This window comes from Typopeltis vanoorti, chromosome 10 (genome assembly GCF_054136105.1).
Source record: "Typopeltis vanoorti isolate ZY-2024b chromosome 10, IOZ_Tvanoo_1.0, whole genome shotgun sequence".
NCBI classification, from domain to species: domain Eukaryota; kingdom Metazoa; phylum Arthropoda; class Arachnida; order Uropygi; family Thelyphonidae; genus Typopeltis; species Typopeltis vanoorti.
This window is the reverse complement of record NC_143558.1, coordinates 63,297,462-63,441,640: the sequence shown is the minus strand read 5'-3', so window position 1 is coordinate 63,441,640 and position 144,179 is coordinate 63,297,462. Positions and strand designations below refer to the sequence as shown.

At 36.3% G+C, this 144,179-nt stretch overlaps 1 protein-coding gene across 1 annotated transcript; it reads left to right on the top strand.

Annotated features, from left to right (window-relative positions):
- Positions 1-57,700: 57,700 nt before the first annotated feature.
- LOC150102465 (uncharacterized) lies at positions 57,701-129,009 on the top strand. The gene is made up of 10 exons (XM_090399595.1): positions 57,701-57,803; positions 60,378-60,471; positions 71,453-71,650; positions 74,914-75,063; positions 80,468-80,554; positions 81,843-81,999; positions 97,717-97,879; positions 100,803-104,436; positions 115,145-115,591; positions 127,595-129,009. The coding sequence occupies exons 1-9, from the start codon at positions 57,762-57,764 to the stop codon at positions 115,348-115,350; spliced, it is 4,731 nt and encodes a 1,576-aa protein (XP_090255721.1). The 5' UTR covers positions 57,701-57,761; the 3' UTR covers positions 115,351-115,591; positions 127,595-129,009.
- Positions 129,010-144,179: the final 15,170 nt, after the last annotated feature.

Sequence of the window (144,179 nt, the reverse complement as noted above, 5' to 3'; positions counted from 1 at the left end):
TGAAAAATCAACAAACGGAAATACTTTTGTTGGAAATGAACGTAAATTAGCCATCAAAACTAAACCTTTCTAAGTGAATTAAACTTGACTTAAATCTATAATTTTCTCCAACTAAAGAATAGTTTGTTATTAAATTTTTGCTTTAATATAATCTGTTTTTATAGTAACTGAGGCATAATTTTTGTCGGTGTTTGTAGCCCAAAGTACTGCATATGTACCAATTGTTTTAATATTAATACAGCGATGATATACATCGCTATATTGTTATTGCTCAAATATTATTCAGTACAGTAACAAGCAAAATTTAACAATGCGAACCAAACTAAACGTACTAAAATTGAAAAAAACAAATATATTTGAAAAAAATATATATATAAAAAAGATATATTGGAACAATTATTCTTTGATTTTGTTGCAAAATTTCAATGATAGGCTCACCTGTGATTTTTGTATATATATCATCTCAAAAACTAAAAGCAAGATTTTCTTGGTGGATAACCCGCATGTTATTTTAAAATACTTTTTCGTTTCAGAACTCCGTCTAGAATACTAAAGTTTCTCCAATCTCTGTTTCTATCTCTTTGATGTGCTGCAGGTAAAACCAGTGTGGGCCGTGTTGTCTGTAGTAAGCGATACGCCCCTGGCTTTTCTTGCGGCAGAGATGTTCGCTGTACTTCATTTTCTACTAAGCTGGCAAATGACACTTTTCTTATCGCAAACCGAATGTTCGTCCTCTAAGCAGACATAAGACTATCCTTTTAACGTCTTAAAAAGAAATTGATCCGGTTTTCACTATGTTTTTCTCTGCCCCCAGAGTGTTTCTCAAATAACGTTGGTAAATAGTGCCTGCTAAGAAAACTGTATTATACTGCAAAGGCTTTTAGACATCAAATACTTACCCAATGTCTTGATTTTCATGCTGTGCTACGGACCAAAAGGCAGGACATTGGCAAATTTTGATTTTTGATTTTTTTTTAAATGGTAAATTTTTTCGATTTGTTTGTCATCTGCAAATATTTTTATTGTGCATCAGGCATTGGAATCCAGGAAAAAAAAATGCTGCGTATGTGTAGTGTGTTCAACCCCGTCTAGAACGCAAAGAATCCTTATCAGGGCTTTTCATCGGTAAACTTATATTAACTTACCTTATAGTCACCTTATAAGGTAAGTTATAAGGACGGTATAAGCGTAAAACAGCTTGAAGGATACTGACGGACAACAAATACATGCACAAAAACTCTTTCGTAAGGTCTGTCAACTTCCATATGATACATTCAACAGCAACGAGGGCTTATGGATGTCCACAAATAGTCAGTCTTTTTTTTTTGTTCTTGTTTAAATTGATGAAAACTTGTTGCATCTTCATACCATCCAATACTTTCTTGACTTCCTTTAAAGACCTTAAAAAGAGTACCACGGACTAGACTGACTGATAATATCGCATCGAATCTGCTAGCCTTTTTAAAGTAAGTACAGTCATAAATAATAAACAATTTTTGCTTAGTATTATTCGATAAGATTAAGTTAGCGGGGTAATTATTAATTGGGTATGGCAGATAATGCGTGTAGACTTGGTGCAATCGTTAGTTAGGAACTTTTAGGACGTTTAGCAAGTTTAGGAGCATTCAGCCTTAAACATTCATTAACAAGCCCCAAGTGATAATGGAAGCATTCAAAACCCTATCCGGTAGTCCAAACTTTTGCCTCAAGCTCTAATTAGAACTCTCTGGAATTCCTATTCAACTACATATCAATGTACAAATAACCATTGTGATTACAGCAAAATAAAAATATTAATGGAAGCTGTTTTGGCGGCTTGTATATGCCCTTATTTATTGCAAGACGTCTTTTAACGAGATTGATGCATTGAATGTTTTATCCAATGAGTGAAGTCAACTGGAATATTTGCCGACTGCATAATTAGCATTAGTTGCACTTTCTAGCCGATGGGCTAACACAAAGGTGATGAAGAGAATTTACTACAGAAGCTCCATCTAGTGGACCAAAGTTGATGCTCATTAGCTTCATTGTTGGCAGTAAGTGAAACCACAGCATTAATATATCCACCACCAATTCTGATTTGCCTTCTGTCTCCAATCTAAAGTGACCCGCAGGGTGAATTCTGTATCTGACATTGGCTGACGTTAGATGTCGCCCGCGTCTCTTTTCCTTTTAAGTATTGACAAACAAAACAGATTTGCAATTAGGAAACGAAGAGTGTAGTCTAAAATGAAAGAAAACGACAGAGATGACGAAGTTTCATTTATGTTCGAACATCTTTAGCTTCCTCCTTGTCCAAAGGAATTTTAATTCTGATTAACAGCTTTTCTGGGTGAAGTTTTAGATTTTTGTGGACATTTAAATAGCCTGTGGGTGAAACCACATTTGGTTTTAACAAATTCCAATTAAACTGCATATGGATAAAACAAACCCGCTTGTGGGATTTAGAATAACAATAGCGAGTGAATGATTTTAGATCCACGGAGCAAACGCTTAGATACGATGAGTTAGCGTTGAGTCAGTTGACATAAAATAAAAAAAGACAAATCAGGTCAAACCGTAACGTACGCATTGCCGAAAATTTATTATACATTTTCCTATTTAGGAAGGGTGGGGGAATATCTTGAACGATCATATTATGTTCAAAGATTGAGAGGTTGCGAAATAGACAAGAAGTTCCTAATAAATAGATTAATTTGATTCAACAAAAAGTGTCGGTTGGCTCATTTTTAAACAATTAATTTAAGCAACAATCCTTCTAAGAAAGACTATAAATTATTCGGCAACCCTGCTTTCAGCCTCCGTAGCTCAGAAATTATCCTCCGTCAAAAGTTCCTCCATCAGTGACGCGAGGAACCTTTCGACTAAAGGTGATTTATCCGGTCTCATACGAGGGAGGGAGGTTTTCTCACCCGGAAACTTGGATTTTTTGTCCCCCAGAACAGGCAAACCGGCCCCGTGCACACACACACACACAGATTACAGTCATGAATACGTCCCAGCTATATGCCGGTCCTGAGCCCTGATAAAATTGGGGGATTGGGGAAAGCAATGGTGAACTACCCCGTAAAAATCTAACCAGGAATACTTTGTGGGCAAAGTTCACCTAGGGTCGAAAACGACTGAAAGGGAAAATCAGATCAAAACCCTGCTTTTGAAACCAAATATGGTATTTGTTTCCAAGCCACTTCAAATGTCCCGTAAGTGAAGAAGGAATCTCACATCAGACGTTGAAAATCATCTACTACCTTAATACATTCGCATACACCCAATGTCATAACAGGATTTGAATCCACTGCCAAAAAATTAGGAAAACGAAGCTGTTCACTTGGCCAGCATAAAAATCGTGCTATCACAAAACGAAAGATAATGTTAAATTATGTAAAAAATATAACAGAATAGATAACTGCTTATTACAAACTAGGAAGTTAGCAAAAATCTGGATAGTGAGTAGTTGTTAATAGACACCTCTATAAGAAAAAAAAAATATCAATAAATGTTTCGTATAAAATAAACAGATTCTTATTATGCCTTTTGATTCAAATGTAAAAAAAAAAAAAACTCTTTAGAAACCCAGAACAATATGTTCTATCTTTTCAAAGAACGTAGAATGAGCGATAGAAGAGCTCTCCACCAACTTCTCTTTCACGAGACTTCTCTTAGCACACAGAGCAAGTTGTGGGAATGCACTTTACACCGATTCCTCTTTCTTTGCTGTTTGCCCATCTTCTTTGGCTCTTTTCATAGCTGCCAGTTGCCGGAAATGGACACTCCACAACACGTGCTTATATTGTGGAAGCTAACTTATGACCAGCATCGGTGTGCCGTAATAAAAGCAGCTATCAGAGCTACGTATCGTAGTTGCAGCGTGTATGATATTATTATGCTCGGATGTTGTCAAGACTACGGGTGGAAGCCGCTAGCACAAGTCTGATTTTCCCTATAATCGATATCGTCTCTGGCTGAGAATGAACACACCTTGCCTTACATATCCGGATTCTACTTGCCTATAAATGAATAACTAGCATCCTTTGATAGTCCTCCTCACTGAGACTTCTTTTCATGTATACCACAAACAAATCGATTTTATTTCAACATAATTTACTTTGTATTATTTGGAGGATTATAATTAAAATCGAACGGCAACTTGACAAACTGAATTGGTACCAGATGGTGAAATCCATTAGATGTTAGTTGAAATGGAGCTGAAATCAGATGCCTCTTTTGCATAACGTTGAAACTTCTGTGAAATTTAATTCGCTACTGATTAATTTCTTGAATTTTATTTTTAGAGCATCAAATATATTTAAGCAGCACTTTTCATTATGAAACGTTGAATATATAAGCTATATTATATTTACACTTTTTTAAAATGCCTTATTAATTATAACTAAGCATAGTACATTCTTAATAGTCCTTATAAGGACTGACTTAAATGGGCGAAGCAAGATTGCTTTTCACCTTCCCTAAGCTATATAAGCTCTGATTATGACAGGAGGGTAACAACAATAGCCCAGCCTCAGTTAGAACGTTATTGGCTACAGCATTGCCATCCATTACCCTCCAAGGGTATTAATTAATCACCGTATCTCACAGTCGACTCTCTTCTCTCACCTCATTCTTAATAGAACTCTCTCCATTGGCGATGTGTAAGTAAAGCCAACTCTAAAAATTCGGATGATCCCTAGGCCACTCAATCGTGGGCGAAAGACCGTCCATCTCAGCGGTGGCCTTCCACCCACACATCACCACCGAGCAGAACCGCTCATACTCCGAAGGAAATCATTCACCGACAAAGCCCCTCAGCGGGCCGTGCCGGAGAACACTTTCTCCGGAGACTCAAATTGCTTCCTTAAGGCAAAATCCTTAAGAGAGCGAACTCAAAACTCTCGAATCTCTGCGCCCCAGGGGGTAACAGCAACAGCCGAGCCTCAGTTTAACTTTATTGGTACAGCATTGTCATCCATCACCCTCCAACACATTCTTAATACTACGATGTAGTTTTATTTTAATATTACGATGTGAAAATTTTAAAGGTGTAGTTGAGACATATTTAAAATATTAAAAATTTTTCAAACTTTTAAAATAAAGACAATTAAATTGTAAGTAAAATATAAGTTGCCTTATTATTTCAAACGAACTAAATAAATTTACTTAATTGTATAATTAGTTTAAAATAGAAAAACTATGATGTAACATTTCAAACTTCGTACACATATGGAGAAAAGGCTTATTTTAGTGAGTACAAATTATTAATAATCAAACTAGCTTAAAATAAAGTTTTAATATGAAAATGTAAGTGTTTTGGAAGCAATAGAGAACTAACAGATGGCAAATCCACCATAAATCAACGAATAATAACCGAAGAAATATTTCTTCCGCTGCCTTTTGGGTAAAGCAGATTTGTAGCGACGATGGTAGAGCAGTCCCAGCTATAGCACGGAGGAAGTGAGGAATAATTTATAGGCGAACTCTGAGTTTGACAGTTCTAAGAGATTATTCTGCAGCGGTCAGAAACAAGAAATATATAGACAGAGGCGGGGGGAGCAGTGCAGACGGAAAGGCGAATGTATTTGATGCCCATTTTTAAAACCCAATTTTTTTTTCGCCTGTTTATTCACAGAATAAACAAAACAATTTAAAACGAACAAACCGAAAAATAGTTCATTGTTTCTTACGTCAGTGGTCCTTTTCAACAAAACGACTTTTCTAATTTTACATCCTAAACATCCGGGCAATCTATCATACTTAATACTCATAATTACTTAATTACTCTTGACCTTTGGTTAACTGTCTCACATGCGTCAAGCACGTTTACACGGTGTATCAAATTATACGCGCTGTGCTCGTAGATGCAACCGCTGACAAGTTGATAATTTATCGTTTAGCGCTACTGCCTGTCCCAGACTTGGAAAGAGATGACAAAGAAGGTAACACTGGTATTGGCTGAAGCGTATACTTCACTAGATTTCTATAGCAACAGTCTGTTGCTCTCTGTTTAACACTATGTTGGTTGAACTACGTCATTGTGACGTGGATTATGCTAATATGCCACCACGTATCTTGATGATCCTGGATAAACCAACGTGTTCATGTTATATTCAGAATTTTAGTAGCGGTTTAAGTAGCTGTTTAGTTAACTTGTTTGGAATAAACCAGTATGGTAACGGAGACGATTGAAATATGTGGTCCACTATAGCGTTCTTCTTATAGCGATTGTGTTGATTATCACAAGTGAATCTAGAGCCGCTTTTTTTTTTTGCTTGGTTGGCTAATGTATTAATTTATTTAACCAATAAAATGGCAATTTTTCCACTAAGAGACCAAGCTCGAACTTTTTTAAACCACTTTAAGCATCTAATAAGCAGTGTGATGTTCTTTCAACGGGCAAAAAATGTATTCTAAGAGTTTAAGAACTGTGCTTTGCAGTTCTTATATAAGTAATAAAGAAGTGAAGCATCTCTATTGAAAAAAACATTATAATTATTTGAATTATATTAAACTCGGAGTAACTGACGTCAATAAACAGATTAATGTAATAACAAATAGAAGTAAGATAGCTATACAGTTGAAAAATGTTAAAATTAAAAGCGGTTTACATTAGCAAACTACATAAAGGAGTTAGTAGTTCTACTGGTAACGTTGATGCCCTTTGAGTGTAAAGATCGAGTTTGGATCCTGTCAAGGAAGAGAAGAATCTTTCTAAATAGCGTTACAACTAAAGATGAGTTATACAGTTTCTTTTAGTTTTTATTTTTATTCCTACAAGACAAATAGGTAGGAGAATAAAAATTCACGCAGTTGATAGATTATGCAGATATCTTATCCTGGCAGTCATTAAGTTCCTATAAAGCCAATTTACTTAATGTGATGCCCCCCCCCCCCTAACATATTAAGGGAAAGATAAAATAATTTATAAATTCCTATTCAAAAGGTTTATCAGGAGAATGACTTATAACAGCTTTCTCTACAATACGCGAACTCGAACACAACAAAATTGCAATAGTGTATTTGAGTTCTTTAAAATTTCTGAAAAACATTTAACAAATCGTAAGTGCGAGATTGTGATTGATATGACAGACTACGACAGTGTTGATTACGAAACGTGTTCGGGAATAGATTTCCTCCTTGACGAGCATTTCTTTTCTATTGGATACTCAGCATGAAATAAATCTTTGCGACCAACCTAGTTAATTGTGACCACTGTAGCTAATGAAGGTTGTCAATAAAACAGGTGACTTTCCCAGTATCAAACAAGATGTGGTGGTTACTTTAGCATTAACCGCCACACACAGCACTTGAAGTATTACAGCAAACTGCACTCCAGCAACCCACATGGATCGATTGAGAAACATGGGAAGGTGGAGGAGGGGGGGGGGGGAGAGACAGGAAACAGAAGTCAGCGGCACGTGCGGAGAATACCTTCACTCGCTGTCAACCTTTAAGTCCATCGCATCATTCATTCATTACAATGGAAGATAACGTTTTAGATTATTGTAAGAATGATTATTGATGATTTATTATCATGTAATACAGACCGATAGGGATGATCGTGCTTTGTTTTTAATGGAATAGGGTTGAGCGAACGCTCGTTTGTAGTTAGTGACCTGGCGTGGTTTGTAATACGAACGAATAATTCTTCGGATAGACTTGTTTTTGCCATTTATATTGTTGACAAATGCAAACGAAAGGCTGTTTTTTTTTTTTCTTCTTGTATTGTTAAATTCAGAAAACGAATTTTTGATTTCACTTTGTATTGTTGTAAATTTCCGATTTTGAATTGTTGTTCAAAGCGGAATAACGAATTTTGATTTTGTACTGTTACACAACGCAGACAATTAGGCTTTAATTGCATTTTAATTTAGATTACTTCATTTTGGACGAATGAGACAGAGAAAAATTATGTCAAGAATAATGGATCTTAGCATCATTAGAAATATTTATATGGAATCCATCTAAGTAGATTACTCATTACTGAGCCGTGCATTAATAATATTAACTCAGTTTACTATAATTGTGCTAATGCTAGCATTTCCTTTGACAACAAAATATATCTTGTACATTTCTACTGATAGGAATAAAGTTTAACCTGCGCATGCTCAGAACAATAGCATAGAAACAGCACACGTTGTAGCCTGAAACTTTGAGAGCTTTATCAGATTAAACATTAGCCCTGAAATTGTCGGATGTAAGTCTCCGTGGCTTCTAGAAAGGATGTGAGTCAGCTGAGTTATCTCAAACGTCAGAACCATTTCTTAACTCCCTCCCTGTAGGTTTCTTCTTTTTTTTATTCTGTTTTCCCAGAGTTTACGGAAAAGCAAAGAACACTTCATCTGACAAGGTTTGCACGGACAAATGTAGACAGGAAATTAAAAAACAATGAACGTCGAAGACGGAAAAATGGCCGTCAGCTATTGTCCGAGCTTTCAAGAAGAGTGTCTTCTGACGGACTTCAGCTGTTCCCAACCCAGGGGATGTTATGTCGTCTTTTGTGAGCAAAAAAAAAAAAAAACAAACGTCAGCTGTTACTGGAAATGAAACAGAGGGCGTCCCTGGTGATCCACTTCCGGTCTTTGGAGAGAAGCAAAATCCTCGGGAATCACAAATGGGATTTATTGTGATTGGTTGAAGTTTAGTACGCATGTTGTCTGTGAGGAATATCTTTAAAAATAGAACGAAAGAAAAGACATTAAGGATTTTAAGTTGTTAAATTTGCAAACAGTTGACTGGTATTTTATATTACTTCAAAATCCGCTAGGTATTGCTCAATATGTAGTTATTCAAAAACGTATGCTTTCTGTATTGTTATAAAAATGCAGATGGAGTGCTTTTTATTGTTGCATCTTCAAGTGCTGCAAAAATGCAAATGAACTGCTTTTTATTGTTGTATTATTGCAAAAAATTGCAGACGAACTGCTTTTGTATTGTTGCAAAAATTGCAGACGAACTGCTTTTGTATTGTTGCAAAAATTGCAGACGAACTGCTTTTTTATTGTTGAATTGTTGCAAAAATGCAGACGAACTGCTTTTTTTATTGTTGAATTGTTACAAAAATTGCAGACGAACTGCTTTTTTATTGTTGAATTGTTGCAAAAATGCAGACGAACTGCTTTTTTTATTGTTGAATTGTTACAAAAATGCAGACGAACTGCTTTTTTTATTGTTGAATTGTTGCAAAAATGCAGACGAACTGCTTTTTTTATTGTTGAATTGTTGCAAAAATGCAGACGAACTGCTTTTTTTATTGTTGAATTGTTGCAAAAATGCAGACGAACTGCTTTTTTTATTGTTGAATTGTTGCAAAAATGCAGATGAACTGCTTTTAGTGTTGTATTATTGTCAAATGGCGTAGATGATCGACTTTTGATCTTGACTACTGCAAAACGCTTTAAAAATACGATTTTATTGGTCTTATATTTTGTGCAATACAGTTAAAATCTTTTGGTCTGATAATTCTTTAGAAATGTCGACATAGCGATAATGTAATTTTAGGCAATTTGTCGGCAACTATTTCCGGTATCGCCCATTCTTCTCTACTATGATAATACGGCATCATCTTTCCCATCACTTCCCAAGAAAAGGATGTTTATCACATGGGTGGGGTGGGGTGACCGTGACTGAAAGACGCGAAAGGAACGCACTATCTGAGCTCATCATTCGTCGCCCTGTTCTGTCTACTCCATAGATCATGTTTATGTGTTCGTGTCACAGTTACAGGTAAGCTTTGACTATAGGTCTTGCCATAAAGGGTGATTACAAGGTGCATCGGTGTGTGTCTTCTTACAGATATGTCACCAGAAGCCATGAGGTCACCGTTAATGTTAGAAAGTTAATGTTTTCTGTTAGTTGACGCGCAGGTTTTATCGCGTCTGAGGGCTCAGGGCCATAAATAAACGAGATGTGCCCAGATAATGTCCGCAGGAGAGGGAGCACTGTCTCTTTCTTACTTGCAGTCGCAAAAAAAAAAAAAAAAAAAAAAAAATGCAATTATTCCTTCCAGCTTGAATTACGCACAGTCACGTGACGTAATTATTACTGTTCCTACGACGTCTTTTTCCTTCCAATTAAGAAAACAATGGCAAGTTTAATAAGAAAGAATAAAGAGGGATCCAGACGTATCGCTTTTCTTTAGTTTTTCCGTAGATAATGACTCAGAAAATCGGAGAAAAGGACACGCGGTACTACAGGAAATAATGGGATAGACATTTAATCACCAAGCTTCCTCATCCCCGGATAGTTCTCTACCTAAAACTCTGTACTCGATTACATTTGCATTCAAACATTTCAGTGGTGAATAACGAATGTCTTAAACCCACTTCTGTTGTGTTTTAAGTGCGACTCTAAACAGAACAATCTTTCCCTTTACCGTTTGGCAGTTGCTTCAACTTTTTTTTTTTTTTTTTACCAACTCCTCAGTCATTCTTGCACTGAATGTTTTGTATTTTTTGACCTGTTTTAACGTTTCTTATTTGGAAACCTCCCAAGTATTTTTTTTTCTCTCTTTCGTTCCATTCAGTTATTTCCATCAGTCTTTATCCGTCTTGTTGTCAGTTCTAAGATATCCATCTACCGGGATGTTTGTTAGACACTTTCCAGTCGGTAAGAGTGTTTTTAGAATTCTAGTTTTCTTTGTTTAAGTGCAGGGTTAAGTTACAGAAGTTATCCAATGATTTCGATGTTTCACTTTGAGTCACGTGTTTACTTACAAAGACCGAAAATCTGAGTTGGTTACTAAGATCGAATTGAATGTTAAGAATCACCTGAAAATCATATATATATATATATATATATATATATATATATATATATATATATATATATATATATATATATATGTTAGACTGCAGAGGGTGAAAGCGTGTATATCGCATTTAGAAAGAGTCGATTTTAATGGCCTCTTCTGTAAGAAAGTTGGTTCTATTAATTCCGAGTGAAACCCTCACCGGAGAAGGCAGGAAGGCTACGCTAGTTTGTGATATTCTCACAGATTACCGGGTGAAGAATGACCTGTCAAAAGCATAGTCTTGGCTCCACACCAAGTGGTCCCTGCTTCGTCAGCACAACTCGGGATACATTCGTCAGACCACTCGTACCGATCTTTATCTCTGACCCCCAAGATATAATCATCGCAAATGGTCCACACACTTCCTTCATTTCTCCCTGCTCTACGGAGAACTTAAGGCAACTATTCAAAGAAAGTGCTTAAGGAAAATATTTGTTTCCTTCTACTTTGCATCCGTAGTCGTTATTTATTTATTTTTATTTGTACATTCATGTAGCCGAAGAACTATTTTTCTTAATTTACTGTAAAGCTGGCGTTTTATTGCTCCAGAATATTTAGAAGGGGAAAAAGAGAGAAGACTTTCTGTATCTTAAAACATTGATGCAAATTCGTGGTCTATTTTAGCCTGCGTGTATAATAGCAATCGATATTTGAATTATGCTTCGGATGCTCCATATATTAAATATATATTTTTATCTCGCGGAAATATATTTTAATAATTCAGATATTACTGAAATTAATTTTAATAAAAATGAGCAAAAACATAGTTTGACACACAAAGCTATTATTTAATTAAATATCAATAATTTATTATTTATTGAAATATGCATAAATATCGCACTATTACCGACATTAACTGTTTACAAATAATGTTATTTAATCCACAATTTTACTCATTTAAAATGTTTAATATTTTATATAAGAAATATCAAACATTTAACTCAGATATTTAATAAATATTATTTATTTTATAATAAAGCAGTTAAGCCTAATAAAATATAATGATATTTTTCATGTATTTATTTTTAAACTATGTACAAATAACTTACACCATAAAAAACTAACATATTCCTAATTCATATTCACACATGTAATTCTTTAATTTGTAGGGACCAGGGGAGGGGATTAGATGGCAATGCTATAGCCAATGAAGTTCTAACTGAGGCTCGGCTATTGCTGTTACCCTCCTGCCATGATCAGAGCTTTACTAGCTCAATAGCACCTTATCCCTACAATGTCCTCTACAGATAACGGGGAAGATGAAAAGCATTATTGCTTCGTCCCTTTAAGCCAGTCCTTATAAGGACTATTTAATCTGTACGTACGTATATAAATGTGTCTTCAAATAAACATGCTGTTCTTTTTTCATTGTTCTTGAATGTGAAGTACACAGAAGAATAAAATATCGAAACAAAGTCTGATGTTTCATCTGTAGCATAAAACCCATTTGGTGGTTGGTTTGACATGAATTATAACCTTTGAAAATCGTGGCATGCATTCTCCCCTTGCTTATAATGTTTCACAACCCATTTAACACCCACTGATAGCTTCTAGAGAGAAATGAATGATGAGTACCAAGATAGCATCGATGCAAACAGTTGGAGATTCTCTCGTTCAGGAACTGCCAGACTTAGTTTATGGTGGAAATTTGAAGAAACATCGAAATAATACCCCCCCCACCCCAAACAAATTTAAATAAGAAATAATTCAATAAATATGCAGAAACTCTTAACAAGTATGGATGTGATCAAACACAAAAAACATTCTTGTGTAGTGATGTTATCCAATTATCAAATGTGCATTGTAACGGATTGAGCCTAGAGCCGTTTTTGACTTAAGTACTGTAGCCAGTACTTAAGTCAAAAATATCGTCAAGAATCGTTTATGCCAAATTTTTTTCAACAAATTATTTTTTTAAAAATATTTTTTGCGGAAATTTTTTTTTTCCAAAAAAAAAAAAAAAATAAATAAAATTAATAAATAAATAATAATAATAATAATATATATATATATATATATATATAAATGGTATTTCATAAAATAATTTCATTTTCCTGTGATACTATGCAAACTTCCGGAAATATAACTTACCATTATCTTTGAAGTATTTGTTTTGATAATTAAACGATGGGTTTAGATGCTATTTTTCGAGAATAATTTAATTTATCGAGAGTTCAGAAACCGAATGTGGACAAAGAAATAAAAAAAAAAACATGTCAAATTAAAATCCATTTCTCATACAATAAATTTTAATTATTACGTTGTAGATAAATATCAGTATGTTGTGATCAGTGAACAACACAGTTATCGAACCGTGACGTCATTCACGTGAGAGGAACATCGGAAAATATCTGTTACTTTATCGCTACGTTATAACATCTGTTCGCACGGTTGTATTTTTATCGATTTTTAATTAACGATGCTGTTCGGCAGCAGTGATTTGCCAAGCCTGTCGACTTTGGCGTGTAACGCAGCTAACGAAATAACCATCGAACTGTAATCAATAATCTTACAATAACCAAGTCTGAATTGGTTTTTCTAGATTTAAAAATGCCAAATATGCAAATATGTACTGTCAAATTGTTTTTGCTCGATAATGTTGACATAATAAACGTCGTGACTTTCTTATTTATTAAATTAAGAAAATGTAAATTAATTTACAATTAATTAAGTATAATTTATTTTTTCTTAGACATAAATCAAATTTATATAATACTAAATAAGCAATTTAATATTTTAAAAATATCTCTAAAATTCTGAAAAAAACACAGCACACCTTTAAATATTTCTTATAAGAGCCCTCTTAATAAGAATAAATTCTTAGGAGGTAGTTATGGAGTGATCGACTGTGAGATGTAGTGATTAATACTCTTGGAGAATGGATGGCAATGCTGTAGCCAATGAAGTTCTAACTGAGGCTCGGCTATGGCTTTTACACTCCTGCCATGATCAGAGCTTAAATAGCTCAATAACACATTATCCCTACATTGCTTTTACCCTCCTGCCATGATCAGAGCTTTAATAGCTCAATAACACCTTATCCCTACACAGTCCTCTACAGATAACGGGGAATATGAAAAGCAATCTTGCTTCGCCCCTTTAAGCCAGTCCTTATAAGGATTAAGGACGACTGGAGTTTTCATTTTTATCAAAAATTGTTTATATTTATTTGATATTTTTGAATGTCTTTTTTCTTAATTTTTAAAAGTAACTCTTAAGTATAATTTATTTATTTTAATTAGAAATGAACTCAACCTAATAATATGATCTTTATTCAGTTTATTAAATATGTAACAATGTTTTTTTTCACTGAGAACACTCGATACACCTTTTAAAATCCCATATAATATTAATACAATTAGTGTACATTCGATTCATAAATTCTTTTCTGTGAATTCTTAAAAGCTTTCTCAGAAGTTCTTATGTCATTTCTCAATGCTGTATAAACTAAAGATCAGGAATGCCGAGAGATTCTTTGTATCAAGGAAGACTTTTTACGAGTTTTTTTAGATCAACATAAGCATCCTCTTTGGTATACGGTCGTATATGAGAAAGAGAGCTCCATATACGGATTAAACGTTATTGTAAGTAAAAACAGTCGAGATCTGTAATCGTAAGCGACCTCCAAGAAATATTTGAATATTTTGTACATGACGTAAGTCTAATATACATCGCAGCGGTTTCTGACACGGATGAAGCACTATCCAAGTGCACGAGGGTCGCGAGACGGCTAAGCGCTGCAACTTTAGACGCTCGTAACTGAAGCCCCCAAGAAGTTAATTTAGGAAATCTCACCCGACACTGTCACGTGGATTCTACCCTGGAGGGGGTGGGGGGGAAGAGGACACACACGTCACGCCGTACAAAACCCACATCTTTACCTTCCCCTTCTTTGGAAGAAGAAAAGGGACTCTTCATCTCTGTACGTGTCCGAGTTCGCACCCTGTCATCTAGAGGAATCCAAGGGAAAGGCTACAAAGACCCCCATCAAGACGTCCTTACACTTGTAGGGTAGAAGGGAGCCATTGTCTTTGGAGGGTGTCGGCGACAGCTGCACACGAAAACCGGCGCGGAACGAATGCTGCACCTGCCGCTAGCTTCGCATGCCAAGAAACCCGACGAAAGTTTATTGATTAGGGTGGAAGGTGGCAGGCGAAGGGCGGTCGCAGCTGCCACGGTAAAACCTTGCTTCCTGTGAATAATCTTGCGTCTGACATGTTGTTGCTAGAGTCACAGTTGTGGGTGACAGGCCCCTGTTGACAGCGAAGTTTCATAAAGCCCACTTCTCCAACTCCATTGCTGCCCTTGCTGGCTGTCGGGTTTTGTTTCCACCCCATTCAATGGACGACACTCTGCATAAACAGGTTAACGTGGAAATTAGCTCACCCTACCCCCTTTTACAAATACCCCTAGCACCGTGGGGATTGTTATTGTAATTTCCCCTCAAGGAATTCGTTGCCGTTAACGGTATGCCGAAATAATTGAGATGTGGTCGGCACCGTGAGGAGGTGGGACGTCGAAGCCATGAATGACCTTGGACGGTGTTTAATGCTTTTGGTCATCATTTAGATCTCATCTGCCCAGAGGTAACTATACCAAGCTGATCCCGGAAAGATAAACGTTTTGGAGGCCATCTTCTTTCTTACCACATTGTTATTTTGTCATCATATCCTAATGAATTGTATGAAAAAAAAAATGTAATTCAATCTGTTGCCGAGTGTGTCTAATTCCAAAAAAAAAAAAAAAAAAGAAATTTATCTCACACGTTTCTGTCTATAGGAAAAAAAAAAAAAGATGATGATTATCATCATAAAATTCACGCCATCTTTAAAAATGTCCGGTTCTTCATAATTTAAGACATCAACACATTAAATGCAAATGTGAGATTGTCAGAGAGTGTTATAAAAATAAAGATTTATATTCAATGTATATATAACAAATAAAAAAACTATATATATATATATAAAATAAACTTTTTAAAGCGTAAAAAACAAATAAAAATTTAAATCTAATTTAATTTAATAAACCTTTTCTTTATTACCATAGCTTTCTTTATATTTCTTAGGCAAAAAATGTTTTCGTTTCACTTAATCCATTCATATCTTCAGAATAGATCAATGCAAGTAAAAATCAACGGTTCTACATCCTCCCAGCGCCACATCTTTGCTGGAGTGCCTCAGGGATCTCTACTGGCTCCATTGTTGTTCTCTATATACATGTCAAACATCCCACACAATCCGATGACTTCCATTTTGGTCCTGTATGCGGACGATACGGCAATTCTAACCAGATCTCTCAGACCCCTTTTCATTACCAGAAAGCTTCAAGAAAACCTTCTAAAGCTGGAGGGTTGGTTCTCCAAGTGGAGATTGGAAGTCAACCCCCAGAAAAGCTCAGCCGTTCTTTTCTCAAAAAGGCCAATGTCTCCTGTAGGAGATGTGTTACTATTCAATACTAAAATTCCCTGGCAGACAGAATCAAATTACATGGGTGTGATTCTCGACAAAAAGCTATCTTTCAATCAGCACATCAAGTCTGCGTGCACAAAGGTATCTAAAGCCATAGCTCAGATCTATCCGCTAATTAATAGAAATAGCAAGCTCAGCAACAGAATCAAATTGCAACTATACCAGATGACGATTCGTTCTATAATCACCTATGCCTCTCCGGCCTGGAGCCACACCTCTAATACTAACATTATCAAGATACAGCGAGTCAGAACAAGTGCTTGAGAATGATTCTGAACGCCCCGTGGTATGTTAGAAACAACCAACTCCACAGAGACACAAATGTTCCCTATATTCTCTCTTTTCTACAATCCTTAGCATCCAAGTTTTTCCTAAAGACGTCCACACATCCCAACGATTTGGTTCAACAAGCTGCAGCATACGATCCAACGGACATATTCAAATATAGAAGACCAAAAGCTATATTAGCCTCCTTTAGTGATGCATAATCTCCATGCCCATTCAGGGCGAGCAATCTGCTCATAAATTTTACCTTCACTGTAACCAGAACAGATAGCGGGGAATATGAAAAGCATCTTGTTTCACCCCTAAAGTCATAAATGTCAATTGTCAATTGTTTTCGTTTTATTAAACTGATTGGAATATTTGATCTTCATGGTGAAATAAAATAAAATATATATTATGAACATGTTGTTGGAATGGAGTTCCTTTTGGAGGCTTTCACAACATCGCAATCAACTTCAATTTCGGAATAAAATTTTAGTGAATTCGAAAATCAACTCCCCCCTCCCTCCAGAAGTCAGAAATTTAGTGCTTTTACAGCTAGGTTTGGAATTTATAAAAATCGCATTCTTTCTTGATTTGGATAGCTGTATGAAGTTATTTTTCAGCCAAAGTATAAAACCTAATTGGCCTACAGACTTCATTTGGATGAGTAGAACTTCTGTTTCGTTTGACTTTCCTTTGGAGCATTCTCAAGTAAACGCGCAGGTAAATACAACAAGGCGAAGTAGGTCAACACACACTGAATAAGTAATCTACCTTCTTCATGCAAAACTTGGGAAATTAAAGAATGCTCTTTGTGGAATTGAAGAACTTAAAACAAATATCGTTAAATATGCATTACGATTATAAACGCACGACGATATGAATATCACAAGAACCGCCTTTGAAGGAAGGCAGAGCCAAATGCATTAAGATACAGAGAAAGAGAGATGGATGTTTGCACATCTTACAAGCAATTTATTTGGCGCCGAAGAGTTGTAAATATTTTAACAGCGAGTGTGTGCCCCACTTCGATACAACCAAACCAAGTTTCAAAGGAGCTGCCATATGAACAATATCGAGAAAGGCTTCTAAACGAAGATGTCGATCCACCTGAAAACACAGAGATCACTCTCCGAAATGCAAAGAATTGTGTGTGTGTGCGTGCGCAAGTTAGATCAAGCTAGCTGTAATTGCGAAACAATCACTGCCTCCTACTTTCTCTCTGTCTTCTTTCCTTTTTCGTTCTCTTTTATTGATTTTCGTATTCTATTCTGTCTGTCTGTCTCTTCATCCTCCAAGGGATATGACCGTTTTCATGTTCTGCTATATGAATCAGGAAGCTCCCCCCCCCACACACACACCACGCGAGCAGCCCTTAATTCATCTGCGACACTCCATAATGGGTGTCGGTGTTATTCAATTGCTGTTTTCTCCAGTAACGTTTGCCATTTCACATCCGAGAGCCCCTCTTCCAACAGTGCGTTCCTTTTGCTTTGTGTCGTCCGTAATTTACAAGGAAACCCTCTGGAAATTGCTAAACTTGTCCGTTTAATTCCGCTAAATGAATTCGTGTTAGCCTCTTGGACCGCAGTTTAGCCCGATGGTGACCAACGCTTCTGACGGGTAATTACGGGCGGAAATGAGAACGCTGATCACGAGACGTTCCAAGAATTCTGTGTGCCGAAAGTCATTATGACATCCCATTATGACTCACAACTCTTAGCAGGCGGTGCAGATAAAGGTTTGTCTCCGTCGGAGAACTCCGAAGATGTTTAGCCTGCGCTCGTTTTCACGGAAATGTCTATTTAAGACGGTGTGCGGGATCGAGCAGCAAACAACACCGACAGACGGCATAGTTCAGGACAATTCTAACGCATTTAAGAAGTTGTCATTTAGACGTTGCACTCATTACCGTGTAGGTATTGGTTCCAGAGAGACGTCTTCGTATAAGAATTTGCCATTTGTTTTGTTTGGCTCATTTACTCAATCGATTAATCAAGCAAGAACTTACAAAAAAAAAAACGTCATAACTTATTAATATAGTCGTTAATGTTGAGCGCCATCTTTGAGAAATATTCAACAGTAGTTTCTATAGTAACAGAACCGTTGAACAATGGTTTCTAATAGCGACCAAATTCCCGGATGAAATCGACAGTTCAAGAATGGTTTCTATAATTGAATAATAAATTCTATCTCTAAAAACAAGCAATATTTTTATTTAATAAACGTGCTAACTGGATATATCTGTAAATATAAATATAATACAATTAACTACTTAAAAACATTAAGGATTTTCGATTAACTTCAGATTAGCAACTATCGCGAGTCTTTCTATAGGAACGAATTAACTGGCAGCAAGTTATTCAATTTGGTTTGGAATAAAACTAAGCATACTCGTGCCAGAGAAAGTTATTGGTGGTAGCTTACTGATGTCATCGACGAATTCATTAATGAAAGCTATTTGGTGAAAGAATTGTCTCTGGTCCACATCGTACAATACCGAGAATTCATTAATTATTTAATATGATCTAATTACTAATTCGAGTAATCTGTTTACCTTTCGCAAAGATGTTTTTAAATAGAGAATACTTCCCTTCTTCATCTCCTTAATTCCCGATAACGGATGTCAAAAGGTTTCATTAAGCCTTTTACTGTTTACTACTGTCATATTTTATTTAAACGTTCAGTGGATGGGCTGTTTCATTATCAGCCTTTAGTAAACTTTCATTAATTAGTATATTTGGAATAATAATTATTTATATGATAATACACTATTTCCACTTCCTCATGCATTTCAGGTATTTCCCGATAATAAAATTATATTGTTAGTATAGGAGTTTGAATGAATAGTTTTAGAAGCTTCGGCACAAATATTGGCTACTATTGATGACGTCATCACGATAGTGGATAGCAATGATTGCATAATAGTTCATATCCGATTGGTTCAAAAGAACGAATTTTCATGTCGAAGTTATTTAAATTGGTTCGTGTATGAAATGGTTTACAAATGAATTGATCTAGCGTAATTACTAGCAGGTGAGTTGCCATAGTGAAATTAGAGAGAGCGTTTGTATTGTTTCCTCAGATGACCACCAGGTGGCATCAGGAAGACTGGAAACATCAGGGTTATACGTAGAATGCAATCCGAATTCTGCGTCTTAAGGGCACCATATTGGCAGACATTTTCGTAAATTTGGTGGATGTGAACGAACAAACATGACGTCTTGCATTCAGCAAATACTACCCCCCTTTGTACCACTGAAAGAACACCTGGCTGGCAAGCTATTTACACTCAACTTATTTCATGCCATGATAAAAAGTGCTCTGCACCAGGGCTAGTGCATAGGCACTGCGGAACTGCAGCATCCCCAATTTTTCTCGATATATAAATATATTTATTAATTTATTTATATTTGCTTGTAATATTTAATTTTTTCATCAACAATCGTATACAATTCCCTTATTTTGTAAAAAAATAAAAATAAAAATCTATCTTGTAGCACTTAGGACGCTAGCGACACTGTGTTTATCACAGTGCCATATTGTTACGCGCGCAAGCATATGCACGTCATAGTGAGATGCGAGCTATTAACGTAATGCGGCACTGTCCGTCGCGCAGTTCCACTGTTGTTTATATGCAGTTTGAGCCAGTAGTAGAGTGTTCGTAGTGCTTATCGTGTTTACTCCGTCTCTTTAAATATTTGGACATTACAATTAAAGACATAACATTTGTTATAGTTTTTATTTTAGAACATTATTGGAGTTATGATAATGGATTTTATTTTTAAGTAATTTTGAATTATACTAAACTGTATAATTTTATCGATAATAAACAATATTTTTTCATGTTAAATTTTTTTTTAAATTTTTACCATAATTTTGATATTTTATCCAAACAGGTATACACTGTACTTACAGTGTGTATGTATATTTCGAAAGGTGCAGCACCCCCACGATTTCAAGCCACGAGCCGCCACTGCTCTGCACCGAAGTCGACTTATGTACTATACACAGTAGTGAGCTATAAGGGGCTCGCCCGAGCCCTTTGTTAAATTTTTCTCAAATTTGCGAGCCCCTTGTTCTTCTTGTTTACTTTTTTATTTTTTCAAAAAAAAAAAACAAAAACATGATTTTTTGAAATATATTAAGCGACAAATTCATACGGTAACCTAACAAAGTGATTTTATTAAATAAAATATTATAGTTACTGTTACTACCATTTTACAAATAAGAATTCACTTTTGGCAATCGTATATAAATAATAGGCTATAAAATAATGCTCCTTGATTGGTACCGTTGATTATCACTTGAAGTATAAAAACAAAGAGAAATATAACGTACTTCAATATTATTGTGTTTAGATAATATTTATTTATTATTTATTTTTGTTTGTCATAAAAACTTCGATCTCAAACAAAAGAAATTTATTTTGTTTATAAAAAATGCGGACTATTTCATATGTGCGATTATAAAAGATTTTATTCTTATTATATTTTGATAGTAAAAAATGTATTTTTTTATGTAAGATAAATTAACACAGATGATTGTGTGCAACTATTTCATGTTTAGATCATGAAATATTTGTTTAAAAATGATAGCCTTTACAGGTTGATTGTCCCTCATACTTTTTGATTGGCATTTGCACACAAGCTGTATTAATAAAAGTTTTTGTGTGAAATACGGCGTTTTTTTGCTCGACGATGCGCGCCCTTTATTAAACTTTCCATAGTTCACCACTGATCATACATGCAGAATCTTAGCAACATTCGAGGCTGAAAACTAATTAAAAAAGCAGTATTAGCTTAACTTTATTATTTTTGACTATTTGATTCTTCTACGAATCAAATTTATTTATATTTGCTTCGTAGCACAATATCGACTCCGAAAGCAATTTAATATGTCCTGAACCGATGCATATTCGCAAGTAGTGGAAAAGAAAATTTACTGGTGGTGGTGGTAATGTTAAGAAGTTTGGGACAATACCGAATCGCCTATGATTTCAGGCTATGAACATCGCGGAAAATATGTTTTTTCTTTAGTAAAAAAAAAAAAAAAAAAAAAAAAAAACATCGAAAATTGATTTTTTTTTTTTTTTTTTTTTTTTTGCTTGTGCGAAAGAATAAATTGATCACCAAAGGATATCTGGATACGAAGTATATATGAACAGCCCCACCTGGTGTCATTATAATTACTGCAGCATGACACCGGCTGGCATCTCATTTATATAATTGGAAAACATTAATCTCACAGTCCCTCGGTTTCTTATTTCTTGTAGAAATTTCTCTCTTACCCGTTTCGCACACTACGCGAATGGTACGACTGCAGTGCTACCAACAGAATTGCTTCCGTGTCTGTCGGTCGCACGTACTTGTGACCTTTCCGTCCATAAATTAACTCGGGCTGTTGGCTTCTCGACTGGTAATCGGCTGTTTAAAGACGTGTGTATGGTACGCACTTGGAGTGGCAGCGTTTTTCTGCTAGGGCAGCAAATGAACCACCTTTGTTCTGGCCTGTTACTCATAGCTAGTCGTATATATCTGGTATCATGTACAGCTCGGCTCGCGAGGAGGGGAGGGGGAGAGAGCGGACATATCTACAACATGTCTGGAAAGAAATACGCGGAAAATGGCCTCCTCTGATTGCACGGAATGGACAATAAAGATGACAAAGTGACTTCACCTGACATTGCACCAGCTGGGAGTCTTGAACGTGGAGGGGAAGAAGTAAAATAACTGCTGACAGAACCACTTGACCACACTGGGTAGATGGCCATTGGTGACAAAACACTTTCAGGAAGGAATATTATGGTCCACTTGGCACTAAAATGGTTCCTTGTTGCGCGTTCGGAGCTCCAAAATCGAATTTCCTATAGTAAACAGAAACGTACTAAATTAAAAACCGTATGAAACAACTTTCGCTGACTTAGTAACATTAGCATATATATAATAAGGAAACGACGTTCATTACAGTATCAGGTCTTTCATTTCTTTTTACTACAGTCACCACTATAAATGAGAACTTACCTAAAATTACCGATTAAATAAGATTATTAATAAATTTTTAGATTCTCATTAAGTATTTGATCCGATATTAATGTAAAATTATAACGTAAAATCATAAATCATTCAATAATCTTAAATATAAGATGATAACTGTGTTATCATATATTTACATTACTGTAAATGTAAATATATGATAACATGATAAGATGTAAAATAGTAAATATACAATTTTACACTGACTCAAACAATTAATAACATTGTTGATACTGAAACTAAATGACAATTGACATTTATGTCTTTAGGGGTGAAGCAAGATGCTTTTCATATTCCCCGCTATCTGTCGTGGTTACAGTGAGGGTAAAATTTACGAGCAGTTTGCTCGCCCTGAATGGGCATGGAGATTATGTATCGCTATAGGAGGCTAATATAGTTTTTGGTACTAAATAACAAATTAATTAAAGCTCTGATCATGGCAGGAGAGTAACAGCAATAGCCGAGCCTCAGTTAGAACTTCATTGGCTACAGCATTGCTATCCATTACCCTCCAAGGTACTAAATAACAAGTTCTTAAGTTCTTAAAAGAACTGGGCGATGGACTGAGTCCTTGACTCTTTATCCCGTCATCTGAATGAAGTAAATCTGTATGGATAGAGTGTTATTGAGCTAAAAAGCTCTAGTCATGGCTGGGTAACGGCAATAGCCGAGCCTCAGTTAAAACTTCATTGGCTATAGCATTGCCATTTGTCACCCTGTAAGTCCTAAAAAGGACTTTTCCGGGAATCAGGTGTTCATTCCATCTCCACTAAATAACAAAAAATATGCAAGTTTTTTATGTAATAATATTATGTTTATTAATAAAAGGTGTATTGAAAGAAGGAACATAAAATTTAAAAATAAAAAATAAACTAACAATTAATAATAAATTATTATACATTTCCATTAAAATTCTATAAATTACTTTAAATATTCTTAAATTACTTGTATTACATTCATTTGACTTCTTTTTCACAATTTTATTAGTCATTGAGTTTTGTTCTTGTTTCGAATATAAGAAAATTCACTTCTATTCGACTACAATTATATGAAAAAAAACGGGTTTTTTTTCGCATTCAACACGAAAAATACAGTATTTTTTAGGTGTTAATTATTTTTCGAAAAAATGTACAAGAAGCAAATTTCTTTCTACGGTGCATTGTGAAAATATAATCTGATATTCCAGCGAAAAAAAATTCTTCGTCTTGTCTTATATTATTATAAAATTTTCAAATATATTACTTCACTGTTGGTTTCAAGGTATGTTTAGAAACAATTATTTTCAAGTTCTGCATAAACTGTCCTGTAATTTCCTTTCTTTTTTAGCCGAGAGAAAATATGTGTAAAATAATAGCTGAGATGATATCTGCTATGAATAACTTACCCATGGTAGTTTCAACTAAGATTTTTTTTTCAGTTTTTTATCCGATTTTAGTTTAACCACTGATCAGTCAACCCATTAACCATTATAAAATTGATATAGCAGTTGGAGAGGGGGAAAAATAACGCTCTCACGAGTTATAGAAATTTCAGCAGCAATCTGAAATTTCAGGTTTATGTGGCGCCTTTCTTTAATGGATGTGCACCCCCCCCCCCCCCAATTCTCACCCCTCCTAAAGTAACATTATTCCCGTAACGTTTTCCCATCCAAGCCACACAAACGTTTGGGTCATTAATCATTTGATTTTCATTCCAGGGCTGCCCAGAGGCTCAACCTGTCATCGAAAAAGCGACGCCGTCAACATGCCACCACAGAGACGGATCCGCCTCCGTTCTTGACCAATTTTTGTGAGATCATCCGACTGTCCCCACCTCCTGCTCCTCCCTGTCTTCTTCGAGCAGGCCGTAAGGATAGCTCAGGAATTGGGAAGGTAAGCCCAGGATTTTGTATTCTTTTCCTTTCTCATCGACTTTTTTTTTTGTAACAAGACTATGTTTTCTTATAGAAGGTGGATTGAAAGAATAAATAAATAAAAAAAAGAGAAAAAATCTTTAATAAAGAAAGATAGAATATATAAAAAAGAATTATTATTTCACTAAAGTTTTATAAATATTTATATTTTCTAGAGGATTTTTATGTGGAAAGCATAAAAAATACGAATGCTACTTTCGATTTGAGTCTTTATAATTTCCTTTTTTTTATCCCAGTTATTAATAGCGAAACAAAGAATTTTTTTTCTTCCCTGTTAGGTGACATGACATCTCGTCCGTCAGTTGGATGTTATGCCTTAGGCATTATTAATCTATTTGAACTCCCCTTAAGTGACAGAATCGTTTAATTTCTCATTACGCCGCTGTGTCTCACTTGTTTTCATTACAATGAACAAATTGTCTTTTTCACTTCCATTTTTTTTCCTTCTCTCATTTTAAGATGCAGCTTTCAACTCGTCAGCCGTTTCTTCCCCCTTTTCGTATTCCCCTACCCTTAACGTGATGAACAGCTCCACGCAAACTTACCATCCGACGCTATTATAGAGAGGTGAAGAACGATATTCAAGAAATGGCGATGGTGTCAAGGCAAATGATTAATAGCGTCAATGAAGCCCAAGATTTTATTACCATCAGGTTGTACTTACAACCATCAATCTATGGGTTGTCAACACACTTCGGCACCCTCTGCTAGTTGCTCGACGTTTTCCAGCAACAGATTCGACCTGTTTTCTGGCGAAACCAGTCGGTCAAACAATTTTTCAAACTGAGAAAGGCCCTCGATTTTCCGTCCTACTCATATAGGTTCTCTCTCTCTCTCTCTCTCTCTCTCTGAGAGAGAGAGAGAGAGAGTGTTCACATTGCCTTAATGTTATATCCTATCGAGTAGTGTGTTCACAGCAGCATTTGCCGTTGTTATTATTATCCAAAAGTATGAAGTATTGCAAGGATTCAGTTTCTGATCTCTTCAAGAACATTGAGAAATCAATCTGATACTGCAATGAATGACGTCATGAAAGGGGACGGTTTATGCGATCATTTGGCACTGACTCAAACTCCAGAGAGCTCCAAATTCTATCTTCTTCCTAATAATGCTTTGATTTTTGTTTCGTTACGAGAGGACTCAAAATTTGATTTGTGTATGTTTTTTTCCCTCGTATTCTGATTTCAACCAAAATTGAAGAGGCTTAACGAATTTGCGTAAATCTCTCAAATATTAAAATTAAGAGCCGTAAAGTTATGCGTATAGAAGGATAAAGTGACTCGAATACAGTAAGGCGTTAAATCATCTCTTTAACTTCTTTTTTTTGTCTTTATAACGTATTCGTTGGGGGAGACATAAGAACTGATTACAATAAATACGTATTTTTTTTTTTTTTACATATCCTTCTGTATTTTGACTACAGATTTAATAGAATTAAAATATATTTCATATCAGACCTAATTAATGTCTTTTTTTATATTACAGTATATAAAAATCGCAAATTAATGAGGTCTTGATATGAAATGGGCTTTAATTTAATTTTAATTAATTAGGAATAATGGTATTAAAATGAATACTGATAAAACGAAATATATGTACACGTTAACAGATAAGCTGGATCACAAATATAATCATAAAATGACATGAAACGAAATGTAGCCATATCACAATTGTAACTGTAGCTTAGTCAAAAAAAAAAAAGGTCAAGTATTTGGGCCTCCACATCGTTAGCAATGTGAAATAGAACGCTCAAATTTAATAAATAAGCTAAGGTTCCTAATTAACAGAATATATTATGTTAAAAAAAATTGTAAATGCAGCATTCTTAAGATGCTTATATTGTTTTGGGGCAAATTCCTCACTGCAGTATGGTATCAACTGTTGGAGTGGAGATTATTACAACAATCTCCTTCCTTTGATACGAATACAAAGTAGAATAATTAGAGCCATTATTGACATTCCCATATTCAGCATATTGAGCCAATAACATGTTCATTACAGAAACTCTCTTGTTGTATATTACACTGTGTAAGAAATAACATTGTCAATTTTTCTGTATATAATGTAGCTATGGTTTACGCTGTGGCCTGAACTTGCTGATAGTTCCCAAGGCAAACAGAAAATTTTCACAAATCCTTTGAATACCTAGCAGCAAACAGCTACAATAAACTCCCGAATGAAATCAATCAATAACCTCAGAATATGCTTTGGGAAAAAGACTGAGACACTACCTCATGGGACTAAATAATGTAGACCTTTATTTTAAACGTAATACTATAAGTGATCACTATAACTTACATAGCATGTCCAGTTATGATTCTAATATATTAACAAGTACATACCATGTTCTGTGAGTCCTCATAGATACAGTCACTGGATTTTGCAGTGACTGTATCGAGCTAATTTACTTTTATAGTAGCCAGTATAAATTTTTATAAACATTTTTATAAACTACAAAAACTATAAGGAAAATAGTTTTATTTGTCTATAACAAAATAATCAGCCAAAAATAAATGTAAAAACAACAGAAAATATGATGGTAATATTTGAATTGTATACGTATAAATATTATGTATACGTGATGAGAATAACAAACTTTTTATTGTGTATTATAATTTTAATGAATAGTTTCTATTCTAATAGTCCGATCCGCTTGTTTGGTGGATTTTGTACTGAAAGGGTGAAAAGATCCTGGAGGTATTATAACTGAAAGTTAAAAGATAATTCCAAGTTATAAATTGTTTATTATTGTAATAATAAATAATCGTATGATAGTACAATGGTTATGAGTCCCCTTTAAGGGGAGGTACGGCACCATCTCAGTTCCCCCAAATTTTATCCGGACTCCGGAACCGGCATAGCTGACGAATCAGCTATGCCGGTTCCGGAGTCCGGATAAACTGGCGGAAAAAACCCTGCTGTCCACGCCCAAGACCGGCTAACTTGGCTATGGCTGAGGAAGATCCTCAAACTCCTCACGTCGTCGACGGGAATCGAACCTAGGACACTCCTTCCCCAGGCATATGGTTGCGAAGCGCAAAGCCACTAGGCTAACCGCACGGAATTTATTATTGTAAATAATGTTCAATGGATTGTCGCATTTCGATAGGAGATTAAAAAAAACTTATCTTTTACTACTTTTTCTATATTTTTAAATTTTGTCAATCAATGTAATAAATTCGCACGAATTTCGGAAATTGAAATGAAATTAATTTTGTCCATCTTCGAATGCTTCCAACTTGGCTCTCTTGCCAGGCGAATTTTATTTAGAAAAACACTTAACAAATTTTAGTAAGGATTCGAAATGTCGTCCTTGGAATAATTACTAAAATTTGCTTAGGATTTCTCAATTTTCATTTGGCGGATTACTTTAATGTCAGAATTACGTGAAACGATGCGAGTTGTGTTACAAATAGCATCAACTGTCACAACACATAAGCTACAAATTGCTCCATGTTCGACTGCTGTTAGAATAAATGATGGCACTCTAAAATTAACACATTTTTATGATTGTTTCGAATCATTTTCATGGGTATATTTCCACGTACCCATTTTCTATCTTTATATACGTCTTTCAGCAATTCTGGATCTCGTCTTCATTGTCTCTCTTTCTTGACATCTCTATTTTCTCATATCCCTCACTTTCTTAAGTTATATCTATTAAATCACACAGTCGGGGCGTCTAAAGACACCTATTCATTCTTCCTCCGTCATACCCAAGGGTGCCACAGGATTCAAGAACATATTTCTTTGCCAGGATGTCACTTCATTAAGTAGCATTCATGCCTTTTCTATGACGACATCGTCTTCGGCATTATTTCTCTTGTTGTAGTCCTTGAACATAATCCTACCTTCATTCATCAGAAAATGGTAGACTTCTAGGCGAGTTCTAAGTATAGTAAGACCTGTCTTAAGTTGTATCCCTCACTAGAAGATGCCTCTTTGGAAAAGTAATTATCGTAAATATCAGAAGTTAAGTAGGATTATCGCTACGATAATCCTACTTAACTTTCTGATCACTAATAATAGACTAAATTTTTATTTAGTCTATTATTAGAAATATATATTGAAGAATATTCTGTTTTATATTTAATTTTTTATATATCTCTTTAACATATGTAGTAACTAACAGTCTGTATTCATTAACTATATTTAATATTCGATTTCAAATACAGTATGCGAACCAATTCAACATTTAATAATAAATTGAACAAATGCATAATAAAAGCTAATTCAATATATTTCGAGAATGCGTGAGGCATGTGGTGAGGTTGTCTGCAAGGATAAAAAAATCAGAACTCCCTGGTGGACACAGGAAGTTAAAGAGGCAGTGAAGGAAAAGAAGAAAGCATATCAAAAGTTCCTGGCAAATAAGTCAGCTTTTACTCTTACAGAATACAGAGACAAATGTAAGAAAGCTACAGTGTGTAAAACTAGCTAAACAAAAGTCATGGGAGGACTTAGGCAAGAATATAGAAAATAAATATCAAGAAGGTGGCAAAATATTCTGGAGGTAGTTGAAGAAGCTTAGAAATGGAGGAAAGAGTGCTGTAAAAGGAGTTAGAGATGATAAAGGTGACGTGAAAACGGGAGAAAAAAAGATATCCTTGAAGTATGGAGCAATTACTTTGAAAAACTGCTAAATGAAACAAGCAGTGATGAGAGCATAGTGGTAAAAAACACTGACTAGGCATGCAGTCAGGAATACATATCCATACTTGAAGTAGAAAAAGCCATCAAAGGCTTGAAATATGGAAAGGCAGCAGGAGTAGATGATATTCGACCAGAAATGCTGAAGTATGGTGGTATAAGAGTCTTACAGTGGCTGCACTACATAGTTCAGAAAGCATAGACAGAGGGACGAATTCCCGATGATTGGAGTAGAGCTCTCATAGTACCCATATATAAAAAGGGAAATAAAACTGAATGTGAGAATTACAGAGGTATTTCCCTACTGAGTGTTCCTGGCAAGATCTATGCAAGTATACTTGAGAAACGGTTGAGAAGAATTGTGGAAGAAAAGCTTGGTGAAGAACAAGCTGGATTCAGGCCAAATAGAGGCTGTCAGGATCAGATCTTCACTTTACGACAAATAGTCGAGAAAGCATGGGAATATAACAAAGATCTGTATTTAAGTTTTGTCGATTTGAAAAAGGCATATGACAAGGTGCCAAGAGAGAAGCTATTCAATATGCTACAGTTATATAGTGTAGCGTATTGAATATGGGACATTATATCAAGCAATACTGAGTCTTTATTTGAGTTGTAAGTCAGCACTTAGAATTGAAGGAGGTGCAGGGAGATGGTTTAATGTTAAATCTGGTGTGAGACAAGGATGTACATTATCCCCTCTGTTATTCATTATCTATATGGATCACATTATGAAGGAAAGTGGTATTAAACATGATATCAAAATTGGAGATGTTAATGTCAGCTCTTTGCTTTATGCAGGATGATGTTATACTTCTAAATAAATCCGCTACAAGTCTGCAAGATTCTCTGACTAAATTGAATAACTGTTGTAATAGATATGGTATGAAAGTCAGAAATAAAAAGACAAAGACAAATAAAATAGGCAGAATCATTGAAAATGTTAACTGTGTTGTGAATGGATAACCTGTGGAACAAGTGAAACATTTCAGCTACTTAGGCATGATTTTTACTGAAGATGGTAAATTAAATATAGAAATAGACAACAGAATCGAATCAGCAAAGCTGGTATGGTGGGAAGTCAATTGAATAAATTCATATGGAATAAGAGAGAAATTAGTCGGAACACTAAATTAGCGGTATACAAGACAGTGTTCAAACCAGTTTTAACTTATGGATCTGAGAGCTGGGTCAGAAGTAAAACACTTGACCAAAGACTAGAGACCACAGATATGAGAGTCCTGAGAAAGATTATAGGCGTGAACAGATGGCATCAATGGCAATATCATATTAAAAACGAGGATATTAGGAAAGAACTTGACATTGTCAGCATCCAGGAATGCGTTAGCAGAGCTAATCTCCGGTGGTATGGTCACTTAAACAGAATGGGCGAGGAAAGATTAGCAAAACAAGTGTTCTCTGCCAGGTTGGCAGCAAAACGACCCAGAGGAAGACCAAGATATAGGTGGATTGATATGGTACAAAGTGCCTTAGACGATAGAAATATAAGATCTGATAATGTTGGAGTCTTGACAAGTAACAGACTGATTTGGAGGAAAATTGTAGATAGGAAGTTAGTAATGATGTAATTTTTTTCATGTAGTATTATCATATCCTGTACACCCCTTGAGGGTACATGGCAGGAATTTGATGATGAGAACAATGCACTGTAATCTTTATAATGGGAAACAGTTTACTCATTCTCTTTCATCAAAATATAATACGTGATATTATGTATTGATGACATTTGAATTAGAATCAAAATTCCATTTTTTTTCTAAATTATTTCCCTTTATTTTTTTAATGATTTTTTAAAGGATCGCTTCCCTTGCATTTTCATCTCTGCAATACACTAATTCAAATGAGAGTGAGTTAGTCTTGCACGGAGGGTATGGGAATTTCATTCTCTAAAACAGGCAAACCGGTCGATGAACACACGCAGGCATAATATACCGATCTCAAAGCATTCGTTGCTTCAACCACAGTTTCAGTCAATCTCCGCTTCACTTGCATTCAAAAGGTTTCGATTGATTTTTGAATATACAATTTCTTTCCCAACTTGTTTTGACTTTGTTTTCTGTCGATTGCTTCCTTTTTTCTATTAACTGACACTGCCTTTTTAAAACTTTCATTTATCCATTTAGCAACCAGAGTTCAGAGAATAAGCGCAAGAAAAAAAGATAATTTGGGGTAAAACTTCCATAACCCATTCTTTTATTTTCTAATATTTTCAGATATATGAACGTTATTTTTGTGCTAAAAGAACTTTCCATATGAAAACTCGTTTCAATGTATAGCGTGGTCACTTCTAATTGAAATAACCATAACAACTATACTTTATTTTTAAGGAAATACACCTGGTATTATAGTCTATAGCAGGGTTTCCCAAATTTTTCCGACGACGGAACACTTCACAAATCCTGAAATTTTCACGGAACACCTTGGTTATTTTGTAATGTATTAATTAATTGTTAATTTAACTAACTTTTTATTATTAATTAATAATTGATTATTAATTAATAATCAATTAAACATCGTTAAATTAATTTGTGCTGATTTTCATTGACATATCCCATTCTGATTACCAAAAATGTATAATATTATTATAAGTACTTACGAGTGAATGCAGACTCTTTCTCGTGTGTGCTGGGAGTTTTCCCCTCCTTTTGTACATCCTGGAGATCGCTTTGTAGGCTGGTGGTGGATGACTCGCTATCTGTTGCGTCACAAACACCTTCAATATGAGATTTCTTAATACCAAAATTAAAGTCGCTTTTCTCTTATTCATAATAAAATTTAAATCTGCAGGCCTATTACTTTTAAAAAATCACAGCACTACGGTTTAGAAACGTTCACCCTACAATACGAACTTGCGAAGAAATTATTCAGTATTACTAGATTTGAGAACCAGATACAGAGTACCTTGATCTTCAATTTTAGTGGAAAAATTTTCTTTATACTTCCTTGTTGATTGGTCACTAGCATTTGCAACATAGATGTTATTTCTTTCAGTTTTGAGAACAGAGGATACGCCGCCCATTGTTGTAATCCGCTTGCAGGCAATTTTTATGATCGGTCATAAACAGCGGTATTCTCTTTCCCGATCGTTGAAAGATTTCGACGTGTGAAAATTAACGATAATTCATGAATATTTCCACGTTTAAAAATATGCTGCTTGGTCACTGACATTTGCTACACAGATGTCATTTCCTTCAGTTTTGAGAACAGAGGATACGCCACCCATTGTTATAATCTGCTTGCAGGCAATTTTTATGACCCGTCATAAACAGCGGTATTCCCTTTCCCAAATGCTGAAAGGTTTCGATGTGTGAAAATTAACGATACACGGATGTTATTACGCGTCCTGGGTCCGAGCTTTTCGACATATTCACGAATATTATTCCCCTCAGAATATTTCCACTATAAAATATTTATTCATGAAAAATGCTTAGAAAACTAAAATGACAAATTCCAGGAGAATTTGACTTCTCTCGGAACACAGTTTAGGAAACCCTGGTCTATAGTACTGTGGAATATGCAATTCGGACATCGTGAGAACTGTTTGCGTTAAGTTACAGTAATCAAAACGTACAGACGCATTTGCTAAAAGACACTCTCTGATTTCAGTTGACTATAAATATGAAAGGTTTTGTTTTTTCTAGGTAGGGGTAACGATTGATGATAATGATCCCTACCTCTTGCTGTATCCGGTTTCACAATTTACTGTAGTTAGGTCAGAGGTGATCGGTATAACATTACCGTATCTGTTACACCTCCAGCAAAATAAAGACCTGCAACAATTTATGACCAGAATTGGGGACATGTTTGCTATCCGATAATTAATTTACTAATAATGAAGAGTTGTTATTGAGTGTATTTTAATATTTAGAATGAATAGGTATGATAATTGAATTATGAAATCAATCGGGAATTCTTGTTTATAGTCTTCGTCCTTTTTCCATGTTCCGATGCCACCTGTTATACAAGTTTGTTTTTATCTGATATTGATCTTAGTTCAGTGAAGCGAGCTTTGGAAAACATCAAAAAACTTCGTGTAAATTCCAATTAGTTATGCAATTAAAAACCTACCATTGTACACATGCTTGAACATAGTTTGTTGCATTAAAACTTAATTTGCTTTTAGCAGCAAAAAAAAAATAGTTCAGTTTTTAAAATCATGGTGTTGATGAAAAACCAATACATATAATCAAGACAAAACTGTGTACTTCGCACGTAGATTGAAGGGAAATAAAATGTCTTTATGTGATGAAAAGAAATGCTCGTAGGGAACATTTCTTCGTTTTTTGAAATTTATAATGAAATAAAATTGCATTGAGGAATTAACAATACGTATTTCTAAACTCAAAAATGACCTAAAAAAAAACCCTCTGTCTGTTTCTGTTTTTTAAACCAAACATTTATTTTATAAAATAAAATGTGAAACAATATTTCACGCGGAGTGGAATTTTAATGGAGTTTCAGTTCTCGCATGCATTTCCTTTATTTTTAATGCGAATACCACCTACGAGAAGTTGCAAACCTAACATATTATTACTATGGGTGGACTAAGAGTCAGATAAGACCAAAGACGAAGTTTTTTTCACTGCTCTCCACTTAGCCAACCGAGTCTTGAACTACGGGAACAGAAAGAAGTCGCACGGAAAAAGAGAATGTAATGGATGTAGACTGTTTGCAATACCGCGCTTAGCGAAATTCTTCTGCACAGAGTAGGTCGAATGAGCCGTGGTCTAGAAGCCAGTTTCGCAATTTATCCGGACGTTTCTTTCTTACGGCATTTCGAAGCTTATTCAATACCGGAAGTAAAGTTGCTTATTAAATTTTCAGTTGGAACGACCTCTTCTTAATGTGCAAGGACTTCTTCTTTTCCCAGTCGTCGCAGAGTTACCCCCATTAAGAAGAGGTCATACGACACGAAGATGTTCCAACTGGAACATGGAATTTTTCATGTTCTAGTTGGCTTTTACGCTGCTAATCTAAAATTTAAAAGTAATGGGAGAGAATTCAACATAAAACGGCTAACGCAATGCTAAAAGATGGCTGAATAGCTTCTTGTAGTCGGGAATACTAAGAGACGATATACGAGAACGACTAGCACATAACACTATTTATTTATTAAAAAAATAAATGCACTGTTCATTTTTTTATCATCTCTGCAAATCGACAAGTTCTGTTCATACGCGAGCTTTATTTGCTCACGTGACGCACTTCATGTAATTGTTGTCTTCTACTAGGCTTAACTTTCACACCAATTTTGAAACGCTTGTCGATCCATATCAAATATCTCCCAACGAACAAAGATGCTGCTCATTGCACAACATCTTTAAAATGATGGAGTGGAGACTGAGCAACGTATTTATTCCAGAGTCGTGCCACCCAAGTTTCCCTTACGAGCAATGCGTTGTAGGCGGTCCTGTGAGCAACTTAATATCTTAACACCAAAGAGCCGATTATCAGGTTCTTAAACACTAAGCCTTTGAAGAAAACGCAGTTTCCCGATAGACGACGTACTTTGTAGCGTCAATTTTCTGGAAGAAGTTTTAGTTTTGCATTTTACGGTGTTTTATGAAATACCATTTGGAAGGTGAGAATATAACTGAAGCAAAAGATACTCGACATACTTCTTTTAATAACGGGGGTCCTGTAGATGAATAGTGAGGTCGAATTTCTTGAGTCAAATTCTTAAGATGTTTATAAGACTCGTTTTAGAAAAGAGTCGCCAGTTTAGCCGATATCTAAGATGCTTTCATCCTCTTTTATTTTGTATAAAGGATAATAGAGAAGGGGGAAATTCTACACCAACGTGCGCTTTATTCTTATGTTCGTGTTGCTTCAAATGTACCATTTTATTCAGAGTTAAATGTAAAGGCAATCCAGTCAACAAAAGGATTAATTAATGACTGATATTTAAAACCAATTAGTAAGTTCTAAATGAACTCATATATTTAATGAGTGTTATGCTTTCGTAACTATGGTTACAGGTTGTCGTTAGTAGCATGCGATAGTTGGATAACCAATGAAATGGTATTTGTTCGTAGAAGGAAATGGCAAGCAGGGATAAAATGTAAAGTTGAGAACCTTTTTAGATAATAAAACCATTTCCTCTTCTGTTTATCATTTTGTTTAACCAAAGAAAAAATGAGTGAAGATAAATACTAAAACTAGACAATTCTTTCAACGCAACTCAGTCCATTTGGTGACTTAATTTGTTTTTTGAATTGACTTTTGAGTCAATTTGACATAATGTTGCTTAACAGTTTGATGTGGTTGGAAATAAATTGGGCATAACTTTAACTTGATTTGCATCGATACACAGCAACAACTTGTGATATGTTAACATATTACTTTTTGATCAGCCTTTATGGGATGTTTAAAACTGATAATAACCTCAATTGATTAAACGATCTATTGAAGTTAAGGTAGCAGTTGATATGCATGGCGAAGATGGATTAGAGTAAAGACAAAAACAAAGTATAAAATAATATTCGATGCGATTTTTTTTGTGTTTTTATGCAGAACTTTTTATTAATACGTGATAAGAATGATGAAGATAATTAGCCACTTTGGTAGCTTCATAGCAAATACTTTTCTTCTCTTTTACTTTGCAAGATAATTTTTTTTTTGTATTTTCTGTTTCTGATGTGAAGAGATTGAGAAAGTTATTGATGTGTAAACTTTTGAGATATCTTTTGACAATTTCATCTTCTATATTGTTAGCATGTAACAGTTCGCCATTTTTAACGACTGCCTTTTCACGTGTTTCAAGAATAAAAGCGAAAGAGCCGTAAATAGGGGTATGAAAACAGAAAGAAAGAATTTAGTCAATTTTTCTGATAGGATAAATCTTTTACTATTTTTTTTATTCCTCAAGTTTCGTTAGAGGGGAGAAGAATAACAAACGTGAATTAAGAATCAAGATCGAAAAAGTTTATTTGAATAAAAATAACTAAAGAAAAAAAGATTAGAATGTATGAAGTGATAGAGAGAAAAGAGGAGGATAATATCTCCTTAGACAATCGGGAAAAAATTCGTGTTCTTTTTACCATTGTTGGCGAGTGCAGAAATTGCTAACAATAGCCAAAAAGTTCCTCTCAGCATTCCATTGGCGTTGTCATAGAAACGACAGCATTTAATAGCTAAACTTGTTCCGACTCCCCACGAATGACTAAATTGTGATTTAACTGAGATCACTCATGCACGAAACCGAATTTACGAGAGAAGACTGCATTGACAGTTTTCAAAACCCAAGATTGCATTTATTAAGAAGAAATGACAACTTTTCTAGTAAACACCTGCTGTATAAACTGGCGTATGCGAAAAGCTGGTAACTACAGTTTCATCTTAGCGTGCATGCCTTTGTTTCCATGACAACGGACCTAGCAAAGCTGGGCACAAATTTCTGAATATTGTTCGATAGCCTTTGGACTTCGTAACAGTTGAGGAGTGGGGGGGGGGGAATAAATACTTTTCCGAAATTTTGGCAGCTGTCTAGTAGAAATATTGCAAACACAACTTTGGTCGAAGTTTTTGTCGGTTTTAATTTCGGATGCAGTTGAAAGTGTCCTCCACCGCATCACTTATTAAGCAATCTGCAACTCCATCTGTCCTTACTGCCAAGTTAAAGTAAACAGCGTTGTGGTGCGAGTCATATCGTTGCAACCACCACCCACTACGAGAAGACGGAAGCCATTATTTATCATCTCCTTGAGAACGAGGCTTACCGCATTTCGCTGTAGGCATATTATACGACAGTCCCCCACAGGGAAAGGAGAATTCATCTAATTTTCCCCTGACTTAGGATCTCTTTCATTTCCATGCCCCTACAGCTCCTAATTAAGATCTCCTCTCTTGGGGTAGATTAGGACGAGGAATACTCAAGACGGCAAACACTCAGAGAGCGCACGTTCTCATCTAATATGAAGTCGCGAGGTGATGAAAGGGTAAAAAATCTCTCCATTTAAAGAAAGCAACTCCATGTAAAGAATACACGACTGCGAGCATGGATGCCTAATACTTCGTATTTTTTTATGAGAACACAACTTTAATAATGAACTTGATACTTTGCTGGAAAGCAATTTTTATGTTTAACAAAAATTATAAAGGTTTTTAGTGTTTTGGTGGGGAAGGTTTATCCAAATTTTGTTACTTGTAAACAGTGACGAATTTTTGAAAATTTTTGTATTAATGTACATTTAAATGATCTTTTTCAAACCTTATTTTGTTTCCAACTTTGTTTGTTTTATTTCAACGTTTTGTTAATATTAATTTTTATTATATTTAATTTTACAGGTATTAATGTTTATTTTTCCAATTTTTTGTGTATTCATTTTTATTGGCCCTCATTTTTGTTGCATTAATTTTTGATTTCAATTTTTGTTTGCATTGTTTACAATTTTTTCATTAAAATTTTTGTTTACAATTTTTTCATTTAAATTTTTATTTGCAATTTTTTTCATTTGAATTTTGTTTGCATTGTTTGCAATTTTGTTTGATTTTAATTTTTGTTTGCGTTCTTTGCAATTTTTTAATTTCAATTTTTGTTTGCAATTTTGTTTGATTTCAGTTTTTGTTTGCATTGTTTGTAATTTTATCATTTCAATTTTTGTTTTCATTGTTTCAATTTTATCATATCAATTTTTGTTTTCATTGTTTCAATTTTGTTTGATTTCAGTTTTTGTTTGCAATTTTGTTTGATTTCAATTGTTTGCATTAGTTTTCGATGTGTAATTTTGAATTCATTTTTATTCTTTGGATTTTTCTTGTATTAAATTCTATTGGCTTTGTTTTTATTAATTTTTATTTTCCTTAATTTTATATGCATATTTACACTTCGTATATATATATATATATATATATATATATATATATAGAAAAAATATACATTTTGCACACATAAATACCTTATGTATTTTTATTAGTTTCCTGTTTTAATTACTTCAAGTTTTGTTGGCGAATCTGATTAATTTTTAGTTTACTTTTTGTTTCTGTACTTTTATTGTAGCTTGTTTTACAGAATTAGAGAAGTAATATAACCATACGAAAATAGTAATCCAGCGTATATAGTCACACACACACAACAGAAAATTTACAGAAATAACAAACAGAAGACTTTTTCCCATTAGCGATTACCTTGTTAATTTCCTTTATCTTGAAAGGAAAACGTCACAATCCTGCTTTTCAATTCTCCCCGATAGAGTATCACTGAGTTCTAAATAATCTAGCCAATTATTTCGCTAAATGGATCTATATACGAACTCATTACTATTCTAATGAGGTTATTTGAATCGTATAGACGTCAAAATATTCAATTCAACGCTCTCCCATTCCTAGTGGATGATTTGTTCTCTTCCTAATTGCTGACGAATATTGCATTAGTGTCGGAATTCAGTCGGATTAGTGAAAAATTAAATACGACGACTTCCATCTTGTGTAGCACACAAAGAAGTAAAGCCACCTAAAGCCTCCCTCTGGATGCCTCTGGATGTCACTTAATGATTTCTTGAGCAAACGCGCACCTGTCCCGATAAGTTCCTGCTTAAGTATTAAGCTATGTTTAGCTAGTCGTTGCCAATGTTTTTGTTTTCGTTCGAAACACATCGCAAACCACAAGAGCATCTCTCTAATCCAAATTGCAAAAACAATTACCGATGCTAATAGCATTAGTCTGTCTAATTACGTACATTACAAGACTTTCGCCGCAGAAACAAGCATGCATTAACTTGATGATAAATCTTATTTTCCACCGATACAGAAAGAAATGTGATCGTTATTGTTTAGTGGGATTTTAATTTTCAGTCTTCGGCACCAGCCGAGAATGATATTCGATGTTTAGTTCAAAAATTCTGCGACAGAAGGCGCACACACTGAATGCGGTGACTTTGATCAAAAAAGAAGGAAATGGTATAGGGATGGAAAAACATAAATTGCGTAAAGAAGGAAAAGAAATAATTATCCAAACAGATATTTAAGTCGTACAAACTGTGGGTTAGGAGTTTAAGTGGATTTTTTTAAAAAAAGAAACTCCCCAAAAAGGAACATTTATATTTTAGTTTTAACTCCGAAATGTTCCAGACTGGTGTGATGATTGATAGTGTAGATGAGCTCCGCCTCGCTCTCTCTTGTGGTAGTGTTAGGTTATAAATATATCGCATTCAACAATAAGATTCATTGTTCACGTTTCTATGGCAACTGAAACAAGGGATGACAAATATTTGGAGGCGTCTGTGCAAAACATGCCTCATTTGGAGATATCGTGGAATCGAAGCATACGGTGGTGTTGGATGGTACTTTATCTTCTCGTCCCGTCGCTGTCCAATTCGAATATTTCAACTGAAAATATAAAAACGGACTCATTCTGATTCTGTTGCGAAGTGGGTGAATGTTTTGTTTGGTTAGCTGTATAAATAATTAAAATAGCGAGTTAAAATATTGCTCATGCGCGATACAATCTTGAAAGAATGTTTCGTTAAAGGCAACTTCCTGGGATAATTAAACGAAATTTATTAGTTGGAATTTTACTTTAGCACTTTTTCTTATCTTTATTGTCTGTTTTTCACGTGTTCCTCTTCAAATATTTAAGATAAACATATAAAAATCGATTTTTTATGGCAATCCTACTCAAAGTTTGGAAAACTGTAGCGCACAGAATATCGTGAGTACTACAAGTTGAATTAATCTGCATCTTTGCTCAAGCTAAATTAAGATTTTTTGTGTCACTTGTATCTAAATTTTTAATCCTGATTAGCTTTAATGTGGTTAACCGAGTCAAGTCTCCCTAACAACGTAATTTTTATTTATTTCTTCATGAAATTAATATAAGCATCTTAAAGATTTTTCCACGATTCACTGAATGCTACCACAATATGTACGCTAAGAAAAATCCAACAGTAATGAAAACAAGAATTGCATTCTAAATAAAAAAAAACACATTCAGTTGAAATCCGGCTCCAGCTGGATTTCAACAGAAAAGAATGAAAAATCAGAAAAATATATTTGAAGCTATAATAGCAGGAAAGGATAAAAAAAAGTAAGAAGATAACGGTGAGTTAAAAATTCTAGTAGACAAGAACTGATAGATAAGAGAATTGAAGTAAATAAATACAGTATTTTTGTTTCGAAGAAACGGATAATATAAAACTAGTAAGCTGCTTTATGATTTCTTCAATGGGAGATCCTTTATACCATTTGAAGGCACACGCCATTTTCTTCATGAAAATGATGACAAAACTAATTAATTGATAAACATTCATTTTTATCATCAACCAGAGAGGATGACAAAATGATCGTGCGATTCTCATTCCACAGTGTTGCTGCAGACAGGACTGCTTAAACCGTTGACAATGAAAGATTTAGTAGATGCACGGGAGAAATTACCATGAAGGGAAGACAATCCCTGATTCCACGGGTTTCGAAACAAACGATCGTGACAAGTAAGAATTGCAGAATGCGACCAAAGAAAGCTGTGAACCGAGCTCCCCCCCTCCCCCCACCACAGACATTATTTGTCATTTTAAGATATTCCGCTCTACCAATTCGGAGACATTCCAACAGTCCCACTGTACCGACCGTCTCCCTCCTCCCCCTCTTCTTTCAAGGCTGCTTTCCGTCGGGGAAGCTGCGAAGAGCACGCTCCGATGTTTATGTTGTACGGAAATGCCAAGGGAGAGCTTGACTTAATGTGCAACCGTTACTGTCTCTGATGGTTCAATTAACGTACGGCCCATACTGCTTTCACTTGCAGCTGTGAGTCTGGACCGACGGTTGGTGGATACGTCTATTCACGCGCCACATTTATTAGGCATCCTTCAAACTATGACGGCAAGTGAGAGGACAGATTCTCCTCCAACCTTTCGTGTCACCGTACGTTGCCTTTTCATTATGTGTTTCTCCCTCTTGTTGTTTACTAAGCCATAGATTCATCGACTTGCTTGTTCCCTCCAATTAATGTCATCAGTCACCGGAACACCCTCACACACACACGTGTGTTAGTTTACATTACATTCACCGAGATACATTAATACTATACCTCACTTTGTTTTTAATGTTTATTTAAAATTATAAACAAAGTCTACGTTACTGAATCCTACAGTTTAACCTCTTATTATGATCAGAAAGGCAGAAAGCACTTAATTAGGCCTAACTAATAGCTCCAATGTGCGGTATTTAATTTGTAGTTTTTTTTATTCGGCTTACGAAGTGATTAAAATCCGATGTTAATATGGCAAAATAATTAAGACAATGACCAGGAATTACAAACGCTAAATGACTCTCCTTTCTAACACTGGGATATAAATATAAGCCCGATGACTCCGGGAATTATTTGCGGATTTAGCCATCATTACTCAACTGAAGGATAGAACGAGAAGGCGTTATCTGAGTGGCAAAGCCGTATTAATTGCTGCCCCTGCTTTCAGGCATAAATAGTCTCTGCTTTGTGTATGGCAAAGCTGGCTTGATATGGTTAAGTGGAGACCCATGTTCGCATCAGTACAGGCTACTTACCATAGTTATGTAAAGCTCTCACGTTTTCAGCACCGTACTCGAACAACAGCATCGATCACCCAGAACCGGGTTGTTTGTTTTCTTGTCATATCTTTCCCTTTAGATCTCGTATCTTCATTTCGGCTAATAAATCTTTTGTCGGAAGAGTTCTCCTCAAAGACTCTTGGGAAAGGATGCTAAACAGATGGCAGGTATCTGGTGATAGGATTCCTTAACAACGGTGTGTAATTCTGCGACACAAACTACCTCTTTGTTATACGTCATTGATGTGTTTCCTGTTTCACAAAGCCTCCCCTACAGTGTCTCCGTCTTGAGTCATAGAGGAATATCTTGACAATACAATAGTCTTATGTTTCTGCGTCGCATGTACCAAGAGGGCGTTTCTGTTTGCGCTCACTTTTTTTATTTTATTTTTTTACAGACATCATTATTCATTGTCTATTAAATGAGGTGGAAAATGCCGACTTGGGTTACTTTAAAAGGATTCACCGCCCTAGCGTTCGCTCTGCGATCATAGATAATAGCACTCTCTACTGAAAAGGAAAACAAAATCCCGTGAAAAGTCCACAGTATTTTGTTTAACCTGAATGTATATAATCGGTAATTTATTATATTTTAAAATTTAGATGCTCACCTGAATGTATATAATCAAATTGAGTTAATTTATTTTAAAATTTAGACGCGTTCTTAAAAATAGTCTCTAGACACAGCTAGTTTCTTGTGATATGCATTTAGTCTGCTTATTGTGGTTTAATTTTTTAAAAGTATTTTCACAGCGTTATAAATAAGTATGCAAAATATATAAGCAGATAATTTAGCGCTTATTATTGTAGATAAGCAGTAGCTACTGAACATCCATTCGTCGTTCCACTGCAAACCCAGCTCCCTCCTCCTCTTTTATTCCATTTACTCTATCCCCTGTAATAGCATTCCTCAAGGACTAAACGTCTAGCTATTAAAAAGAACATCAGTCAGTTAGCTTTTCTGTCTTAATACCTGTTCGTACATAGCTATAATGTGATATAGCCTCTCGTATGCGAGATTTATATTAAAAGTACGTGAAATAATAATAAGAATAATGTAGATTTCGTCTGTTTATCAGAAACAGCCAAGTCAAACAACAAATCAGATTTATTGTTGAATTATTAGAATTATTGTATTTTAAAAATATTTCATAAACATTTAGTTTAAGATAATAATCAATTTAAAATAAAATCCAGCAAAAATTTCAATAAATTTTAAATTCAAAATATAAAGAATGTGGGATCGTTATTAAAAATAAACCTAAAATAATAATAGATTTTTTTTTGTCTTTTTAGCTTCCTTTTAGAGAGAAAAATCAGGGAGTACTCCCAAAATTTTAAACAAAACTTTGCTTAATTATAATGAAATGGTTATTTAAAATATTTAATTTTAAATAAAATTTAATAAGATATTTATTTAAAAAATTGTATGAGGCAATAATAACTAAAGAGCACAGTCAATTGAGGAATGTATGATTGGGTTGTGTTTCTTTCAATGGCAAGAACACGAGAATTTATGTTGCAGTTTTCGAGTTTGATAGAAAACAAACCATCACGTGATGGTTTGTTTTCTATGTTTGCAAGCCGTTCTGTTGAAAGGTCTTCTCGTAAACATAGCTGTCGGTTAAAGAATTAATTAAAATATTATCTAAACTCCGGAACTGCAGCATCCCATGGAAGCTTGTAAACAACAGCGAACAAATACGGTACGCTACATTCATCTGACAGGGTAAACTCGTAATCGACGTTGGGATATTAATTAACTACCGGAGGTAACCTTAAATATCTAATAAGCTTTGCGAAATGGTTTTCAGAATCGTTTATACTCCGTGGATAATACGACTTCCTGTTTTCCTTGCATGATAGCTCTGCCACGTGGGAGAGCCACCTTTACAGGGGTTAATCGAAAATCTCTTTCAGCGTGTTTATTTGATGGATATTTGCTGACCTCTCGTTAATTGAAGAAGAAACGATGCCGTGCTTTATCAGTAGGTGCCAAGAAAAAAAAAACTTTTGAATTTTCAATTTTTATAAAGTTAGATTACTTTGTAACTTTAAAGGTTGGCTTTAGAATTCAGTAAATACAAAAATCTTATTTATTCGGAGAAACAGTACACAATGAAGGAATCAGACAGATAAAATACATTACTTGACTGATTAGGAATGCATTCCTAAAACATAGAGCCGAAAGGCTTTAATATGACATAAATAAGACGTTAAATTGAAGAATATTATTGATCCATCCATATTTTATAGCTAAATATAAAAAGCTTAGTTTCAAAATTTTACCAGAGTGCTTATGAGAATATAGCATTGCCTTGGTTTGCACTACATAAAAGAAACGAACTCTTCCCAGGAGCTCGTATGCTAAGTGTTTTTCTATATTTGGCTATAAAATATGGATGAATCCATAATATCCTCCAAAATAACTGAATATACTTTATTGATTTTGTAATTAATTTAATTGCTGTTGAGAATTGTGATTATAAGCTATCATTCTTAATGAACAAAAACAGCTAGGGTTAATAATCACCAATTTTTTTTGTTTTACAGAGGAATATATTAATGGTAATCATGGAAACATCATATATGTATACTGATGCTAATTCTAACGATTAATTGACCACTTCTAGTTTTCTTTCACGTTAAATAACACAATAATCACTGATAATATATCAGTGATTTTCATGTTTCCTTGTGTGTATATTCTACGTCTTCGATTACATCAATAAGTTACCATCTCTCCTTTTAAAAAATTATTAAGAAAAATAATTGATAGAATTATAATTGGAACATTTATTGGGAACATAAAAGAAGTCACAGTTCTGCTTTCTTTAAGTATATTTTTTGCAGAAAGATAATATTAATCTCGGCAATTTTTGGTTAGTAAATGGCTACTAAAATGAATTAAACAGTGAAAAGTTGAACTTCAAACTTAATTTGTACCACAAATTTGACATGTGAGCCACGTATTCCCAAACAGATGATATCAGCGCCATCCATAAGACTGGTCAATGGGACATTTATCTCTTCTACCAGTTTATAAACACTTCCAATATATATATATATATATATATATTTTTTTTTTTTAAATAAAAAGCATCGAATTATATATTTTTGTTAGGCATTAGGAAGCTTTGTGACACCTGGCGTCAATCTTAGATGACTTGATAACCTTTACAGAGTTAGAGAGCACAGTCAGAAAAGGAGAAAACTAACGAAATCAGGAAGTTAGCTCATCTACGATTTCAACACAACAGAGGGTTCGCTATTAATGCAGAAAAGATAAATAATCTAACACGGAAATAATGGAGATAGATCAGTGAAGGGTGGAATCGTGTCACAGCACAAAATTGAAGTTCCATGGTGTCGAGAAAAGCTATCGGCCTCTCTACTGGCTATTAGTTAATAACCAAAACGATCCATTACCCGAGTCTCAGAGGCGAATCAACTTTTCTCGATTCCTTCTAATCTGATAATGCTTGGAAACGTTAATTAATGTTACTGCTGATGGCCGGAGCGAGGGTGATTCGGAAACAGCATTTTGCAACGGACCATTTCACGCTATGAAAAGCCCCAAATACTTGACATTGTAATTTTAATTCCCTTTTGATTTCTTGGTTTTAACGAGTCGCCGATGTGTCTTCAGATACCTTATTAATGTCAAGTCACTTTTAATTCGCCTTGTAAGCTGAAGCAAAGTCAGAAACGTGTCGGGAAAATTCACGAGCTGTTAAATTTGGCTTTTTCCGCTGTTTATAGTTGGTAGTCTGACAGCGATTGTGTGTGGTGTTCAGTGGTGCATTAAGTTGAGCTGCATTCTGGTCTGTGACAGGCTCCATTATTTCTGCTGTAATGGCGCTGATTAAGACTGCAGCGGCAGATCGAGTCCACTGTTCCCACGAAGGGATGCTTTGCAGCCGTTCTCTGATTCGGTTTACAATGTGATTTATTCCTTCCATTTGCTTTCCCAAACTGTTTATGATGCCGACCTTCCGTACCGTATACTTGCTTTGCAGGGCGTCTCCTAATAGAGTAATTCGTTTATAGTGTCTCGATCCTGCTTCGTCGTTTCTCGTTCCGTACTCTGTTAGCTTGGTTTCCCATCACGGCAACGGCCTCCCTCCCTCCTATCAGGAGTGGTAAGTGGGTTGCATTTGCTCCGCTATAGCTTATGTCCTGGATCTCTAAACGCATATCTCTTCTTTCGGAATCTCTCTTAATCTGCACGTCAAATAGTAAAGGAAATCGAATACGCATCGAAACAGAGAAGATAACATGAAGATCAAAATAATATGTAGACAAATAATGGCGTGAATAGAAAAAGAGTGATAGATACCCACCACGTGTGTGTATATATATACACACACATATTTATTTGTATCAGATCTCACAGGATTTAGTTTAAATCCTAAAATCAGATTGTATTATCCGTTTCTTTAAATCATATATTGTAGAATAAATATTTAATGATCTCACACACACACAAATAATAATTAATAATCGTAAAGTTACATATACGATAAATATTTAATGATCTCACACAAATAATAATTAATAATCGTAAAGTTACATATACGATAAAAAGCCCACAACATTTTCTTCATAGCTGCTAATTAAAACATTGAGAGCGAGTTCTAGTACCGTAAGAAGCGCCAGCAGTTTTTAATCGTTATCCGAAATACGAGAGACTGTTCAAGCTATAGTGCACTGGTCCCTGTGTAGTTAGAAATTTCTTCAAATCCTTCATACAATTCTCCGTTGTTGGCATGCTGCCAAAAGTAAAGTACGCTTCAAAAATAAACTGAATCCTATAATCTGGTGTTGAAATAGATCTTCCCAAAGTGGACCATAATTAAATATGTATTATATGGCTGGTTTATATATATATATATATATATATATACTAGGGGGGCTCCCCCTGGTGCCTATGGCGCCCAATCCCCCGAGTTCCGGGTTGATAAGGCAGGTTCTCCTTCAATTCTGATGACTCGAGACATGAGACAACAATGTGACAACAACGTGTTTGTCTCATGAAGGCAAACACATTGTTGGACGTTTCAAAACAATGAAGAGGCAAAAAACGTGACATAAAAACGTTTCAAATTTCGGCTTATCTTATATATATATAGAAAGTTTTTTAACCTTGGGTGTAAAATACGTTAAAGATACCAAGAAATTTTATGCTTGGTTTTAATCCTTTTCCCAAGTAAGCAAAACAAAGTTTGCGTGAAATATATTGCTTTGCTTCTTTTGTGCATCTTGTTTTGCTTACTTGGGAAAAAGATTAAAACCAAGCATAAAATTTCTTGGTATCTTTAACGTATTTTACACTAGGTAAAAAAATCTATATCTTTCTTTCATTCAGAAATTTGTCTAGTTGTATATGAGATATATATGATTTCTGCATTACTTCCATCTCATGTGTATGTATATATATATATATATATATATATATATATATATATATATATATATATATATTAATATTAAGTCACTTTTAATTCGCCTTGTAAGGAAGCAAAGTCAGAAAGGTGTCCGGAAAATTCACGAGCTGTTAAATTTTAATTTTATATGTCACCACTACCAGACTTGCTCAAGTCAGTTATGTGACAAGCCAGAAAACTCAGAAGAAAGGATAAAAGATAGATTGTGAGAGAAAGAGGGGAGAGAGAGAGAGAGAGGAAAGCTGTTAGATTTTTGTTCAGTTTACTGGAGTATCTATGGTAGATGGTAAATAATAAAATAAAGGAAATAATAAAAGAAAACTAAGAATAGATTCATCGCATTTTTGAAGATGACCAAAAACAAAGAATACGGGAGAAGGTTTCCATTTCACTCAAGTCGACTGTTGTACGGAATTGGCGTTTAATGTCGCTCACATAAGAACAAGTTCAGTTGACAGAAACCGTTTTTTCGGACCAATAAAATCTCCACTACAAGCAGAATCCCAACGGTCATTTTCTACGACCACTGACCGACAACTCATTACAAGGGACGGAGAGACTGACTGGTACACGGCTGAACGGACTGTCTGATAGACGCCGTATGTGTGTGTGTGTGTAGTGATGGAGAGCTCGCTGTTGAGACGCGGAGTGGGAAATGGACGCTTGACAATCATGGCTGAATCAGGAACACAGACTGCCCATTTGGACCCGTGATTTGCCCTAATGGACAGCCACCTGGCCCGTAGAACGCTCTTTATAGGGGCGTAAAGGCGGGGGATAGCTGGCGCCATAAAATAAATTGTTTCTTCAAATACCATGCAATCGCTGGTGGATTAAGAAAGGTCACTTGTACGGTGATGGATTGGATGTGCTCGGTCAAGTTCCTGTTGGAGCTGCGCATCTATGGGAATCCTAATTCTTCACACTCCTTGAAAAATGCGTCGGTTTGTAGCTTTTCTCACCTCCCTCCAGTGTAATGTAATTCCCCGAATACGTGACACAAGTGGGAGGATTAAGACCGAAAGCCTGCAGAGACGTGCATTGTTTTTCTTTCGGCATTCGGGATGGATGGACAGAAAGAGACATTTACGCTGATTGCCTGGGATTTATCACTGAATCAGCATCCACCAGAAAAGCTGGGCGTCCATCCTACCGCTGTTGCTGATGGAGTTTAAATTGCTTCATTTCGCCTAATGGTTTCTCAAATCTCGCTGAGAATTATTTCCTTTGCATAGGCGATGTCGGTTGTGTGTGTGTGTGTTTACTCTGACTCATCGATGCAAGAGAAAGGGCTTTCTCTCATTCTGTCAAACATTCTTCTTTTTATTTGTGATTATATTGACTTTATATTGACCTTCTCTCATTCATTCTTTCTTTTACTTTCCGATACCTATAAGTATTGCGTTCAAATCCCATTGCAGTCGTGGACGAATGTTTCAGGCAATCAATGAGACCTGAAATGACTTGAAAATGTATCATATTTGTTCTCTATAGCAACTAGGAATCGAAGTACCTTTTTATAATGACTTTTCAAATGAAAGTGGGTTACCTAACCTGTCTCATACGGAGGTGGCCGTTTTCTCTCCATAAAACGGGCGTTTTTAAAAACAAATCAAGCAGAGATCACACACAGTTAATAGACATGATGTATTGGCCTAATTTCTTTTATTCTGATTTAAAACTAATCCCTAGCTTTTTTCCCTTTTTACTCTCTCATTCTCTCTCTCTCTCTTTCTTTCTGCTAACAATCTTTCACTTTCAATCTGTATAATTTTCTGATTTCTATTTGTTAGTGTCATTTTATTTAGCGAATCATTTTCTTTCCTTTTTACTCTGTCTTCAATTCTTACATTTTCATACCCCTCTCTCTCTCTCTCTTCACTTCTTACTGTTTCTTCACTCTCTCCGGAAGTCCTAGAATGTTGCTTAGTGTAAGCCAATGTCAGTGCGACGCTAACCCCAAAAAGAACGTAATTAGTAGCCGAGAGTCTTAACGAGAAGCAAACAAGTTCCAACACCCATATCCTGTGTCAACAGAGTAAGCAAACACAAAAGAGAGGTAAACATGTGTGTCGAAAAGAGTGGGTGGGTTTGGGGGGGGGGTAGGAAAGAAACATTCCAGTTTTTCTCCCGGTTAAATTGAGCGTGTTCTCACTGATTTTTGTAACCAAGTGAACTAAACGCATTTTGTGAGGTGTGCAAGAACCCGGATGTACACTTGAAGCGAATGAGAGCCCTAACAGCAATAAGCAGAAGTGCGCCTTAACTGTTGTTTAAAATGAGCAAGAATTTCCTCAAAAAAAAAAAAATCCAAAAAAAAGTACGGAAAAAAGAAACATAATGAAATATGGATGCATGTTTTATTTAGTGCTAAGTCACTCGAGGGTCCATTTTTGATATTACACTTAAGTCTTCGAGGCTATTAATACACTCGTAAGTTTTCAATATTTGGCAGATAGAACAGAAAAGGCAAGAAAATTTTTAAATCAGAAAGTCCCTTTTGCAATGTGAGCAGGTACTTCCGCATTCTCATAGCGATGATCACTAAGATCTATTTCAAATCTTTTTTGTTTCATCTTGGCATTCAATATTCCAGCTCCATTTCTTTTTCTTTATCTCTGTCGTGTAGGTAATTAAATATTTTTCCTTTACCATATCTCGGTAATTATAATCAAGACTTGGATAAGATGCTAATTATCTATTTTAATTAACCTTTCTGAATTTGACTTTATCCTACGACCTTTAGACGAAGACTGGAACACAAATAGCCAGTTAGGAATTGCAGATATCTTTTTCACAAAACGGTTCTGTAAATACGCCAAGAGTTTCTTCTTCATTTACTATTTTCATCTCAAAGGATTAATTAAAATTCACAATCAGTGCGTGTTTGATTTTGAAAAGTTCCTCACGTAGAAAAGAAATAGAAAATTTAACTATTTTTTTTTCCCTTCACAAAATTTACAATGGCGAATAGAGACATCTTCCGTGAAGTATGTTAGATTCGATTACATGTAGAAGATATTCAAAAAAGAAAACTCACCTTATAACAACGAACACAGATGTTAAAGAAACTTAGGATAGCAGTGATACAGTCAAAGGGAAATCGTGCACAAGAGAATCAGTTAAATAATGTATGCTTAACATGTACGAGACTCAGCATTCCCAATTAAGCTAACAATTAAAAATAGGAAGATTTATTCTGTTAGAGGATGCTCAACAATTGCAAGCTTCAATTTTAGAGTACGTAGCGGCAATTCTCGGAAAATATTGCACAATTATTGCACAAAATATTGCGCAAAACACACACACACACACACGTCCATAACATTTCTAGTGCTGTTTTACAACTTCACATATCGAAAGGTTTTAATTACTCTGTTATTATTGATTTCGTTATGCGATTCCATCCTTTGATTAAGCACTTAATTTTTTTAATGCGAAAAGTAAACATGCAGTTGTTTACTACCTGCCATGACTGGGCTAAGGGTTAGATCATCTAGTTAACTGTGCTATAGATAAACATGGAACTTAAGCCACTTCAAGCCTCCAGTAAACAATGTTGTTGCTTCTTCTTTCTTGAAACTAATCAATCACTTATCCATGGTTCCAAGTGGATTCATTTTAATTTTTTGCTCTTTCGGCATCTCTTTACTTACCCTTCATTAATTTTGTTGAGTTACAATTTATGGCTGGACTGCATTCCTTTTTATATTCTATTCTTATGAATGGGTTTTGTTTTTAGCTCTGTTTCGGATTTGCCCATTTTTTCTTATCTTTTTGCATTAGGTGTGCATATTAATAACCCAAAATCCACATTGATTTATTTTTTATTGGCTCTAGCATCCTCTGTTGTATCTCATTTATTATTATGCTAGAGGGATTTTCCAGTTATATCTAAGAACTAGCATATTTACTTTTATCAGAAACACTTTGACGTCTATGAAGCAGAAATAAAGTTTGTCTAATTTTATTATTCTGTCAGGTATTACGAGTAAAATTCATTTATGGAATTTCAGGTTCCTTTCCGTTTGACTCTTGATTTATTCTTATGTATTTTAATTAATATTTTTTAATCCAAAATATTTTTTGCACACGCAAAAAAGATTTTCGCAATTTTGGTAATTTTAGTAAAATTTTTTCTGTTTCTATCGTAGGCTCTTTTGGCTTGTCGGTTGTCATAATCAGGTTCTTTAAGTTCATCCATTTCGTCTCTTGTTTATCATTCTGGTGTATTAATTTTCCTCTTTTGTCTATTTGTACGCTTACTGTCATTTTTGTTTTTTCACTTGTTTTATGTTCTTTATCTTTCTTCCCTGTTACTTCATACTGTTAGCGATTTTATTTCTTCTCTGCATTTTCTTAAATATCCACACCCGACAGTGATATGATGAGTGTGGGTTCTTTGTCCCATGGGGACTTATATTTAATGTGGTTTGTTCCACTGCCAACCCAATGAATTACTATAGCCTTTGTTTAACCCTATTAGCATATCTTTTGTTTATGGATATATTCAGTTTTGTTTTTATATCATCAATAGGGGAAGATATTCTTGTGTATCCTACTTTCTGTAGCTGTCAAAAGAGGACGTTTGCCTAAAATTAACGTCACGTTCAAAATTCAGTTAATCCATCACCACTTCTCGTATCTTTTTCGAATCCATGTGGTTCTACAAATTTAGTTCTGATAGTAATCCAGTATATGAGAAAAGTAATTCAACCTGTAGCGCAATAGTACCATTTTCTTCTTTCTACTCGACTTGCAAGAAAATGCAGTGGATTTTAAGATCTACAGATTATAATAAAAAGTACGAAAAGGTAGCAGGAATGCACGAAGATGATGTTTGTTCCATTTTGTTGAACTTTGGAGTATTCAATAAATTCAACTTCTGTTTGATTTAGTGGAGAGTAGGATTATGAAAGTCAGTACTGATGAATTCTGATGGATATTTATTTATAGAAGATATAAGCGGAAGAAGAAGAAATCGAATTAATAAAAAAGGAATGGAGTGAATTGGTGAAGGATCAGTTATTAATCAGCTTAATTGCTTTTTCTTCTATGCTTACAGAGGTCCAGCGTGAATTATAAAGTTGAAATATCCAGTTAACATCGTACGTCAACTGAGACCTGGACAAAAGCCGGAAACTCAGTTCTAGAAGTCAGAAGCCAGACCAAAGATACAAGGTTATTATTTATGAGACCTTTGTTCCAAAACTCGATCAAATACTTAGTTATCAAGTGAAACTGCTTGAGATTCCCCCAACGTTTCCTCGGCGCATGTCCAAAAGTTAGTGACATAAATGGACAATAACAAAATCCACACTGACAACTGGTTATTAGTTGAGAGCAGCGTAGAAGTAATTTATAAATAAATTAAGTGAGAGAAATTGGAGTTCATTTGTTCTTTCACATCCTGTTTTGCATTTTAATATCCCATAGTGAAGATTACTATATCTTTAATACATCTTTGTGTTTTATTAGATGCTGGAGTATGGATTTGTATTTGAGATTTTTTATTAAATAATTATGTCCTTTTTCATATTAACATCTGCTATGAGGGGATGGTGTATAATTCTATATCATTATTTCTGTCTCATATTTTCCTGAGATGGTCATAATTTCTGCTTGTCCATTCCAAGTTAAGTCTTTCCATTTCGTGACATATATTGGCTGGTTAATTTTGTCTGCATGTTTAGCTCTTATATGAAACTCAGTTAAGAAGGATGGTGTGTTTAACAAGACCAACGAAACAATGCAAATGTTTTCTTATTAATTCGACATTCGAACTGCTAGATCCAAATTGTTCCAAATGGCTAAAATGACCTCATATGCAGTTTTCAAAGAACAAATATAAGTCGGTTTAAAGTTGTGGGTTAAGTGAAATCATTTCTCTCTCTCTCTCTAGATATCCAATTTATATTTCCAGACACTTTTGAATATCACCAAAGCATTGATAAAGAAGATTACTTTTTTAAATTATATTTTCTCAAAAAAACATTTTATAAAAATTGGGTAAACGATCCATTTTGGTACTCAAGGAACTTAGTAAATGATTTCCTATAAAAAAATTAAGATAATTTTCCGATTATGGAAAGGATAGAAGATGAGTCTGAGGAAATTGTTAACCGTGAAGTAGGATTTTCAGCAGTTCTGATCATTTAACATTATAGAAAATCAAAATCAAACTTGATCTCTTATGTTCAAAATGAATCCAAATTGTATTAGATGCAACAAAATTCACGTTTTGTTGCATCTAATACAATTTGGATTAGATTGAAATGGTTGACATTCATTTTCTTGTTTAAAATGAGTCACGTAAGAATTTAGGAGTTGTAATTTGTAGCTATCGCCTTCAAAATGCTAGTGAAGACTGCTTCTTCACGTGTAACATCTTAGCAATACGTCCAACAATATTCCATGAATACAATGAAAGAAAATCAACTTCTCATTATGAAAACACAATGACTGATAATAACACTTGTTGGGTGGACGGATGTAGTAAATTTGTCAGCTAATTTGAGATTGGACTTCGTAACTAAAAGCAGCCGAAATTATATTACGGAGGGTATTTCCAAAATGTGTGTGGGTTGTTTCCCCTACGAAACCTCCATAGATTTCGTAATGAGTTACGGTGATTCTGTCTACCATACTTCCTTCCTTCTTTCTTTTGACATAGAGAGAAAGAGAGAGAGCAGACGGTATCTGTAGGCGGAAGACAGACGACAAGGGGGGGGGGCTACACGGAAGCCGCCACAAATCAATACAAAACCATTTAGGAGCCCCTCGCCAAGAAAGGCCGCGTGCCGCTGCGGTAATCGATAGACACAGGTTGCATACTGATGTCTCGCAGGGTAGACCCGAACCACGCTGACTCCGCAAACAACCCCAGCCCTTGGGGACACTGCCGCATACTCGCTTTGCGTCCCATGCTGCTCACCACCAGCTGCCGGTCCTGCTTAGTAATTGAGTGTCTTAAATAGCTCCACAGACGGCAGTGAACTCCTTGTTCATCCGAGGGGCCCGCTACCTCTCCATATTAATGGCGGTAGTTGCGAGAGGTCACGCCGAAAGCGGCACTGTCATATAATCCTCGATAGGTGGTTTTTTTTGACGTGACACTCGCATCTCCGGCGTGACATTTGTAATATCTTCCACCCATTTCGGTGACATCTACGGACCTTTATTGCTATTTCGTTCCCCGTGTCTTTCCCCCCAGCGTGGTCTAACGGGATTAACGATAAACGATAATGACCTTTGCCACGGGCAATCGAATAGGATGTCATAAGTGTTGTTCATTATCTTGCGTTAACGGCCTTTGCTCACAGATGATTTTCGGTGCCTGATGAAAGCCTGGTGAGCTTCCAAGACACACGCAAAGGAGAGCTTACTACTTTTCCCTGTAAAAAAAAAAAAAAAAAAAAGGGTTCGATCCTCTTAGGGGGGTGAGAACTCCCTCTGGTGGTGATTAAAGTAAAGAGGAGTTAAATTTAACTGTAACGTCTCGACTTCATCCACTTAAGTCCTTCGGATTTACTGAGTGGCCACCATTACACCTAGCTACCTCTATTGGCATATAATCTGAACTATTCTGCTTTCTGTAATTGTTTTCCCAGCTCACTACGATGGAAAGAATTGTGTTTCGTCAATTACTTTTCTCCATCACATCTTACACTAAAACTGCATTCCAGAAATCCCTTTCATAAACTCAGACGGTGCAATCAGTATAGATTGCACCGTCTTATGTCTGAAGTGATCTGTGCTTGAGCACTAACCCTATAGATGCCACTGCCCCTGTGTTTCAAATCATTTCTGGTATTATTGCTTTGCTCTCTTGTTCATCTCTTACCCAAACACTAGCTGATATATTTGGCAATCGTTTGATGGCACGTTCTGCAATATGATGCAGCCTAGTTTTGATTGCATGAGCACATCTTTATGGCCCCTCTAACTCTCAGTTTATTGACTGTGGTTTAGTTGTTTGACTTCAACGTAGCTGGTTGATCGGGAAATACAATATTATGACTGTTTAAAGCATATTATGTTAGATGATTATAGAATCGATGCCCTGGTTAGACGTTATCAAATACACTTTACGTGATACAACTACGAAGCATTTTTTTTTAATATTGCCATTTCAACGATTGTTGCAATGCAAGGGTCAGGAATCGGCGGCTTTTAAAACACCCTCTCATTTTATAGACTGAATAAATGAAAAATAAAATATTCTCCCTAACGCTGAATTGAATACATAAAGAAAAATCTTTATTTTTTTAATATCACGTGATTCACCACGTTAAAAACATGATTAAATACAAAAAAGCGAAACACCGAACGCACAAGTTCGCTACGGTAAACCCCCCCCACTATACGAAATCCATGTTTCTTATAAAATGGTCTGCTGAATCTACTCGTATGATTGAGTTGGGAGTACGAGGATTATATTTGCAGCCTCGTCGCTATTAGGAACCACAAATGGAATAAATGAGGTTGTTTTGTTTTTCCTTTTATGCTGTTATGTCCTTTCAGTAACATATTTTCGATTGTGTTCTACTTTGACAGCTTTAGACTACTTTCCAATAGCATGGTGGACTTTGGAAAATTTACCAGCCTTCTTCAATTAAACCTTAAGCTAGACGGTGGAAAACCTTCTAGTTAGATAGTTAGATATGTGCACAAGATATCCTATTCTAAACACACTTGTTTTTAATAAAAAAAAAGGCAAAAAGAATAATAAAAATCCATCCATTTATAGAATTGAAAATTGGATTAAAATTTATCCATCAGTTTTCCGTTCTAAGTGGGGAAATATCAATAAAAAGGGCATTAAAAACCCCAAATGTTTCTTTCTGAAATTAAAAAAAAAACAATAAGGAGAATCGCATCTTCTTTTAACAAAACAATCTCATAATCCCCAATTTATCGTCGATATAACGGGTTTAAAAAACAGCAATTATTCTACTAATGCTCTCTCTTAGCAAACACATAACTCTGGATATATAACTGTTCACAAAACACTCCATAGTTGTTTGAGTTAGTCGAGTTGTGTACTTGCCTTTTATCGCTTCCCTGAGGTGCTTTAATGCTATGTAAGGAAGCGACCTTTACACAAGGCAATCATCTACCGACATATTTCACTGCCTCTTTTTTTTTTCCTGCCTAAAGATGGCGTACTTTCGTGGGAGTGCCACGATGAACGGTCTCCCTGGTGAAGAACGGCTTGTGAATTACGAGGGAGGAGACGGTTTACTCCCCAAATTCACCCCATCAGTAGCTACGAGACACACCTCGTGCACACTAGCGAACACTTTCTCGCTAAAGCAGCAGACACTAGCGCTCGTTATCGTGTCCAAAAAAGAAGGGTGTGTGATTTACTCGAGCAGCACGTGTGCAAACAGTTCGTCGAACGCAACGCTTGTTTTGTGGCTGAAGGCGCGAGCTGTTGTTAAATATTTCACCTGCTTTCGTACATTCGACGTCAAACTCTGCATTAATGTCTGGCAACCAGTTAAACCAAAAGAGGCTGCTCTTTTACTGCACTGCCGGTATTTGAGTGTCAGGAATTACTAACGGGATGCTTTACTATATCACAAACGTAGATCACTGTCGGGTGCAACGCACTCCGTTCCTAAATTGAAATGCCTTCCATTAAACAAATTATTTCAACATTTCAAACAATGATTTAATAGTCGTGAAAAAGGGATCAAAATTTTCAAATTTAAAGTCAAAAATTTAATTTCTCCGTGTTTTCTGGGATATTGGGGTCAGTGCAGAGATAGTCATCCGTTTGAATTGCTTGAACAACAGAGATCAGTAATCAATTCAGCTAAATTCAAATCATGTATAAAGACATCGAAATTCCAGTATAATAGAACACACAATTTAAGCAAACAAAATCAAATGTATTGGAAACTTTTTGCGTCACTGGTTTTATTAGCGTTCTCTCTTTAATAAATACGATTCATTCTTTAATATTATCTTTTATAGTCATCCAGTAATTCGCATTGCAATTCACAGCAATTGAGGGGAAAAGGATCAAAAGTGTGGTTGTAAAAAAGACAATTGGAATAGCGTCCTCGGTAATAATAACTTGGATTTAATATTGCATTGGCAGTATATATGAACACCCATAAAGGTGGGTTTTATGTTATAGGCAATATTGTAGACTTTTTATTGTCTTTATGTGTGCGTTTATGAAGCGTATTATATGAGGGGGATTTGGAAAATTCTGATAAACACCTCGAACAAAATGATATCAAAGCGGCTGATATAACCAGTAGCAGAGTTATGAATAACTTATGTTCTTTCTTGAGGTTATATCAGCTGCTTTGATATCATTTCTGTTCCAGGTGTTTATCAGAACTTTCCAGATCCCCCCCCCTTGTATGCTATTTGAAATATTCTGAATGAATAAAATAAAAGTTTATTGTTCACAGGGAACAAGAACTGCATTTTCATTTCGTCCATTGTTGAAAATACTTGTTTCGTTTTCTTTTGTTAGGTCAAAGTGATGTTGAGGATTTCGTCAGGAAGTTACTTAGGTGACAATGGATCATCTTTCCTCAATATTGACTCCAGGAAGAAGCAAGTAACCGTCTACGATCCCTCTTCCTGTGGGTTCTCAACACCAGCAGAAAGAAGGGTTGGCGTGTCAGCCCCGAAAATGTTCGCTTTTGATGCCATCTTTCCTCCCGATGACACTCAGGTAGGTATTTGCATCAGTTCTGAGTTGTTTCGTTTTTTAGTAGGAGTTGGAGAGACTGAGAAAATCACTAAATAATCACGCATTTTTTCGATAAGTCTAAATAAAAGTGTATTCTTTACCGAGAGAATTTTCCTTGCTCTGTGGGTGGTGTTTCACCTTATAAAGAGCAGTAATTACTGGCAAATAACTCGCTGCGATTTTATCAACTAGATCACGTGCAGCGGTGGGCGTGTCTCCGTTCAAAAATTTAATTACGTATAATAGTTCTCGATGAAGAAATGCGCACGTCTATGGGCCGAAGATTTATTACCTGCGAATGCGGATAATCGGATTATTGGGAACACTTTGGAACCTGCCGAATCATTAATGCGCTTGGACTATCCCAGAATACTTGTTCTCGGAGGAGAATGCAGCTCCAATTCACCTAAACGGACGTGGAATGAATAACCATGTCGCCCCAAACCCGTGTTGTGTCCTAGCAGTGAAGCAACCTTCATTATTAGGGTGGTTGGATGAAACAAGACGGAGGAATAAGTTGCCTTCTCGGCTGCGAAAATCGTTCTTTGTGCACCTTTCTTGTAATTAACATTGATTCAATACTAATAAATGTCGATAGTAATTGTAGCAGACGCAAACTGTGCAAGCAGAAGACAAGCACATTTTGTTACGAGAATTGTTTCATTTGTTGAAGTGCATCAAAAGATCGTTAATTTTATTTGAAATATATTTAGAAGTCCAACCAGCAGTCAGCATTTTTTTAAGCATTTTTTTTCATATTTTAGTCGATACAATCATTTCTTGTGACACTGATAATATTTTGAACCTATGAAGACGTGTAATTTATCATAGTTTCAGCCCATGAAGGGATTTCGCTAGTCTCTTTCGTAGCTGTTCTTGGCTATTTACATATCTAGAAATGGAATACAACATTCTTAACTTTTTATCAAACTAAAGAAATTCAAAAGTAATTTATTTTGACAAATTCGACAATAAATTGACTGACTTAAGTTACTTTGGTCATCTTCAACAGTCTTTAGTTATTACTGTACAATTTCGAAACCTTTGGTTTTCTCAAAAATAAAGATAAAGCAATCACGTGGTTGCTTTAGTTTGATAATAAAACGCAAATTTCGTATTCGATTTTTTTCATTTATGGAATTCACGGAGGTCTTCCTGAAAACGATCAACCGTTTTGGATAACATACTCATTTGGGCAGACTTAATGCACTGATCTTATGCCCTTAGCTACATTGTCGGCAGTTACCATAACTCAACTTAGAGTTCCTGATATTTTTATGTAGATATTACGACGCAAACTCTATAATTAAAAATGTGGAGGGAGCCTTAGGGAGAGGACCGTTTTTTTGGAGGATAATCAGCATCAAAATAGTGCCAGTTGGTAGTATATGAGTTGACCGGATTCCTCTCCTACCCCACACAAAAGCATCAGAAGTCTGTCCATTGCTTACTCCACTGAACTATTTAACAGTGGTTCAACACTGGAAGAGATACAGTTGCTTTGTGAGGATTCAAGGTGGAGTTTAAGGCCTATGGATCAATGTGTGCTGATTCTGATCCTAGCGAACTTGAAATGCGTTTCGGAGATTACGGTTAGCCTATCCAGTGCTAAAGAAGGGGAGCACTTAATCTATATTGTAAAAAAATTTACAGTATAGATACTGTAAATTTTGAAAGAACAATCGGCCATGAACCAGATTGTCTACACTCGTAGAACCAATGCCTTTGAGATACCGTTCGTCCTAAACGACCTCACAAATGGTTCACCACAACAATGCCAGACAGTTATGAGTGTCTAGGAATTCTTGGCAGCACGGATCCTCACAGGGACTCTGTGCTGCATGGGAAAAGAAGTTTCTGGAGTGGAGGACAAATTTGTGGAGAGTAAAGAGAAACCATATCAGGACTTCATGATATTTAACTGAATACAACACAGCAGCTACAGATATCATCCCAAAGACTTACCAAAGATGCGTTGATGGGTCGCAAAAAAGTGTTCATGTAATTAGAAGGATCAAATGTGAAAGAGATCGATTCCAAGTAATTTTTGCTGATTTCCATCTACAAAAGTTCTGTTCAGGATATTTTTGATCAATTCTCGTAAAAGGTTCGACACTTCGCTTTTTTAAATGAAAAAAAGGTTTTCTCATATTCTATGATGAGTGTTAGTTTTTCTATTTTTTTCACGATAGTTCTGTGCACGTGAAACACAATCAACGAGTAAACCAGCACGAAACTCCTCAGAGAATTAATTTCCTTCCAGATCACGTGAGACGTAAAGACCCATCTCATAGCGTTTATTCCTCTTTCTTTTGTTACAAAGAAGCCGAGAGGACTGGAGGCAAATTGCTAGAAGTCGATGATTATTAAACAACCCTGCAAGGAGAAAACACCACGGATGGTCATTAGACAATGACCGCCTGGCAGATGTTACAAGGCGGAGGTCAAAGGGAGAGGGTGGGATCTTAATAAAGGGAAAAATATTCATAGCAGATAGTAGTAGAGTTACTTAGGAATGCAACTGAAATAAACCTTTTTTTTTCATTCTTGTTTTAGGCCGAAGTGTGTTCCAGTTCGTTGACGGATGTTATTCAGGCGGTCGTCAATGGAACTGACGGATGTCTGTTCGTGTATGGCCATTCGAAACTCGGTAAGTGACTTCCAGGACAAAGAAGGTGGACAATTTAATTAAAGTGCTTTTCTCTGCATCTTCGAGTGATGCTTGACAAAAGCAGAATCAATTGTAACTCGATTACTTCTAGACCAGTAACTCTTTTAAAGTAAATAACGCACTTCGACATAGAACTAGCGAAGGTACAGAACAGCGCTCCTTTATTTCTACTCACAGCAATTTATCAAGACTATTTTATGTTTTAGTTTTAAATAAGGCAAAAAATCAGTACCAAGGATTAGCTCAGTAGAGGAAATAAACCAGTAGAAGTACTTGCAATGCATGGAGCAAATATCAGCTTTGTTGTTCTCCAGGACTGTGACGTATTTCGTTGGCGTACGCAAATTAACCATTTCATTGTTCTTCAGGAGCAACTGTTACGTATTTCCTTGTCCTATGTAAAGTAATTATTTCATTGTCCTACGTAAGTAACTATTTCATTATTCTCCAGGAGCTACTGTTATGTATTTCGTTGTCCTACGCAAAGTAACTATTTCATTGTTCTCCAGGAACAACTGTTATGTATTTCGTTGTCCTATGCAAAGTAACCATTTCATTGTTCTATGCAAGTAGCTATTTCATTGTTCTCCAGGAGCAACTGTTACATATTTCATTGTTCTATGCAAGTAGCTATTTCATTGTTCTCCAGGAGCAACTGTTACATATTTCATTGTTCTATGCAAAGTAACTATTTAGTTGGCCTACACAAGTAACTATTTCATTGTCCAATGCAAGTAGCTATTTCATTTTTCACCAGGAGCAACTGTTAGGTATTACATTGTCCTATGCAAATTAATTATTTCATTGTTCTCCAGGAACAACTGTTACTTATTTCGTTGTCCTATGCAAAGTAACTATTTCATTGTCCTACGCAAGTAACTATTTTATTATTCTCCAGGAGCAACTGTTACATATTTCATTATGCTATGTAAAGTAACTATTTCGTTGTCCTATGCAAAGTAACTATTTCGTTGTCCTATGCAAAGTAACCATTTCGTTGTCCTATGCAAAGTAACCATTTCCTTGTCCTACACAAGTAATTATTTCATTATCCTATGCAAGTAGCTATTTCATTGTTCACCAGGAGCAACTGTTAGGTATTTCGTTGTCCTATGCAAATTAACTATTTCATTGTTCTCCAGGAACAACTGGTACGCATTTCGTTGTCCTATGCAAAGTAACCATTTCATTATCCTACGTAAGTAACTACTTAATTATTCTCCAGGAGCAACTGTTATGTATTTCGTTTTCCTATGCAAAGTAACTATTTCATTGTTCTCCAGGAACAACTGTTATGTATTATGTTGTCCTATGCAAAGTAACTATTTCATTGTTCTCCAGGAACAACTGTTATGTATTATATTGTCCTACGCAAAGTTACTATTTCGTTGTCCTACACAATGTAACTATTTCGTTGTCCCATGCAAAGTAACTATTTCGTTGTCCAATGCAAGTAGCTATTTCATTGTTCTCCAGGAGCAACTGTTACGTATTTCATTGTCCTATGTAAAGTAACTATTTCGTTGTCCTATGCAAGTAGCTATTTCATTGTTCTTCAGGAGCAACTTACGTATTTCGTTGTCCTACGCAAGTAACTATTTTGTTGTTCTCCAGGAGCAACTGTTGGTTCTTTCGTTTTCCTCCCAGAACAACTTATGCATTTATTGTCCTCTGTTGAGCAACTGCAGCCTTTGCATTATCCTTCTTGAATTTTCACAGAAAGTCGATGCGGCTGACGAATGCTTTGACAACAAGAAAACTTTTCGAAGACGGCAATTTTTGAAGAATGTTTAATTCTGAATTATTTTTCCAAGTTGCTTTGGTTGTACCCCTTACGTCACTAAATGAAAATAAGACGAATTGCATTCCCTCGGACACTCGTTCCGTAAATGTTCGGATAATTTATAGTAGCCGCATGTCTGTCTGACTGGGCGGGCACACACCGTGACCATGTTCCGGACACTGACACAAATTCCAGACGTGTCCATCCTATTTTAACAAATGACCTGTCTTGCCACTCTTAAGTTGGGTCTCGTAAATAAATAGATGGCAGTGTGGTCGTCGGAGCGTGGACAGATTGAAGTGGCAAGGAGCGCATACTTGACGCACGCTCTCCAGGCGCACACACTTGAAATATGAACTCCAAAAGCAGAAAAATATTTCTTCGCATCTCAACCAGCTTTCATTGAGAACACGTAATGATCGCCTTTTCTTTTAGAATGTGAAGCAAAAATGTGATGTCATAAAATATTTCTCGAAGAACTGCAGGGTGTGCTTGGCCTTGTTACTGTCACGATCCACTTTGGAGAATTGCAAAATAGTAATGAAGAGTCTTGAAAATTCGAAATGCTAGTTTCCATGGCAACGGTGTGTGCAAGGGACAGTGAAACGATTTTGATTTTTCTCGTCTGTTTTTCTTTCCAAAAAATTCCCCTATTTCTCTCTCTCACACACAGAGCAGTTTGAATTCCATCATTGTAAAAATAATCCCACACCGATACAATAGAACTTATCGCACTAACATTGGACTTTCTCGTGATTATCACATTAATATAATGATTTAGTGTGCGCTAACTTGTTAATTTAGTTAAAGATAATGCATCACTAGTATTAGCCTTGTCATAAATTGCTGGGTTATACTTTAATAAAAAAAAACGGCAGTTGGATGAGTGCAAAATAAAGTTGTGTTAGTTGGGCCCGTCCATAAAATTAATCTTTTTACTCACGGCGGATGTGATGTAATGTTTCTGACAGAAATGGTCTACTTACGTCATCAAGAATAAAATAGACCAATATCAGTAAAGTTGTAAAATACTTGCTACTGCTTCCACTCAGCATTTAAGTACAAATTATGTCACGAGTATTTCTTCAGTTAGAAAAATATAGTACGGTACTCTCATTGATTTAGTGCAACTCATGCACTAAGATATAATAAGATATATGTAATATATATAATAATGCACTTATCCTTATAGTCCTTATAAGGACTGGCTTAAAGGGGCGAAGCAAGAATGCTTTTCATATTCCCCGTTATCTGTAGTGGACGGTGTAGGGATAAGATTATTGAGCTATTATTAAAGCTCTGATCATGGCAGGAGGGTAACAGCAATAGCCGAGCCTCAGTTAGAACTTCATTGGCTACAGCATTGCCATCCATTACCCTCCAAGGGTATTGGATTGAATGAATCAATCACCGCATCTCACGGTCGATTGTTCCTCAATAATGCACTTTTCCTCTGGATCATAATTTGTAATAACAACAAAGCTACTTAGAAATGGTGTACTTTCAAAACTTATCAATTAAATATTATCAATTAAATATTTCGAGGAAATGTTTTGAATTTTTCTTATTAAATATCTAACTTCCCTTAGTATTTTATATGAAATATATATTTTTCTTGAACAGATTCAATACCACATCGTTTTTACAGATGATCATTGCCTTAGTAGAATAGAACCGATTCGAACCCTGTTAAAAAATAACCTTTCCAAATCACTTTGCATTTAGTACACTAATACACTGACACATCTTAATGTAAAATCACTAGATGATTAACCAATTTTTAAACCAGGTCCTTGATTTAATAGATAAAAGTTTAACTCTGACGGAAAGACAGATATATGCACCATCACGTGCGCAAAATGTATACCAAAGAGAAAATTATTGTCAGAATGGTTGAGCTACGCTTCGCTTGATCGATTAAGTATTTCATTAATAACTTCTTGCTGTCTTTTCGTTTTTAATAAAACAAAATAACTTTTCACGCCCACTGGTGACATAATAGTAAGGCACATCATCGATGACTGAAGAATCTCTCCGAAAGACTAAACCCAGAAACGATAAAAGTAAACCAACCTAGTTTTCGGTAAAAGAAGTAGACGTCATAATAATGGAATTAGACCTTGAATTGATCCTAAAAATGAACAATTGTTGAGCAGAAAGTGAAATGAATTGATGCAAAGTTATTCACAGCAAAAATGCATCTTATGTAACTGTCGATTTGACCCGCCTACAGCGAATGAAACAAAAAATCATCTTATACTTTACAGGGACTGGAATCCCTCAACTTAAAAATGGGGATTATTTGCGGCAGTGACTAGCGGACTTTGGTTTTTTCCTCCGCCTCTTTTTTTCAGCCTTTCTAGTGATGGATCGAATCACTCGTAATGTGTGACAGGAATTGACATTAGCCGTAGTGGCAGTGAGGGTAGCGCAGCACCGTCCGAGGTGAAGCCACAAGCTTCCTGCAGGCAAAATCCCAATGCGATAATAAGCCTTTCATCTTGTACATCTGTTATTCCGGTCCAGCCACAAACTAAAAGACGCCTTTCTCTGCAAAGGGAACTTGTTCCCCCCCCCCCCCCCCCCATCAACAAAAAAGGATTTTTATCCTCCTTTGGATGGAACTTTGAGAAAGGCAATTCTCATTTCTCTTACACAGTTCCTTTCTTCCTTAGCTTAAAAATATCTCGGTTAGTAACGTCTGTGAAAATATGTATTCCACACGGAAGTTTTTATTTATTTTTGCCTTTTCTTAAGACTTAACATGGTGGCGGTTGTGGCACGTGGGTTGATAAAATGAAAAGCTTGTTTCAACAGTTTTTCTTTTCTTAAAGAAGTGTGACGAAGTTCAAATTTTTCTTCAAAAATTTTTAAACGACATATTTATCTGCCTTCCTTCCCAATTCAAAATTATTCCCTCCCATTCCTCAAGGAATTTGTATAGACGGGAATTTCTGAATACGAATTCTGTTCAGAAATGAATTCTTACTCCTTGGGGTTAGTATAATGACACTTCCTGAAAAAAAACAAATGTCGTATAGGCACGATGAGTAATTTCATTAAAAAAAGAAACTTTTAAAAGACCCCAACTTCGGTTTGCCTCCATATGCAAATTAGCATATCATCAGGTGAGCAGTATAAAATATCCAGGCAGGAATAATATCAAAATTAGTCGGTTCACCAGCAAATGTTAAGTTAATCAATTAGTCGAAGGTCATCAATGATATTAAGTTCATAAGTGAAGCTTAATATTGGAGTTAATCAACTTCAGTGGTAGTTGAAAGGAGAAAAGCAATAACAATAGAGTTCGGCACAGCGAGGTTGTCAAAACGACGAAAGATATGAGAGAAAAAGTGTGGTACAACGAAGAGTAAAACGACTGGTGATGATTCTGAAAGTTTCATCGTCATTAAGAGACAAAAGGGTCAATTCAGGAATAGGAGGAGTCATTAGCCCAATTACCATGTACTAAAGGGATTATGGGAATTGAATGTTGAAAGCCATAGAGCAGTTAGATGCCAACTTTATAGTTTTCCGGTTTCTATTGTGTGTGGGGGAGAAGGAGATTAGTATTCAGAAATGGAAATTGTACACTGCAACACTGTTAGCAATGAATGGATCGATCCCTGAAACTTACAAGCAAGTCATGTGATCTGATCAGTCACATGATTTGGAAAGGAGGCTCGCTAAGGAAATATTTCTGGATGGCATCGGAAATATTCCAAAACAGGAATATCTCAGGATTGCATCGAGGCAACAAAGGCCGCGTAACGAGTGTATTAGGCGATTGCTATATCCATCGAAACAAGGTTGAATTTTCGGTTGAAATCTTTTAATCTATAAAGGAGATCGCACCTTATTCATCTTTAGTTCAAAAATCCTTATGAAGATTCCCTGCACCCCAAACTGGATTCAAATTCGAGCCTTTTCCAACAAACCGATAGGGATTTTTTACGGAGGTAGCAGAGCTTTTCCACCATCAACAGCACTACACACTTAATTGATTTTAGAATCAACTCAACTTCCTCCCTCAAATCAAGCACCCGAGCCAGAAAAAACCGATTAAATGAATAGACAATACAGCCTCAAAGCTTTAGTCGCTTGGTCGCAATTTCCAACAACTGAGATCAACTCTAATTTCAACCCAAATTGAAGCAAATCATTGGTGGAGGAATAATCGCTGGAAATATGCGTTGGAGTTGAGTTCTTTTCCCTGATGCTAGTTCCATTATTTTGAGAGTGATAGAAGTAGAACTGCTTGCTATCCAACTAAAATTCCCTCCGAATTAGTGGAAATCCTGTATGTTTGTGTTATCAAGGAAACACACTCCCATCTTCCGGATAAAACCAAAATTGCTCAGAAATTCATCGTGAAAACTGAAGACGGCGAGCTCGTTTACAAAATTAGTAATGACATCTTATTAAGAAATTTGAATTCTTTAAAAGACATCTGAAAGGACGTTGTCATATTTAACTTCATTTCCTTCATCAATTATTTCATTAATAGTTACTTAAGACAACATCGCGATCGTCAATCTAGTAAAACAAATACAGCTTATTAGGAGGTTTCATATTTTGTATAACAGCAACAAATTAACTTTAGTTAATAAAATATTAAAGCAAGAGAAGAAAATCCTTCCTAAATACGATTGGAAAATGCATTCTGATGGATCCTCCGAATTCTCTATTGTTTAATGAGAAATATTCTTTCTTAATTCAACAATGGTTGCGCCATTTGTTACAACATTCACCCTTTTTCATTATTAATGTACAATCCACGCTTATGGATTGATGAAAAATATTCCTTCGAAGCATTATAGTTAAGAATAAAACATCGCAGATATGATTCCTCTAATTCAATTCTTGCTCGCATGCCACGCAGTTGAAGACAGAGTTAATTAATCTCGGGTAATTTGCTGAATAATCTAACAAGGGAATAATTTATCAATAATTGAATGATTTACCAATTACTAGGCACATTAATAATCTTGTGTTTCAGCCGTCACTACGTTATTAAATCCCCAACTGCGCTTTCTGCAAATGTTTCCATTCCGTCTCTTTTACGAGGCATGCGAATAATGTCAAGTTCTATCTATTGTACAATTTAATGTTGGCAGATTCGAACTAAAGGATATGATTAAAAAAGGTTGAAAACTTAAATTACGAAATCGGTTACTATTGATTCAGTACGTAACCAGGAAACAAAAACACTTCAAATATTAAAAAAAAAGGCATGTTTCATCTCCACAGTAATCCACAAAGTAAAAAAAAGCTAAAATGATAACGCATTGATAACAACAATGGTAACGGCAAGAACAGGAAAAAATCCATTCTGTTATCATTACAAGTCCAATTGTTATCACAACAATGGCCAGGTGGCAACGCCCATCAGTTAAATTACGCAAGTTGAATTCTAAACTGCTTTGTCAGATAATAATGAAGTTTGTATGAATAAAAGTATTGAAAATGACAGCTTTTTTCCATTTTAGTGCTCGCCTCACAGGGGAAATATTGCTACACTAAATGAATATAGAAAACTTGGTGTTATTAACCTGTCGTTCGAATATGGTTTTATTCTTTTCAGTCGACTGTAGTTTTAAGCTAGTAAAATATATAAAGACATTTTAATCTCCCACCGAAAAAAATCGCAGGCTGCCTACCTTAAAAATTTTTAACGATAGTTTTCATCTACATTGTCGTTGCTATGGTGACGAACTATTTTCATGATTTAACGCGAGATATTCACTGCTGCCATCTTGTGTATTTCTAACAAAATGATGAATGTAAGCAAAATACCAGGCAGTCAACAACTAACAGATGACACCGGATAGCTTATATTAATAGACCGAGTGAAAAGCGACGGGCACCCTTCTAGCAAAGTTTATTCTTACCGTATTGTACTTGTAGTCTCGTGATCTCAACAATGGGAAGCAGGCCAACTCGGTGTGGCCTATTTTGCATCGGTTTTGTCATACGCAAGAGTTGCTCAGATCTCATAAGATTATCCGCTTCGTATGATGCCTATCCATCTAAGTAATGAGTGTTAGGATTGTGTGCCCCCTGGTGTCATCGGGAAGACTGAAGAAAATGGCGAAGTGGCTTCCTGAAAGACGGTGCCCGACTGTGGGTCTAGAACGGGAGGGACAAGAGAGAGGGGGGATGGGTTTCGCTGTGCACAAAATGAAACCCATTCATGGCCAACGAACGCTAAGTGATTCCGACTTTCTCGTGCAGTGGTGGATGGGCAACCAACTGTAAACCATGCTTCACGCATGCCTGGACACAATGATACCGCTGCTATGCAGGAAGATGACCTGCTGTTTGCTGTGCCATACTGGAACTATTATATCCGTTAAATATCCCATTTCTTTTCTCTCTTTTCCCATTTCAGTGACTTTATCCGCAAGAGGGAGCTAGTTCTATTCACAGAAAATTTAACATTTCTTTATGTCGAAATAAAATGAAGCTGACATGCATTTTTCTCTCTCTCTGTCTCTCCTGGCTAATCTTGCTCCGTGCATGAAAAATGGACGGCCAGTCTTCGTGAAGAACCGTACCAAGCGGAAACGTGTGACGCTATTTGAAAAAGAAAGGACAATTGAGCATAGGTTACTTTAGAACATCGATCCGTACTGTAGATCTCACGAATCTTTGGCAAACTTCAGATTAATTCTAAGTGATCACTATCTTAATTAAAAGACAGAATTGGGAGTGAAAAACATACAAAACCTTCAATTCGTATCATAACTGGGCCCAAAAGGAAGCCACTGCATATCTGAATTTCCATTGGAAGACTAAAATTGTAACTTGACAGAATATTACAAACAAATCAATGTCTGTCTATATAATAGTTTCATTTGATTTGATACGTGAATAAGGCAGACTTGACATTGTTTATGCAACAAAAGAAGTGTTCGTGTGTAATAGACACAATCATTTCTATTGTTGCCAGACTAGAAATGCTTGCGTCTGATAATTTACGTCGTCAAGAAAGAAATAGGCGAGCTCAGTAGTGAGAATGAGTCCAATTCATGCTACAAATATTTGGATCTGTTATTAAAAATGCAAGAAGCAATATTTTAGCACGCTAAAGAGCTGGTGTCATTATATATGTGTTTTTAAAGAAAACTGTAAACAAGATTTGACATGCAATATATTAAAACAGTGAAGAGTATCTTCGTATTCAGATGTAGAAATCCGAAGAGTGAATGATAAAAACATCCCAATAGATTAAAATTTAACTATCAACATTACTGTGTCTATTTTTATGCCATTTACTATTCTACAAGTAAAAAAATCTCCCATAAGCAAGCGGTAAACGTAAACATTCCTACTTCATAAAAGTGTCTATTTTACATTTATTCAAATTAGGAGCGCACGTGAATATTAAAAAAAAAAAAAAAAAACACTCGACACAAGTCCCACAGAGTCACTGGATTGAAGCAAATACCAAAAAATTCCGAGTTTTATTCTTCGATGTCATGCTATGTACGCGCGTGTGTGTTTGCGCATCGAGTCTGTCTTCCCTAGAGAGACTCCGGTAACCGGAGTCAAATCAAGCCTTTTCAGATGTTCATTAATATAGCTGCTGCTGCCACTTTGCAACCATCAGACGTGTCAACGAAGCATCTCACTGCTGATTTGAAGACGTTCTGAGGTGTACACAAGTCATGATTCTGCATCTCCTCCCGTCCCCCCCTCTTCCTATCTCACTTGGTTTTCTAAGTACAAGACAAGGGGCTAATGTACCGTAGATTTTAGATGGTTTGTGAGTGCGACACTTGCACTTTAGGTCTTTCTTCGAGAGGGGATAAACATCTACAGATTTTACAGCCGCATTTTTGGGGGGGGGGGAACACGGAATGTCACAATACAAACAGCGTGCCCATGCGTTCACTGGTAGCGATGGGAAAGGTTAAAATGCGGAAACACTGCCGTGATCCAGGTGACAAGGTTCGCATAGTTGGCATGTATTTTTATCGACCATCTTCTTCCCTCTCAGTAACTTCTTGAGACTTTATCCGCTTTCGTATTTCTTTCCAGCTCAAGTAATCTTTCTCACAAATAAATTCTTTTACGAAACTTCTCCGTAGACAATGTTTGTCATTCGTAGGACAGAAAGAGAAATAATTAATTACAATAACTCGTTTTTCTTTTTTTGCGACTAACAGCTGTTGCAATCCTTCTGTGGCCATCATTCAATACAACAATGATTTAGTTTTTCTGTGAGAGCTTTCCTTTCCGAATTGAAATCTTTTGAATTAATTCTAATTAAAGTACGCGTTGGACTACCATTCAGATCCCATTCTATTCATTTTAAGCATCTATTGTTGCCGAGAGTAGAATTCCAATTGGTTGGATGCATTCATTGTTGTTTTTGAACTTCGTATATGTTGACTGACTTTAGGTGTGCATTGTTGAAATAGATCTGTTTTTTGTTACAACTAATACCAGACAACAATATCACTAATGGAAAATGAACATAGGTCAATACGCTGGAACAAAATAGATAACCACGAAATCAAACAAGTGATGTCATTACGCAAATTATTGGAATATTTGATAATTATATAACTGAAAACCTATATAGTAACACAATGCCCACTGGATATATTTAGTTACTGGGTCGTTTAGGGTAGCAAAAAATTAACATTCCTGATTTATGTTGTACAGCAAAGAAGTGTTGTTAATCAAACAGCTCAAGAAAACTTAAAATGCTTGATCTTTTGGCTTTTATGCAACTCCAACCCACGAAAGGTTTACAGCCTTTCGTGGGTTGGAGTCGCATAAAAACATTAGTACAGTAGGCAGTATTGTTATCATTATTTTATTTTATTTATTTATTTTTTTGCATTTTTCTTTTAGTTTTTTCATGGTCTGGAAACATTTGGATCTAGAGACCAAACATGGAATTTTTTCAAGCCACTTCAGGCCTCCAGTAAGCAGTCTCATGATAGAATTCATCTCCCACTTAAAGACAATTCACAAGCATCCATACCTGCACGGGATTCGAACTCGCATATTGGTTGGAGAACGGATGCTGTGCATACTGTATATATGTGCCATTATTATTTTTTCTTTAATTATGTCACCTATAATTAAGTCTAATAAAATAAACACCTCCTTACTTCATTTTCTACTTACTTTAATAAAGACTATTTTTATTAACCTTTCTAGGTAAGACCTACACCATGTTTGGAAACAGCGACTCGGTGAGAGAGCTCGGCATTATCCCCTGTGCTATAACCTGGCTTTTCAGGCTCATTAATGAACAAAAGCAAAAGTCGGGAGCTCGGTTCTCGGTAAGAGTGTCTGCACTAGAGGTGTCGGGAAGAAACGAAATCCTCAAGGATTTATTAGCGGAGCAAGCGACAGGTCAGTAGTGAAACAGTAAAATTTTTTTTCCGCTCCAAAAATTCATTCTTGTAGAATCACACGTCTGCGATCGTAAGTCCTATAATAATGGCTTGATACTATTTTTTTCCCTTTTTTTTTTTATTTTTGGGTGTGCGCGCGCAACTGACAGAGAAATCTTTTGATCTCGTCCTGTCAGTGAAATTCTTTTCAGGTTGTATTAAAGATCATATGGAAAAGATGCCTCGAGAGGAACAACAGTTTTTATTCGTGCAACGATTCATACCATTAGAATAAAACTAAAAGGGGAAATGCATGGTAAGTAAGGAACAATTTCTTCAGTGGAAATCCGATCCATGTACAGGATGCTGCAGTCTGCAATGTTGGCCGGAGAATAAACTGTACTTGGTGTGTTATTTGAGAAGTGAATCTTACTGGAGAAAGAGTGGATAGGGCACTAACAAGCTAGCTATAATGAAGAAGAGGGAAAACTTTAACAAGATTCCTTTAAGGGAAAAGAAGAAGAAGAAGAATCTCTAGGGATGGGATGAAACAAACATTCGTACAGGTGGCTTGCGCAAGCTTGTATATTTCTTGACTTTTTCCGCTGTCGTCAGACTCGGCTTTCTCTCCCCCCCTCCTTCCAAACTCTGGTATTTTTACCACTCCCAGTAGAGGTGTGTGGTTTCTGGAATGCGGCACGTGGCTGCTACGTACCAGATAAATAATTGGAGGGACAAACTTGAGCACCTAATGGCAGAATCACGGTTTTTAAGCGGGCGCTTTCTCAATCAGGATTAGGTTACACTTGCAGCGGGGATGAAGACAAAGGAAATGCTTCAACCAGAAGCAAATGGCCAATTAGATTTTTTTCCCGCTTTTAAAGTGGAGCTTACTTTAATCTAAGACAGGAGACGCGCGCGGAAACAAAGACAAAAAAAAAGCATCGCATTGAAAACTGCCATTAATTTTTCAGCCTTGCGATAGGAAACTGGGAGTGGGGGAAAAACGAATGAAGTCAAAGAAACGCAGTCTCTCTTCCCGTGTTTTATTAATGATTATTTAATTTCGACACTTGCAGTAATCGGTGTACAGTTGCTTAATAACATGGACATTTTAATTTGCTGATAACAATTGAAGAGCAAACCGCTTTTCGAAGTAGGCTTATAAAGAAATTCTTGATGAGAATTAGGGAACGCTGACTTAACCCTGAACTCAAAGAAAGAAGCAATGTTCGTTGTCCTTAAATACTTGAAACGGTATTTGGTACACAGGGAGATAATAAAAAAAACAAGAAAAGGAGTGAATATAAGAGAGAATAAATGACTCGGATTACTTACATATATATTAAACATTATATTATAAGCAGAATCCACCAAGTATTCAGCAAAAAAAAAAAAGAGAATGAAATATTCAATATTCAATACTTCGTTTACTTACAAAAAAGACATAAAATACAAAAACTTACAATAAATAGAAACTCGTAACTGCTGAAAAAAAATCTGCTTATATCCAAAATCTTGTATTGGTATAATATAAAAAGATAAAAGGTGTTTTCACTTTCTTTCAAAATTTATGAAGAAATCTCAAAAAGCCCTAAATTTAAAATTTTATTTTAAATCTAAAATAAATTTTATTTTTTATTTTTTAAGTATTGATTAATTTAAATAAAATAAACTACATATAAGAAGCATATCGACAATGATTTTATATACAGTATATATATGTTAAATGCAACTAAGTTAATATACGTAGTCTAACCCAGGGTTTCCCAAACTATGTTCCGCGGAAAGTGAAAAATTATCAAAATTGATATGAGGCTGGAATGGTTTGAAGTCAAGAGCTCCTCACTTTGCGTGTGGATTGTGGTATTGAGGCAAGCGTGCGCTGGCCTTAACTCAGCCGCACGCGGTTGTCGACAACTCCAAGCGCGAGTGAAGTACGGAGATATCTATTCTAGAAAATGCGGTCACACGCAAAGTCAATGCGATGCGGCCCGGCATGCCTGAAGTGTGCGCTGTGTCACATTTTTGCGATGCGATACAGCTTGCTTCGGTGCTAGTGTGCGCTTAGCTTTACGTTGAATACGAGACCGACGATGCTCAACTCTAACCAACGTGTTCCGTTAAAATTTCAGGATTTGTGAAGTGTTCCGTCGTAGGAAAAGTTTGAGAAACCCTGGTCCAACCTAATGCATAATAATCGTGTGTATATATATATATATATATATATATATATATATATATATATATATATATATATATATATATATATATATATATATATAGCAATTGTATAGAATTGTTTAGTATATGTATAAACAATGGCTTGAAATCGTGGGGTGCTGCAACTTTCGAAATATACTTACACACTGCAAGTACATATTTGGATAAAATACCAAAATTATGGTAAAAAAAAATAAACATGAAAAAATATTGTTTATTATCGATAAAATTAAAATTCAAAATTACTCAAAAATAAAATCAATAAAATGGATTTAAAACTTTTGGACATTACAATTAAATCCTTCAATTGTAATGTCCAAATATTTAAAGAGACGGAGTAAACACGATAAGCACTACGAACACTCTACTACTGGCACAAACTGCATATAAACAAAAGTGGAACTGCGCTTCGGACAGTGCCACATTACGCTAATAGCTTGCATCTCACTATGACTTGCATGCTTGCGCGCGTTGCAATATGACACTGTGGTAAACACAGTGCTGCCAGCGTCCTTCGCCCTCCTAAGTGTTACAAGATGGATTTTTATACAAAATAAGAGAATTGTATAGGATTGGTGATGATAAAATTAAATATTACAAGCAAATATTAATAAATATATTTATATATCGAGGAAAATTGGGGGTGCTGCAGTTCCGCAATGTCTATGCACGAGCCACCCCCTGTGGAAAAGAGATCACATTTAGAAATGTGATCTCTTTTCCAGTTAGTTGCGTCGTCCAGATGACTTTGTAGGGTACATTGTCCCTTCGTCTTATTTCTTTGCTGTTTTCCCTTTCGGCAATTAAGGACATTTATAATGGCGATGGAATTAACAAGATTTTTATCTTATTTAACCGTTTCAAATGTTTCCTTCTTCTCAAAGGTCACTCACTTAACGGGATGACTGCGAAACACTACCAAAATTAAGACTACAAACTACGAAAAGAAATCCCAAAGGAGCTTTAGAGAAACTTGACATTAAGATAATTAAGAGCACTAAAACACAGCCCATTTTACTAATGACCGCACTCAATCTTTGCGTTTGGCCTCATCTTTAGGGACGGAAGGGAGTGGAACCTCTCCAGGAGTATACCTGAGGGACGATCCTGTGTTTGGCACTCAACTCATGAACCAGAGTGAACTCCGAGCACCAACTGCTGAAAAGACAGCATATCTCTTGGACGCTGCAGTTGCTTCTAGAGTCACAGGTAAATAAATAATTCCTTCAATTGCTTTTGTAATTTTCCAGAGTAAACTTTGCCGTATTACTTTGCTGTTTTACAATGAAAGTACCACTCCAGGGGCTTATTGGAAGATTTAATTCTACCGATCCCACTTACAGACTGGAAATGATATTTGTATTTCGGAATGTTTCATTTTTAATATTAAAACGATCAGTTGGAGTACGTTTGAAAATTCTTCATTAATGTTTAAATTAGTGATTAATGATGTAAATTAATTTAATAGAATTTATTTGCATAACTTTCATTTTTTTGTTTGATGAAATGGAATCTGATGAATTAAAATAAAATATATTATTGGTTTATCTGGATAAAATACAGATAAACCAATAGTATCACAGTAATCTTACATAAGATTACTGTGATAGTGAATTTAGGCACCAATAAAAAGCGAAAATACGGGCTCCTGGCCAGAGTTCTTGCCTAAGCAACTGTAACGTCAGAGGTCATATTCCAATATGTTCTCTGGTAAATTCGACATTTGGTTATAAAATATGGATGGATCTATAATATGCTATTTTTTATTTTATTTATTCCAGATTAAAATATTTCAGGATTACATTTTAGTCTTTGATTATGCACCTATCAAAAGTTCACTTATGATTAATTTAACTTTTTGGCTTAGGAATGTTGTATGTATGTAGAACAAGGATTGGAATCAATCGACCGTGAGATGCTGATTGATTCATTCAATCCAATAACCTTGGAGAGTAATGGATGGCAATGCTGTAGCCAATGAAGTTCTGAGGCTCGGCTATTGCTGTTACCCTCCTGCCACGATCAGAGCTTTAATAGCTCAATAACACGTTATCCCTACACTGTCCTCTACAGATAAAGGGGAAGATATCCTTATAAGGTTGTATGTATGTATGTATATATATATTTGGTTTGTAAATATATTTGTAAGAAAATATTTGGTAGGAAAGTAGAAAAAAGAAATATATAGACTGATCTATGATGCAAAATAGAAACTTTTCTTATACCTCACTGAATTCAATGCGAATTAGAGGATGGTGTTTATCTTTACTCAGTGTATTGACGACCACACTTAAACAACCTTTTATGCGTATAAAAACAACATACTTAAACATAGCTAGAATTTTTCCAAACGTTTACTTTGTGTGCAACATCGGTAACTGTCTGCTAATTGAATAGTACAATTAAATTAATATTATAATCCTACAGTTTCTTCACGAAAAGAAAGTCCAGTTTGTTATAGTGAAAAGGAGGCTCTTTCGATCTGATTTTGATGTGCCGAGTTCCTCTGTTTTCACTTGAACAATAAGCCAGAGGTAGTCTTTATTTACATACATTGGTTTTCAAGCTAATGTCATGCACTGTTCAGATAACAACATTTCCATATGAATCACTTCTTTTATTTAGTTCGCGGTACAGTTAAGGAGCTTAAATAAGATTATTTTTATCCTGACGAAGGGTAGAAAAGGTTCGGTAAATTAAAATGTAAAGCCAGCAGCACTGTTACACAAAATACAGATGTAATACTCAGGGAGGTCCCAGATGTCATTGATAAAGCGTCTTGGCCACACAAAACAATTTTCTAAGCAACCTTTAAACACGGGGAGTTAAATGCTGGTGTCGTAAACAGACACAAACAAAAGGATGGCAAAGATAAATTAAACATCAAGATAATGTTAGCGTCATAACTAACGCAATGAATATTTCGCTGAAACATTATTAAATGCAATGAGAAAGTTTTTTATCACTTTGTTTTGACGTAACGGAAATAAATGATTTGCTAGCATCATTAATAAATGTTTCAGCAACGCCGCCGCATAATAAGAGTGTCAGGGCCACGTACGGACACAACGGTGAGAGTTCCGATGTTTGCTCATCTTCATAAATGGTTACGGAAACCCATGAAAACCAGTAATTGTCTTAATGTTTAGTAAAACTATAATTTTTCGTAAACTAATTAAATTCGGTCCGAAGGAAAAGGCGGGTTTTAAAGCACACAACATTTATCTTTCTTAATCCAAAAGAACAAGAAGAATATTTGGTTCGGTCGTTTGCACCTGGTGCACATTCTATTCTTATCCTTTAACGTTGGTTGCTATGACAACAGTTCCCTTTATCGTGTACCTGATCTATCGTTAATAAAAACATATATGGGAACTACATAATTCATTCATAACAAATCATTATGGTGATTTTGTTTTCGGCTATGACTGATCGCAAACATCCCGATTATAATCGCACCTCAAGGTTGATTTTAAGAAGTAAAAAGAAGATGAGGTTGTGTTTAGGATTACAATTGATGACTTGATGTGTTTTGTTCTTCTTTGTTTATTGAAAAAATGTATTGGTAATCGTATAAAGCGTCTTTTTTTTTTAGTTGAACAGGAAGGTATCGTGGAGCATGGCTAGATTTTCCTGAGATTATTCTATCGATTATTGAATTAATCGATCAGGCCAAGAACAAAGCTCATTGCTGTAAATAAAGCTTCCATTTTAGAATAGAAACCTTATGTGAGCAAATAAAAATTTTGCTGTCTGCCTTGTTGTGTGTGGTTCTAATATTTAAATTCCCAAATACTTCTTTCATTTTTCCTTGCGATAATGAAAAGCAGTATTTCCAGGATTAGACCAAATTTTTATCGGGTTTTTCTGGAATGATCAGTACTTCCTTAAAAGTGTGTACAATTATAGTTTTAGAAATTTATTTCGTTTTTTCCCCCTTAAAACACGAAGATTTATGGGAAGAACAATAGGTTTAGGATTTTTTTGTCGAAGTCTACATTTTATCAAAAGTGATCTAGGAGACGGTTATCTAAAAAATATGATAGTAATTTTTTTTTAATCGGGTTTTATTTATATACGTGTTCTTCCTCATTCCATCAGTTCCTTAGGATGGGTTGAGTCCCCTCATTATAGGTCACGGCAAATTAATGCAACCAACACACTCCTTTCTGCATCCCCTTAAGGGCAAGAATTTATGCCTGTACATTTGTGTGTTAACGGGGTTGGTTTGCATGTTTTGAAGAAAGAAATACCTTAGTTTCTGGGAAAGAAAACCTTCGATCTCCGTATGAGACCGGCTAACTCATCATTTGATTGAAAACATCTTAGTTTTCCAGTAGAAAATATCTTAAATCTTCTCCGCATACTTTTAATAATACTGAACTGAACAATGAAGACCAAATCTCTTTTCTCGGACTTTTACTGCAAACCTTTTATGGCATCCTGCACAATCATACCACTTCTATAGCATAATCAGCGTTCAACTTGGCATCCGTTTCCACTCAAGACGGTTCTTCACTTCCAAACAGCTATTTACTCTGTACGAATTCAACTCTCATGTATGGGCTGGTACATCCAAGGCCTCCCTCAAATTCTTAAGGCTGTTGATAAATGACACTTCTTTTACAGACTCACTTTAGCCATATATATATATATATATATATATATATATATATATATATATATATATATATATATATATATATATATTATGATAAAGCTGAGCTACGGAGGCTCTATATACATGTTAACTATCCACTGTTATTTTAACTGAATGGTTCTTAATTTAAATTAAATTAACTAACGCCTTCATTTAAAAATACATTTATTCCAAAATAAGTAAAATGTGTACAGTAATTTAAATATTAATTATAAGAAAGCTCTCTTTCTCTCTCTCTCTCTCACACACACACAGCTTGCAACTGAATTTTAATTTATAAGATTTCAAATTAGAAATCTTATAAATTGTTGTTAACATGCAAAAGAAATTTTAAATTAAGCAGCCAGTGTATCAATCAGTAAAATATTCAGAGACAAAAAAAGGAACGATTTCTTCTATTCATTATTGAATCAAACAGTTTAAAGCGTGCAGCTTATTTTTTTCTTATCTATTTTGGAGAGAATTGTAGTAGCCAAAAGAATTTTTCCCCCTTCTATACTACTGCAAATTCTTTCAAAAGACAAAATCTTGCATCTCTGAATTAGCACAAACAGCTTTCCTCAGTTTTAAGAATTCTGAGGAAAAAAAAAACACTGGAGGAAGATTCTTGGATATAAACAAACAAAATATTGTTAACTTATATTTTTAATAATATGTTTTCTAATTATTGTAAAAAATTGATTTTGTTACTGATTTTAACAGGAATTTCTAACGGTTTAAGTGAGAACATAAAATGTATTATCAAATAAAATTATATAAAAAGCATCTTTTAAAGTGTAAATCATCTAACATGACTTTACATTCAGAATTACGATAAACTCTGGTTCCTAATTGTTAAACTAAACTGTTAGTTTAAAAAGTTAAATATTTACTACAGTGTTTAATTTCTTTTCACTATTAATCAACAATAAAAATTCAGAACTTCTCATTTCTAAATCTTAGGAAATAATTAAAAATATGATGTATAAACGTCAAGATTCTGAATTTTCGACTCTAATCACCGATTAGTGGAATTTTTTTTTCCAGACTTATCAGTTGGTTTATGGAATAAGTACAGTTGTTTTTGTTCAGGAAAGGAAATTAAATCCGATAGTATTTGAAAAAAAAAATCAAGTATGACTAACGAAATTCATGATTTACTTAGTCCTTATAAAGATAAGGACTGGCTTAAAGGGGCGAAGCACGAATGCTTTTCATCTTCCCCGTTATCTGTAGAGGACAGTGTAGGGATAATGTGTTATTGAGCCACTAAAGCTCTGATCATGACAGGAGGGTAACAGCAATAGCCGAGCCTCAGTTAGAACTTCATTGGCTACAGCATTGCTATCCAAGGGACCGCATTTCACGGTTGGTCATCCTCCAACTGGCCATATCATAATTTACTTATAGTCCTTATAAGGACTGGCTTAAGGGGCGAAGCAAGAATGCTTTTCATATTCCCCGTTATCTGTAGAGGACAGTGTAGGGATAAGGTGGTATTGAGCAATTAAAGCTCTGATCATGGCAGGAGGGTAACAAGCAATAGCCGAGCCTCAGTTAGAACTTCACTGGCTACAGCATTGCCATCCATCACCCTCCAAGGGTATTGGATTGGATGAATCAATCTAGCCCATCATAATTTACTATGATTTTATTAAAATAATTGTAATAGTATTATGTGGAATATTTAAAGGTGTATGACCTATTTTTAGAATTTAAAAAATATTTAAAATTTTAATAACATATAAGTTGCATTATTATTTATAAGAAAAATAAAATTTCTTAAGAAGCATACATTGTCATATCTGTCGAAATAATTTTTAAATATATCAAGTACTTATTAACATACTATAATAAATTTAGATGTGAAATTTGCGAAGTATTCCTTTGGCATTTGTTCTGTTTTCAGCATCTTTGTTATGTGCCATGTATTTGCAGCTGCAACATATTGTGAATGATCTTATTCCTTTGCAGATGGTGAGGATGAAGGCCGCAACTCTCACTTCCTCTTTACCCTTCATGTATACCAGTACAGGGTGGAGAAGGGCAGCAAAGGTGGAGGTGAGTAACACGTTTCCCTAATAAGTCTTTATTAATCCATTAATGTCGCGAGGCTATCGCAGTCAAGTACGTTAATGAGCTTAGTACAGCAATTTGTAAACTCAAATCCTCTCTGATGGACTTTGAGAAACAAATTGGTTTAAAATTTCCTTCTCATTTTACTCTTTCGATGTTACTCCTTATTTTTAGAATTAAAATTTAAACTTTTTAAGCTATAAATATTTTGCTATAAAATATAGCTGGATCCATAATATCCTTCATTCTGATATAAAAATAATTTTTATAATTCGTAAATTTTTTATACGCAATAAGATCTTCACTTGTTGAGGTAACAAACCACTATTAAATAAACATGTATAAACCGCCAATATTCCTGTATGGAGACATTTTATTACCGGGGGGGGGGGGGAAGCGTTACAGCAGGATTGCTACCGCTTTCCAGTTACCGTTTCCCAGAGCGTCAGTTATGCCACCTGGTGGACAAAAACCATTCTCGATTATGTTGTTTTGAGTACTAAATAGCGTGAAAGGGAAATAGTTCTGATATTCTGTTAAAAATGCATATCCTTTTGCAGTTTTACCGGCAGGCAACCACTAGCATTGTTTTTTTCCCAAGTATTCAAAACGTAAACACTAAGATTGACTAATTGGTAGAACACTTCAATTTTATTTAGTTTTAAGATTCTTGCTCGAGATTATGCTAAAATAGTCGGTTGAGAATTATATAGTTTTTCTAACTACGCAGTTAGCTTAATATCTTGACTAACAATCACAAGCAATGGGAGATTATTTATGTCATTTGTTCGATGTTAACTTCCCTGTGAAAATATAACATAGAAGTTATATTTATATGAATAGAAACGGTATAATATTTAGTCAAGTATGGCATAAACATATAGTAATCAGTAAACTAAGTTAAGGAGATAATAAATCCCTCATTATTTTAAAGCCGGATATAGTCATCAGTGTTTCGAGCGCCACCTATCATAAAAATTCAAAAACATGACTGGAAGCTACGGCAGAAATATTAATATCAGTTAATGGGGAAGGGGAGGGGATTTAGGTTTCATTTACATAGAAAGAGTCGCAACTTTGTTGAGCATTCTTTTACAAATCTTAAGAATGATTCTACCGATTTTCTTGAGTTCACCGAATACACCCAGAGAAGTGTAGTTGCTTTTATGTGAATAGATGATGACCGCTCAACGGTCTCATGTCATAAGTGAATTATATTTCCATGACTTACCACGGAAATCATTCTGTGTCGGTGACATCTGTTCTCTTATAGTAGCTGGAGGGAGAAGTCGACTGCACTTGTTTGATCTTGGAAGTTGCGAGAAACAGCCGAAAGCTAGAGATGGAAGCAGTGGTGGATGCTTGTCTTTATCTGCATTAGGAAATGTCATCTTAGCTCTTTTTAATGGACAAAAGCACGTGCCTTACAAGTAAGTTGTTTTAGTTTAATTTAAAAGTTGTCTCAGAAAATCTAGTTTAAGTTAAAAACGACCAATTGATCACATTTTAAATTAAGAAAAAAAAAAATTCATGGTTGCTAGGTAACCGTGTCATTGATAAGGTTATCTAGTTACAATGCCTAAAAGTTATTTATGTATTTAATAATGACTACATGTGTATTATTTAAAAATTAAATAATAGTGTAAAAAACAATACATTGTTTAAAAGTTAAAAACAACGTATATTAATACTATTAATGTATTGTTTAAAATATTTATTAATAATGTCTACGTTCATTATTAAAATACTTAATAGCAATGTAAGTTTTATTAAAATGTAAAGCAACAATGTTGTATGGTTTAAAAGTTAAAAACAACGTATATTAATACTATTAATGTATTGTTTAAAATATTTATTAATAATGTCTACGTTCATTATTAAAATACTTAATAGCAATGTAAGTTTTATTAAAATGTAAAGCAACAATGTTGTATGGTTTAAAATATTATCATTCCTTTTTTCGTATAAACTTTTTTTTTCCAAATCTATGACACGACAGTGCCCAGCGTGGACAAGTTAGATGGAATGAAGGAAATGAGATAAGAAGTTGGTGCGATATGGTTGGAACTAAACGGTGTATAAAGATTAACCAGCAACCGCTAAAGGTGGTTGTTGGTTAATCTTTATACATCTGCTTAAAGGTGATCAGGTCAGTGGAGTAGCTCCCATGAAAATACGCCTAGAAAAACATCATGCACAAACATAGTGCTATGGGGACGGAATTTATGTGGAGTACTGCACAAAAAAACTCCCTAAGTATACTTGATGTTATCAAGAAGAGAACAATAGATAGCATCCAGTATACTTAGGGAGTTTTTTAGTGCAGCACTCCAAATTCGGGAACAGAATTCTAAAGTTTAACAGATTTAGGATTTATAATACACGGGCCTCATAGCCTTGGCAGTAATTCCAAATTAATTCCATTTTTCCAAAAGATGGATGAAAGTCATGGAGTAACCTGACATTGGTGAAGAAATCGGATGAGAGAAAATGATCCACGATGACACGCAATGCACGACGGGAAAGGAAACTGACAACACAAGTATGGAAAAGAGTTGTAAGACGAGCATCACTGGATATTAAATAACGGACAGTTCACAACCGTTAATGCATTTACAAATTTACTCACTCGCTTTGGTTTTCATTTAATGATTCTTGTTCAAATAATCAAATGCAAGGATAAAAAAAAAACGGAGCAATAAACAATTAATGATGGTTAACAACGTTATGCAGTAGTAGATCTCACTCAAAAAGTCGCGTGCTCAGTCTGGTTAACATGAGTTGGAATCTGATTGTTACCAGTCAAACAAAATATCGATGCTTTGTTTTAGCCATACTTCATCAATTTCTTTATTCTATTCATATTTAATCACTTAAATACATCGTAGATAGCCCGTTGGATTGGTTTGAATTTCAACGTGACAGTGGTGTTTGTGAAATTTAGGTGGTAGATGACTTTCATCGCCCGGTGTGATACCACCCCATGCTTTCTGGAGACTTGCAGAAGTTCCGAGTTTGGTCCATAGATAGGAATTTCGGGATTATTTAACCCATAATTCAGTCTCAGTGCTGTAAGTTTTGCAGCCTTTCAGATGAAATTCAAAGCCAAAGATGCTTTGAATTCTTGTTTGTTTATTTTATAGTGAGACAGCTAAGGTCATGAGTATCGGTTTATGTCTATCAACTGTTTGTGTTCTCCTGTTTATCTGTTTTTATGCGAGGAAGAACCTCTTGAATTCCCTTCCAAAGTCCTCAAAAATTTAATCGGAGGAAAATCATGACTCCGCGTAAGATACGATTTGCCGTATTCATGTTTGCTCTGAAGAGAGCAAAAGATATGTGTTTATGTACTATTGTATTATGCAGTATATGCGTGTGACAAAACATCTGAGTATTATAAATAAATGTTGTACATTTTTAATTTTATGTTAAAATATAAATTTCTTTTAAAAGGATTGTATAAAACTCTTTAATAACGAATATTTTAAGAGACACCATAAACTATCTAGTATAACTCAAGTTCATATTATATAGCACTAATTGGATGATCATGATTCCACCACAATGTCATATCCAACCCACAGACTACAAACCTGGAAACCACAGGAATACAAGTCCACACAAACAATGCTGGAAGCCTCAAGATATTTGCTGCCTACAACTCACCAAGCAATCCTCTACTGACAACAGACCTGGATGCAGTCCTCGGCACCACAGACCCCACCATCATAGTAGGTGACTTGAATGCCAAACACACAGCATGGTTCAGCACCACCAACAACAGAAGTGGTCGCATACTACACAACTATTCAACACTTAACTCAGTTGTGGTAGCAGGACCCACTGAGCACACTCATTACAGCCCTCATGGCAGATCAGATGTACTTGACATAGCTATCCTTAGAAACATTAGTTATCAATACAAACTAGAGACGTTCAATGAACTATCATCCGATCACAACCCAATCCTGATCAAACTTGGCACACAAGATCAACTGGCCCACCAGCACACCTTCATATCGTGGGATAGGCTAGCTAAAATCCTACCAGAATACATTGGTCCTGTACCAATCATCCACAAAAAAGAAGACATAGATGAAGCAATAAGCAATTTAACAAGCCAAATTATAAAAGCACTAGAAGCAGTCACCAAAACCACAACCAACCACCCATCCGGTCGGCTCCCAGAAAACATAATGGACCTCATCAGAACAAAAAACAAAGCCAGGAAAAGATACCACAACACAAGAGCCCCACAGGACAAGAACACTCTGAACAAGTTGAACAACCAAGTCAGAAAAGCACTTCAAATCCACAGGAATCAGGATTGGGACAATAAACTATCATCACTCAACCCTGAAGATCACACAATATGGAAATTTCTGAAGATTCTGCGCACTAAACACAATCCCCTACCGCCCATGCAAACTGCTCATGGAACGGCGCACACTGATAAAGAAAAATCAGAAGCAATAGCAGAAAACCTAGAAAAACAATGCAGCCCATCATATGATAATATAAACATCACCCACATATATAAAGTCCACCAGCAGGTCAAGCGTACCTTAAATCAGTCCGAAGACAAACCAACCAGCATCACCCCCACTACTCCAGTTGAAATAACCAACATCATAAAGCATCTAAACGACAAAAAAGCTCGAGGGCCAGATGGAATTACTAACAGAATCATCAAATTACTTCCTAGAAAGGCTATTATGCACCTGGTTAACATAACCAATGCAATATTGAGGATACAACACTTCCCCTCTACATGGAAAACAGCAGACATCATACCAATAAAAAAGCCAGGAAACAATCCGCAACTCCCGCAAAGCTACCGTCCAATAAGCCTGCTCTCCAACCTGGGAAAGATTGCTGAAAAAATTATCCTTTCAAGACTACAAGAAAAATCAGACCAATTAGGAATAATTCCAAACGAACAATTCGGCTTCCGCCGTATGCACAGCACAGTGCAACAAATACACCGACTAGTGGAGCATATCACTCAAGGATACAACTGGAACCTTCACACAGCTGCAGTTTTTCTGGATATTGCCAAGGCCTTTGATAAGGTATGGCATCAAGGATTACTCTATAAACTCATTCAGGCCAACATTCCAACAAACCTTACCCGTCTAATAAAATCATACCTCACTGACAGATCCATGCAGATAAAAATAAATGGCACCATCTCAACTAGGCGCAAAATCCTGGCAGGAGTACCTCAGGGATCTCTTTTGGCTCCTTTACTTTTCACAATCTACGTGGCTGACATTCCACAGAACCTGAGGACTACCATCACAGCCCTATATGCTGATGACACAGCTATAATGACAAGATCTCTCCGCCCACACCTGGCCATCAGTCGTCTCCAGGATACTATCACAAAGCTAGAGAAATGGTTCTCCGACTGGAGGATACAAGTAAACCCCGTCAAAAGCTCAGCTATACTCTTCACCAGACGCAAAGCCTTCATCCAAGATGATATTGAACTTCTCGGAAAAAAGATACCATGGCAGACAGAAGCCAAATACCTTGGAGTGCAGCTAGACAAAAAGCTAAATTTCAACAGCCATATCAAGCTCATAGGCACAAAGACATCCAGAACCATAGCCCAACTCTATCCCCTGATCAATCGCAACAGCAAATTGGATAAACGCAACAAGCTGTTATTATATAAGATGGTAATTCGACCTGTAATCACATATGCATCCCCGGCATGGAGTCACACATCCAAATCTAACATCCAGAAACTACAGAGGATACAAAACAAATGCCTGCGGATGATCTTAGACGCCCCATGGTTCGTCAGAAACACGCAGATCCACAGAGAAACCGGAACCCCTGACATCCGTTCTCTCCTTCATGACCATGCGGAAAAGTTCTTCAGCAAGGCACATTCTCATCCCAATCCACTAATCAGACAAGCTTCCAGTTATAGTGAACATGACTATCAAAAACACAAAAGACCCAAGGCAATCCTGCTTTCAGCAGAACAGAGCTAACTCCATAGTTCACAAAGTGCGAGCATAAGTCTCACAACCTCCCCCATCAAGCTTCTCCACACAGATAAAGGGGAAAATAAAAAGCATTTTATGCTTCACCCAGCAAGCCAGTAACGTTGTTGTTGTTGGATGATCATGATGAATGATTCATTCAATCCAATACTCTTGGAGGGTAATGGATGGCAATGCTGTACCAATGAAGTTTAACTGAGGTTCGGCTGTTGCTATTACTCTGATGAGTTTCGAGAGTTCGCTCTCTTAGGGTTTTTGCCTTAAGGGAGCAATTTGAGTATTCGGGGAAAGTGTTCTCCGGCACGGCCCGCTGAGGGGTTCTTGTCGGTGAATTATTTTCTTCGGAATGATTGGTTCTGGTCGGTTTCACTGAGTGGAACCAACGCGGAGATTTGGACGGTCTTTCGCCCACGAATGACTGGCCTAGAGATCGTCTGATTTTTTGAGATTTTACCCCTTTACTTAAACACAAGGTAATGAATGGCATGTTGTAGCTAATGAAGTTCTAACTGAGGCTCGGCTATTGCTGTTACCCTCCTGCCATGATCAGAGCTTTAATAGCTCAATTATTGAGATATTAAAGATAACACCTTATCTCTACAGATAACGGGGAAGATGAAAAGAATTCCTGCTTCGCCCCTTTAAGCCAGTCCTTATAAGGAGGATGATCATGATACCTGTGTGGTTGCAGGGATAAGAATAGCATATGTAGCTAATGCATGTCGTACGAGGCGACTAAAATTGGTACCCTTGGAGGGTAATGGATGGCAGTGCTGTAGCCAATGAAGTTCTAACTAAGGCTCGGCTATTGCTGTTACCCCTCTTGCCATGATCAGAGCTTTATAGCTCAATAACACCTTATCCTTACACTGTCCTCTACAGATAACGGGGAAGATGAAAAGCATTCTTGCATCGCCCCTTTAAGCTAGTCCTTATAAGGATGATCATGATGATATGTTAATTGGATGATATAGATAGTGCAGGCTGTGAGTTCAAATCTCGGTTGTTAATGGTTTAGTGAATCAGGTCGGATGAGAGATTTTTTCAGAGATAGGTCTGGTCATTGCGAGTGTGATCGCGGAATAGCTAGCGTGGGAACATGTAAAGACCTCGTTTCTCATGAGAATTCCCCGTAAAGTCTATATTTCCAAGTCGCGTTGTTCATTGTCATTCGAGTGTGTTTTGAGTGTTGATTGCGGTCTCGCGATAGTCCTTTAGTGTGATGTATTTTGTGTTTATACGCTATACGGAAGTCCTTGAGATCCAGCTTAGGTAAGCATATATTCGAATATTTTAAACACGAACAGTTTAACTCCCGATGACTTTATCCAATCGTTGGATAAGAAGCTGGCGCTCGACCTCCTCAAAAAACTGTTGAAGAAATTTGAGGTAGAGTGGCCAGGGTTTCTAAACCCATATTCAGCGACAGACGACTCCACAGAATGGGACAACTCAACACCAGGGGAAGAAGGGAAGACGAACCTGATAATCTCTGCTCCCACTCCAAAACATGATTCAGAAACCCATGCTCGGAAAAAACGTAAAACAGCGGACACTCAGATAAACGAGGGGATGGAAGAAGATAACCCCAACACTGACCTCCCAACAACGCAAAAAGTTCCTCCAATTGTTCTACAGGAAAAATAACGTTGGACGGCCCTTAAGCCTATTATGCAAAACCATCAAATTGCCTATTCATGGGCAAAAAACGTAGACGACGGAGTTAAAATCCAGCCTGCCACAGTAGGCGACTACGGACTCTTCACAAAAACCATGGATGAGTCAAATATTAAATATCATACTTACTCACTGAAGTCGGAGAAAAACCTAAAAGTTGTACTCAGGGGGTAACAGAAAACATCTGCACAGATGAAATTACTGAAGACCTCTGCCTGCACGATCTCCCACCTGTCAAGGTTTGCAGAATGCTACGGGCTGACAAGAGTCCAATGCCCCTAGTACTCGTTGAGATACCCAACACACACAAGAACATATACAACATAACAACGATCTGTGGTTTGAAAATCACAACAGAACCACTAAGGAAAAGAGCCACGTCGGGCCAGTGCTACAGATGTCAGAAGTACGGACACGCACATAAACTCTGCAGAGCAGACTACAAATGCTTCAAATGTGGGCAAAACCACCCCACAGCAACCTGCTCAAAACCCAGGACCTCACCAGCGAACTGCGGGGGCCCCACCCGGCAAACTACAGAGGCTGCAGTCACTACCCTAAGAATGAAACAGACAACAAAAGAAAACAGATCTCTCAACCCTGCCCACAGGCACCAGAGTTGACGGCTCCCCAGTTGCCTGACACCCAACAAAAGACAACAAAATACCAGATCTCACAAATGGAAAATACCAACAGTCTGGAAAGCCACCGTAGAAGCAGGACATACGCCGAAGTAGCCCGCTCATCCAAAGATATCCAGCAGGACCAAATTCTTCCAAACATGACAACAGTCATCACAGCCTCATTGGCAAACATGCTTCAAGACTTCAGTAAGTCAAACCCTTCACCAAACTCCACAAAAGTTTTCTAAAAGAAACTCAAACCATATTATCAATGCTTGTTAATGAATAAAACTAGATTACTCCCAGACTCACTACAGATCGCCGTTTGGAACGCCAATGGCCTAAAAAACAAGACACTGGAGCTTCAAGAATTCTCTCACAGATACAACCCTGACATCATCCTAATTAATGAAACTCATCTAAGACCTGCAGACAATCCAAAACTGAGAGGCTACACACTATACAGAAACGACCGACTGGACTACAGAGGTGGTGGTGGCACAGCCATATTTATCAGGAACTGCATCAGGCACAATGGAATACTCACCCCCCCCCTCAACCTCCAACCTAGAACTCACCGGTGTCGAAGTCCACACAAATTCAACTGGAAGACTTAAAATCTACGCCGCCTACAACTCCCCTGCTAAGACCCTGCTATTTTCTGACTTGGATGCTGTACTAGGCATAAATGAATCCATCATCGTCGCTGGGGACTTAAACTCCAAACATCCCTCCTGGAACAGCAGAACCACAAATAAAAATGGCCGTATCCTCTTCAGCTACACAGGATTAAACAACGCTGTCGTAATAGGACCCACTGAACCAACTCACCACAGCCCAACTGGCACAGCCGACATCCTAGACATCGCCATCCTACACAACATCAAATACCAGTACAGCATTCAAGCACTGAACGAATTATCATCTACTTTGTTCCCTAACTACTTTGATCCCTAAGTAGTTAGGGAACAAAGACCAGTCACCTCCCCTCCAAACCTCCATTGTCTGGGAGAAACTTAGGAAAGTGCTACCAGAACGCACTGGTCCGGTTCTCCATATAAAAGCCAAGGAAGAAATAGACATGGCAATAAAGAACCTCACCAATCAAATCAATAAAGCCATAACAGCAGCCACAGTATCCACGATTACCCACAAACAAAATCGTCTCCCGGAAGAAATCAGGCACTTAATAAGGGAAAAAACAGACAAAGAAAAAGATATCACAACACTCGTGCTCCAGGACAAAACAGCCCTCAACAGATTAAACAAATCTGTCGGAGAAGCTCTCCAGAACCACAGGAATCAATAATAGGACAACAAGCTCACCTCCAGCTCCACAGCAGATAATTCCATATGGAAATTCCTAAACAACCTCAGGAACAAGCGCAAATCCCCCCCCCTCTGCAAGCAGAAAAGCACCTTGCATACACAGATGCTGACAAAGCCGAAGCCATAACAAGAAACCTAGAGAAACAATGCAGTCCTGCATATGAGAACCTAAACATCAGCCATGTATGCAAGATCCATCGTAAAGTCAGGTTCACAGTAAATCGTCCCGATGTCAATCCAAGCCCTATAATGCCTACCTCACCTACCGAAATAATCGGCATCATCAACCATCTCAAGATCAGAAAAGCCCCAGGTCCTGACGGCATCACTAACCAAGTCATCAAAGCACTACCACGCAAAGCCATAGTACATCTGGCAAACATCATAAACTCCATCCTCAAATGGCAGCACTTCCCTCAGTCATGGAAAATAGCTGACATCATCCCAATTCACAAAATTCACAAACCAGGCAAAGACCCACACCTACCTGAAAATTACCGTCCCATCAGCCTTCTATCCAACTTAGGGAAAATAGCTGAGAAAATCAGACTCTAAGATCATGTCAACGAACTAAATATCATTCCACAAGAACAATTTGGCTTCCGTCAAAATCACAGTACCACTCAACAGATCCATAGACTGATAGAATATATCACCACAGGATTTAATTGGAATCAACACACTGGAGCCGTCTTTCTAGACATCTCAAAGGCCTTCGATAAGATCTGGCACCAAGGCCTCCTCTACAAACTTATCATCGCTAACCTTCCACTAAACATGATACACCTGATCAAATCATACCTCTCCAACAGGAGGATGCAAGTCAAAATCAATGAAATAGTCTCAATCCAACGGAAAATCCTCGCTGGAGTTCCTCAAGGATCACTGCTAGCCCCGATCCTGTTCAACATCTATATGGCAGACATCCCTCAAAATCCTCTTACATCCACCATCGCCCTTTATGCAGACGATACGGCTATTCTAGCCAGATCTCGCCAACCACATCTCGTTACTAAAAAACTACAAGACACTATCCTGAATCTAGAAAAATGGTTTAAAGACTGGCGACTACAATTAAATCCCCAGAAAAGCAAAACGATATTCTTCACAAGAAGACGAGCATCCCCCAAAGGAGACATCACCCTGTTCAACTCTAAAATTCCCTGGAAAACTGAAGCAAAATACCTAGGAATACTTCTCGATAAACGATTATGCTTCTACAGCCACATCAAGAGCACATGCACCAAAGCTTCAAAAGTTATCGCCCAACTATACCCCTTGATCAATAGACACAGCAAACTAAGCTCAAGAAATAAAATTCTACTGTACAAGACAGTGATCCGTCCCACAATTATATACGCCTCCCCAGCATGGAGCCATACCTCCAAGACAAACATCCTCAAGCTACAAAGACTATCGAACAAGTGCTTGCGAATGATACTGGACGCCCCGTGGTTCATCAGAACGCCCAGATCCACCGGGACATAAATATCCCCTACATCTCTCCACTACTACGCTTCCTAGCCGAGAAATTCTTTATGAAGACATCTACGCATCCAAACCAACTAATACAGCAAGCCGGAAACTATGACAGTAATGACCACTGGAAACATAAAAGACCGAAAGCCATCCTAACACTCAACGACGAATAACCACCTCTGCCCACTTAGGGCGAACTAAAATAGCTCACAAATCTCTCCCATCCTGTTGTCTGCTCCCGAAACAGACAACAGGGAATATAAAAAACGTCAAGCTTCACCCTCTGCGCCATATATGTCCTGCATCCTGCGATATGTTAATATTAAATTTATTTAATATGACTAAAGAGATGTTTTCATCTTTGTTAAAATTCTTTAGCAGCAATTACAAAAGTTTAGCAAGATAACTGCGTGTTTACTTTGTTTAGAACTAAATCTCATGGAGGAGAATTATGCATAACTTCGAATATAAATATATATTCGATTTCGAGTTTGCATCTAATTCAAAAAAATATTACAACAAAACTGATGAAATGAGAACTCGCAAAACATACAATATTTAGCATGTGTAGTTTGGTATTCCATTACCGATAAAAATCCGGTTTCCTAGCCTGTTCACCAGAGTTTTCATTTCGATTGTACGTATCTGACAGTACCCTTGAGAACTCGCTGATTGTTCTCCGAGACGAAGTAAACTTTTGAAATAAAAATAACGTTCATTAAATAGATTACCCATTTATATTCTAAATACTTGGTTCAATAAATAACTTTGCGAAATGATTCGGCCTCAAACAAATAGGTTTGCATGCTCTTAAAGTTTTTTTTTTTAAATTTTAATGTTTGAAATATTTCTTACGAAGTAAACATAAAATATTTGTTTTCCGGAGTGTATTTAATACCCGTATTTATTTCTGAACGTCCATCGTAGGTAATTTACACTCCAGGGAGAAAAGACCGTAAAAGAACTTCGATCTGATAAATAAATAAAAGTTTCTAGGTGATCCATTTAATGTCGATAATCTGCGTTAACTCTTCATTAATGCATGCTGTAATCCAACTCTTGCCCCCTCTTAGATAGTGGGGGGGGGAAGAAAGACTCCCTATGGAACAAGGCGAGCACTAAGACTCGAACACAACAACTAACTTCATTTCCTTCCCGCTCTTGATTGCCCAATAGACGTGAGTTCGGCTGACAGGAAATCGTGCGCCGACTCATATTGATCTACGTTCAGCTAGGGAATTTCTCCCTCTCTCTCTCTCTCGGTAAATAGCAAGACTCCCGGCAGTCTGCGTTTTCAGACATTGGCCATGAATCCTGGGGCGATGTCGCCCCTCCCCCCCCTCTCTCTTCTCCTTTGAAGGCCATGGTCACGGCTTCTCCGAGAACATTCCTATGAAAAGTAATAGAATGTACGAGTGTATTCAGAAAGCGCCTTTTTTTTCTCGATGATTGTAGAGGTAGTTTGCAATCTCTCTCTCCTATCCCCCCCCCACTTCCCCAAACGGTGCATTCGTTTATCGAGAAGGCGGCCAACAATTTTGGGTTTTGTATCCAATAAAATGTATTCGCATCGGATGCAGGAATACATATGTACTACGTCAAGGAAATTTGTTCCCTTCGTAATAACACTCATTTGTCCTTCGGCGTAGCATTGGACGATAGAAAAACGAAAGAAGTATTGCTACAAAAAGAAAGGCGTTTTCTTTTCTTTTTTGGTAAAAGACGTTTTTTTTTTTTGGCAGAGTACAGGATTTAAATATTTTGATATTTTTGATAGGTCCTTATGATAATGTTATAGAAGATTACAATATATTTGTTTCAATAACAGAACTTGGTAAGAGAGGTGCAGCTGATCAAAGGATTTTGGTAACTAAAAAAATAAATTGATACAGCAATGGGCGTTGCGCATGCGTATTATTAGTTCTGTGATACTCATACGAGTAAGTTATCACTTGGCAACCGTTTTTTTTTTTTTTATTTTATTTTACGCAACAATTAGTGTAAAATTTATAATGAGGTTACTTTCATTGTTGCCAGGCAACTGATTTAGTAATTCGGTTGCTTAGCTACGCTGTTTAAAAGTGTTATTGTTTAAGAATGTTCAGCAACTATTTTAAATAAAATTTAGCGCATCCCTTAGCGTGTTTGTCATCCTTTAAAAGTAAATAATATTCTCAGGAAAAATTTATTAACGGTAATATTAATGTTTATTGTACATAATAAGATGATTACTATAGTGGAAATGTAAGTTACATTTAAAACACCATATGTTACAGCTTTATTTCAAAGATGGTAAAACCGATTGAAATGGATTAAAGCAAATGGGATATGGAGATAAAGTTGAAACGATGTCTTATCCAAACATTAGAAATATCAGATCACGCAACTGTCTTCGCGGGCTTTTTCCGGGAGGGGGGGGGGGGACGTGAAAATGACCGCTTTTTCACTGGGAACGAACCGAGGCTTGTTCAGTTGACTCTACAGTATGTCAATAAATAAAACTAATTCAACTGAGAGAAAAGAGGATTATGGGAGGGAGAGGCCTTATCAAGAGTTGGCACTTGACTACTATTAAAAGAATCAATAAGACTAAAATTCGACCTGCTGTGACTTCGGTTCTAAGTTGATTCTGTCGAAAAAGTTGTACAGACACAAACAGTTAATAGGACACTACCAGCGACAAGGTGAAACGTGAAATCCAGTTAATAATAATAAACATCACGGCACTCCGCAATATCGAAAAACATTTCAAGAGCGAAGTTTCTTGTCTTTTCTTCTGGAGACGTTTACAGATTGCATCATTTAACTAATTCGATCCAATTTGAAACGGAGTTCTTTTGTAGGTTTAATCGCTGCCTAATCTATTAAAAAAAGTGAAAAGGAGAATATATTGTGGGTTACATTCTTCATGAACACCTTTTACAGATGACATCATTTTTGACCAATTTGGAATAAGAATACTTCTTGTGTGGTTGCTGACATCTCTGAAAATTGCAACGCCCCAACCAGTCACGTGTTTGTCGTTTTATCTTCTTCATGAAAAATGATGTCAGAAGCGAAGCATCAGTTAAAACAAATGAACCAAATACCGAGGGAGGGGGTTAGTTGAAGTTCCGAAGTGGCTACTTGGCTGACCATATTACTGGAAATGTCCGTTTGAAATTCGAGGAATACCACAACAGTACAAGCAATTATTAAAAATTTGAGTGAGGTAGTAGCTTTCAAGCTGTAGACAATCTCCTACCTTTGTACTTGGCCTACTATTTTAATGTATGAGATACTATTGTAATAGAGGGAATTCAAAATTCATTTTATACTGAAGCAAATCTAGCAATTGTGGCATTTTAAGCGAGTGGCCTCGGTATTGCAATAAAAATGCTGAATGATTTGAAAGTTCGTTTTCGGTTTTATGGTCCATATTCGAAACCTTTGTGACTTTCAAGCGCAGCGAAATATCTAAATGCTCACAGAAGTATAAAACTTTGGTTTTGATTCTGGAATTAAGTAAATTGATAAAGTAAGTTGACAAAATCATTCTTGTTTAATTAAGAGTTAAGGTGACCCAAGAATTTTCGGAATTTCAAGGTGCTTATTTTAAATAATTCATAAAAGTTAATCAAAGGAAAGTTATTCAGTTAATGAACTGAAAATCTAAGTTATCTTCTATGCTCTTGATTCATCTTTATCCTTAAGCAGTTCAGTCCTCGAAAACGAAAAGTTCTCGACATTGAGAAAGGTGCCGTATACAAAGTGATCAGTTATTCACAACATATCAAAATCACATGCTTGGTCTACAGTAAGTGAGTGTACGTGTGAGAGAGAAGTTCCATCTGTAGCTCCTTTATTTTTTCTCGCGCTGTTTTTGTACAATTCGTCTCTTTGAAGGAGGACCCACATTTTCGACCAGTGTCTGGAAAGCGCTGGAGGTAGTCGCTCTAATTGCTGATGTTTTCAACAACTAAGTCATAATTGATGTCGTGCCTTTTTCGGAACCACTTTCAATGGATCAAACCCTGTACCTGGGTTTGATCCATTGATTTTGTGTTCAGAACCTTGACACAGACCCGCTTCTTATCACAGGCTATAATTCATTTGATGAAATTCTTCTGGAGAGCAATTTTCTACAGTTATAAGCTTTTTCTAGTATCAGGCGCAATTTCTACAGCTTCAGCTTGGAAAGACATTGTACACTTTACTTCGAAATACAAATTTCTACCGTCAATGTACGAGTATTCGTTCTCTGATCAATTTCAACAGCTTGATGCAGTTTCCTGAGACATTGCTGTTGCACTGAGGTTTAAGAGTGACGTCATAAGTCTTAGATACCTTTTGAATCACTTCACAATATTCTGGCCTTTAATTCTGCAGTGGTCTCGAGTTCGAACTAGTAAATTAAAAAGTTCTTAAACTATTTTGGTCACTCGTTCAAAACAAACAGACAAATCACCCAAACATTAAAAAGTATTGTTTTACTAGCTAGCACAAGCCCTTTAATTTGGCACGTAGAGCTGATAAGATAATTCATTATGACACGCATACATTTTCATATTATAAATTATAAAGCAAGTTTCAAGAACTTTTGGAATTACCCTACAAAACATAGTTTAGCTGTAAACTTGCTGAAAACACCAAGGTAGAAGATAAAATGTAGAACACCACTTAACAGGAAATGACGTGCCTCACGTTAACATCAAGGGTTTGTTACTGAGCTCATTCATTCTTTGTTTGTAATGGCCTTCTCAGAGCACGTTCATCATTTTGTATAATTGCTTCTTTTTTTCGATGGTATTTCTCTAATTACAAAAAAACCGTGGGTGATTTATTCTTAATAGGTATTATTTTGCGTAGTAAATATGGCTTTCCTAATGAAAATAACATTTAAAACTGTTCCAAGGAGGAGGATGTACTGAGAAGTTCTCGTAATTCTCGAATTTCTTCAAAACCTCTGATATGTCTTTCTATATATCCTAAAAGAAAAACAACAAATTTAATCACAATTTGATAAAACATGGGGGTTAAAGGGTTTTAAGATATGTGGTTATATCAGTTGCTTTTGCTCTAAGTGTTTATCAGAATTTTCCAGCCTCTCCCCCATCCTTCGTATTTATCATAAATGACTCACTTGCTTTTTTGAGAATTTAATAATCAGGCCACGAACACACACACACACACACACACACACACACATATATATATATATATATATATATATATATATATCAATTGGCCATCGTTGGCGTTCATATTTACGGGAAGAAAGGTTGGTTTTTTAGTTTCCCATTAAACATGTGACCATGCATGGTTAGATCTTCCATCAGTACACGAGGTTTGGACTTAGAGCGCACAACTGATGCTCTTCCCACCCACTGCTTTGCCTCTTAGAAGGAAGATTGGCAACTGACTCTGTCCATTTAGGAATGTAAATACTTGCTTTTTCCATCTCGTAAATAGTAGTTTATAAACATCTATAATTGAGCAGAATTTTAGCATCGTAGAATCGCTAAACTTCGAATTTTATGTAGCAATCGTGGGTTAGTTCGAGTTGTATTTATTTTAAATCATCGGAATTTTATTAGAATAATAATAATGAAAATATTGTACAATCCACGGTATATACCATTCTGAAAAAGAAAAAAAAAACCAATATTTTCCTAGAAACGTCATAGGATATTGGCATCTTGAATAGTTTATATGAACCTTAGGAGAGTGATAGGTTAGGAGTGAGCCGAGAGTGAAAAATTGATCCTCTTAGTAACGAACCCATTTTTGCGATATAGGATGGGCTATTACGTGACAGTTACTATTAAGGACGGTGTTCTTGGAGCACGCGACCTGTGTAGTTCCTGACATTCTCGCTGTATAGCAAAACTTTTACGACGAGCGGACACAAATCCCAAATAGCGCGTCATGTGATTCCATAAAGCTGTCTCTGTGCGAGACACCACGCCGTCTGTTAAATACGATCGCCAGATCACAGAACGCTGAGCGCTCACTTAATTTACGAGTTCTATATCTGTTCCAGAGACAGCAAGCTGACTCAGTTACTACGGGAAGCCATGGGAAGCTTGACGTGCAGAGTGGCCATGATTGCTCACGTGTCGACGATTCCCGCATATTATTCCGAGACTTTGGGCACCATCCAGCTGGCAGCACGGATCCACAGATTGAGAAGAAAGAAGCTAAAGGTTTGTAAAAAGCCCATTAGTTTTTTTTTTTTTTTTTCCATTCAGGTTTATGAATTGACTGCACGACCTGTTCCAGTTTACTAGATGAACTTTTATATTGATGTTCTTAAAAGAATTATTGCCATTAGAGTCTCTGTTATTGGGATATGCTTAACTACCCCACTACAACAAAAATTAGAGACTATTGTTTTGTTGTAAAATTTCTCTTCTTTTTGTTTATTCTTTTAATTTCTTTCAAAGTACTTCTTCGGTCATAGCATTCAATAGATTTTCCTTTTTCACAGTTGTACGTAATACTTCCGAAATAATTTATTTACGTCAATATGTTTTGTAGGTTACTGTCGTACTCAGTGAGTGTCAACTTTTTTTTTTTTTTGATGATTCCTATGAGAAACTACTCGTACGTTTTCCATAAGTTCATCCAAAATATTCTTGAAAATGCATACAAACAGAACAATGCGTATCAATCCCAGCAGTTAACAATTAACAGTGGAAAAGAGTCAACTTGGGCTTCGATTTTTGAGCAATTCATATGCAATGAAATCATGATTCTTATGAATTTGTTCAATCGTTGAAGAAATAAAGTCACGATTGCTTCAAAAAATGAACGATTTCGTTTCACGGAAACTTCTCCAATCCTTCCATGGAAAGAAATTAAAATATTTAGAATCGTCTCGGAGGAAGAGAGATAATATCTGATCTCCATCTTCTAGAAAATTAAAAAAAATAAAAAATAATTGCCTAGGGATGCACCTTAATGAAATGAAGATAAAGTAAAAGACACGGTTTCTTAACTGAATATATTTTATTCATTGATTTGACGATCCCATTATTATTTTCACCAGTCTGATATCTGCAATTAATTGCTTTTCTTACCTCCATCTTGTACTTACGGTCTTCACTGGATACGAGTTATTCATAAGTAAAATATTGCTATTAGGGAATCTTTTACTTATTTCCCCTGTGCAATCCTTGTTATGGTGGAGTTAAGTCCTTGGAAGGTTATCTTTCTTTCGACCAAGCAATTCGCACCTTTATAGTGAAATGCATCTTCTACTTACATTTATAGCTCCTCAGGGAAGTACTTCTTGCATTCCGAAGCAAACACTGCTAAAAAAATAATGGCTTTTATTTCTTCGACTGCTCAATTCTTCCCAAAGGATATTTTCGAAATATTTATGTCCGTTCTCTCACGGTCGTATTTGGAAACAACCGATGTCCTCTTGCTGTCCAGCAACACAATAAACGAAACCTTATAACACATAAAATGGGATGTAATACATTTCCTTTGGCAAACTAGCTGCTCGTGACTTATATTTAGATAGAAAGAGGCGTCACATTCTATGCACATCAGAAATGTAAATAGGCCAATTAAGTTTTTAACATTTGCTGAAGAAAACGTAGCCATTTTTCAGTGTCAAAATAGGAGACAGACAAAACTACAATACTTTTAGTGGTAATTTCAGTAATCAAGAAAAACAAGGTTCTCTTTGAGTTTTTCCTTTTTTCTACGAGTTTATAGTGGCACTATTCTCCTGGCGTTGCTTTGATCATGATAAGTTACTTGCTGCATCAATTTCTAGTATAAAGTATCTTATAAAAATTAAAAAAAAAATATTCTTCATGTTACGACGTCCTCGCTACTGTTTATTATTTAATTAATCTCCTTAAATTAACTGAAAATATTAAAAACTTAAAATACAAATGACATAATAAAATGATATTAATCCATTTTTGTTCCTTAGTGTTTCCATTTTCCCTTAAAACACAGCACAAGACCAACCAACTCGGAACTTAACAGGATTACTCATACTCACACACGTTTTTCACTTCATTATCTGTATGTTTATTTTTTATTTGAAAAGAAATAATCTTTTTATTAGCAAAAAATGGCATCGTCATGGATTCCCAAAACTCACTGCATGAGGCCACATTTTAATTATACTTAATTCACAATTTAATTATAATTTAAATTACAATCGACGGTATTCTAAATTAATAATTGTTATTATTATTCGGATATTTCGATGATGTCATAAGACTCATCACATGAGAGCCATACCACTAACAATATTGACAAATAAAACCCCACAAGGTGTGTATAATTGTACTCTTAATATGCCAATATTCTATTAGCTAGTCACAATATTTTAATGTAATATGCACCAAGTAAATAAAACGTTAAGTGCTTATTCCACTGTTTTTTATTACTCTTGACAGCTGGTGTGTGTGTGTGTGCAGTATGTGGCCTCCCTAGAGGAGTCCCTGACTAGCTACAGCTCTCTTAATAATAATAAAATTTACGTTGTATTAAAATTATTTTCCTTGTTTATTGGAATAATTTAAAAGTGGTTAAGTTTGTCAAGTCGGAAATACCGCGTCTTTGACAAAAGAAATATTTCTTTTCCTCATGCATTTCATAATCTGAGGATTTGATTTCTGTGCTGATTTTTCTTTTAGTATCTTTGAGTTTTATTTTTATCAACTATCTAAAAAACCGTTATGGGATTTTACCTCCACATACTCGGTACGTGAATAATTCAAGTATTGAGCACAACATGCATGTCCAATACTTGAATTATTCATTGAAGCAATTTCGTTGCATTTCGGTTCTTGTATGCTTTCTCCGAACAGACAGGTCTACTTTTGTTTATCGTTTTTTTTTTTTCAATGGAAAGCATGCTAATTTAATTCAATGAAATCTAACCCGTATCACCATTAGCATTTTACTTGTTTGTAGGTGATTTATGAATTACCAGTTTCTTATATACGTGAGTTTATTCCTAATTATAAAGTTAAAAATTTTACATAACAATAATATGGGAAAGAAAGCGCAAATTTTACATTTGTGCTTTCTTTCCCATACGCATTCTCAACAGCACATGTTAACGAACTAATTTCCGTTTTTCGTTTTCCCTTTCAGTATTCCTGTGCCACCTCCATCGAAACTTGCGACGAAAAAGGCTTGTGTCGGCCATACGTTCGCATGCACGCTTTGGGTGAAGACGGTATAAGAACTGGTAGCAGCGATCCGGACTACACGTCAAGCAGTGAGCAATCTTGCGATACGGTCATCTACGTGGGGACTAGCGGGGTGGCCATCAGCGATCGTGAATTGACAGATAACGAAGGGCCGCCTTCGTCCTTGCCCGTCCTTTCAAAGCTCTCTAAGATTCCTCTCTCTAAGTTATCATGCCAACCCCGACCCCAGGAGTCCGTCTGCTCCACGGAGACTAGGGGAACAAGCAACATTAATCAGATACAAAACAGCCGAGCGGGCTCATCTAATGAAGACCAGATATATCGAGTCGGTAAAAGTTCTTCCTCCAGTGTAGTGGTCGTAATCCCGAAGCAACCCATCCATTCGACCTCCGTACCAGCGAAATCGATGCCTAAGGAAGAAAAAATCTCGAATATTCCCCCAACTGGAGTCACCCCAAGTGCCCAGCAACAACCTGCCAGCACTCAAACGCCCTCTGCTGAACCCGTCACCGTACAACCAAAAACCTCTCAAACTTCAACCATTCAAGTGCCGAAAAAAGTGAACGCAAAACACCGAGCTTTATTATCCCAGTTTAAACAGGATTCCCATCATAATACGGACCAACAAACGACGACGTCGTCTGGTGCCAAAACGACGCCTCAAAAGGATCCTAAAGTGCAAAGCGACGAAACGTGGATCGACGGACCGCGTTTTTCAAAACCGAAATTCGACTCGCGAACGTTACACCAACTGCAGAAGGAACAGTGGGTGGACGGACCTCCCGCCATGTATGGGTATATGGACGACCACAAACAAACTATGATCCGAAGATGGGTGGAGGAACATTCGCATCACGTGCACGATAATTTCAAGAGAATACAAAGTGAAGTATGGATTGACTTTCCTCCAAGTAAAGACAGCAAGACCAGTGGACATCCGAGAGAAGGTGAAAACATGACACCAGAAGGTCCACCACACTCATCTCATTCTGATGGCAATGAGACGAAAATCTTCAGGGATACTGACACCTCCTCATGCCATCCCCCTAACTGTGAGCTACCCGGCGATAAAAGATGGGAAACGGGTAAAAAGCGAAGCGTGTCCAGGCCCGCGAACGGTGCAGCGCATTCGCATGAGTTCCATGGGAAAGAAGACGACCCCGGAGGGATCTATCCTCAATACATCTCGGGTCACAATTCCAGAATGCTACATAACGAACAAGATGAAGACGACGATGAGGCCGACAGTGCTAGTAATTCAGCAGATGTAGATGAGACGGATAATGAAGAAAACGCTGAAGCTAGCGGTTTCGACTCTGATCTTCCTGCCCTTCATCTGGTGGCTTCTGAAGATCTTCCTCCAGAAGAACTAGAAGCAGCTCTTCTAAGGACGAAGGTGATCCTGGAATATGCCCAGTGCGATGAGGAACACGTTGTGGAAACAATCGAAGTCATAGAACCCGATGAACCAGTGCCTATGCAAGACTGCTGTCTTCAGGTGAACGAAGAGGACATCCTGGCTGCATGTTGGTTGCAAGAACACTCCAGCATGTCTGAAAATCCTCTTCCCGAAGTGGACCAAGAAAGTTTCGATGGCAGATGCCATCCTCTGAGGATACTGAGTGAGGAGGATCTCAATTTACCATCCTCGTTCACAGATTCCCGTTCCGTTAGTGTCGACTTGGATAATGTCAGCGTTCCTGACACATGTCGGGAAGATGCCAGAAACAGAGGACTTACGTGGAAGCTTCTATATGGAAACTCTCTTCGGGGGTTGAAACAACATGCGCAGAAACCTCCAGAGGAGTTAAGTGTGGCGGTAAAAGGTGATGTGTTGGCAGAGAAACTGGAGAAGATTGCTCGACTTCGAGAACTGATAAAGCCCTTGTCCAGGACTGAAGTAGATATCAGAAGTGGTGCATCGTCACCAACTCACAATGGCGGAACCCTCCCAGCTCGAATGTCGAGGCTGACATTATCCGAAATGCTTTACGGTAGCCAAGATTCAAGCATGGAGGACCTTAGAGAAGCAGAGGTAACGAGCACTCAAAGTGAACCAGCAGAACTGGACTTTGACAAGTACGATTATAAATTGAACATTAAACCAATGAATGGTCTTAAACTAGAAGCATTTTACAATAAAATCCATAAAGTACCTCCTTTCCTACAACATTCTTTCGTCTCTAAACCCACCCAAGTTGTACCGCCCTTAATAGCGAACACACCAGAAAGTGCTATTTTTCTGTCCAAGATGGAGTCCCATGTGAATGCTGAAGGTAGTTTGCCATTTAAAACCCCTGGTCTCAGGTTTTCCGCTTTAAGATCTTTAGGGATTAAAAGCCAAGGGAAATGTACCGACGATAGCGAACAAGGTAGGCGAAGTCCTTTTTCAATAAGGAAGAGTTTGATAACTTCGTTACGTCATCCAGATGGTGCTTCCAATCCACATTTGAACAAACACCCTTCGGTGACCCACCTTCCAGACGAACCTCTTCGAATTAGTACTTCATTACAGTCTCCATCCTCTAAAGAACAACGGTCTCCGGGTAATGGTGCCAGCATGTCTGATAGCGAAGACATTAGTAGGGTGCTTCTGGAAGAGATGGACATTCAAGAACGACATCTCTCTGAACAATGCGCAACAAAACCCAGAGAAAGGAGAGGATCGATAAGTTCGCCATACAAACCAATCGATACAAGTCAACTTTATGTTGGACAATCGCCCTCAAGGACATCGAAATTGTCCAGGTTCCTTGGTGGGAAAGGTCAAAGTATGGAGAAAGTTCCGGGAACTACAAAACAAGATACAACACCAACTTCCAAACTTTCCAAGATGAAAGATGGGACCAAACTACCTCAGAAATCTAGTCTAGCCGATAGCTCCTTAACTCTTTCTTCCAGACGTCCATCTAGCAGGAGTAGCGCCACCTGTTCAGGAAAAAGCGGGAAATCGGCAACGAACAAAATCCCCACTCGTGCAAGTCCGACCAGCAGCACATCCGGTGCGACGACCACGTGCTGTAGTTCCATCAAACACAAAGATAAGCTAGTGTCCATCAAATCGAAGCCACCCTTGGGACCAATACCATCATCACCCTTAAAACAAACCAGGTGTGAAAAACTAAGTAACTTTCCTGACAGCAAAAGACAACATAGGACGAAGTGTCTATCGAGAAGCACAAGCTCGCCAAGTACTGCTTGCGTTGACAATGTGGAAACGCACATGACAGATGCTACAGACAGTGACCAGTGTCCGGGTAAACGACATAACAGCGTATCCACCGCTAGTAGCTTCCCCTCTCCTTATCACAGAATCACGAAAGCTCAAATGAAACATAGGGCGAGTAGTGGACACGGCAGTGACAGCAGCGTCAACAGTTCCGATCACAGAGAAACAAAAGAACTGCTTACAAAAGTCAACAACACACCACAGTTCTCAGGCACTAGTAGTGGTTACGAGAGTATGATGAGGGACAGCGAAGGAACTCCATTATCTTCAAGCCAAGAATCCGGAAACGAGGCATCCGAAGAAAGGGAGGAACGAGGCAGAAGGGGGAAGAGGAAAAATTCTCAAGGTAAGTGATCTCTATTAAACTATGTATGTTTTTCACTTAATTTTTACTCATTGTTTTTGATTTCTATAGGTAGGTGCCCTACAGCCAGGAAAACATATAATCGATATTCTTATAGTCCTTATAAGGACTGGCTTAAAGGGGCGAAGCAAGAATGCTTTTCATATTCCCCGTTATCTGTAGAGGACAGTGTAGGGATAAGGTGTTATTGAGCTATTAAAGCTCTGATCATGGCAGGAGGGTAACAGCAATAGCCGAGCCTCAGTTAGAACTTCATTGGCTACAGCATTGTTGCCATCCATTACCCTCCAAGGGTATTGGATTGAATGAATCAATCACCGCATCTCACGGTCGATTGTTCAATCTGATTCCTTACCCAGCATAATCGATATTCCTCATAATCGACTTGCTAATAACGCATTAACTTACAAATCATTAAATGGTGTGGTAGTGATTTTTATTAATAATTAGCGTAACATCCTACTAAACTATTGTTTATTAAAATTTTATATTGGATGTAATATTTGAATGCACATTTTATAATTTAGTCTCTATAGAAACGTATATACTAAACGGTAGGGTTCCAAAATGGTTTTAAATCCGTGCCTTCATTTCACTATTTTTGTTTATATAATGATTTAATTGTGATATTTAATTTGAAACTGTAGATAAGGTAGGACACTCGGAAAAGGGAATGTTTTGGATTAACGAATCTGATTTGATTCGTTAATCCAAAACATTCAACTCAGCGAAAAGAAATAATGTCTAGAATAACATAACAGATCTTGGCATGTTCGAGTGCAATACATCCACATTATAATGGAGGTATCAGGAATAATAATAATAATAATAATAATAATCATAGTTTCACTCAAACCTCACCGTAGGTCTAATGTAGTTTTGCTTGGAAATCCGGGTACACTGCGCACATCAAATGCGCACTTTGTGTTATTCAACTTATTGCTCTACAGTAGAGGTTCCCAAAGTGGGCGGTGGGATTACCTAAGGGGGGAGGGGCTAAGAGGCAGGGGGGGGGTGCTTAAGGTGTGCTGCAAAATGCAGAAATGCACAATATTAATTGCTGCTATTTGATTATTGTTGTTTTCCCAAGACATTTTTCGAGTTTTTGTTGGCTATTTCTGAAGTGGTCCTTTTTTTACATTAATAGTATTGAGTGTGTTATAATGTATTTTCTCATATTCTTGTTTACTGAACAAAAATGTGAAGCGCTTAGCTATGTAAGTGTTGTGTCACAGCTTGGCAAATTATAGGTTATGTTATATTGTGAGGATCTAAAAATAAAGATTATTATTTACAAAACTTGGTTTCAAATATGTATGTACGCTTATTTCTGCATGTTCCAGAATAGAAATGGCAGATGCAGATACGTCAAAGAAGAAATGTAGGCAGTATAGCATTGAATACCTAAAGTATGGATGCATACCAACAAACCAGCAGCTGGTGCCAATGTGCCTATTATGTGAAAGGGTCTTCTCTAAATGAGACCATGAAGCCTTCCAGAATAATTGAACAGAAGGTACATCCTGACAATGTAAATAAGAATTTAATTTTCTTTCAATCTCTCCGAGACAAATTGCAAAAGCGACAAGCAGTTTCAAGCATGTTTTGCAATGCTTCACAACAAACCACCGATGGTTTGCGTGCATCGTACAACATTTCATTGTTGATCGCAAAGTCTGGAAAACCACATACGATTGGTAAGGAACTCATCCTGCCGACTGTTAGTGAGGTTCTGAGTACTGTTTTACATAAGTCACCATACGACATAATTAAGATGATTTCGCTTAGCAACTATTCTGTGCAAAGCCGAGTAGATGAAATGGCTGCTAATGTTGAAGAAATATTATGCTGCATATTAAGGACAACAGACTTTGCATTACAACTAGACGGGTCAACTTTACCAGGCAATGAATCTTTGCTTTTAGGTTATGTGCGCCTTGTAAAGGAAGAAAGTTTGGTTCAAGAGTTGTTATTTGCAACTAAATACATACACTAAAGGGGAGTCAATATTTCGTGTTGCTGAGCCGTTCTCCAAAGATAAGGAAATCCCATTTACTAACATGTTTTCTTGTGCAAGTGATGGAGCACCATCAATGACAGGTCGCTACAGTGGCTTTGTCGGCTACTTGAAAAAAGCAGTACCAAATATATTTACCATTCACTGTGTCATTCATCGCCAACATCTGGTTGCAAAAAACCTCGGCGATCGCTTGCACAACTCACTACACACTGTCATTACTGCAGCAAATAACATTAAAGCCCATGTTCTCAATGATAGACTTTTTCGAAAGCTCTGTGATGAAAATGGTGAACATTTTGAACGTTTGCTGTTCCATACTGAAGTTCGTTGGCTGTCAAGAGGCAACTGTTTGAGACAGTTTTATGATCTTTTTGATACCGTTGTAGAATTTTTTGAAGACAAAAAGACTTTGCTCAGTGATGAACTCAAAGCTATCAGGCATGATGTTGCTTATTTATCAGATATATTTGCAAAATTTAATGAAATTAATTTTCAGCTGCAAGGCAATGATATCAATCTGATCATGGCCAAATCATCTATCTCAACATTTATTTCAAAGTTAAATCTGTTGAAGCGAAACTTAGGCCGTCATGAGCTCTACCAATTTCCCAGCCTGTCCGAGTTAGATGGAAAGCGTAGGGTGCAAACTGAAGATCTGCAAGTTTACTGTGACCATTTGAATATGCTGCATGAAGATATGACTAAGCGATTTAAGGATCTACTTTCGTTGGAAGTTCCAGATTGGGTAATAAATCCATTTTCCGATACTGAGGAAGTGGCAGCCATGGAGGAAGAACTAATTGAGCTACAAAATGGCTGAGCTGAAGCCAAAAATTTACGAAATCTTATCAAGAGTTTTGGTTGCAGAAAGAGATCTCTGCTCGCTATCCTTTACTGTGGGGAGGGATTAAAAAGCTCCTCGTTGCATTTCCAACATTATATTTGGTATAATTTCTGATAGTCATTAGCTGCTATTGAATAGCATTATAATACAATGTTTTATAAGATTTTAATGTAAAGTTGCGATTAAAGCTAAATGTATTTTTGGATTTAAAATAAATATAAATAATTTGTTTCAAAAATTTTATTACCGCTCCTTGTGGATTGTGTGAATCGCTTTTCTGAATGTAGGGTGGGGTCAGGTAAGAAAGGAGGGGGGGGCACTGACGATGAGTTTATGGAGTCGAGGGGGCCAGAAAAAGTTTGGGAACCACTGCTCTACAGTGTCGCGTGCTACTGCTGGAATCCATTTACTTTTGCTTTTTGCAAAGTAATATTCGTTGTATAGAGTTGCTAAAAGATTATTATGAGCAACGACATATAACGTGTGTCTTTCTCGTGATCTTTAGTCTGGCAAATATCTCTACTCTCTTGACATTTACATTTTAACCCTTTAAGGGAAATCTCCTTTTAAAGCGTGTTTGAATTGACAGCAGAATCCGGGCGAGACTATTTACAAGAGAGAAAAGTCGGGTATTCCAATGCATTTAATTATTTAATTTATGTAATAATTTAATTTATAACCATCCGTTAGAGTCATATTTGAAGGAAAAATGATTATCCAATTTAATTCGTCAAATTGAATTTCTTTAAATATAAATCCTACCTACGAAGGGTTATAAATCTATCGCATATTATTACCATGTATGGGCATAGATATATGAGCTACATTTCGGATGTACAGTATAATAAAATATATTTTTGAAGCACAAATTATACTTTCAAGTCATATTTTTTCTTTAACTTTCTTTGATATTTGTCTTAGAGAACGAAATATTCGTCTGTTTTTTTTTTTTTTTTGCTTGATGAGTGAAGCAAGCATGCTTTTCATCTTCCCTGTTATCTGTAGAAGAAAATGTAGGGATGGGGTAGTATAGAGCTGTAAGCTCTGATATGGCAGGAGGGTAACAACAATAGCCAAACAGTTAAAACTTCATTGGCCACAGCATTGCCATCCATTACCCACCCTGAGTGTCCATCTTAGTCGCCTCGTACGACATGCATGGGCTACAGTGGGACTATTCTTATCCCCATTCGTCTGTTTACCTTTCATGAAAATTTATATTTCCATTTAATCCAATTTTATTATTAGTTTCTCTGAATTTATGAGTTTTTTTTCTTTTAGAAAAAGTGTATTATAATAAAATTATCTTAAAATTTTATAAATTATTTAATATGCCATATTATTTTATAAGAATTATACTATTTTGTTTTAATTATAATGGAAATAAAAAAAAAAAAAGTCTAACCACCTTACGCCAGACGGAATGTTGATTTTGCAAGTGGGAGATATTTATGAATTACGTTAAAATAGACTCGGATGGCATCTGTTCAAAATTTCGTGAATTTTTGTTTTTACTGGGAACATTGTTATCAAAGGAAGAGTCCTGATTATCTTTCAGAAAGTAGATTAACAAATATTTATGCTGTTCACAAATATGCTCAAAGGGCTGTTAGATTACTTGTAGTTTTAGATCCTATTTCGACTTCAGATTAATTTGAACTGAGTAATAAAAAATAAAAAAAAAAGAACATTTTTTAATATCTATAATTCAAAAATATTTTATTTACCGTAAATGCTTTGCGGTTTGACAAAAAATAGTCTTGATTTGACAGTAAATGTCTTGGCCAGTATAATTAGCTTGAAATATATTACACATGTTAGAAAGAAAAGAAAAATGGCAGGAGATGTTCAGATTAAGTAACATTCTTCATAACAATCTTTGTATTGTGTTCGGACAAACACAAAGCCGAACTTATCCATTGTACATTACTTGAAAGGTAAAGAAACAAAGAAATTCACTGATGGCAAGTTAATAAGAAGCACTAAATCACTTTTTCATTTATATGGTAATTACAGTCGTAATTTCAATCGAGAATTAGATAGAGCGATGCAGTTGTAATTGCTTATCTGTCTCTAGGGGTGAATACCGAGCATTTGGCTGCATGCCTAATGGCATCTCAGTCCTGCACGTGCATTTGATCTGAGGTGGATGTTGCTACCTACGTTGAATTCCCTCTTTGCCTAATGGGAAAAAGAGTATGGAGTCGATAATCTCTTAAATTGTAACCATATTATAAACAAATCGCTTTGCGTTTCCGTATCAGCTTTGATATTCTTAACAGGTTCCATTACCTACTAAAGCGAGGGTTGAAATCTAACGGCCAAAGAGCCTTCCCTTTAAATCGAAGAAATGTATGTACTTTGCGCGCGCGCATATACACATCACATACACTTGTAAAAGTTAGACGCGTTAATCAGATTACTAGTAGCAGGTAGAACAATTTCGTAAACTTTCTTTTAAAGGTGGCCCAGTACAAAAATCAATGGGAAAAGATGCAGCGCACTTTGAAGGAATTCGCGTGTAATTTGCTAAATAAATTGTATACGGATCATGCCGAGATTATTTTCTAATTTTAATAAATTACATTAAGCAAAGCGTTCGCGAACGAATTGTGGATAGAGAGATAAATGAAATTACAGCAAAAGATGTTGTCTTTTGATTAGCTCTGAGCATGATTGTTGAGTTTCAAGATAATTTTGTTCGTATTAGGCAAATATACTTTCTCATTGCTTACTTTATATAAGCAAGCAAGAGACGATACGCTTTTGATGTACAGCCCACAACCGGAAGAATATTGCATCGATACAAAAGGATAACATTAAAATTGAAACTCAACTAAAGGGACGGGAATTGGCTAGGAAAGGATTTCATTTAAATATTCTAAATCACTAGTTACCTAAGCCTTACTAAAATGTGCGAGTAAAACATAGACAGCATGTTTAACTAGCGCAGAATTATCATGGTATGAGAAGTACCTTCTGATTAAAAGGGAGAGGTTAAAACGTTGTCTGTGATATGAATATTTGATAGCATATTATCAAGGGCAGAGACAGCTGTTTTTCTTCGATGAACTGTTCCTCCTTGTCCCAATTACGTGAAACGGAAAACCATAATCAGGAACACAGCAAACATAAACAAAATCTATAAACAGTATACAAGACATATGAGGAACTTTAGTTGGAATGACCTAGTCTCTAATTTCATCCAGGACGCTATCTTTGAAGACTTTTCAACTGAAAAGAAGAAAGTCGGTCTCAAATGGATGAGGAAGAGTTTTGTCCTCTCTCGAAGAACAACACATCGTCCAGAGAACATGCATTTGGTAGGTCAAACCACATTGGAAATAACTTAAACGAACGGTTCACAACTTCTGCTATACGCATACAGTAGATCCACCCACACTGTACCATGCAGTTTGGAAACCAGATCCAACGGAATACGGTGGTTAATCCTTATTCCCGCAGCCTTCTATATTGGTATACTGCGTGTGTTCTTTTGACCGGTTTGCTTGTTTCGCGAGATGAAAAATCCGATATTGAAAAACATTCTGCCACCAGTGTACGAGACCAGCTACCTCACCTTCAGTTGAAAAGCCCTGATTAAGTTTCTTCGCGTTCTAGACGGGATTCGAACCCAGTTCTTTCCAGCCAAAGGGTATCGTCACAACTGACTTTGCTATGGAGGCTCTCGAGACTCCATAATTTAAGGCCATAACTTTTAACAACGGTTGACGGTCATTCTGTATGTTGAATAAAAAGTTTAACAGATTATAATATCGCCTCGTGTTCATCTCAGTGCAGAGCTGAACCCCCACCTTCCCTTAATTTCTGTTTAGTTTCTCTTTGACTGGACGTTTTATTTAAAACTTCTGGTTGAAACCATTCTTCTAACAGTCAACCTATAAGTACGCGTAAATCTTAATTTTCAGGTCAAGAGTATTTCAAATAAGAACGATTATTATTATTTCATGACACCTTCAAGGAGTCCAAAGACTCATCGAGGGAGGACACCTACTCTTCAACTCAATCCAAGAAACTAAAGCGAACCACATCATCTACACCAGTGCCATCTACCGCCGACCACCATCCCCAGTATTTTTCCAGACAATCACAAACATTCATGCTCATGGCGGGATTCGAACCTGCCGCCTTTTGGCTGGAGAGCGGATATGCTAACCACTCGGTCAACTAGGCCGGTAATAATCGTAATTATTATTATATCGTAGATTTGCAGCAAAATCCTCAGCTTCTGTTTAAACTTATATAGCTACAAAATATGAACAGATTGTTACCAAACCAGTCTGGATTTGTATGTTCCTTCTCCCCCCCCCTCCATATTATCCCATGCTATTCTTGTAGAAAAAAAAAATACCCTAATGCATTTCATTCCCCAAAGGAAGTAGGCAAGATCATTTAGTCCTAAACTTTTGAGAGCGGTAGACACTGCAACCATCTCCTGGGTTCTAACACTATATATTATTGTCAATGATAGAATAAGTTTATAAGGTCGAGTTTCTGAAAGAAATAACCCGCTTGCGCGTGACACAGATCAACTAACTCGGGAACCGATAGAAAAAGTTCCTCTAGTCGGCAACTAGAATCGAACTTAAAATGGTCTTTCTTCAGGCGGCCTAGCGCTATGGATTTATTCTCGACTTCATACAGTAATACTTCAGACCAAACTTTACAGAAGGTGCATGTTTTGAACTCTTAAGAAAAGCTTGATATATAATCTTAATCGTGACAATATCATCATACATTTTTAATGCCACTTTAGAAAGCAAAAGTCATGCTCAATACCCACCCACACACAAAAAAAAATGGAAGTGTGTCAATTCTCGGGTCGTTTTTACTGCACATCTTCCTGGAGATGCTGTAGAATATCTGAATTAAAAAAAATATGCATCCCATTTGTAACTAGGTAAACTACTCATTCAAATGTTATGCGGATTTCTTCCCAAAAGCACGTTTTAACATGTGTTTTGATAGTTTCTATTCTGAAGCAGAATACTTGTTGTCCTACGTTGCTTTTATTATTATATTATAGCGTTGAAATCACTAAGAAAGCGGTCATACTTCACTTGAGATATTTCTTCTCAATAACACAAGCCACAACTTTAAAGGACGATTGACTCAGCAGATTCAGTTCTATCTACCTACACCTAGTGGAGGAACTTTGTTCAATCTCACCTTGAGTTCAGTGTTCCTTACCCTGAGAACAAATAAAGTAAACAATTTATTTCATGTTTAAGTAGCAGTGGAGTTCCCTTGCTGGTTGCTTAATCAACTGGTTGTAGAATACTGAAGTGAACCCACTGAATACAATGCGAGAATTATTATGGCCTGCTGTAAACCTTTGTTTTAAGTCGAATATTATCGATCCGACAGAGGCATTCAGCAGAAGGACACATCCTGCAAATTTGAAGCATTCAGATACAATTATTGAAGCAGATAGGGTACGATACAGTAATATTCCGCATTACGATGCTTCACTTCATGACGATCCGTCATACGACGCATCTAGCGACATAACGCCCCTCTCCCGAATCAACTGAGCGCAGTTTTCGTGGACTAAAAGTTTGTTTACATGATGCTCGCCGCGTCGCTTTGTGTTTTGGGTTTCGTTGTGAATTATAAACTGCTTATAACTATTATTTAATTTTACTGTTTTTAATAATAGCAAATGAAATTCCAAGTAAAGGTGCTTTTGCTTTCGATGAAAAGAATTTGCGTCAACTACGCATTACATACAAGAATTAAAATAATTTTAATTGATAATACTAAAGTTATCCGTGAACGTGACAATCTTATTGCCTAAATGGAAACACTTTTAATAATGTATAGTGGTTGGCGTGTTCCATTCAGAATATCTGCAGTAAATAAACTACATAAAGCATTTATTTACATGATTTTATGCACATATATAGCTGCTTAAAACGTCATCAAATTATTGCATGCATCAAGTTGAAAAAGTGATTCGCTATACGACGGTAGTCTGGAACCTAATGTGTGTAACCAGGGTACTTTAAAAATTGCGAGGGGAAAAAAAAATGTGTCGTCTTTTCTCATTATTTACAGACACCTATATAGATCGTATGTATCGTTCGACTGGTTTTGACTAAACAGTTGTCACCTGATATTTAGATACAATCTGACCAAAACGGAGATCGAAATGGTAACGGGGATAACCCTGTCGATACCGCTACAGACTGCATCGTGTTATTCGATTTTGACGTCCTTCGTCCACTGTTTACTTCCTTCATTAAAAACAACAAGCGAAAATTAATTAAAAGTTTCATAAGTAAAAGAGTGAGTTCAGTAGTGAGAAGGCGGAGCTACTGACATTGTTTTAATTTAACTCCGCGCAGATTATTTAAAATATGTTAGGGGTGTTCATAGAGATAACAAATGAACAAACAGAGAGATGATTGTAGAAATTCTAGCAATACCAGAACACCATTTCACCTGAAATCGAACCTGTGCTTTTTTCCAACAGACTTAATGTCATGGAGAAGGCTTCGCAGGCACGTGTGTATAGGAATATGTATAAGGAATTTTTGAAATAATCTTTTTCGTCGTTTTATTCAGGATATTTTTACCGTCTTAAATCAGAAGAGAAGGCGTGTGTGTGTTTAATTACAAATTCAGGCATACATACATACATGATTTTTTGCGTCATGGTCTTCCTTAATTGATACTGTCGTTTATTTCTTTAGGCGGTTTTCAGATAACGAACTTGGATGTCGCGTTTTCCCGTAATTGAAGAAATTCGAATTAAATATATTTTTCCTTTTTAAGAAAACAGATCTCAATAAACAAAAATTGAGAGACAATACGCCGATATAAGAAAATGTTTACCAAATCACCAGTGTAAGGCCGTATGGGATGGCGAAATAATGCAGAAAGACGCTACTTTTATGTAGGCAATTGTTTCAGCATCACTAATTTGATAGACACGAGAAGCCTAATTCCAGTTGTTAAATGGTAAAAACAAAGTAGGAAAGTGACACGACACTTACTCCCTCCTTTTGGACTTTTCAAAATCAATTTTGTACTAGTTGGTAATTGATGCAATCCGATTCAAATCACACTTTCAGAGACGGGCTTTCTGTCTTATGAACCGTCTGTAGGCATTGTCATGAACAATGTTTTGCTGAACTAGCCACCATCATTCCTCCACTGTTCCATGACTGCGAAGAACATAATCAGCTTCTAGTGACTATCCCTTTACTGTTCAGCTTGAAACCTACCGAACAAATTTCCCTTCTTTCATTCCATCTATACTTGTTTCTTTAAGAACTGCCTTCCTCATTCTGATTTCCCCCAAAGGCTACAACAGAAGGAATCTGATCTTTCTCTTCAATAAATAAGTCCACAAATTTCTTCTTTTTGCCAGACACTGACGTTCTATAGGTTTTGCATCATTTTCGTGTGTGAGTCTAATATATAAATACGTTGTCTAAACCAATTAAGACTAAATGGACGACAATTTAGAGAGAAATGGGTAAAATTTTATAGGCGAAATGAAGCAACCTGCATAAATATCTGGATCCAAAGATAAGTCCAACCAAGGAAATGAAGAGAAAAACTACCATGATCATCCACTTAACACTGTTCAATTTGAATAATGCAAAGGGTTGAGAATGGCCTATAGCATGTATCGCTTTTAGAATTGTAAAGATTAAAATTTGTGAAGATTATTTAAAATGTTATGTGTGTTCAGCTTTAATCTTTACAACAAACCTCCTGTATGTTTTTTAAACGTAGAAGACTTTCCAGTAATGTTAATCATAAGAATTTGTTATTCTGTATTTGACAATTTTCAGGTTCAAGTAAACGGAGCCAGTCTGCACCTGCCCGTACTCCAACTTCTCCAAATGGGAGACGACAGCACAGTCCAATACCAATCAATAGGCAACCAGTGCCGATGAGAGGATGCTACTTAAGGAGAACAGACAGGAACTTAAGGAGATCTGAAGAAGAGGTGTGTTGCACTGGACTTTTATGTTGTAGATTATTGGATTTTTACTGAGTGACTAGCTGCCAGACAGCTGGGAAGTGGGATAAAGGATACGAGGAGATAACTGTAAAGCTGTGTGTGTTCCATGCCAGACATTACACAACCTGTGTCCAGTTAGCCTACTATGAAATGATCCTCTTGCAGATGCTATGTTGACATCTGTGCTGTATGAGAGGCAGAAAGAGTTGAAGATGGAGTTTGCAGTTCTCAAGATGAGACTGATGATAGAGCCACCCATGTGGAGCTTATCAATGTAAGTACAACTTTGCAGTTACATCATCACTAATTCACTATGATGAAATGTCCCATAACTGTAACTGATTTAAACTAAAGCATGCAGGAATAAACAATGTTTGACTCTAATTCTCACTTTATTTTATTACTATTTAATTTTAGAATTAGAAGTTAAAATATTTGTTCTGCATTTTGTATTAATGAATTAATTGTTAAAAGTTTAAAACATCTGTGGCATAAGAATAAGATTTTTTTCTCCTCTAACCACATTGCAGATTTTATGATTTGACAATTATCTCCATAGCTAATTATGGTTTATTTTTGTAAATAGACAAAAATAAATGTATTTACACATCTCATCACTTCCTGTGCTATCCAGAAAATGCAATCATATAAAGTTGAGATTTTCAAGGTATATGCGAATTTTGCAAATACATGTATGCTGCATTGCATTAAATTTCATAATTTCAAAAACTATTATTCTCCTAAATCTGCACAGAATGCATTCCATGCAAGTAACATTAATGAAACCAAGAAATTATACATTCGGTTTTAATCCTTTACCCCAAGGAAGCAAAACAATGTTTTTTTGCGTGAAATATATTCACATCTGATACTTGTATATAGGAGGCTAATGACTTCACATCACTTGATTTAGTATGTATCCCATACTAACCCCCCCCCCCTTTCAGATGTGTGAAATGTTATGCATAATAGGAAGGGCCACTAGGCAGACCAGTTTTGAGGTCTCATAACATTCCTTATAGTCCTAAATAACACCTTAGGGATAAGGTGTTATTTAGCTATTAAAGCTCTGATCATGGCAGGAGGGTAGCAGCAATAGCCGAGCCTAAGTTGGAACTTCATTGGCTACAGCATTGCCATCCATTACCCTCCAAGGGCATTAATCATCGTATTGCACGGTCGATTAACTCTACTCCCTCTCCTCTCATAACATTCTAAAAGTTCTAAAAAGAACTGGGCGATGGACTGAGTCCTTGACTCTTTATCCCGTCATCTGAATGAATAAAATCTGTGTGGATAGGATGTTATTGAGCTAATAGCTCTAGTCATGGCTGAATAGCGGCATTAGCCGAGCCTCAGTTAAAGCTTCATTGGCTACAGCATTGCTATCCGCTACCCTGAAAGTCCTAAAAAGGACTGGGATGTACTTGATCATCCTCCTCTCATAACATTGAAGTAATTCAGAGGTCATATATATCTCATAAACAAGTGGCCAAAAGGTGCTTGACCTTATTAATAAAAATCATTGGATGAGAGAAAGATACTAAAAGTTATTTTACCTAGGATTTATTATACATTAAAGATACCAAGAAATTATATACTTGGTTTTAATCCTTTACCCAAGAAAGCATACAATTTCTTGGTATCTTTAACATATAATAAACCCAAGGTAAGAAAACTTGCAACATCTTTCTCTCATCCAGAGATTTTTATTAATAAGGTCGAGCACCTTTTGGCTACTTGTATATGAGATATAGATCACTTCTGCGTTACTTCAACCTTAATATCTCTCCTACTGATGAGGCCTCAATAAAGGTTGAAACTGGTATGGGCAGTGGCCTTTCCCATTATGCATAGCATTTTACATGCCCAAAAGGGGTGTGTGCTATGCATTATGAGATACATTACATACTAAGGCAAGTGATGTGAAGTCATTAGCCTCTATCTACAAGTAGCTCAGGCATGAATATATTTCACGCACAAAACATTGGTTTTGCTTCCTTGGGTAAAGGATTAAAACCAAATATATAATTTCTTGGTATCTTTAATGTATAATAAACCCAAGGTAAAAAAAAAATTCAGCATTAATGAATTACAAAAATCTTGTTTTCATCACATCACCATTCCTGAATATACAAACAGCTGAACTGCTCATTTTGTTGATGACATATGCTAAAGATTCAGGATTATCCATATCTTGTAAGGAGTTGGTAAGGTAATGTAACTTTTATGCAGTGGTTATCTATGTACTCTTCAGTTATGTATTGGAGACTAAAATTAAACATTACAATTCAAAGAATAAACTTCCACAACTTCGACTACAATACAGACTGAACCTTACGTCATAAAATAGTTATGTGCATTCCTGTTAGAATGAGTGCATATATTTTGTATATGTACATATTTCATCAGTCAAATTCCTCCTCTCGTGTTTAGAAAGGATGGATATGCATCTGTCCTGTCCATATTATATATTCTAAAGAGTATAAAATGTGAATCAAGCAAAACACATGAAATAATGGAGCAGGTAGTTAGAATATTCCATATCAAGGTCACAGTGATACCAACATATTGATTTGTTCTTTCTTTTGCACACACACACAGAAGAGAGAGAGGCTCACAATAATGCCAGGGTGTCCAATAATCCAGAGTTTTGTTTTTGGATTCTAGAACAATGAAAATGGAAGCTGTATACTGTTTGTAGAATGTTTCTTGTTGCAGTACATTACAACTGTGAAATTAGGAATGGTTGTAGTATGACAGTTTCATAGTGTTTGGCTTTGGACATAATGTCAAAATCTAAGTTATAAGTTTAGTTGAGGTGGAGACAAGTCCATAATTTTTGAAACTATGAAAAGCTTCTTGTAATAAAATGAAGTTCAGATTGGTTGATTGATAGAACCTCTGCTACTAATGGGTCATGCAAAAAGTTAAACAACTTTGATGCCGGTTAGTAGTTGGAAGGGATCAATCGTGCGATGCTGTTGGCACACTCACCCTCAATGTTTTTGGACTCCCTGGATGTGTCACATAATAATAATAATGAATGTTTGCCTTTGTTTTTTGGGTTAACAATATAAACTTATGTGACATAAGTCCAACCAAGGAAATGAAGAAGTTGTAAAATTTTCTAGTACCTGCATTCAAGCTATATCACAGAGGTTCTTCATTTCTCAGATTGAGAAGGCTAGACAATATCACAAGTGTCCTAGCCTTCCTAGAGCATTAGCTGAAAGTAGAAGGTATTGGCTACCTGCTTCAACTGTTTCTAGCATTGAAGAATGGATGAAATTAAATTCCAGTTACCTGATGTGAAATGCTGCACGAAGGATAACTCTTGATATTCAGCTGTATGCTCAACACATATCTCCTTAAGTCAAATCATCTTCAACACAACTGGTGTGTGCATGCCCATATCACTTTTGAGAATAATGATTTAATTCATGTGTTGAAACATACTGTAAATGTAAAAATAAAGACCTATATTTTCAGTGTTTTACTTATGATGAAGCTGGCATCATCAGGGAATTACACTAACACTATAAAAATGATTTTAAATTATCTTAATTTGCATAAGGTAGACAATGAATACAACATATCTAAACAAAAGAATAAGTTGTTGCTAAAGCTGAGAGATCAACCTTAATATTAATTACATACGAGGGGGGGAACGGAAAAGTTCTGATAAACACCTCGAAAAAAAATTATATTAAAGCAACTGATATAACCACAAGAGAGAACATACTGGTAGCAGAGGTAACATGTTCTTTCTTTTCTTGTGGTAACATCAGTTGCTTTAATATCATTTTTGTTCTAGGTGTTTATCAGAACCCCCCCCCCCCCCGATGCCAGTACTGATCAAACTTCATGGATGCAATTCATATTGGTTCAGATTAGAATAATTTCTTATTCTAATCAGTTTCTTTAAAAAAAAAAAAAACGATCTCTGAGCTAAATTTAGATTACAGCAATCTGAATAAAATTCTGTTCCTACTGTCCATAACTATGGTGTGTCAAATACAGCTGAAGTCAGGATTCTGTGATGTTCAAACATGTAAATTTCAAATCAGTTTATTTTTCATAAGCTTTGCAGGGACAACAAAGCTTCCCCCCCCCCACCCTCATGGTTGGAACAACTACATGCCAAGCATTACCCAATTCAATTCTAAGGATCTACACAAAAATCTGAGGGAGAAAGAGATCAATTTCTGCCATCCCAATCATAAAGTTTTGAAATTTAACTTTTTTAAAGCAGAAATATTTTACATTTCAGGCAAAGAAAATGTGTAAAAAATAATATAAATGTGATAGCACAAATAATATTCATTTTTGCAAATATAAAATAAAATTTTATATTGGCAAAAAAAATCAGCAAAAATATATAAAAAGGTCTCATCAAAATTTTACTTTGCAAGCTTTCTTGCTCTGAATGAATATATGATTTTATCATTTTGATAGTAAAGGCTGCTATAGCATTCCTGATATCTTAGATCTTAAATAACTTCTGAGCTTCATTTTGCTCACAACTTATGGATGTTGTTGGTTTTTTTAATGAGTAAATTCTCAGTACAATGCAAAGATTTAGGAATCATCCTGGTTTAAAAATGTCATGTGCATTTTAACTTATAACAAAAATCATTCAAGTCTATTTTCTCCTTTATAATTTATTTTGATAAATTCAAAAAAAGATTAGACAAGATAATCACATATTTTATATATGGCAAGCGCATCCAACTAAATTGACAGAATAGGTGCAATGCGCAACTATAATTGACACTTTGCACATTTTTATTGCTAGTTTTGTTTGCATCCAACATATGATTTTTGTTTTGTTTTTGTCACCCCCATTAAGTACAAGTGCCCCTAGATCAGTTCCTAGGTGTAGTTAGAATATTAGTTAATGAAGTACAAGGCAACTTGGCCCAGAAATGAAATAAGTGAAGCATGTTACTGTAGTCCCTATTTGAAGGATGTGAATTTGAATTACACTGTGGCATGAATGTTTTGCAGCTGATTTACAGTGAAGATTTGGTAAAAGAAGGCAAGAGCCCAACAATGCATTGACAAATAATCTAAACTTTGCAATGAACAGTTTTACTAAGGGGAAAGGTCATGTTTGAGTAACTTGCTCACATTTTATAATAATATTATGGATGAGTTACACATGAGATACACCATGATACTTTTGATATTTAAGGCTTTTAACAGAATATACATAGAAGGTTATTACATAAGATGAAAGATATAGGACTGGAGTATAAATTGTTAGTTTGGATAATAGAATGCATGACTGACAGATATCAAAAATTGGTGTATTGAAGATCGAGTCTGAAAATTTTAAGGTAATCAGTGGTGTACCCCAGGGATCAGTCCCTGGTCCATTATTATTCAATCTTTACATTAACGATATTAAGAAGGATTTAACAGGAGACATACATCTATTTGCTAATGACACAAAGATAAGCAAGGTAATCAAGAATGCAAGTGACATGCAGTACTTGCAGAACGATTTGAATAGGCTGGAATTGTGGGCATGTGAAAACAGCTATCAATCCACTGTCAGTAAATGTCAAATTAGCATATATTGGTGGGATTATGCTAGAAGAAAGTCATCAGGCTAAGAATTTTGGAGTTTTAATAGATAGGAAGTTGAAGTTTAGTGGCCATATAGAAAGACTGCAAATACAACTATGATGCTAAAATAAAAATTGACTAAGGCAAGAGTTTCTGCCTCTTTACAAAGCCTTGTGAATTCAAGCTGGATTATTGTACACAGATCTGGTTTCCAAAAAAGAGTGTGTTAAAGATGATATTGGGAATGTGTGGAATATGAGGAAAGAATTGAGAATTTGTGGACTGCAGATACTAGCAAATAATGGAATGAGGGGTGATATGATGGAGACCTTCAAACTTCTGAAAGGGTCATACAGCCTGATACCAAAAGATTAAATTTTTCATTTTACAGAGGGGTAGGAAGAGGATATCCAAGGAAGATGAATGCAGTGGGTGAGAACTAGATTTTTCTCTCATTGACTGGTGCATAATTGGAATTGTTTGCCTTTGGAGGTGGTGAGTGCAGGTAGTGTGAATTCCAAAAAAGGTGTGCCAGCTGGTGTGTGTGATGCAGCCTTTCTCGATGAGTCCCTGTAGGTCTCTGATAACATGTGCAATAACCCTTTATGCTTTTAACATATGTTATCAACTTTTCTTTAGGATTTGGCAGGGATAAATCAATATTCAGGTATGTTAAGCAACTGAAACAATATAACTGAAATCTCGACAGTCACTCCATTCCTTTTATTGCAGCTGTCTGAATTATTACTTCCAATACAGTGACTTCAGATCTAATCTTGTGAATAGTGCTGCACTTTAGTATAAATAGTCAAACTGGCTATAAGGGGTTGAAGTTTTGTTCACGAGTGATTAACAAAAAAAAAAAAAAATTCCATGTGATTAGATATTTTGGGAACTTAGCATTCAAGACAGATGCTCAGCTTTGACTGTTCAGTACACATTTAAATCCTAAAGAGACAGAGTTATATATAAGAACTGATGAAATAAGAAATGTCCATTCTATCACTTTCCCCTTAAATGTTTTACATTACAAAAGAGAAACTAGACACCATTTGGCAATGGAATTACCATAATATTTAGGAACAAATTCAGTGGAGTATGAATGCAAAAAACTAGAATTATTATTCTTGTGCTGTATGTATTGCTAAGAAATGGCTGATGTCAGACATTTGACCATTCTCTGATCTTAATTTCATTAAGAGAGAGAGAGAAAAAAAAAAACAATTTATCAGTCACTTTCAGTGATTAGAGGAATTGATCAATATAAATTTTCAATGGCACATTTTTGTGCTAGAGTTCATTTTGGTGAACTCTGACAAAATTCCAGACTGATTTCTGTTCTAGAATGTGAGCTTGAATAAGTTCAGACATAATTACCTACCAAACTGACACATGGTGGATGAAATATATCAACTCTCTTATGCTTTGTATCCATGTTTTGATTAATATCAGTGCCATGGCATAATGAAGTGTTTGAGGGAAGTAATGGCAGACTGCATACCTAAAGTCAGGAGAGTTAAATGGATGAATATCATCATTAAGCAGGAGTGTAAAAACAAAAAAAAAATTGCGGAGAGAATTCAAGCAGAAAGGTGACCAGCAGGCACATGAACAGTACAAAGCAGAGGCCAGAAGGGTAATCAATGGTAAGAAAGGCAAAAGCAGAGTATGAAAGGAAATTAGCAGTACAGGCCAAAGATAATCCCAAACAGTTCTTTCGATATGCTGCAAGTAAAAGAAAGAACATTTATAGTAGAATGATTTTAATGAATGCCGATGGTAGGGAGGTAACTGAATCAGTAAAAATAGTAGAATTACTAAATTAATACTTAGCAAGAGTATATCATCCATCTGAGACAAACCTATCTCAAGAGCAAAATAAATTAGATAAACTTTTTAATGTTTCACTAGAGTTTAAACCAAGATCTTCAGAGCACAAAGAGATTATCTCAAGCATTAGTGAAAACAATTCTAAACTACAGTAGACAAAATAAGATAGGTTCTCTACATGTTGGATCCAAAATATCAATCAGGCAGTCTCAATTATTAAATCAATATAATCTCCACGCCAAACTAGCAACCTGAACTATTCCTGTAAAGATAAACTCATAATTTTTCAGATATAAGAGTTTTTGGAATTAGGCGGCAGTAATGAAGCACTTTACAACCCTGAGCATTGCTTAAGTTTGCCAAAATTTTGACAGTCCTTTTAGACTCCAACCTAACACCTGGACGCATTCTTTTTTTTTTCAAAATAATGTTAGCTCTTTTACCTGTTTCAGTTCTGAATGTTTCCATCACTATTAGTGTTAGTGCTATGAGAAATTTGTGGTGCTCTGAAGATGCTGGTCTGAAATACAGCAAAATATTAGCAGTTTAATAAATGTTATTTTGTTCTTTCAGCATACTGTTAACCTTAAGATGAATAACACAACACTTAAACTCTATCTAATCTACTAATCTAATCTAAGCATGCCCTATATAGGTATGATTCACATTTGAAAAATAATAAACACACACATACTATGTTGACAAAAGTATTTGGACACCTTATATGGCATGCAAATTTTAGATCCCTACCACATGCAAATAATTGGGGGAGTGTCTGCATAAGTCTGGCAATAAAAGGTGGGATGTAATGCATATTTTGAACTGTATTCGATGTCAAGTTCAGCTGAACTGAGACTTCCAACAAGAGATTGTAGTTGGGTGCCTCAGTAGTCTTTTTGTCTGTGACATTGCTACCCATCTCTGTATCTACTGAAATCCGTCCACTGTTGCTTGTGTCACTTGTAGATGGAACTACCACAGCAGGAAAACACTCTGGGAAGTCATCAATACTCGCTGACCGAGATCAATGAGCTCTGTCTTGGAATTTCAAATGTTATCAGTGGTGGACCTTGCACTCAACCTGCGAAATGCTGCAAGGACATCTGTCATCACTAGAATTGTCCACAGAAAGTTGCATGCCTTAGGTTACCACAGAAGGGCTGTTGTGAACAAGCCACACCAGCCCCCTCAACATCAAATGACATTTAAACTGATATCTTGCAAATGACATTTAAACTGATATCTTTCACGTGTTCCTGGACCATAGATGATTGGAAAGGGTTCTGTGGAGAACTACACTTCCGAATGTTTTTCACTCTGACAGTTATGCGTGGATCTGGGATTACCCAGGAAACAGTTCCAACGGGACTGCATCATTACAACTGTCAAGTTTTTTTTTTTGGCTTGGTTCAGTGGTGGACATGCCCAAAACAATGACATCTGATGGCTACCTGGACAACTTCATGCTTCCGACACTGTGGAAGTACTTTGGCAGTGACACTTGAATGTTTCAGCATGACAATGCTCCATGCCATACTGCACTGTGTGTCTGAGACTGGTTTCCCCAAAGCAATGTTAAAGTGGACTGGCTGCCTCAGAGTCCAGACCTCAATCCCATCGAACATCTTTGGGATGAATTAGAATGCCAAATTTGCTCCAGACCACAACAATAAGGTTAGCATGAGGAATGAAAGAATATTCCTGTTGCAATGTATTAGAAATTGGTTGAAAGCATGCCTCAAAGGGTAGTTGCTGGCATTCAAGTCAAAGATGGTCCCACTTGGTTACTAGAAATGCAACTGAAATGTTTTTTGTTACTACAGTTAAGTGTCCAAATACTTTTGTAAACATTGTGTGTGTGTGTGTGTGTGCATATATCATGTACCTAGAGAAATTATTTATTGAAATTAGACCTAATATGAGGGGGAGGGGCTGGAAAGTTCTGATAAACACCTTGAACAAAAATTATATTAAAACAACTGATATAACCACAAAAAGAACATACTAATAGCAGAGTTATGAAGGTAACATGTTTTTTCTTGTGGTTTTATTAATTGCATTTTTGTTCTAGGTGTTCATCAGAAATCCCCCCCCCCCCCATGCAAAGAGTCAGACAAACTAGTTCATCTTTGGAGGAATGCTGAGGATGTGTAAGTTTAGATAGAATGCACGGACATAATATAATGGTAATATGAATATCAATGAGCATGGTAATGAATCTGCTGAATGGATGGACTATACTTTTGGTTCAGCCATTTTGACATGTCTGAGGAAGAAAAAAGAGAAAGTTGTGCAACTGGTCTAAGCAGACTAGATTTAAGTATAAGAAAAATGAACACATGCATTTTTCTTATACTTAATCTATACACAAATGCCAAGAGAATTAGAAACAAAGTGGTCAAGTTTGTTGCTTTGGAGAAGACATTGCAGCCTAAAATTATTTGCATTAGTGAAACCTGGTTCTCAGAGTCAGATACCCTTTAAGTCAGATTCATGCTTCTGGCATTTGTGTATAGATTAAGTATAAGAAAAATGCACATATGTGCCCTTTTCTTATACATAAATCTAGTTTGCTTGTCCCAGCTGCACAACTTTCTTTTTTTCTTCCTCAGATGCATCACCATTCAGTAGATTCATTGCTCATTGATATTCATATCACCATTATATTATGTCTGCACATTCTAGCTGGACTACACACACATACACAGCATTCTTCTAAAGATGAACTAGTTTCTCTGATTCTTTGCATGGGGGGGGGGGGGCTGGAAATTGCTGATGAACAAAATGAAGTCTCTGCTCTCATAGGATCACTGCCTGTCTTTTTTTTTTATTATATAAAATGCTGAATGTTTGATGAAGTCTTACAAGAGTCATTACAAAATAATGCTGCTACTTAAAGAACTGGAGTTGGAGGTCAATAATAAATTGTAGAGTAGTCGTGGAAGAAAATCTCAAATGAAAAATCACAGAAGCACAAAAAGAGATGAAAAAGAACTAGAACCAAGACCTCAAAAAAAGTTTACACTTAAAAAATTAGCAGAGACATTTGCCATTGGGTTTGAGGAAATTCCTGAACATGGAGAGATTTAGTCAAGTAGACAGAATGATACTAGCTGCAATTGCTTGCTGTAGAGAAATTTATGCAGAAAAAAACTAAATTGGATGTATTGTACATTTTTTTAAAAGAAGCCAACTTCTGCTGTCACATCACTAAACTGAATATGGGCATAAACCCTCCATAATCATGCATCTGTTTTTGTTGCAATTCCTGAATTTGAAGACTCATCAGCCTTCCCTCTCTCCTCAGATGACTCACCCAATTAATAAAGCAGCAGATATAGATTTGAAGAATTACTTTTGCTTCATTTGTTTCCAGCTGATTATTTTCCTGGTAAGCACACAGAACACTTATAATTTACAGTACTGTATATAGTAATTTTATGTTATAATTTGTGCATTGTATTATTTTACTACAATCAAAGAGTAAAATTAGTTAAAAATATAACAAAACAGACCTACACATGTTAGTGATTTAAGACTAATAATGGGATCACTGGAACAGAACCCTGTAGTGAGTCGAGGACTGACTGACTGTATGTATAGCAAAGATATGGAAGCCAATCAACTAGGTGGAGGATGTTTTTTCCCCTTACTCCATTTGTGTACACTTTCATAGTGACATCTCCAGGGGACTTTCTCTACACTTTCACTGTTTCAATATCCTATATTAACATCTTGAACCAAACAGTGCCAAAACATATCTGAATTTGTATAGACAACAATCAGAATGCCCTGGATCTTGTCTTCAACAATGGTGCCAGGGAGCAAAAAGTTCTGTTTTTTAGAAACAAAGTCTAGCTTCACATTTTGAGTCAGGCATGATGTGGGTCCCCTTTTAAGCAAAATGAAGTCTGAAATAAAAGCAGTGAATGACTGTAGATGTTTCCAAAATATGCATAAAAGCAGTTTAGGTTGAATAATGAGGAACTTTCTGTAGTTCTGACACATGCTATAAGTATGGAGATATGAAAAGATGTCCAAAAGGTGGTGATAAAAGTGAAAAGGTAGTACTACTGCAGAATATCTGGAAATTTTAAAGTAAATGCATTATTTCTGAATATACAAGGATTTCTAGAACATTGCTTCTGCTTCTTTTTTTTTTTGTGCTTATGCAACAGAGCAATGGCAGAAAATAGTGGCCTTAACAAAAATATTTCACAGCAACAAAGAGATAGCATGAAACACAAGCCTCTCCTTGAACCAATATTTCAAAAACCACTGTATATTAAAAACTGGTTTTCATGTAAAACTTTAGAAAAGCATTGGACAAATATGGACCTGCATTTCACTACTGTAGCAAGATTTCCACAAATTTCAGAAGCTGATAAGACATATACTTATTGAATGTCATATTAAAGAGGAAGAATGCAAGAAGCCTGGAAATCATTCAGAGACTCTTGAATAGCTTTTGGATTTAAAAAAAAAAAAACCCTATTAAATTAACTTACTACATACCAGGAGATGTGGTTCAACATATCACATAAGATTCCAATTTTATTCTCACCAAAACATCATGGTAATGGAGCAGCAGTGATGAGCAAGATGAAACGTTAGTAAGATAGCCAACTAATGTATGATTAATTTAATGTTGCAATTATCCAAGTACACACAAGAAAGGCTAATTAATACCTGTTTGTAGAAGTCAGCAATGTTTTTATTCTATTGTAAACTACCTATTAAAATTTTAATCTTGCCAGAATGTTTGCTTGTCCATACGGTATTTGAATTATTTTATAGAAATGAATTTTTTTCCTTTAAGATTATATAAGATAGACTGCAAATTTCAAATAACTGAAATATTTTTCTTTCAAAGTACAGCAGAATGCCTCCATATATTTTCTCACGGTACATGTTCAGAAGGCATGAACAATAACTGATCCTAACTTCAGTGAAGTCCTTGAAAAAAAAAAAAAAAAAAGACATCTACCAGAAAAAATAAATAAAATAAAAACAAGCAGCTCCTGCAAGTCTCATAAGGTTGGTCATATGGTTTGATGTGGCCAAGTGATCTCTGGGAACACTAATGTGATATGTTTCTGTAGCATTTGTAACAGTGATGTATGAATGAGTTACTTGTTGGTATTGTTCAGTATTAATTGTACAAAATAAACAATTATTCTCCCTACACATAAAACTGGAATCTCTGCATGTGTGTATATAACAAGCTCCCTTTAATGATTAATATTTACCTGAAATCAAACCTGTTGTACACAATGAGTGATAGAATGTTAAGTTTCAGTTAAAACCCCGTGAATTAATGAGTTTCCTAATATAATTTAATGTGTTAATGGATTTTAGAAATTTGACATGTCTAATATCTGTAGACATCATGTCTGATAAACCATTTCTGAATCAGATAAAGAGAAAATAGTCTATGATCTGAAAAAGAATTTAATACAGCTCTTTATGATATTCTTCAAAAATATACTGTAAGCACCATATAACTTTTCTATTAAATTTTTACAAAATTTTTGTAATGTTAAAATGCTTCCAATATTTGACATATTTCATAAAATGAAACATTTAAAGATTTGGAGATTTTCAGATAAATTTAGCAATAATTTAAAATTCCTTTAGACCTTTCTACTGTTAAATCTTAAGCATCTTTTGTTTGTGTAATAGTTGAGGGATGGCATGTATACAAAATATTTGTACAGTTCCTGTAAAATTTGTAGAAAATGATTACTGGATGAATGTAATGTAATACAAAAGTAATTTATCTGTGAAATTCCTACTTCCCTCCATGTTTTCTATATTTCCCCCCTATAACATTCACACAGCTGACAATTCAAAATGTATATTTAAGAATGCTGTTGTGGAAAAACTGTAACCTTCATTTTCTTTATTTATTAATTAAAATATTGTACAGTGAATGAATGTTGAGATATTGTGAAATAGTGCCTTGGATATCATTAAAAGGAAGGCTACAGTTTTACTATGTATAAAGTGTATAAATGAAAACTTAGTTTTATAATTAAATTAAGGAGTGCTACAGTATTAGCAACAGAAATGTTGACATGCTAACAATCTCCTATCATTAGTAATGTAACTATAATGATTCTGTTGCTGGTATATGACCAAGGGCACTGAAACCATGTTAATTAATAAAGGGTATATTGCTTGGAACATGTCTGATTTTTCATTTCAATAAATTGAAGTTACACTATTCTTGTTATATTGCTTTCATTTATGTTAAATGAATAAATGTCAGATAAATTTAGACCAAAAACTTGCAATGACTTATTTCTGAGTCAAAGAATAACTAGATTTTGATTCTTGATGTTTACATAGTTTCCATATAACAAAACTTAGATCCTTTCATACAAACACCTTGAATTACAAACTGCATTCAAGAATGCAGAAAAATTACAATTATACCTCATTCGAATAATAAAAAAAACATGACATTTTTATATTTTTCAATGCTCCTGATTTCCTCTTCTTCAACAGTAGTTTTTGAGTGAACATTTATATTCAGAAAAGAGTAAATGCATTCTTTATGAACAGTATTTTCACACTAACCTTTTCAACTAAAGATGTGTGTGTATTTATATGTATGTATGTGCTCTAACAGAACTATAGCTTATCCACAGTGACTAGAATCATTCATGCATCAGTGATTAGCATCCTGGTTATAAAACTTGTTGTTCATGAACTAAGGCATAACATTACAAATATTCTAATCCTGGAAAATTTTATATAAACACCAGAATTTAGAATTGTACTAATTAAACTGTATAGGTTAATGCTAATACTCATCTAATTTATGGTACTTGCCCCAGTATATCTCCTAAGCAAACTTAATGCAACACATCGTATATATTTAGTTCTTAACAGTGTTATGGATTAAAAATCCTGCCTAGAACATAAGGTAAATTATTATTATAAAAACCTCCATGGAGTCAAAGACTCATTGTGGGAGGTCCACTGTTATACACACAGTTTATCATACAGCGCCATAAATATATTCACCGTCTCTGCACTCACCATACTCTTGGGCAATATATTCCAATCACTCACCACTCTCCATGCAAAAAACCTGCTCCTCACTCCCTCCTTATACAGCTTCCAGGGATGACCTCTTGTTCTCCTGTTATCCTCACCCTGTGCAAAACTTCCCTGACATTAATCTGGTAATAACCTCTTAACAGCTATATGTCTCAATCATATCCTCCTCCTTCCAACCACCAATTTCTGCAAATTGCATTTTGTCAATCTGTCTTCATACTCTACATTCCAGAAACCATCTTAGTCAATCGCCTCTGAACTTTTTTCAATGCATTTTCATCTTTTTGAAAACCAGGTGACCAGATCTGTGCACAGTAATCCATATGTGGCCTGATCAAAGCCTTATACAAAGGAACTATAACATCCTTACTTCTGCAAGTCAATGTCCTCCGCATCATTCCCATTATCCGCTGTGTTGTCTTCATAATTTTAATAACATGTCCCCGAAATTTTAGGTCCTTGTCTACAATCACTCCAAGATCTCTCATCTCCTCTACCTCCTCCAAGATATTTCCACCAATTGTGTACTTTACATCCCATCTCTGCTTCCCAAATTTCAAAACCTTACACTTTTAAACATTGAATTGACATCCCCACTCATTCACCCAGTGTATTCAAGTCCTCTTGCAAAGCTACAGCATCCACACTACTCCTGATAGCTCTCCCCCACCTTTGCATCATCTGCAAACAATTGCATATCACCATTCAGACCTCTCCAAATATCATTTACATACAAATTAAACAGCAATGCACCCAAAACAGACCCTTGAGGTACACCACTAGTAACTTTCCTCTTCTGGGATATCGCTCTGCCATAGACAACTCGCTGATACCTATCAAACAGCCAATCTCCAATCCAGCATCCGTTGTTCAGCTCCATCCGTTCCAATTTAATTACCAGCTTGTCATGTGGCAATTTATCAAACGCCTTTGCAAAATCTAAATATGCAACACCTTATCCAATGCATTTGTCACTTTATTATAAAAAGCAAGCATATTGCTAAAGCACGATCTTCCTTTAGTAAATCCATGCTGGCCGCCAAAGAGTATTTTTCTGTTGTCAACCCAATTCTGAATCTTAGTCCTAAATAATTTCTCTAATACCTTGACCACAAATCCAGACACACAGACTGGTCTATAATTCAAAGCCTTACTCTTATCACCTCCCTTATGAATTGGAACAATTTTACCCTCTTTCCACTCCCTTAGAACTTGACCCAGTGAGAGACTCATGTTGAAAAGATATGCAAAAGCTGTTAACTCTCTGGCACATTTCCTCAAGACATGTGGTGAAATAGCATCAAGTCCCACAGCCTTATTTACATAAAGTCCATTCAATTCCTCATATACCTCCTGTTCACTTACTAACAGTTCCTCCTCTTTCTTTCCCACTGCTTTCAAGTTCTGCACGATGCCACATTCACAAGAATGAAATACCTTTAGAATTGCTCGATAAATATCTCAACTATATCTTCTGCAGCGGTTATCATTCCTCCGTTTTCACCAATCAATCCCATCCTACCATAATCATTCTTTCTTCTACTGGCCACATATCGAAAAAACTCCTTAGGATTTTTTTGGCCGCTTTTGCTACCCTTATCAAGCTAGTCATCTTCCTCACCTGCTCTTTGTACTTCTCATGCAATTGGTTGTTATAAATACTCATTTTGTGTTTCTTCCATAATACCTTCTTCTTCCAGATTGCATACCTTATCTCTTGATTCATCCATTTTACACCTACTCGATTTACCCTCTTAATCTTTGGAATACACTCTGATATTGCCTCCACCAAATAGTTCTTGAGTATGGCTCAAGCAGCATTGATATCCTTTCCTTCCAGTTTAACTTTCCAATTTATTATCGCAAGCTGTTCCCTGAGTTTTTCGTAATTACCGGTCTCATAATTCCACATATATCCCTTTCTAACAAACTTCCTCGAATGACTGGTCACCCTGCAAGTGATCACCTTGTGGTCACTCTCACCAACTGGTGGAAGATTTGACATCTCATTTATAATAACATCATCTTATGAGATGATCAAATCCAATACTCTTGTAAATAGAATAGAATAGAACATAATAGAAATCCAGTCTAGAACATAAGGCAAACACAAGATAAGACTTCCATACTGATATATAAAACTGTGACATTAATATAAAATGTGAACAAGTTACTATATATGACCTTTTCTTAAGTCATGTCAAAGAATATTAGACCTAATTATATTGCTGGGAAGGGGGGGGGGGTTCAATCCCATGGTATCAGTTGCTAGATGGGAAGGATATTGGCAGTGCATAGGAAGTATTTAAAAAATATATCAATGGTGCAATATTGGAATGCATCCCTAGAGTCTGAAGAATAACAGGGTAGAAGTGAAATAGATATGCAATCTTATTAAACAAGAGATTCTTAAAAAAAGAAGAAATACTCTGTGGATAAGGATGACGTCAGTTATGAAAATTATAAGGCACAAGCCAGAGTTAAACCATTTGGGTTGTCTTTGGCTTGCAGAAGCCAAAGACAACCCAAAATAAGGAATTAATGTGAAATAATAATTCTCATCAATTTGAATGGTGTGTAGGTAGCAGATGCAGAAGCAATTGTTCAACTAACGAGTGCCCATTTTTCGAAAAGCTATTCAACCTGGTAAATGCAATACTAACCTTAAAGCTACCATCTATAGTGGAAGAAGAAACTTTGGTGTATGAGGAGAAAGTACTACAGCTGTTAGATATACCAAATATGAATTTAGCAATAGGGACTGATGAGAATATGAGCATCGATGCTAAATGAGCGTTCAACTGAAATGGCTGTTTCTTTGATCTGGCCACCAGTTCTACTGCTGAATTCATATTCTGTTTATGCAACAGCTTTAGTATCTCCTCCTCATACAACTGAGTTTCTGTCTCCACTACTTAGAGATAGCATTTAGCTCTATGTTGCACATACTAGGCTGCTTTTAGCAAAATAGGCATTATTTTGCAAACCATCAGCAATGACAAGTTATAATTTAAGTATAATTTGACCCTCGGCACAGGAGAGCTTCCAAAGGAGTGAAATGTTAATTCCATTGTACAATGAGATGTATAATGGTCCATCCCATCACACAGTCTTTGCACATGGTGCAAAGACCAATGTACCAAGTATTGAAATATCAGTAGCTCTGGAGTGATAGTGGTGAATATTTTGGAAAAGTTGGTAACAGATTGCATACAAAAATGGACTGACAAGAGAATCTGTAATTTGCAACAGCATAGGTTTACCAAAGGGAGGTCAATGTTCGAGTAACTTGCCACATTTGATAATGTGAAATTGAATTACATAAGGGGAATGTATATATAGAATGATACTTTTGGATTTTGCTAAAGCTTTTGACAGGATTCAGCATGGAAGGTTGTTGCATGGAGGATGTGGGATTTTAAAAACTGCTAGTCTGGATAAGAGGATGGCTGACTGACAGATATCAAAAAAGTGGTGTATTGGCGATGCGAGTCTGAATGATTTAAGGTAACCAGTATTTTACCCTAGGGATCAGTCCTTGGTACATTGTTATTCCATATTTACATTAATGACATGAAGGATTTGACAGGTGACATAGAGCTTGTTTGCTGATGATGATGCAAAGATAGGCAGGATGATCAGGAATGCAGTACTTGCAGAATGATTTGAATAAGTTGGAATTGTAGGCATGTGAAAATGGCTAACAGCTCAATTTTAGTAAATGCAAAGTTTTGTACTTTGGTATAATGAGATTGCTAATGGCATGTTATAATGGTGGGATTATGCTAGAAGAAACTGAGCAGGCTAGGGATGTTGAAGTTTGAGTAGATATGAATTTGAAGTTCACAGGTCATATAGCAAAAATTGCAAATTCAACTCAGAGGATAATTGAAATGCTTAAATGAACACTGATATATATATATATATATATATAAAAATAAGGAAGTCCTTTTGCTCTTTATAAGGCTTTGATACAATATTATTTGGACTTGTACATAAGTGAGTTCTCCTGGTTTCTGAGGTGATGCAGATTCTATCATAAGCTACATTATGCCTAAATCTCATTAACTACCTATGCTGAACTCTTGTGGAAAAAAATCATAAAGTAAAAAATAATAATAACATGGACAGGGTGCAAGGAGAGTGTTAAAGACGATATCAAGAATAGAAGTGCATAACTGGAATGGCTTGCTTTTGTAGTTAGTATGAATGAATTCAAGAGAAAGTATGATGTGGTGTGAGCAGTGGCGTAGCTAGAGCTTTTGCCGCTCCTCTCAATGCACACCAAAAATACTACAAAAAGTCAAAACGACATATAGGGAAATAAATTAAAACACTCTGTTCATTTTTGAAGTAAAAAACTTTCATTTCGATATTCTAAAATGTTAATTTTCTTGCTTTTCTGTTAGCAAAATTTATGACATTGGCAAAGTCTGTTTCATAGTAATGTAGGTAATTCTTAATCAATTTTATTTAGAAAAACTCCTCTCATAACCAGCAACACTTTCAGCAATTGTGAGGAAAATTCGAAGTAGTATTACAATATTTGGAACTGAGTTCTCGAGACTGTATTTTACAATTAACTGCAAAAGGTTCAAAGTGCTACCCCCTCTGTACCCCCCTAGCTATGCTACCGGGTGTGAGTGATGTGTGGCCTCCCTGGAGGTCTTCTGTAATAATAATATAAATAAAAAATTAATATTAAAATTATTAATAGCTTGTGAAGAGTTTCAATTATTGGCTCTCTTAGTCTATAAGGGGCACTTAACATTGAGGACAAAATGCTGTAAGAAAAATTATTACTGGAGAAGGCTATCAGTGGAGACAATATTTGTATAGTGAGTACACATATATAATTAAGATAATAAATGCGCTCGCTTTGGCATATTCAACGCAACATCAATTAGATGTAAACTAAACAATGTAGACTATGTTTAACAAAGGATATCATTCAATCTGAAAGAAATTAAAACAGGCAGTTTCATATTTATAAGAATATGGGTAAGTGGTTTGTAAATCAACACATGCCATAAAACAGACCTACTGCAATTATGTTCTCATATCTGTTTCTGAGTAAATCACTACTGAAAGTCATTCTATTATTAGATTTATTTACTCTACCTTTGAGATAAAAGAATTTTAATGTTAAAGTCTTACATTTTTGACCCTTTACAACAAATCAATTAGCACCATACTATCATAAGCTATATTATGCCTAAATCTCATTAACTACCTACTCTGAATTCTAATGTAAAAGTCATAAAGTTAAAAAAAAAAAAAATCATAATGATAATTACACCAGGCAATCAGAACATTCCTATTTTTGACATCCAGTAATTAAACCCCCTATAGTTAGTCAGTTAGTCTTGCTACTTTATATTAATATTCATTCACAGTTTACTCCTGTTAATTCTCTGACTATTTACAATTATGTATTTTAGTTTAGACTTAAAAAAAACAACAACTTTGTTCTCTCCTGTTAACCTTTTGTTATTGAAGTTACTTTTTTTTTTTTTTAAACTTTCCAGTAGCCAACAGCTGATGTGATCTTATTTTTGTTTGAAGATTAGTGTTATGGTTGTACATTATTATTATTATTGACTTCCATGGAGTCAGAGATTCACCCACAAAGCTCATCCAACCATGCCTTAAAATGATTCAACGTGTCTACATTCACAACACACTCAGGCAATGCATTTCACTCACCAACCACTCTCTGTGTAAAGAACCTGCTCCTCTGCTCACACCCTCCTGATACAGCTTCCAGGAATGGCCTCTTGTTCTATCCCCAACATTTCAACCTGATAACAATTCCTGAATAACTTATGTCTCAATCATATCACAAGTCTTGGCAATTTAAATCTGTCCTCATACTCCACCTTTGTGAATCTTCTCTGAACCTTTTCTAACATATCGTCACCATGAAAGATCCAGTGACCAAATTTGTGCACAATAATCTGTATAAGGCCTGATCAAGGCCTTATACAATGGCATCATGACCTCTCTATTTCTGTTTGTCAGGGTCCTCTGCATCATTGCAATTATCTGATGTGATGTCTTCACAACTTGTGCAATGTGGCATCTGAATTTCAGGTCCTTGTCCACCACCACTCCCAGATCTCTCATCTCCTCTACCTACTTTAACGCCCCCCCCAGCAAACTTTGCATCCCATCGTCGCTTACCAAATTTCTAAACCTTACACTTCGCAACGCTGAACTGACAGTTCCACTTACCTGCCCATTCATGCAACCTATTCATGTCCTTCTGTAAGGCCATAACATCTGCTCAACTCTGCATTGCTCTCCTGGTGAGATATACAGGTACACATCACCAGTTAAACCATCTCAATATTATTAATATACAAAGTGAACAATGGTCCCACAACTGACCCTTGTAGCACATCACTAATGACTTTCTCTTTCGGGATTCTGCACCCCATACATATATATATATATATATATATATATATACAACTTTCTGATACCTATCTGACAGCCAGTCACTGATCCAATTCAGAAGTCTTATCCAATCCATCCATTTCACAATTTATTTAACAGCTTGTTGTATGGCAGTCTATCAAAAGCTTTTGCAAAATCTAAGTATATCACTGTATGTGCATCTTTCTTGTCCAAGGCAACAAGTTACCTTGTTATAGTACATAAGTTAGTAAAACATGATCTCCCTTTAACAAACCCACAGAGAATACTGCTGCTATCAACCCATTTCTTTATCTTAGTTCTCACCAATCTCTTTAGTACCTTTGCTAGAACTCCAGATTGACCTATAATTTGTAGCCACAGTTTTATTACCACCTTTATGCAGTGGAACAATTTTACCATCTTAACACTCTCTCAGAACTTGTGCTCTTGTAAGACTCTTATCAAACAAGTATGCCAATTCCTGGAACATTCCCTTAAGATAATTATTTATTATTAATTGACTTAAGGAATTCACAACGTACAATAGAATGTAAATTAAATTTTAATATATATTTCCAATTTTTCGGCAACGTCATGTTGCCATTTTCAAAGGAACTTACAATAAAGACACATGCACGCAGGTGCTACATACAGTAGCACCTGCGTGCATGTAGGTGCTACATACAGTAAATGAGGACGAAGCAGGAAGGTATCGTTTCTAAAAGTCCTGACGGTGCCCCTTAGCGGGCTATGTAGGTATTCTTGACCATTGGGGTGAAGGTCTCATGATGTATGTCTCCCAAATTTGGGGCAGTCTCATGCAACCAAATTTGTTGAGGTTTGGCATGTTTCTTAGGGCTGAAGCTGATTCCATGTGGCGTGTATCCAGAGCATGGTCTGCAAGACCAGAGTGGCTATACTGGTGAAAACGGATGTAGTCCTTGTGTTCTGAAATTCTGATATTCGCTGTCCTGCCTGTCAAAGTAGGATAGCTTACAGTTGCAAGGGACCTGGTGTACACCAGGTAGGTCTTTAGTGGAGCAGATAAGGGATGCTAATTTTCTCAATGGTCTGTAACAAGAGGTCAAGTCATGTTTTCTTATGATTTTGGTAATTTTTTCTGAGGTGCCTCGGATGTAGGGAATGTTGATGAATTTAGAGTAATCCTTTGTTGTGAAGGGGGAGGGTTGTGGTTTACTGGTTTCAATATTTTTTTGGATTTTTTTTTTGGGGGGGGGGGGTAGCCATTGGCTGAGAAAGTGTTGAGGATGTGATTTGGTTCAGTGGTTAGGGCATTGTCATTTGAACAGATTAGTTTAGCCCTGTTGTATAATGTCTTAATAACTCCATATTGTTGTGAGATGAGATGAGGGGGGGTGTGATGGGATTGTTGGTGAATGTATCTGCCTGTATGGGTGGGTTTTCTATAAACAGAGAAAAACCAAGGTTCCATCAGGCTGGCTAGCATGTTTAGGAAAGGGAGGCTGTTGTTTTCCTCTCTCTCCAGGGTGAAATTGATTCTGGGGTGTTGGTTGTTTAAGTGTGTTAAGAAGGAGAGGAGTGTGTCAGAGCCATGTGGCCAAATAGTGAACACATCATAATCAACGTAGCAAAGCAATATGGTTGGTTTTTGTGGTGCAGAGTTTAAGGCTTTCTCTTCAAAAGTCTCCATAAAGAAGTTGGCCAAGGATGGGGGGAGAGGTGAACCCATAGCTGTCCCCTCTATTTGTTTGTAAAATTTTCCCTGCCAAACAAAATAGCCTAAGTTCATTGTGAACTCAGGCTACATTCCCTTAAGATGTATGGTGATATGTCATCAAATCTTATCACCTTATTGACATCAAGTTTATTTCCTCAAATACCCCCTGCTTACTGACAATTAAGCCATCCTCTCCTATGTTCTCTACATTTAAGTTTCTCATGATTTCACCCTAATGAAGATGAAACACCGTTATAAATTGATCACTGAATACCTTAACAATGTCTTCTGCAGCAATTACCATTCCACCATTTTCATCCATTAACATCATCTTACCATAATCATTCTTCCTTCTACTCGTCACATATCTAAAAATTCCTGAGGGCTTTTCTTCACCTGATTTGCTAATTTCTGCCTGTACTGACTTTTGTTATCCTTCTGAGTCACTCTCTTGGCTTGATCTTTATACTCTTCATGTAACTGATTATTACCATTATTTATCTTGTACTGCCTCCAAAATGCATTCTCCTTCCAGATTCATGCTAAAGCCCCTCATTCATCCATTTTACACCTACCTTATTCAGCCTTTTGACCTTCAGATTACATTCACACATCGATGCTGTTATGTATTTCTTTGTCAGTTCCCAAGCAGGATTTATTTCCTTACTGTTCAACTCTTCATTCCATGCTATAGCTCCGAGTTGTCTCCTAAGCTTATCATAATCACCAGAACACTGACATGTAGAAGTAAGGATGTTTTGTTTCTATAGAACAAGACTGATCAGGCCATATATGGAATACTGTGCACAGATTTGGTTGTCAGGTTTTCAAAATGATGACGAGATGTTCAAGAGGGTTCAGAGATGATTGACTAAATTGGTTTCTGGTCTCTGGAATATGAGGACAGGCTGAGAGAATGCAAATTACAGTCTTGTGGATACAAGGAAGAACAGGAGATATTACTGAGATGTATAAGCTGGTAAAGGGTAAATACCAGATTAGCATGGATGCTATTTTTGATAGAATATTTAGAGACAAGGAGAGAACAAGAGGCCATCCCTCGAAGCTGTATAAGGTGGATGTGAGCAAATGGGGCAAGGAGTAATGCATGGTGACTGGTAGGTGATTGGAATGCATTGTGTGAGAGTGTAAGTGCGGGGATGAATGCATTTAAGTTGGTTAAACTAATTATCTAGATACCACTTTTTTTTTCTCCTCCTTCCCTGAGCTGTTTCAGACTCCCAATAAGTCAAGTGACATTCTTGTTCGAGCAGATGATCATCACCTAACATGAATTTCAAATAACATCTAAACCACTAAAATTTAAACCCACAGTCTATCAGGTGCAAAGTAGTGATCTGGAAATAGTTTATTTTTTAAAACAGACATCAATTGTAGTTGTTTTTGCCATAATTTTGACCAGTTCAATACGAAAAAAAAAGATGCGATCCCCAATTTACAAGATTATTCCCCTCTTGTCAAGTCATGGGGGAGGGGAGGGGGACTTGTAAATGGAAGCAACTTTGTTGCACCTGATTTAAAAGAAATACAAGTCAAGATGAAAGTAAGCAAGAATATACAAAAGACTGTTACAATAATAACCTGATTTAAGCAGGTAGATGATTAAATTATTGAAGCAGTTCAAAATGTAGCTAAGGCATGTAATAACAATGGTCACAAAGACAACACAAGGTAATAAAAAAAAAAGGTGTAAACAAAGTCCATTATAGAAATCTAAGACACAACTGACAAATACATTAATTTCTTAAGTCAGACCTGAAAACATTAGACTAATATAGCAATCTGTCAAAATTTAGAGGTTTGCATTATTTTACGTGTTGTAAATGACACAATAAAGAAGTGTGCTGGGAACATTCCAGGTGTACTATTTGGAGAGTAAATTTTGCTCTCTCTCTTTTTTTTTTTTTTTTTTTTTTGTAAAACTACCAAATTTCCTCCTTATGATATATCACTAACTGCAAATATGACTGTGCATTTCAGATTTTGACTTAGTTACACTTTAGATAAACCAGGAATTCTGCTCCAGAGACCAAACAGTCATTTCATGATGTGTTAGGCTATCAATAAGATTATCAACAAGTGATGAAAATTATTTATTATTAATATTATTATTCGGGTGACTCCAGGGAGTCCTTAGACTCATCGAGGGAGGACCTAATCATGTCCACACAACTATTCGACATTCTCACAGTATCTATCATACCTTGCCTTGAACTCACTCACTGTCATAGCACCCACAACAGACTCTGGCAGCTTATTCCACTCATTTACCACTCTAAAAGTAAAAAGAACCCAGCTCTAACACGCTTGCTAGCCACACTCTTGCCTAGCTTCCATAGATGTCCCCTAGTTCTCCCACCACCAGTCCTGATCTCAAAAATATCCTCTGAATTAATCCTATAGAAACCCTTCAGCAATTTGAATGTCTCAATCATATCTCCCTGTTTCTGCAACCCACAAATCTTCAACCTGTTCTCATAAGGTTCATTCCATAGACCTGCTATCATCTTGGTCACTCGTCTCTGGATCCTCTCCACCTCCTCCCCATCAAGAAGACACCTAGGTGACCAAATATGGGCACAGTAGTCGAGATGAGGTCTTATCAAGGCTCGGTACAGAGGAACAATAACTTGCTTGTCTCTGTTCGTCAAAGTGTTTTTCAACAACCAAGTGAGTCGATGAGCTGATTTAGCCACTTTTGCAATGTGCCCCCCTAAACTTCATCCCCCTATCCACCAACACTCGCAAGTCCCTGGCCTCATCAATCTCCTGGAGTACAGTTCCACCAATGTGGTATACTGCTGCTAATCTTTTCACCCAAAATGCATAACCTTACATTTTGTCACATTAAATTGATATCCATTCTCCTTAGCCCAGAACTCTAATCCATCCAAATCATCCTGCAAGATTTTGAAATCTTCTGCATTCACTATTGCCCTCCCCAACTTTGCATCATCAGCAAACAAATGAACTGTTCCTCTTAGATCCTTCCCTATATCGTTAATGAACATATTAAACAGCAGTGGTCCAAGAACAGAACCCTGCGGCACACCACTAGTCACAGGCCGTCTTTTAGACTCTACTCCTGAATAAACTACTTTCTGATATCTCTCCATCAACCACCCACCTATCCATCTCACCAACCCTATATCCATTCCCATATGTTGCAGTTTACGGATTAGAATTCCATGTGGTATCCTGTCAAAGGCCTTAGCAGGTCCAGCAGTATCACTGCAAACCCATTACTCTTATCCAGTGCAGCCGTCACTGTGTTAGAAAACTTGAGCAAGTTACTGAGTCATGATCTACCCTTAACAAAGCCATGCTGTCCCCCGTACAGTATCTCATTTTCATCAATCCATTCCTGTATTTTTCCCTTGACTACTTTCTCCAAGACCTTGACAACGACTCCTGATATGCTGATCAGTCGGTAATTTGCAACAGTAGTCTTGGATCCTCCTTTATGCAGTGGAACTATTTCCTCCTCTTTCCACACCTTTGGGACTAAACCAGACCTGAGACTCAGATTAAACAATATGGTAAAGGCACCGATAATTCTTTAGCCGCTTCACGTAAGACCCGTGCCGGTATACCATCCAATCCCACAGATGTATTTACATTAAGGTCCTATAATAGACTATTCACCTCCACTTCATTCATCACAATTCCCATATAAACTAATGGTTCCTTCATTATTTCAATGTCACCACCTGGATGATATACTCTTGCAAAGTGCTTGCTCAGTAATTCCACTATATCGACTGATTCAGTGACCTCCTTACCATCGGCATTCCTTAAAATCATTCTGTCGAGTACAGTTTTTTTTTTTTTGCTTGCCGCATATTGAAAGAACTGTTTCGGATTCTCTTTAGCTTGCATAGCTAGTTTCCTTTCATAATCCGCTTTTGCTTTTTTTTACCACACTCGTTACCCTTCTGGCCTGCGCTTTATACCGTTCGTGTGCCCGCAGGTCACCTTTCTCTTTAAATTCCCTCCACAGTTGTTTCTTTTTTTTGCAGCCCAAGCTTAATGGTGTTATTCATCCATTTATCCCTTACTTGTTTTACTATTCGGACCCTAGATATACAATCAGCCATAACCTCCTGTAAATGCTCCTTGACCACTTCCCATGCTCTATCGACATCCAGCCCTTGCAGTTTTACATGCCATGGCACTAAACCAAGCAATCTCCTAAGTTTGTCATACTTGCCAGCAAGGTAATTCCACATATACCCTGTTTTAATCGAAAATTCCACGCCTTTAGCCACTTCGCAGGTCAAGACCTTATGATCACTCTCACCAATAGGTGGCAACATGGTCATATTCATTACAGTCAAATTCTCAGATGCTATTACCAGGTCAACACTCTCAAACCCCTAGTATTTTCAATTACATGCTGTCTCAGATAGTTATCCCTTAATAATTGAATAAAATCCAGTTCCTTCATCACATGTGTCCTCTCCTCCTCCCAATCAATGTTACCATAGTTGAAATCCCCCATAATAATTATTCTCCTTCCACTCATTTCATCAATTTGTTTATGTATACTATCTCCACCATTTATTCCAATAGATTCCAATAAATAGCCTCAAATGAGCTCTTTTCACTATCCTGCAATACAACTTCAATTCTCCTTGGCTGCAATTCATCAGCTATCATCAATAACAATCCTCCCCCCCCCATTCTATTCCCTCTGTCTCTCCTAAAACACACTATAACCTACACATTCTATCCCACTAACTATGTCATCTTCTGTCAGCCATGTTTCACTAATGCCAATAACCTGTGGCCAGGAAGAGCCAACCAAGGCCAAAAATTCTTCCTTCTTGTTCCTAATACTCCTGGCATTAGTATACATGAAATGCAAAGGTCCCTTTGTCCCACCCCTATCTTGATGCGTTATTCTAACTATCCCAATCCGATCACTTGTCCTTAGTACTGGCTCGGGTACATTATATACATTCTTACACCCAACTGTCTCACTGATGTCCGCATATCCACTCCCCCCCCCTCCTTGGTAGTTCTAGTTTCACTCGTTCTGCACATCCATTTTCACTTCATTCAGCAACACTTTTTCCAGTCTCCGCACACCAAATCCATTCAGATGCAGGCCATCCATCTTGTATAAATCCTTTCGCCCATCAAACTCATTTCACACGTCCACGAATTCCACACCACACCGTCTGCATAACCCGCACATAAAGTCATTTGCGATTATGGCCCTCCTTCTAAACTCCTCTCTGTCATACCGTGGCAACAGACTCACCATCCTAACTCTGTCACTCTTTTCTTTCACTACCTTTAACAATACTTTCAAGTCCTCTCTCATAAAAAATTTATCTCCTTTCAATTCATTTGTACCCACCACAACTATCAATTCTTTCATCCTCTGTTTTTGCACTCTAATACTCTCACTTACACCCTTAAATTTCGCACCCGATAAGTACGATTTAGATAAACTCCTATCTATCACACCTCTTAATAACAAGTCACCATACAACACTCTTTCCTTCATTTCTGAAACTCTCTCACTCTTACGCTTATTTTTCCTTTCAAACATTCCTTTCAATTGTTTATTTCCATTAACCGAGGCACTCTGGAAAGAGTTTTTCAGGTGCTCCAACTGCCTCTGCGCACTATGTATTACTCTGCGTAATCTTGCGATCTCACTCCTTACAAATAATTCCTCATTTTTTTCATCATTTAAACCATTTTCTCTTTCTGTATAATTGCTTTCACTCTCTCTTTGATCATCGCTCTCATTGCCATCTTGTACAATATCGCAATTCCCTATCAAACCACTATTTTCACTCACATCTGGCTTCTTCAACCACAACAATCTCACAACCTGACACATACTTCAATTCCTCACTTTCCATACAGTCTCCCACCACTATCATTTTCCATCCAAACTCCAGCCTCTTTCGGGAAAGCATACATCCCACACATATCACACTGGACAAACTCCCTCACATTAAAGTTTTTGAACAACGCCATTGTATTTTTGGACGCCATTGTTTTTTGTCGCATTGCTGCCATGTGCTATTCTATGAAACTTATCTTTAAAATACTAAGTTAAATAAAACAGAATTCACACCAAAATCACACAGACACAACAAGCTACCAAAAATAAACAATACTACGTTAAGATTTAAACCAATATTCCAATTTTCACTCAAAATTATACTTAGCTTTCAGGAGCTCTCTGAAAAAACTACACAATGTAGCCCTCTAGTGGCTAACTCTACCT

What these genes read in the sequence shown, in the direction of transcription:
- LOC150102465 (XM_090399595.1), top strand. Translation starts at nt 57,762, where the DNA reads ATGTTCGCTTTTGATGCCATCTTTCCTCCCGATGACACTCAG. An exon ending in TTCCTCCCGATGACACTCAG is followed by an intron (nt 57,804 to 60,377) that starts GTAGGTATTTGC and finishes TTCTTGTTTTAG; the next exon opens with GCCGAAGTGTGTTCCAGTTC. An exon ending in AGTTGCTTCTAGAGTCACAG is followed by an intron (nt 75,064 to 80,467) that starts GTAAATAAATAA and finishes ATTCCTTTGCAG; the next exon opens with ATGGTGAGGATGAAGGCCGC.